At 49.7% G+C, this 131365-nt stretch overlaps 1 protein-coding gene across 7 annotated transcripts; it reads right to left on the bottom strand.

Annotated features, from left to right (window-relative positions):
• Nucleotides 1-10327: 10327 nt before the first annotated feature.
• Nucleotides 10328-92557, bottom strand: PPP1R9A (protein phosphatase 1 regulatory subunit 9A). 7 transcript variants are annotated; one of them, XM_072650733.1, is made up of 18 exons: nucleotides 92472-92557; nucleotides 90938-92309; nucleotides 50359-50491; nucleotides 50132-50252; nucleotides 43097-43201; nucleotides 42470-42605; nucleotides 33030-33185; nucleotides 32053-32106; nucleotides 30015-30244; nucleotides 28470-28566; nucleotides 28240-28393; nucleotides 20032-20189; nucleotides 19634-19830; nucleotides 15456-15654; nucleotides 12953-13072; nucleotides 12769-12792; nucleotides 11936-12118; nucleotides 10328-11002 (listed from the first exon to the last, which is right to left on the bottom strand). In XM_072650733.1, the coding sequence occupies exons 2-18, from the start codon at nucleotides 92141-92143 to the stop codon at nucleotides 10799-10801; spliced, it is 3477 nt and encodes a 1158-aa protein (XP_072506834.1). In that variant the 5' UTR covers nucleotides 92144-92309; nucleotides 92472-92557; the 3' UTR covers nucleotides 10328-10798. The 7 variants fall into 7 exon arrangements, 4 of the variants coding, with proteins under 4 accessions (XP_072506834.1, XP_072506835.1, XP_072506836.1 ...); XR_011976462.1 differs by lacking the exon at nucleotides 15456-15654; XM_072650734.1 differs by lacking the exon at nucleotides 12769-12792.
• Nucleotides 92558-131365: the final 38808 nt, after the last annotated feature.

The raw sequence follows: 131365 nt of genomic DNA, 5'->3' as shown, positions 1-131365 counted from the left end.
AGGAGAATAGAGGAGAGAAAGGAGAGGGGAGGGGAGGGGAGAGAATATTTGGCTCAAGAAAATGTTAAATGGAGCACAATATTCCCAGGCTTGGCAGGGGGTTCCACACACCCCCTTCCCTCCTTTTCCTTCCCTTCTTCCAAAATCTTTGCTGCTCCCCTCTGCTATCCCTCAAAGCCCACTTTCCAGATCTCATCCATCTCCAAGCAGCCTTTGGGTGCTTTGGAGACACTAACTGCCAGCTACACCCCCCACCCCCACATTACCCTCAAGGCACAATGGAGCAGTGCCAAAGCAGCCAGTGGGAGCTGTAAACAGCATTTTCACCACTCTCATCCCTCCATGTGCTAGGAGGCAGCCCCCAAGCCTGCCCAGTGTGGGCTCCAGAACACCTGGCTTCACCAGCACATATCTTGTTCTTCCCTGCCTTTCTGGGCCTAGTATGCAGCCCTCTGGAGTAGTTGTGGCTAAGGCTGGCCTGATGATGACCCTCTGGCCTGGCCTGGCTGAGTCTCTTGACCCTCAGCACTTCAAGCATTCATTAAACTCCAGATGCTGGGCTAGACACTAGGGGAAGATGGTCGTGAACCAGTCCCTGTCTGCAAGATGACACTGTCTTGGAGGGGATCGTGTATCCATATAGGTTCATCCAAAGTAAATTCAAGATCATGGCCATCCGGGATGTGTGATGGGCCTCCTGTGTGTCAGTTGCTGAGCTAGGCATTAGGGGTGGGGGTTGGGAGTCAGGCCTCATTCAAAGGGGAGATACAAGGCAGATATTTCACTGGGGAGAGAAAAGCTTTCTCCAGTATGGCCTTCCCACATGGACTCTAAAGCCCGGCTTTAGAATCAGGAAGACCAGTCTGAACCTCCATTCTGACACAGATGAACTGTGCTGCCCTGAACCAGTCAGTGCCTTTTCAGTACTTGCTTCCTCATCTCTGCATTTCCAGAGTCCAGACCTGGTTGGTGCCTGACCACAAGCTTGCTGATTGGCTGATAAGCCTGTCCCAGGATCCCAGGAACCATCCACACCACAGTGACATCTCCACAGCCCCTTTGGACTCCAGTTCCTCTTGAAGACAAACGTTTTGGAAATTCTTCCTGCCATAGATTTTTTACTATCTCCCCCCAAGGATTGTCTGGAGACATGCTGGGAGGAGTCTGCTCTTCTCAAGGGACTCTCCTACCTGCCCACCTCCCAGCCCCAATCAACCCCCTTCTCCTCTAGACCAGGGATTATCCACTTTGCTGTGACCTGAAAGCTACTCCCTGCCTTTTTATGTGGGTGTGGGAACAGGGGCCCCAGGGTAATGCCAATCCTGGGGGGGAACTAAATCTCCTCATTCACAAACAGGTGTGTGGCACAAACTGCACACCTTAGGAATTGTTATTGAACTGGGGCCAGGCCAAGATCCCCAGGAGGCTGAGCTCTTGAAATAAGGAAGTTGTCTATCCCTAATGGGGGCTTGAGTGGTAAGTGATTCATTGGCCCAGCCAAGTATCCATAGAACAGTCTGGCACCTGAGAAAATGGGCAAGAGACCAGGAGAGGCAGGTCCTGTCCATTCTAAGCAGAGCTGGAGGGTGGCCCCAGCTCTTTCCCAGTCTCCCATCTTGCTAAACACTAGCCCTCTCCTGCTAACAGATGATCTGAGAAGTCCAAACTTGACCCTTCTCTTTGGGAGGACCCTGGGAACCTCTTGGGCTGTCTGTTCTAACCCTCCCATTTTACAGTTTAGGGTAGAGAGGCCCACACAGTCATTGTACAGACAGGATTAGAACCCTGGGTTCTTTCCACCATGCTGTGTGGCCTTATATGGAGCCCTAACTTTTAGAAAGGGCCTTTCCACCCTGGAGTCTCCTCTTGCTGCTTGAGGTTCACTGGGAAAAACAAGCACACCTGCTAAGTTGCCTTGATGAGCTGAGTGCAGCTGGGGGAGGGGGTTCAGGCCCCAGCTAGAGGGAGAACTTGCCTGGGTTCTATCAGGTCTGACATGTTTAATATTGAGAAGCTTCCCTCCCTCCCTCAGTGAAGGAAATGACAAAGCCTTCCAGTTGTCTTTGCCAAGAAAACCCCCATGGATAGTACTAAGATGATAAAAGACATGACATGCAAAGGTGAGCCTCTCAGGTCAGAAGGTGTCCAACACCCCACGGTGGAAAGAGCAAAGGACAAGTACAGGTAGCTCTAGTACTAATGAAGTGTCTGGGCCCAAAGCTGAAAGAAACTCAGCTGTGGGTGTGTCTGGTGACAAAAGCAGATCAAGGGTGCACAGGAGCCTGGAATGTAAGATCTTTGAACCAAGATCAGCTGGATGTAGTCAAACAAGACAAGGAAAGATTAAACAATAGCTTGGATGTTAGTGAAGTTAAATGGATGGGAATGGGTGAGTTTAATTCAAGGGATCACTACTACATCTACTACTGTGGCATTTCCTTGGAGGAAATGGAGGAGTCCTCAGTCAAGAAAAGAGTGAGAAAGGCAATACTGGGGAATGATGTCAAAAATGACCCCAATGATGTCTGTTCAAATCCAAGGGCAAACTGTTCAACATCACAGTAATACAAGTCTATGTTCCAACCGCTGATGCTGAAGAGGCCATCAGGGCCTACGAAGACTTACAACACCCTCTAAAAAATAACATTAAAAAAGATATCACATTTCTTACAGGCCAATTGGAAGGTTAAAGGTAGGAAATAAAAAGATAATTGAAGTGACAGGCAAGTTTGGCCTTGGCGTACCAAATGAAGCAGGGCAGAGACTAAGAGTTTTGTTGAGATAACTCACTGGTCACAGCAAAACACAGTTTTTTCAACAAGTCAAAGAACATGGGCAACATTATATGGTCAATATAGAAATGAGGTGGATTATTTATTTGGCAACCAAGGTAGAGAAGCTCTATATGGTTGGTGAAAACAAGACCTGGGGCTGACTGTGACTCAGATCATTAGCTTCTTTTTGCAAAATTTAGACTTAAAGAAAGTAGGGAAAAACCATCAGATGATAAAACTATGACCTAAATAACATCCCTTTTGAATATGAAGTGGAGGTGGTGAATAGATTTAAGGCAGTAGATCTGGTAGACAGAGTGCCTGTAGAACCATGGACAGAGGTTCTCCATATGGTACAGGAGCTGCAGGGGAAATAAAAAAAGCATCCCAAAGAAAAAGTAGCACAAGAAAGCAAAATGACATCCAATGAGGCACCATCCAATGAGGTGCTACAAATAGCTAGGGGAAGAAGGAAAAGGAAAGGCAAAGATGTATCCAAGTGAATGCAGGCATCTCTGAGAATGGCAAGGAGAGACGAGAGTTTTCTTAAATGAATAATGCAAAGAAATAGGAGAAAACAATAGAATGGGGAAAGACAAGAGATCTCTTCCAGAAAATTAGAGCTATCAGGGAACATTTCATACAAAAATGGGCAGATAAAGTACCAAAATTTTAGGGATTTAACAGACACAGAAGAGCTTAAAAAAAGAACTAACCATACAAGAAAGATCCTTAGCACAGCCATGGATGGCGCACGTACCTATTGAGAAGCAGGAAGCCTCCAGAACAAAGTCAAGTGGGCCTTAGGCAGCTCTGTTAGGAAGCACAAGTCTGCCAACACAAGGCTGGCAGAAGGGATGAAGCCCGCTGAGCTATGGAAAATCCTCCAAGATGGGGCTCTTTGGTTTGGGGGGTTTTTATTCCTCAGTCCTTGCCTACGTTGTCCTTCACTGTCCTCTGTCTTTTTTTTTAATTAGTATTTTATTTTTTTCAATTACGTGTAAAAATAATTTTAATGTTCATTTTAAAAAATTTTGAGTTCCAAAATCTCCTCCCTTCCTCATTTCCCTTCTACCCCCTAAAACGGTAGGCAATTTGATGTAGGTTATAGATGTGCAATCATGTAAAACATATTTCAATATTAGTCATGTTGTGAGAAGAAACAGACCAAAAGGAAAACACAAAAATAAAGTGAAAATAGCATGCTTTGATCTGCATTCAGACTGCATCACTTCTTTCTTTGGATGTGGACAGCACTTTCCATCACAGGCCTTTTGGAACTGTCTTTAATCATTGCATTGCTGAGAAGAGCTGTTATTCGCTGTCGATAATCACACAATGTTGCTATTATGGTTCTGGCTCTCCTGGTTTTGCTCACTTCACTTGGCATTAGTTTATGTAAGCCTTTCCCGATTTTTCTGAAATCTTCCTGACCATCATTTCTAATAGCACAATAACATTCCATTACATTCATATGCCACCACTTGTCCAGTCATTCCCAAATAATGGACATCCCCTCTATTTCCAATTCTTTTCCCCCCACAAAAGAACTACTATAAGTATTTTTGTACAAATAGGTCCTTTTCCCTTTCCTTTGGTCTCTTTGGCATACAGACCTAGTAGAGGTATTGCTGGATCGAGGTATGCCATTTTGATTGCCTTTGGGCATAGTTGCAAATTTCCTTCCAGCATGGATGGATCATTTCACAACTCCACCAACAATGCATCAGCATTCTGATATTCCCACATCCTCTCCAACATTTGTCATTTTCTTTTTCTGTTGTATTAGCTATGAGGTGGAACCTCACAGTTATTTTAATTTTCATTTTTTCTAATTAATAGTGATTTGGAGCATTTTTTCTTATGGCCATAGATAGCTTCCAGTTCTTCTGAAAACTGCCTGTTCATATCCTTTGACCAGTTATCAATTGGGGAATGACTTATATTCTTATAAATTTGACTCAGCTCTCCATATATCTGAAGATGCTGCTGCTAAAATGCTGCACTCAATATACCAGCAAATTTTGAAAACTCAACAGTAGCCATTGGTTTGGAAAAGATCAGTTTGTGTCTCGATCCTAAAGAAGGGCAATGCCAAGGAATGTCCAAATTATACCACAGTTCGGCTCATTTCACACACCAATAAGATTACGCTTAAGATTCTGCAAGTTTGGCTTTACCAATATATGAATTGAGAATTACTAGAACAGGTTGGTTTTCAAGAGGCAGAGGAACTAGAGACCAAATTGCCAACATTCCATAGACTATGGAGAAAACTAAGGAGATCCACAAAAATATCTACTTCTACTTCATTGAATACATTAAGGCTTTGACAAGAAAAGGTGACAAGTCCTCAAAGACATGGAAATATCAGATCACCTGACTTGTCTCTTGAGAAACCTGTATTTGGGCCAAGAAGCAACAGCTAAAACTAAACACGGAACAACTGATTGGTTTAAGATTGAGAAAGAAGTACAGTAAGGTTGTGTATTGTCACTTTATTTAACTTCTATGAAGAGTACATCATGGGAAATGCCAGGCTGGAAGAATCAAAAACTGTAATTAAGGTTGCTGGAAGAAACATCAACAATCTCAGATAGGCAGATGATACCACTCTGCCGGCAGAAAGGGAAGAGGAATTAAGAAGTCTCTTGATAAGGGTGAAAGAGGGGAGTGTGAACGTTGGCTTGAAGCTTAACATCAAAAAATCCAAGATCCTGGCAACTGGTCCCATCACTTCCTGGCAGATAGGGGGAGAAGAAATGGAAGCTGTTTCAGATTTTATATCAGGCTCAAAGATTACTGCAGATGGCAACTGCATCCATGAAATTAAGAGATACTCGTTCCTTGGAAGGGAAGCTATGGCAAATCTGAGCAGCAGCCTAAAAAGCAGAAACATCACCTTGCAGACCAAGGTCCCTAGAGTGAAAGCTGTTTTTGCAGTACCAGTGTGTGGCTGTGAGAGTTGGACTATAAGGAAAGCACAATGGACACTTTCAAACTGTGCTGCTGGAGAAGACGTCTAAGAGTCCCTTGGACAGCAAGATCGAATCAGTCAATACTTAGAGAGATTAATTCCTGCTGTTCACTGGAAGACCAAATACTGAAGCTGAAGCTTAAATAGTCTGACCACACGACGAGTGTATGGGACTCACTGGAAAAGACCCTGATGGTGGGAAAGATCAAAGCCAAAAGAAGGGGATGGCAGATGAGATGGAGAGGTAGTGTCAAGGAAACAAGGAACATGAATTCAGACAGATTATGATAGTACAGGACAGAAGGGCCTGAAATACTAAGCGCATGGGGTCAGGAAGAGTCAGACACAACTTAACAAACCCCCCTAGGTGTGAGCCAGAAACAGCATTTATTTGCTTTAAAAATTTCCTGGAACAACTGTAAATTACTTTAGAAGTGGAGTGGCTACATGTAGGTGCAGAATCTCACCTACTTGGTCATGGAGGTGGCAGTGAGAGGAGCCCCAGATAAGTCAGAAGGCCTGGACATCACAAGCAAGTCAGTTCAATGTCCATGTCCACATGGGGACAAGACAACTTGTCCTGTTGGCTCACTGAGTGGGCTGGGCTCTGCAGCTCTAACGTGTACTTGGGTGGAAAAGCTGGGCCTTTCTCCCCCAATTTTAAATGAAGCACTTTGGGCAAACACAGGACATGGCCCATCACTTGTGGCATCCAAATGGCAGTTAAACAGCTACTGGTGGCCTCCTTGGTACCTCCATTTTACCAGGTACCCCTGGTGGAGGTAGCAGTGTCTGAGAATCTTCTGCCTAGAGACCCCATCTGGCTTGGAGCCCTGTTGCCCTGGCACATGCAGGCTCCACGCCTGAGGAACAGCCCTAAATGAACTGAGGACAAAAACACCTTGGACAGATCTCAAGCCTGCTCTTTATTGCACTCATTCATTGTGACAATAATACTCAAGGGCAGGTTTATTTACACCAGGAAATCACATGTCATCCCGGGGTCTTTCTCCATTGGTCAGAAAACCAACAGCTGGGTGCGGGATGGCTCACTCACTCGATGGCGGGCCAAGGATGAGGATGGGCCTGGACACAGCACGCTTACTCTTCCATGCAAATGAGCAGACACCAAGATGTACAAACTAAGAATTTTGGATAACATGCTATCCTCACATACTTGAAGTTACTTCAACACTTGGTTTTCCTTCAATATGATTCTAAAGAAAGATGAAGGTAAAAATGACTTTTTTAAACAGTGGAACAGTTCATCTTTTCTCTCTTTCTGAGCTGCTCAATGATCTGCTAGCAAAATGTGGCACTTGTCACTCCAAGGGACTGAATCGCCAGGGTGCTGGAAAGTACAAAAGCAGTAGTTATGACGTTAAATAGGGGAGGGGGCGGGGGGAGACACACAATGCTGGGCACTGGGTTAGAGCTCCAGGTTCTGACCTCCAGTGAGTGCCTTGTGGTCCCTGCTTCATCCTTTGTGGCCACGTGTTCCTTCACACTGAATTCTTCCACAGATCAACACAAGACACAGATATGTAAATCAAAACGTTGAAAGACACAATGGAAAGGAGCCCTTCTCTCAGTGCCTCCTCGAGCACCTCCCATACACACAAGTGTATACACACACGCATACACACACATCCCACTCACACATGAAGTCTACTCACCAACCCATCACACAAACCATTCATATCCACATGAGCTCCACTCAGCCACGAATGCCACATACCACACATATGTAAACACACGTACACATATCCACACACTCATCCTGCCAGCCAGGGGGACCTTGTTTCCTTATTACACTGCCGGTTACTGGAGGGAGACCTGGCACTGGGCAGCCAAGAGGGAGATCTCAAAGCAACATGGACAAAGCACAGTTCTTGCCCACTGGGCAGGACACATTTCTGAAGCACTCACACCTTTCCCTTTGCCCAAATCCCCCACAAACCAGTTTTAATGAAAATGTGCAAGTGTTTGGAAGGTGCTGGAATGTCTTTGAATGTTTCTGCTGAGATACTGGGGCCATTGGAGACATCCTCACAGATGTCTTGCTTGGCTCAGGATGGACATGGGAATGTGCACCCATTGTGTATCCACTTAACACTGTCATGGCACTGGCCACGGTTGCCATCTCCTCTGTCTTTCGCTCCAGACAGGGCCCCCTATCCCTACAGGGCGCCCCCTCCACCCCACAGAGGTTTGCATCACACTTGCTCCATGGGTTCCTGAAATAGTGTCCTGTTACTGGCCTTGTTCTTCTGGGACCTTTGTCCCCCAAGTAGGGCAGAGGTGGATGGATTTTAGACCAAGATGACTTCCTGAGACTAATTATGCAAGATCAAGGAGAAGATCCACTTGCTTCTACCCCTGGGCTGAGTGTGGAGACCCTGTGGTGTCTGCCAGCTGGGATACTGTCCTCTACCCCCAGTCCCCCAACATTAACTTTAAGTGCCTGTCCAGAGACAGAGTGACTAGGAGACCCTGTAACCCTCTCACCTGGGGAGACCACAGCTCTGAGTGAACTCCCAGGAGAGTCTGCTTTCCTTTCTGGCACTACAAGTCCAATGAGGGATTCACAGACAATAGAATGTGCCAAGGACACATCACTTGAAGCTTTGAGTAAGGAATCAGGTAGATTCCCTTATTCTGTTTCCAGTTCAATGTTTCTGACATGAATCAATGGGAAATTGAAGGGGCCACACTGACATTGTAAGTCCTGACTGGCTCATGGGACAAGATGGATTTCCAAGACTGGTCACCTCCTCCAGCCTCTTCACTGTGCAGAAGGGGAAACTGTGTAATGACTCCCTCAGAGAAACAACATGAATCCAGCTGAGGACTAAGCATTTCTGATCTCATACTCAGTCACTTTCCCTGGTCCCCAGTGAGCCACACACTGGTCACACTGCTTGGAGTGGTCTCCACCCTCAGCCACTCATTCTTGCCTTCCTGTTCTCTAGCTCTGAGGTGTCTCTTCAGACAAAGAGGAAATCTCACCAATGTTCTGAGGAAAGAGGTCCCAGATTGTCCTGGGAAACAATATGATAGGGCAAGAGGTCTCCATGTCATGTTTGGGGAAAGGGTCGGATGCCAGCAGTCCCATAAAGGGATCCATCCCCATCCTCATGGCATTCTTATGGCAGTGTTCTTGAGACTGGCAAAGGAAATGAAGGAACAGAGCCAAACTCAGAATTTGGGGGAGGATGTCCCCACTCAGCCGCAGTCAAGGGGTGGCTGGGGCACTGGGTATGGGGTAAGACCAGAGCTTGGATCCCAGATGCTCACTGGCTGGTGAGACTTCTTGCTCTGTGCCACTGGACTCAATGTCTGTGATGTTGTACCAGAGAGGGGACCACCTTTGAGCACCCCTCTTCTCAGGTCACTCCACACTCTTCCCTAGGAGCTGAGAAACCTTGGAGTGTTCCTCATGAGTCTGGGTGAGAGGCCTTCCTATGGGGAATGAGGCCACCTGTACCCAGATAGGCTCCAGTCTCTCCATTTTTTACTCTGGGGCTTATAGCCCCACAGGGCACTATCTTCATGGTTCAGTTGTGGCTGACCCCAACTAGTGCTGGGGAGACATCCTCAAGGGCTTGGCCAGCTCCCATTCTCTGACTGGTCCTCAAGTGGCCAACAGGCTTCCCAGGTGGCCCCCCAGGGTCATCAGCTGCCCACTCGGCTGCCAGCTATTGCATCTGAAGGCAAAGTGACGACTTTCATATGTCCCACCCCAGGCACCCCTGTGAGATAACCTGCTCAGCCCAGGTCCTTTTTTTTTTTTACCTAAACAGAACTTAAAAGGGCCCAAATGATTCAGAGGCCAAAGCCCCCAGAAAGGCCCTGGGGGGATGTCCTCTTTGGAAGGACACCATCCTGGCCCTAAGAGAATCTTCAACCTCCGAGCCCAAAGAAGACAGACAGACACACACATCCTGGGCTCTGCCACCTCAATTTCACTGCAGAAGACCAGACCTACCATCTCTGCCTCCACACTACCTAAAAGGGCTTGCAGGGATGACAAGACCAGTCTCTTCCTCAACTCCAGCCCCCAGTAAAGCAGCAAAGCAAGAATCCAGGACAGGTGAGGGTACAGGCCCCCAGAGGCCTCTGCGGGGCTCCCAGAAAAGCCAGTCAGGTCCCCTTCTCAAGAGTCAGGGAGCATGCGGCATAGCAGCCAGATGCAGCAAGCAGTGGTTAGACAAGAAAACCCCCACCCCACTTTTTCCAACATGTACACTGAGTTTCCCAGCCCCCCCCAGCCCTCCCCACTCCTTGCTCATGGACAACTGGAAGGACAACCCAACCTGAGGCCCCCAGAGCTGGACCTGCAGGGCTCAGCCTCTCTCTGCTCTGCTCCTGGGCCAGCCCTCAGCATGTCACCCAAGCAGCCCTTGCAGCCTCCCCAGGTCAGGGGAGGGGTCCTTGGTCTGCATCTCACACTGGACCCTTCCATGCATCTCCAAAACACTCCCTAAGCGCAAACTCATGGAAAATCTCCAGTAGAAAAGAAAGACAAGAAGTCCTCAGTCACAGCCCAGTCAGACTGCTCCTGGGACAAAAGAAATTAATTTCCTGTTCAGACTTTGTTGGGGATGAAGGAGTGTGGGGGCCCGTCAGCACAGCTGACCAGCCAGTCAGGGAGGATGGGCACAGGATGGGGGATCTCGGTGCCCAGGGCTGTCCAGGAAGCCTTGCTCCTTCCCCCTCCCGCCACAGTCCCCAGCTCCACTTTAAGGCTCTGGGGAGGGTGATCCTCCATCTCTGTAGCGAGAGGAGGCCATCGATGCCGGCCCTGCCCAGGCCCTGCCTGGCTCTCTACCATGTCCTCAGGTGCTCCAGGCCAGAAGGGAGGCCTGGGAGAGTCCCTGACCCAAACTTCCTCAGGGAAAAGAGGCCCCCACACCTCCAGGGTCCTTTCTGTTTCTCTTCCATGTGAGGAGCGCCTCCCAAAGCTGGAGATGGAGAGCACATACAGTTACTGCAGGAAGCCCCAGGCCGAGGGGGCCGAGGCAGGTGCCTGGCCCCGGCCCCTGGCTCACTGCTCACTGGTGCCTTCAGGTGGCTCTGGGGATGTGGGCTCAGCCCTCCAGCCTTTCCGCTGTTGCTCCTTCCTCCGCAGCTTCTCCCGCTGCTTCTCCATCTTCTCCTGGGCTTTGCGGGCCTTGTCCAGGGCTGCCTTCATGTCCTTCAGCTGCTTCTTGATGAGGGCTCGGTCCTGGGATGAAGCTACCCCGAGGGCCTGGTAAGGGGACAGAGGGGCAGCCTGTCAGAGCCAGCCTCAAGGAGCCAGAGCCATGACCCCCTTTTTCCCCTTAAGTGGAGCTGGCCAGCACCAACCCAGCGGGCTCCCCCAGATCTTCGCCAGCCTCCCCGGAGGGCTCCACACTCTCATCGAATCCTCTCAACAGCGAACTGCTGTGCTTGCTTGGGGCCTGGGGCTGTAGGGGTGACCTGGCCCATCCCAGCTCCCACAGTCTCTCAGCGGCTCTGAGAGCCGAGCAGAGGCATTGTTACTTAAGTGCAGGGAGATGGGCAGGTGCCACATCCTCCTCTGAATGGAGGATGGAGTCCCACCTCCCACCTCCTCCCCACACCTTCCTCCATAGAGGGCATTTAGGGTTAGGGTTCCCTTTGCCTTGGTCCCACCTCCAGCACACAAGCCTTCCCCACCTCCCCTCACTGGATCAGGAGCTTCCTGAGGGCAGGGAGGGCATCCCCAGCACTCAGCCCAGAGCCTGGCACATAGAGGACTGCGTGTCCTCACAAGTTTGCTCCTGAAATGAGCAGGGGCCACAAAGGCTGGGAAATTGGCACATCAGAAGCCTCTCAGGTCAGAAGACCTGGTTCCCTGGGAGACCCAAAGGCTCCTGTGGCTCTCCCACTCAGCTATGACCCTCCAGACCGTCAGAGAGCAGGGATGCAAACCTGCAGGGCCTAAGCATGGTCTCCAGAGAGGACAGATGGGGTGGGGGGAGTGCAGGCAGGAGGACTAGCTGCCTGAGTCCTAGGGGTCCCACTGAAATGAAGTGGAGAAGTAGAAAAACAGGAGGCAAGAGGCTCATGGAAAAGCACCCAGGACAGTGGGATGGCTGGTGCTGGCCAGGGATGAGAGGCTGGAGAGACCATAGGGAGGATTTGAATCTTGTGACCTGTCTTAGTAACCCCTCCTTACCTTGAGCTTAGTGCCATCCAGTTTCAGAAGCTGCTCCCCGCCAACACTCTGGGCGCTGAACTCGGCCACATACTGCTCCATGTTCAGGGTTCGAAGCCACTGGGACACCTGCTGCACACCCCATTCCCGGATGGCTCGGCCCTGGCCCTGGCTATGCTTGGGAGACTGCCCGTCATCAAGAATCTGGGAACAAGGCAAATGGTCAGAGGGCCCCAGGGTCTAGGCTGGGCTCCTGGACAGAGGACGGGCAGTACCTGGGGTGGGCAGAGGAGACCACCTCCCCCCATCACCATCCGCCTCTCTCTACACTGGACAGAGGTGCACCTAGGACCTCTTCTGGGGCATCCAGAAGGGGACACCCTGAACTCTGAAGACAACAGAAACCCCTAAATCTACTTGGGAGATGCTCCTTGAGGGGTAACTAAAAGGGAGAAGAGAGGTTGGAGCTTTTCTTTCTAAAATAGCCAAAGTGAAAGGAATGTTGGTGGGCAATGGGTCAGAACAGGACAGAGACCTGCATCAACTGGAAGAACATGAAGAGGAGGGTGGGAAAAGGTGGGAGAGGAGGCTGCCAGGAGCAGAGGTGGGGGAGCAGAAGTAGGGGAAGGTGGAGGCAGAAAGTGGAGGCTGCCAGGAGCAGAGGTAGGGACAGATATCCAATAGGGCTAGTACTGGGAACAGTATGAGTGGAAGTCCAACAGGAGGATAGAGAAGACGGGCTTGGAGCCATTTCTGACCCACCAAGACAAAGTTCTTGAGGATTCTACACCTGACACTTTCTAATGAGGGCAGGAAGTGCCCTCCTGCTCCACCCCATAGCCCAGAGCGCTCACCTCATCATCGATCATATCCAGGCTCTGAGTGCGAGCATTTAGGGAAGAAAAGAAGAATGTTCAGAATAGGGTTCCAGTCACTCTGCACACATGCAGGTTTGGGGGGGGCAGGCAACCTCCTTCCTCCACCCCCCAAACCCACGTCAGGAGCTGGGGCTGGACTCAGGAGGCTGCATGCACTCACCTCATCTGAGGACAGGGCCAAGGATCTCGAAAGCCCTGGTGCTTTGGGGTCAGGGCCAAGGCCGCTGAGGTCGGCAGAGCTTGTGCTGCTGGGGCTCAAATCATCGGGGAGGGGGAAATTCTGCAGGAATGAAGGAAAGGGAAAGTGAGGAGCCTGGTGGGCAAGGGGCAGGTCAGCAGCCCCTCAGGAGCCACCTTGCCAGCATGCCCCAGAGGGTGGGCATCCCCTCTCCTGAAAGGTTCCCAGCCTGGCCTGAGGACTTGGGGGCATGCCAAGCTGCTGAGTCACACCTCAGAACAGCACAAGCTGCCCTGTGGATGGCAGAGATCTGCCCCTGGGGCCAAGACCATCACAGGATGGAGGTGCCACCTGCCCCAGTGCCCCCAAGGCAGGAAATCAGGGATGGCTGGCCTCAGTACAAGAGAGAGAGGGTCCAGCAGCATCTGGGGGCTGGGAGTCTGCCTGACCTCCAAGGCCTGGCCCTATCCTGGGCCCATTCCACCTCTTGCAGGAAGCCCAGGTGGGTTCTGGCCTGCCCTGAGGCACAGAAAGTGGGTTGCTTCCCATTCAGAAATGGGCTTATCTGTCTTGTGAACCCCTGAGGAGGAGCTGGGTCTAAGCATCCAGACCACAAACTCCATGCTCCCCTGAAACACTCAGTAGCCGCAGCTCCAACCTGTCTTCAGCTCTGAGCTGAAGTCAAAGAAAAAGTCCCCAGGAAGAGATCTGGGGGAGGAGGGATGACCCTTAGCCAGCTTCCTTGCTGGCTCAGACCCCAGAGTTTCCTGATGACTCTCAGAGCTGGCTCAGTGAATTCCCTGGGATACCTCCCCATGTGCCTGACCACACAGTAAAGGAGCATCAGCCTGGAGACCAAGGCCCAACCCCAAACACGCCATCCTCCCTCGCTCACCCTAGCCTGCTTTTCATCCTTCTATGCTACCTAAAAACCCCTGGTTTTATGTCCCTCTATCCCTGCTGGGACCTTTCCACCATCCCCCACCAGACTGCCTTTCCTGGGCATTCCCAGCACTGATCCCTGGGCTGCTGAGAATATCTAGAGCCCCAAAGACATCTGTCTCAGGTGGTAATGAGCCTGCACTGTTGTCACTGATGCGAAACTACCCCAGACCATCAGTTCCTCAGTCATTGGCCTGGATTAAGCCTCCAGCCCTCAGCCATCACCACCCTCCTCTCCCACCTTCCCTCGGGATGCCAGCTCTGTGCCCCATCAGGACTTTGTCCCTGAAGTCAACCAACAAGGCAGGTCAGCCATCTTGAATAACACTTCTCTTCACCTTTCCTTTGAATTTGGAAACCAGCCCTACTCTCCTCCTATCCCAACTCTCTCCCTCTCTTCAATACTAAACTTCTTGAGGAGGTGGGCAACAGCCAAAGCCTGGCACTGTGTGGCTTCATGGCTGGGGTAAAGGCCGGGTCCCCCTTGACCTGTTCAGCTTTTCTCTCATGATACTTTCCCACCCTTCCCTCCCCTCTCACCGTCAGCTGCCAGGCCTTGGGCATCCCACCTTGACAACACCCCCACCTCTGTGACCCTAAATCAACCACTGCTCCAGGGTTTTGTCTGCCTCAGACCCACCTGACCCCTCAAGGCACTGCTTCTGAATAAGTTTCTGTCTCTGCCTGGCACGCAATGCCCTCTTACGGCAGGCCAGCATTTCACCAGGCTTTGGGTCCTCCCTCATCTCACCTGTTCCAGCCCAAAAGACCCTAAATCTGGCCTCATTCTCAAGCCTCCCTGCCTTGCCTCCCCTCCCCTTCCACCAGCCCCAGGTGCCAGGGGGAGGGGCCCAGGGTGGGCTGGTTGCTGGCCTCTTATTCAGATTCATGATCCGGGTCTTTTTGCACACTCAGTGGCCTCTCCCTGAGGGGCCAGTGTTCTGTGAAAGTGTGAGAAACCACTAGGTGGTAAAGGATCACGGAAAGGGTGGAGGTGAAGAGTCAAACAGTCCCTGAAACCGAGGCCACACTTCTGCACCAGGTTTCAAAGGACAGGTCCAGACATGTCACATGACTTTGCTCTGTGCAAATGACTTCGAAGAGTTCCCTTCCCCCAGGTCTCCCCTGGGGCCCCCAGAGGCAGCTGCTGGACCCTTAAGAGACATAAGCCTACTATGTGCTGGGCCCTGCAAGGGAGGTGATCCCCAATCGCTTCCCTGGGGCTGTCAGTGGTCCAATGTGTGACAAGCGCAGGGGACCGAGGAGAACAAGGCAGGGCAGTGTGAAAGGACTAGAAGGGGAGAGGGGAAGGAAAGAGGGAGGGAGGAGGGGAGGAGTGAGGGCAGGGGGAGTGAGGGCAGGGGAAGGGAATGGAGGGAGGAAAAGGGGAGGGGAAGGAAAGGGAGAGGGAGGAGGGGACAGGGGAGGACAGGAGGCCTTTCCCACACCACCAGTCCTGGGCATCACCAGCCGGGCAGCCACATCAAGCTGAAAAGGAGAAGGCGGGGTTTTAGCCTGGCTTTTCGGTGCCCAAGTTTTCTACCTTGGACCCTTTTTTATGGGAGCTGGGCTGCCCAGGAGGAGGCTCAGGGGCAGGGGCAGGTGCTGGCCGGTTTCGGGAGCCGTGGGGTCCTTTCCTGCGGGCACTAAACCATGGGAAGGGAGCGTGAGTTGGCCGAGCAGGCGGCTGCACTCCAGGAGGCGCCTCAGGCTCCACATGCTGCAGCCTGTCTTTGAAGACCCTGTTTGTGAAAAAAAGGGGGTTAGGCGCTGCAGGGGGCAGGAGTCCCTGCACCTCTGGCCTCACCCCTCCCAGCACAGAGCCAGTTCAGGCCTCTCAGTCCAATCTCTGGGCCACAGCACTGGACCACCTGGCCTCCACGCTACAGCGTGGCCAGAACGTGGGGTTCTGGATAGAAAACCAGACTGAGCTTTTGGAAATGTGGCAGGCTGTGTAACCTAAGCTTGGGGAGCAGGGACCCGAGGCCCGGCTGCTTCCTCTGGGCCAGGTTTGACAAGAGAGTAGAAAGCAGGCCTCTCTGCCTCTATAAAACTCAGAGTGGAGGGCTGAGGGAGGGGAGGGGCTCAGGGAGGGGAGGAGGAGAGGGGCTCAGGGAGGGGAGGGGTGGAGGGGAGGGACTCAGGCTTTTCTCCCATGACCTGGAGCTTTCTTTTGGGGGTTTTGTTCATTTGGGGCACTGATGTGGCCCCTGCTGCATGCCAGGCCCACAGCCACGCAGCTCCCAAGCAACTGAGGCTGCATTTGAACTCAGGTCTTTCTGCCACTCCCCAGTGCTCCAGGCACTGCACCAACTAGGCAGAGGTCATTATTAGGGCAGGTACATGTGATCCACTAAAACTCTCAGATCTTTTTCAGATGAACTGGCTGACTAGTCTTTGTCATCTGGACCTTATAAAGGTGTGGAGCTTTATGCTTATCCCTGCTCAAGTCCATCCTAACTGATTTGCCCCTGGGATCCAACACATATGTTATCTCACACCTCTGTGGTCTCACGGGGAAGGTGGGGGTGGGGGAGAGGGGGCCAATCAGTCAACAGCTGGTGGAAGTTTACAACATGCCCAGGTGTGTTCTTGGGTCCCTGCCCTCCCCAGGAGAGAATGGTGTCTACCACCCCGACACCAAGAAGATGCCATGTATGGAGTCAGAATCAGGTGCCTTCCAAGGGATCATGGTCCCCCATCCTGCCACATCTGGCTGGTGAGCATGGCACCCCAGAATGTGTTAGACTGCCCAAGTCCATTGGTGGGCACTAAGTGGGCTCTATATACTGGTCCATGCTGAGGGGTGCTCCCTAGGAGCCCGAACAGAAAACAATCCCCCACATATTCACATGAGCACCCCAGGGACCTCCACTGCCCGAGGTCTGACCGCAGCTCCCCTTTCCAAGTGCTCACAAATCAGCCTTCATCATTTTGCCAGGATGAAGGGTAAGTGCACTGGCCATCATTTACATTCTGCTCTCCCCTTTCGGAAATCAGGATGCCATCTGATGCTTTGGCTTGTTTTCCAAGAGATTCTGATGTCACCTGAAGCATCTCGGTCATGCAGTGCTCCAAAGACCAATCAGGTCACCCATGGGGCCTGGGGACCAGAATGCACGGAGAAGAGGGAGCTACATGTGGCTGCACCTATGCCACCTACCACACCTACGCCACCTTCCCACCTACACCCAAGACACTCATCCCAGTGCCCAGGTCTCCACCACTGAAGAGGAAGCAGAAGCACCCTCTGCTGTTTTTAAACCTGTCTCCAGAGGGCTTCTAGTCCTCCTCAGGTGTCACCAAGGCCCCAGGATCTTCATCCCTTTCCTGCCTCAGACCTGTCCTTTCAGGCTCCACCCCTTCCTTTCCTTCCCTTTGGGCCTCCCAGGCCCGCCTGCCACACTTTCATCCAGCCATCACTTTCCTGGCCTTAGTCCTGCCTCTCCCCTTTCTGTCCCTCCTCACATCTGGGGGCTGCCTCTGACTTCCTCTCCCTTTGGCCTGCCAGACCTGCTTTCTCACAGCCCGACCCTCTGGACTGGCCTTTGGCACAGACCTTAGCTGACTTTTTGCCATTCAGAATGCCCTGCAATGGGGAGGAGGGGATTCCCTTCCCACCACCCCTGTACCTCACCCCCCATCAGCTTCCTCTCTAGTTAAGCCAAAACTGACAGCCTGAGAGGTTTAGTGTGCATCTTGGGTCTTTTTTTTCTTTCTTTGGGGGTAGGGGGGCAATCAGGGGGAAGTGACTTGCTCAGCATCACACAGCTAATAAGTATCTGAGGCCAGATTTGAACTCAGGTCCTCCTGACTCCAGGGCCAGTGCTTTATCCAGTGTCTTCTCTCCTTTTTCTCTCCAGCTCAGGGTACAAAATGCTGACTGATGCACTTGGGGTCAAGAGGGTCAGGACGTAGAGTTCCATCCAGGCAGAGAACGCTCATCTTCTGGGGCCACAGAGTGGAAGAGACCTGTCCAGGGTGCTCCCCAAGTGGTCTGGCCCACCCAGTCCAAGTGCACTCTACCAGGCCCCAGGCACACACAGGCTGGACCACATGATTCTGTCACCATACTGGGTGGAGAACACGCAGCTTGGAGTCAGAAGACCCAAGTTCAAATTCCACATCAGAGACTTACCTGAAGCTGTGTAACCCTTCTCCCAAGCTCAGTTTCCTCCCTTGTAAATGGGGATAAGAAGCCCCAGCCACTAGGGTTGTTGAGATGACACAGACAGCCTTCGAGGCTCAGTCTTCTTCTTCCTCTTTCTGTGGTCATGAGGAGTAAGCAGGACTCTGGCAGGGTTCTCCCCCACAGACGGGCATGTCCCTACAGGAGGGGAATGCAGAACTCAAAGCTGAGACTTTTCTGCTGGAAAAGGATGTCCGAAGACCTCTTGACTCCAGGCTCCACATACTTCAGGGTGGCCTGCATCCTCAGGGTCATGACAGGGTGAGAGCAGGCATGGAAGAAAGGCCACACCCCAAGTGATGGTCAAGGCAAGAAGGGGCTAAGGGGGCACCCTGCCCCAGGTCATATTGCTTTATCCAACTACACTCCAGTGACATGGCGCTGTTGTCCATGGGGCTTGGCACTGTGGTTCAAGTGGTGTGGCACTGTGGTCCAAGGGACGTGGCACTGGGGCCCAAGGGGCATGGTGCTGATAGTCCCATTCCCATCTGCTACCTGGTTCAGAGGGCCTGATGGTTTCTAGTTCACCCTTCCTGAAGGCGTTTCTCTCATTAAGTCACCTTTGAAAGGAGGCTTGGACCTGGCTCAGTCATGGAGAGGGTCCAGACTTCTGGGAAGCTCTGCCTGCTGACCCCAGTTCCATTCAGCATCTGCCCCAAGGAAGCTGTGTTCAGCCTTGGCTCACTCAGCTCATCCCAACACTGGGGTGGAGGGTGCGTGGACCCAGGACAAGAGCCCCTTGCTTCTGGACCAGGCTCATTCCCACTGCACCACAGAGAGCTTTTCCTCAGTCTGACATGTCAGAGAAGGATGATGGACAGAGAGATATGGGACTATGGAACCCAGACTGTGGAGTGATGTCTCCAAATGGCCTGAGGGCCCAAAGACCCCTTAATGCAGTGCTCAGGCATACACCTCTAGGATCCTACCAGGCAGAGCAGGTCCCCACAGGTGTTCTGAGAAGAGTCTGATTTCAACATTGTGTGCTGAGGCAGCCCCAGACCACATGTGTGCGTGGCCGAAGATATGTTCATGGTGTCAGAAGAATACTCAGGTTAAGCCTTGTCACAATCAAGCTCTGAGGGGCTGCTCCTTTCCAAGGCCTGGATCACCCTCTGGGCCCTGGGGGCTATTTTGGCATAGTCCAGCCTGGGATCTAAACCAGGACTGAACCAGCACCAATGAAAGAAGACTGCAGATGAGCAGAGGCCTGGTCATGCTGCTGGAAGCTGTGCTCTGGCACCTACCTGGAGACTGGGCCTTCCCACTCATCAAGCTCGTGCTCAAATGCCCACCCTCCATATTCTGCTGAACACGCACAACCTCGGTCTGGGGTCCCTGCAGACTCCAGCTGGGCCTGCCCTGGCTGAGACGCCTTCTCTCAGCCTTGTTCTGGCTTCCCAAGAGCCTCCCAGGCCTGTGTCCTCCTCCCACCCCGTGCAGGAAGGTTTTAGCCTCCTCACCTAAGAGGATGAGCCCCTGGCCAAAGGCACAGATGCAGAGCAGGTGGAAGCATAGGAAGGAAGCGGTACCTTTTCCTGGGGCCCCCTTCTCGGTGGCGGCCGAGCGGTGGGAAGGAGCGGGCTTTGAAGGAGAGTGGAGGAAAGCGCTTCCCCCGAAACAGCGGTAAGGTGGATGGTGCGCCCGCAGGTGGCCATGGGGCTTCCTTTGGCAGGTCAGCAAGGCTGGCAGAGGGGCCTGTGGCCTGTGCCCACCCGAAGGTGCCGGTCTGGGAGAGGACAGAGCGGGTTATGCAGTGCAGGGACTCTCCAGAGGCCACATGGGTCAGGGGAGGGGAGGAGGGTGGGGTGCCCCACACAAGAGTATCTAACCCCTAACCTGCCTCCTGATAGGCCAACGGGGGCACCGTGAGCGGGCTGGGCCCCCACGACAAGCCCAAGGCCGGATCTCCAGCAGGGCACGCTCTCACCTTCCGCTCCATGCTGTCTTCCCCATCTGTGGAGCTGACACTATCATACAGTCTGCTCCGTGAGGGCCTCTGTCGTTTGTTCTTCACGGACAGCTGGGCTCGAGTTTTCTGGGCTTTGGAATCCAGACGTTCTGTCTCTGGCACAGCTTCATTCAGGTCTGAGGAAATAACATTCAAAGGTCATCTTGAAGCAGAACTGAGCTCAGGGCTCTGGACATGAAGGCCTGAGCAGATGAAGCTGATGGCAGCCACAGGAGGGCCCAGGGCAGGTTCCCAGGGGGTGCAGACCAGGCCCAGGCTCCCCTGGTAAACAAGACAAATGCCGGAGAGAAGATGAGGCTGGGGGAGTTTAGGCCACAAGAACACAGGGGTCCAGGGAGGGCAAGGGGCATGTGGCAGACATGCCACTGCCCTGCCCTCTCTTGGCCTCTGGGTGAAGAGGCCTAACTTCTTTTCCACTTTTACTTTTCCACACAAAGTTTACTTGTAAAAGGAAGGATTCTTAGGCCCAGGCTCAGAGCTTAGATGAGGAGGGGCCTACCTAGGACACCTTTTCCTTTAGGCTCCTAGGATTAAAGCTGAAAGGGGCGAAAGAGAGCACCCCTCCCCTCCCCCCCCATCACTCTTTAGGTGAAAAAACAGGTTCAGAGACAGCATGGGATTTTCCCAAGATCACCCAGACAGACAGACAAGGGCAGGGATCTGAAGGGTGGGCTCCCCTGACTACAAAGCAGGCTCATTTCCAGCTTTTCCCCAGCGATGTTCTGGGTAAGACATGACCACACTGTGGAGCCCGGGCTTTGGGAGAAATGAACATTACTCTATGATATTAACATTTGTGATCCACCCTGGTCCTCCTGCTTCTCTTCAAACCCACCTCCTGAAGAGATCCCTTTAGTGGGAGATGGCCCAGAATGGGGGAGGAGCCCCTGTCCTTTAAGGCCACTGAGAGGGCTGGCTGGGGATGGCGTCCCCTGCCTCGATGCCTAAGGCTGCCCAAGCTGATGGACAGGCCTCCTTCTCAGCAGGAGGAGCCTCCTCATTAAATGTCCACCAATCAGGGTCCATTTTCACTTGTGGGGGAAGCCCTTTCAGGAGACTATTAGGCCTTTGGGGGCGAGGTCTCCCTTGTGTCTGGCTGCTGAGAATAGCCAATGACCATCAAGTTACTGACGCTGGCGAGTAGTAATTACTCAGCAACTCTGTTTCTCAGGGTTGTAATTTTCCAGTCTCATCCCAGAATCCCAAGAGTCAGATAGGAGGACAGCATATTCCAGGGGAAACAGGGAGGGTCCACCCACTCCTGACCTTCCCCTTCATCTCCACACCTCGCATGAGAGGCAGAGTGAAGTCTGAAAAGAGCCCACACCCCAGAAGGGCAGAGAGTAGCCTCTGCTGCTGTCCTGCACCCCCAGGTCCAGCCAGGGCTCAGGAGCCTGCGGTGTCCTAGTAGATGTCTAGGCCCCAGTGGGGAAGCCACCCTGACCAACGTGCCCCCAGCCTTGGCCTTTGTGCCCACAAGTTAGGCTCTCACAGAGTCAATACAAACCCCAGCTGTCATCATCATCATCATGAGGGCCACTTCTAGAGACCCTAGCCTTTCCCTGACTCTACCATCAAGTGAGGAAGGAAGGAGAAGGGAAGACACATCTATAAAGTGCCTCCTGTGCACCAAGGCCTGTGCCAAGCACTGTTCGAGGCTGGTGTTGTTACTTTACTTTTGAGGAAACTGAGGCAGGCAGAAGTGAAGTGATCTGCCCAGAGGCTGGATCTGAATTCCTGTCTTCCTGCCCCTTTGTCCAGGGTCACACAGAGAGCAGGTGTCAGGGCCAAGCCTGGAGCTCACATCTCCTGACCACAGCAGTGGTGCTCTAACCCATATACCACACCATCCACTATGCTGTTAATTGCTCCTTACAGAAGGCTGGTGGTAAGCCCAGAGACACTGCAACCGAGCAGAATACTCACACAGGAAAACCAAGGTGGGCACCTGCCTGGGAAAAAAGACTGGCCACCAGAGAGGAAATACTGTAAAACGTACCCAGGATGACGGAAGTCTCCAGGGAGGAGACCTTTGGGGGCAGCTAAGTAGTGCAGTGGATAGAGCACCAGTGCAGAAGTCAGAGGACCTGAGTTCAAATCTCACCTCAGACACTTGACACTCACTAGCTGTGTGACCTTGGGCAAGTCACTTAACCCCAGTTGCCTCATCCTGGGTCATCTCCAGTCATCCTGAGGAATATCAGGTCACTGGATTCAGATGGCTCTGAAGGAGAAGTGAGGCTGGTGACCTGCACAGCCCTCCCTCACTCAAAACAAAGTCAAGTGCAAGTCATGTCATTATTTCTCTGGTGTCATGGTCTTCTTTGACAATGAAGGACGAACACACAATTGCTCCTTAGAAATATTTTTTAAAATGAAGCCAAAAAGCAAATTTCTACGGACCAAGGACACTGTTCAAGCATCCTTGGCCCTAACAGCCTCCTTTCCCAAATCTTTGATCACTTCTTAGAATGCAGTCTCTGAAATCATAACCTGGCCAAACTAGGTAAAGCAAGAAGGGCTGATCCCACCCTCACCCCAACATCCACCAGAAGAATCTTTCACCACCACACCTCTGCCCCTGGGGACCAACTGTAGGGTTAAAAGGCATCATGGGATATTTCTGCACATCAGGCAGGGTTGGGCAAAGGACAGTCCCCTTCCTTCTGAGGAGTGCTCTCTGTATGTCCGTGGGGAAAAGACAGCCAGTTTAATTGATTTAACCCCACCTTAACTCCCAATCGGGATGCCAATATTAAGGTGCAGCCATCTTTGGCCAGAGCTCTTCTCAGCCTTCTCCTCTTCTCTCAGCTGACACGCCAACCCCTGCACGGCGCCCCCTTGTCTGCTCAAAGTCCCTAACCCTCAGGCTGAGTGCTCCTTAGGCACTGCCCAAGCACTCCAAATATTACCCAGCACCTCTAGGGGCTTAATAAGTCCTTACTGACTTGTCCTTTTGAGCAAAGTCCTCCCAGACCAGGAAAAAAAAAGCAACCTATTTATTTATCCATGAACTCAGTGTTGAGCAAATGGCAGGTATTTAATAAATGCTTACTAATGCCCCCATTTTACAGATAAGGAAGCAAAGGCTTTGAGAGGTTCAATGGATCATGCGAGTGAAAATCAGAAGCAGAATTTGAACCCACGTCTCTTGACTCCAAGTCTAGTGATCTACCCATTACCCTAGGATTCTAGCAAGTGCCTTCAAAAGGCAGGGTTCACAGCCATGTCTTCTAAGTGCTTGAGGCGCCCCTGGGCAGGTCCTTCCTGCTCCGAACCAGGTTTTTAAAGGCAGAAAATAAAAAAAGTGACTGGGGAAGGAAGTCAACCAACCATACTGCAATTTTCCCATACTACTCCCATTCAGGGACCTGCTGAAGTGTCTACACAGAGCAATGCATGCAGTGAAGACAATTTCAGCCTGACAAAGGCAACACTGTAGCGGCTGTACTTGTAACTTAGTAACCAGAAGACTCCTTGGCTACAAAGTAGCCAGTGAGCCACTCACTGCCAGGAGAGCCAGCAGCCCCCTCCCCTCGGGTTACCATTACTACCTAGAGCTCCCATCAGTACTGGAAGCCAGACTCAAGCACCCGGTTCCCAGCGGCCCAGCCTGAAACTTTCCTCCCCAAAGGGCTGTTTCCAAAGCCAAAAAAAGAGGGATTGAGAATCCCAGCTGCAGGTTTTTTCAGTTCTGCCTGCTTCTCTGCCCCAAAGAAAAATCTAACACTTTCAAGGTGAACTCAGCTACTGGCCTCTCTGCTCTCCTGCCCTCTGGACATCATGAACTGGATACCAGACACCTTCACCTCAACATTTCCAAAACTAAACTTCATCTTTCCCCCCAAAATCTCCCCTCTTCCTGACTTCTCCAATACTACTGAGAGTACTGTCATCCTCACAGTCACTCAGCCAGAGGCCTACGTGTTATCCCCTCCTCGCTCTCTTATTGCCCCCTCCAACTCCATCCCATAACCAATCTGTTGCCAAGGGCTGCAAATTTTACCTTCGTGATGCCTTTTGTATGCATATCTTTCTCTCCTCTGACAACCTCATCCCATCACACTTAGACTATCAAAGTAGCTGCTGGGGGACCTTCCCCAAGCCTCTCCCCACTCCAGTCAATCCTCAGTTCAGCTGCCAAAACGAGTTTCCCAAAGCCCAGGCATGACCATGTCATCCTCCTAACCAATAAAGTGCAGTGACTCCCCATCCCCTCCAGGATGAAATATGAAATGTTCTGTTAGTTAGCCAGTCCCCTCCTTTTCTCCCCCTCCCCAGTCTTCTCAGCAGGGATGGAGCATACCTGAGAAAGGCAGGAGAGAAGGGCCTTAAAGTGAAGGGAAGAAGCAGCTAGAAGATACTATAGAAGTAGGGACAGAGAGGAAAGAGCAGACACCCCCAGGGCAGCACAGGAGGCATAAAAAAAGGACAACCCTTGGCTCAAATGTCTATATCCAAATGCACATGAGGAATGAATGTGATGGAGGAATGAGAACAACATAGCTCCAAAAAGACAGTGAAAGCTGCGTAAGAATGGCTGCTCCTACTCTGACAGAACTATAAACTGCTGAAGAATGCAATGACAAGCAGGAGACAATACAGCAACGATGGCACTGTAAAAGAGGCGGCTTTGAAGGCTGTAAGAAATGGCATTGATGCAAAGAGGGCCAAGACTCCAATGACTCCAGAGAGGAACAACGGAGCTGAGCTCTCCATTTCCTGCAGAGAGACAGACAGAGGATGGGGACAGATGGACAGATGCACACATATGGGTGTTAGGAAGTTCTATTCAGGCCCTGAGAGAAGCGGAGCTTAGAGCACTTGGGTAAAGACCAAAGAAGGGGGAAACACAGAAATCACCCCCAGAGAGCCAGTGCCCAGGATGAGCAGAAGCCACTAAAAGTGAGCAAACGCCCCTGATGAAGTCAGGCCCCCGACCCAGGGGCACTCCAAGCTCAGGGGGGGAAAGTCAGGGGTGCCCATGTGCCAAGCCCCCAGAGCCAGGCTTGCCCATGCACTGAGCCCCCTGTAGGAGATTCAAGAGGCATAACAGACCAGAGAAGACAGAAAGCTAGGCCAAGGACTTCAACCACAATGACTTGGACTTGACCCCAGTGATTTAACATCTTAATCCATGACTGGGATGAGGGCTGGCCAGCACTTGGGGGATGAGCTATCAGTAGCCCAAGAACGTGCCACAAGCAAAGAATATTGGATGGATCCAACAAAGGGAAGAGCCACAGGGATCAATGTGAAGCCTCATGCTGGGACTCCCAAAATCAATTTTTTCAGCACAACATAGGAAGGCTTGGAGAGATACCAGCCTGTCTACATCGCCAAGTGGGGGAAAGGGGGTGTCTTAGTGGACTGTCAGCGTGGAAAGTCAGCATGAGGGTGGCCAACAGACGGTGTCTGAGGCTCATCTGCCTTGGCCAGATCCACATCTGGAATACCACAGCCAGCCTGAGCCGGCACCATGAGGTCACAGCTGCAGTGCTCACAACAAACACAAGGGAACCTTCCAGCCACATACTTTAGGGGTGGGTGGGGAAATGACACAGGTGGTTAATGGTAGGACCCAGGGCCTCTCTCTCCCAGGGCAAAACTCTCCCACAAGAGGCTGAAGTCTACGCCTTGTATGGTGACAGTCCTCCCTTTCTGGTCCTTTGTCCCTCCCTTCTCTCTCCTTTTATTTTCTCTCTGTGCTCCCCAAACTAGCCCCAAACAGGTTTTGCTTCCTCCCAGGCAGACTCAGGCCTGAAAATAAAGCCTTAGCATCAGCTGCAGCCTTTCCCCCTTACTCCCTGATCCCGTGGGGGAGGGCCACGTGTCTGGCTAGGGCCAAGCCAGGCTGGCCTCTGAGGAGGTTGTTTGTACACTATCAAGCAGACAGGATTGAAACTTCTGGCTCGAGGCTGCCAGGAGTACAGTTCCTACCTCGTTCTGCTCAGCATCTCAGTCTTCTTGGACAGCTCAGCCTGTCAGTACTCTTCAGTTACTTTTCATTCTTAGATTGAGGCTCACTTGCCAAGCCTACCTCTGCCTCCCGTGCCCCAGCCTCCTGCCTGAGCAAAGACCCTCTGCTGCCCCCTCCTCTCCTGTCAGCACACTGTCACCCACCTGCCCGCAAGACGGAAGGAGGAGCCTCTGGTTGGCTTCTCCTAGCCTGGCCTCCTCTCTTCCTCCTCTCCCTCCCTGTTAGGACACTATGGCTCCCCCTGTTCCACACATTTCCTCACAACAGAGGGCTGCTCTACACAGGGAACGCTGATACACTAGAATCCCTATGGAAAGGCAGGCCTGGGGAGGTTAGGCTGGATGCTGGATGCCTGTGAAAGGCCTTGAATGACAAGACAGAGTTTGAACTTTATGGGAAGGAGGAAAGGGGTCTGAGGGGGGCAGAAGAACTAAGCCAGTGGCCTGGGGGCACAAGATAGTACAGGAGCATGCAGGAGGCACCTGGAGGGGAGCTAGAGGCAGAGGCTGAACTGTAGTGGCCAGGGTCTCCAGGGCTCCCAGGGTGGTGGCCGCAATGCCCGGCTGTGCCCAGAGTGCCAGGGCTGGGAACCCCCAAGCTAAAGATCATTTAAGAACTAAGCCTGGCCCAGATTCCAATTACATTAAGGTCTGATTGTTGCCTCCCCACAACAGACTTGGAAAGGGCCAGTCAGGATGACTTTGGGGGCCAAGAAGATAGGGGGCTCTTTTTAAATGATAATGGGAAGAGGGTACAACCGTGACTCTGAGGAGACTTCCAGTCCAATGCACTGATCGAGAACCCTGGAGGCCTCCTGGCTCTGGGCCTATCACCACGAGGGCTGGCTGCGATTGTGGCTGAGCCAAGACCCTGGGAAAGGCCAGGCCCACCAAGCCTATAGCATGGCAGCTACATCCGCCTTGCCCAAATGACTGTACAAGAAGGGGACAGCAGGAAGGGAGAAGGAAGGAGACAAAAGTGGTTCAATCATCCCTACTCCAGGATGGGCTCCCATCCCCTGGGCTCGTTTCACTTCATCAGACTGGCCTTCACCCAGGCCCACATCCCTGACGAGCCTCAGCCAGTTCCTGGAAAGGGCTTCTCTCTGCCTTACATTTACATTGTGAATATACCATCGTGCCTCCCCTAATTAGAATTAGAATTCAGCTTCCCAAGGGAGTGGGGTAGTGAGCATTGTTGACTATTTTCCTAGCCAGATTTCCTGAAAGAAATTCTTCTCTACTGGGAAACTGTATCAAAGGATCTGTAATTCTCACTCTCTCCCTCCCTCTCTGAACCCCTAGAGAGGCTCCTCTCTAGGCACCTCGCTCTCTCTTTCTCTCTGTCTCTGTGTGTCTGTCCATCTCTTTTTCTCTCTGTCTCTGTTTCTCTCTCTGTCAGTCTCTCTGTCTTTTTCTGTCTCTGTCCCTCTGTCTATCTCTCTCCTCTCTCTCTCTCTGTCTGTTTCTCTCTCCTCTCTGTAAGCTCTCTCCTTTTCTCTCTGTCTCTCTGTTTCTCTATCTCTCTCTGTGTCTCTTTCCTCTGTTTTTCTCTGTCTCTCTGTCTCTGTCTCTGTTCCTCTAGCTCTCTCCTCTCTCTGTCTGTTTCTCTCTCTCTCCTCTCTGTCTGTTTTCCTCTCTTTCTTTCTCTGTCTCTGTCTCTCTGCCTCCCTCTCTCTCCCTCTCCCCTCAACTGCCTCTCCCAATGTAATCCCAATACTAGACTCCAAACTCATAAATGACATGGATTAATAAGGACAAAGTCAACATTTAAAATAACTTCAGGTCAACAGACTTTCCCTGGCCCAAAGGGGGCAGACAGGGAGAAAGGAAATAGGGGGTTCCCATCTGGGCCTTTTGGCGGCTTCAGCTCCCGACCCCATTCCGCCCCCCCACCCCCCACCCCCACCCCTCCACGGCCCATTTTTGGGCTGCTCCTCTATACTGGGCTGGGCTCTGTCTTCTCATTGGTTACAAGTCCAAGGCACAGGAAAGGTATGCACCTGGTGATCTCCAGGCACTCCCTGGCCCGGGGTGCCCCTTGCTAAGGCTTCTTTAGCAATGTAGCACCCTGGACAGCTCCGTCCACTTTAGGAATGTCTCTAGCTTCTCATCCCTCCCTCTGGGGGGCAGCATCTCAGCTGCCAGAGCTCCCTGGCACTCCCTCCCCCACTGATGAGCACAGACCTTGGCTGGACACCTGCTGGCTGTCCAGGTTTTCCATGGCCTCTCCCTTGGGGACATCCAGCCCCGTGCTCCGCTCAAAAATGTTGTTGTTGTTGTTAACTTGCGTGCTGTCCTGCTTCATCAGCCGGAAGACCTCGGATTCTAGCTCTTGGATCTAGAAGACAGACATGTGCTGCAGGCTGAGGTGGCCAAGCTCCCCAGCTAGCCAGAGACCCGAGGCTGACACTCACCCGAGCCTGGAGGCCTTGGACCTCCACCAGGTGAGCCTTCTCCAGCTCCTCAATCTTCTTTCTCTCGGCTTCCTGCTTCCGGAGGAAGTCGAGTTCTCTTTAGAAGGAAAGAAAAGAGGGAGGAGGGATCCTCTGAGGAGTCTCCATGGGGAAAGGAAGACCAGACCTAAGAAAACGTGGCCCATCACAGGGCTTAGAAAGGACCAGGCAAGGCATCTAAGCTGGGCCCTCACAGAAGCCATCTGGAGAGACAGGAGCCTAGTCTAAACTAGCCCCAGCACACTGGATGGACCTGAGGACTCCAAGGGACGGACTGGATGGAGCCTGGGATCCTGACCTCTGCTAACATCCCCTAGGGTGCCCCACAGTGCATACTGGCAAAGTGCCAGGGAAAGCCTATCTGGCAGCTGAGAAGCAGATGGGCTGGGATAGGGACCCGGGCACTAGAGGGGCATCCCCTCAGAGGAGGAATCTGAAGGCCTATGAAGGAAAGTGACTAAGCCCAGGGGATGGACTCTCCATCCCAAGGGGAGCACTGGGCTGAGTAGATATGGGTCAATGACCCCCAGGGATGATCACGCTTCCAAGTGACTGGGTATCACCATCCTGAGGGATGGAAAATGCCTGCTCAAGGTCACAATAACAGGAAGTGGCAGAGCAGGGGTGTGGACCATGTGTGAGGATGCCTGTGTGGCCACTGTGCCCCATCAAACTCCTTTTTCTTGGCCAATTTTCACTGTAATAAGAGAGAGGTCTGGACCCTCAGAATGCGTGGGTAGGGGTTCAAAGGCCATAGTCAGTCAAGAGCCATCAGGGAAGTTGCGGGGAGGAAAGCCGGGGCTCAGGTCACAAGTGGGGGACATCAAGGGAAGGTCTGCTCTGCCTTTAGCCCAGTGTAGATGACGTTACAGGGATGCCTCCCTGGGGTCACCCAGCAACAGCATCCCTAGTCTACTCTCTCCCAATCACAGGGCTCAAGAGGATGTCCGAGGTGTCCACTCTTCTGTTCTCACTCAGCAGTGGATGTACCAGTGGGAACAGTGCTGAAGGACCAGCTGCAGGACAGAGGGAAAGGTGGCCACACCTCTGCTCCAGGCCCCACTGTGCACTGGGAAAACCACTGACTGAGAGCAGAGGAAAGGGGCATCATGCACATGGGAACCCTGAGCACCTGCTACAGCACTGTGCAAACAGTGCTGAATAAATTATTCTTCCATCCTTCCTTCAATGGACTGAGGGAATGATGTCTGAGGTGTTCTCCCCTCCTCTTCCCTATGCCTCTGTCTCCCCAAGGAGGCCCTCCCTCAGCCTGTCTCCCTGAGGAGCCCCCGCTCAGCCTCTGTCTCCCCGAGGAGGCCCTCCCTCAGCCTGTCTCCCTGAGGAGGCCCCCCTCAGCCTCTGTCTCCCCAAGGAGGCTCTCCCTCAGCCTGTCTTCCTGAGGAGTCCCCTCCTCCTTCTTCCTCTGTGTCCCTGATGAACCCCTCCTCAGCCTCCGTCTTCCCCAGGAGCCCTCCGTCCCCCTCAGCCTGCCATCCTCCATCTTACTTTTGCTGAAAGTCCTTGATGAGTTTCTTGGCCTTATTGTACTTTTTCTCCAGGGCCTGATACTGGCTTTGCGTCTCCTTGAGGTGCTCATTCACCGTGTGGCACAGACTCTGTGCCTCGATCCAGTAACTCTCTAGTTTCAGCATCCTTTCTTTGTTTTCTTCAATGTTCTGTTGCAGTCGGGTTTTTTCAAGCTCCCACTGCATCTTCTCATTTTCTGCAGCCTGGAGCTGGGCAGAGAAAATGTCCCGTTCAAAGCCCCATCTTGGAGGAGCCCAGACACACCCCAACAACCTCTGTACTCATGCCACCAGCAGGAGTAGGACATACTAATCTGAGGGAGATGCAAAAATCATCAGCCCTGCTCTGCTGCCTCCCCTGAGTTGTCCTGTGCCAAGTCTTGCTCCTGGGCTTAGAGTGGCAGGATGTCCCACACCCTTAGGAACACCCTCACTACAATAAATCAGCTAGAACCCTCTAAAATCCAATATAAATGACTGTGGCATCATCGAGAGTTCTGAGAGGTCCTATTGCCCAAACCCACCACTGGCAGGTGGCAAGCCAGTTACCAGCCCGAAGGCATGTGGCTTCGTGGGGGTATTACAAGGAGGAATCCTGAGAAATGATGCTCATTGATGTCCACCCAGAATGCATTGTGCCCTTAGCCACAGAAATTCCTAGTCCATGAACACGTGGGTGGACATCTGCGATGGGAGGGGGACCAAACTGGGCATGCTAGGGACTGCCCAGCTGTGTCAAGGCTGCGGGAAGGGGGCACAGAACCCTAGGGACCCCACTTTATGAATTGCAGGCTTCCAGGGTGGTATGGGAGCTACCTTGGAGACACAGTTGAAGCTCCTTTTCCGCCCGAGGGGAGGGGCAGCTACAATAACCGCTTGGTTTTGGGGACTTTGACTTCATGGACCTGCTGTTGGCTAGCTAACCACCATTCTCTATCACGTTACTCCTATGGCTCAGCTGATGCCACAGATGATGTGTGGACCCATCCATACTCAAGAGCTACTTAGGATGAGGCTGGACATGCCACAAAGCCACGAGAGCCATGGGAACTCAGCTCCAAAGAAAACAGAGAAAAACCCAATGGTGTTTACTGATGTCAAGACAGAACAAAAGCGGGAGCCAGAAAGGGACTGAGCCTGAGTCTTAAAGCTATATTAAAAACTGTAAGAGACTGCAGAGATATTCGCCAGCTTGAAAGAATCATTTCTTCCCCAGGCACATTTTGTGAAAAGTGGGCAAAGTACAGAGGCCCCACACCCTCCAGGTCCCCAGCAGCCCCAGCAAGGGCCGTGTCTCCTGCCTTCCTTGGTTGTTTTTGTCATAAAACTATGGCTGCCAAGCCCACTGAACCCTGCACAATCTTAGAGCGTTCCCATCGTAAAAAGCAAGCGCATTTTGAACTGTGTGAATGACTAAACCTTGTTTTAAAGATTCAATTACTCCCATGAAAACCTTTTCCTAGCAAGCACAGGTTACCCCAAAACAAACCACAGAGCTCCTCCTGGTGCCACTGACGCACTGGGAATGGATGACCTTTGGGCAAGCAGAGGGAAGGCACCACCTCTAGCATGCCAGCATGTTCCCTCTGTATGTCCCTGGCCACCACCTCCCTCTTCCTCAGGACACCTGGGGCACCTGCCACCCCTCCTTGACCCTGCTGCCAAGGTTCACCATGAGGCTGCCATGACACTGCCAGGGGTCGCCCTGCCACAAAGCCTCCGTGACACTGCCAGGGGGGGCACCCTGCCACAAAGCCTCCGTGACACTGCCAGGGGGGTGCCCTGCCACAAAGCCTCCGTGACACTGCCAGGGGGGAGCCCTGTCACAAAGCTGCCATGACACCACCAATGAGGTGGCCCACCAATGAGGTGCCCCGCCAATGAGGTGCCCCACCACAAAGCCACCATGACACTGCCAGGGTGGTGGCCCACCACAAAGCTGCCATGACACTGCCAGGGGGTTGCCCACCTGCCCTATCCCTGCCAGAAGGCACCCCTTACGATCTCGTCCTCCTTACCTTGCTCTTCAGCTTCTGGATCTCGGCTTCAGTGACTGCATGCTTGATCTGCAGCTAGAAACCAAAGACAAACAAGGTGGACTCTCCTAGATGCCCACCGCCAACTCGAACCCCAGCCCCACCACAAGGCTGGGGGAGAGCTGGGAGAGAGCAGAGCTGGCCTCACCGACCTCAGGCCATCCTGGCCAGAACAGGATGACCAAGGGCCACAGGGGGCCGGGGTGAATGAACCCCAGCTAGAACAGGAGGAAGGAAACTGGGCAGAAGACCCCAGGATTTACCCTGGGGAGTCATCCTCGGGCTTAGCTTCCACCTTCCTCGGCCCCCCTCCTACCACTCTGCTGCCTGCAGGGCTTTGAACACGGGGTGCTAGGCTGGTGCACCTCCCAGCCCTGAAGCCCATGCTAAGCATGGAGACACCAAGACAGCCCTCTGAGGCCCAGGGAGGTGTGAGTCTCACAGGCAGTATCTGAACCCAGGGCTCAGACTCACAAACTTCCATTGAATCATCCTGCCTCCCAATCACCCAATCACAGCTTCTCTCAGACCCTGCCCCCCTCAGGGCATTAGATGGGAGGGAATGACAAACTTTAAGACCTGTTATCCCCCAGGGAGAGTGAGAGGCTAGATCTGCCACTGATAGGTCTTCAAACTGTCCTATTCACTCTGATCTTTCTGGCGGTGCCTGCCTGCCCTGCAGACTGTGCCTGGTTCTGATCTGCCCGCAGGTGCTGGACAGGCTCCCTGGCAAAATCCCACCCCAGCCTCACAAGGATCAGGAACACCAACCCCCTGGCAAATGCTCTCCCCTGCAAAGGCCCAGGGAGAGGGAAAAGACCCTAAATGTGAGCTGGCCAAAGCAGCCAGGTGAAGGGAGGGGCTCTAGGCAGGGCGTGGTAAGGCCACCCTCACAGGACAGAGCACGGCTGCTGCCTGCAGAATGGAGGCCAGGGGCCCAGGGCCCAGGAACAACTTACTTCTTTGAATTTATGACTGAGCTTTCCAGTGTCTAGTTCTGATGGGGAGAACACATCCTCATTCTCCGGCAGTTCGAATACTTCGATGGCCAGGTCCCTGCTGGGTAGGGAGGGCCCCCCTTCCTCATCCTCCTCATCAGTAGCATACTCCCCTGTCTGAAGGGAAGACAAGGTGAGAACTCCCTGGCCAGATGGTGATGTGTGAGCAGCGGGTTGGCAAATGGTGAAGGAGGCAGGCCCTTTGGGTCTAGCAGGCCTCATGGGACCAGAGTCCCAAGGGACTGAGGTGACAGGATGCAAGCCACACATACAAGCATCACCACTAGAAGAGAATGGCTGACATTCCAGACAAGTCACTGAGGCCCCCCTCCCCTGGGAGTAAGCCAGTATTTTGGGAAATTCTCTTGGTAACCTGACCTGTTCACTCAGAGATAAGCAAAGGTAGGCCCAGGGAGGACCTTGGGAGTGGGGGCTTTTCAGGACAACAAAGCCATGGCCTCCTACCTGTCTGTCTGCCCACCCCACCCTCAACGTGCTCTCTGACAGAGTCAGACCTTGCCTGGCCCTGTATGCAGCCTGGGCTGCAGCTGATTCATGTCACACACATGGGTGCTCACAAGCACACTTCTACACATGCTCACGTATACACAGAGTACATGTGCACATACTCACATACACACATAAACACAGTGGTACAAACACAAACACAACACACATAGGCACACAATATACATAGATAGAAGCACACACTCATACACTCACATATATACACATTCACATACTTGTACTCACACACATGCAGACATCCATACAGACACACATGTACATGCAAGAACACACACATATACACACATGTAAGCACACACATACCTATGCAAGCATACTTATACACACATGTACATATCACACACACTTGTACTCATACACGTGCACACAAAGAAAATGCTACAAACCTAAGTACACATTGATAGAGAGACATACAGAAAAGTAGAAATAATGAATGCACCCTTTTCAGAGCATGATGCAGTAAAAATTATATTCAATAAAGGGTTGTAGAAACATAGACTAAAACTTAATTGGAAACTAAAACATATATTTATATATATATATATACATACATATATTCCTAAAGAATGAGTGGATCAAAGAACAAATCATAGAAAACAGTAACTTCGTTAAAGAAAATGACAACAATGGGACAACATATCAACATTATGGGATGCAACCAAAGCAGTTCTTAGGGAAAAATTTCTCTCTCTAAATTCTTACATCAATAAAATAGAGAAAGAACAACTCAATGAATTGGACAAGTAACTAAAAAGCTAATAAAAGAACAAGTTAAAAATCCCCAATTAAACACCAAATTGGAAATCCTGAAAATCAAAGGACAGATTAATAAAATTGAAAGCACTGAACTAATGAACAAAACTAGAAGCTGATTTTATGGGGGGAAAAAACCAATTATAAAAAGTGGTTAATCTGATTTTAAAGAAGGAAAGAAGAAAATCAAATTATCAATATCAAAAGTGAAAAGGAAGAATTCACCACCAAAGAAGAGGAAATTAAAACAATTATTAGGAGCTATTTTGCTCAATTACATGCCAATAAATCTGAAAATCTAAGCAAAATGGATAAGTAATTACAAAAATATGAATTGCTCAGATTAGTAGAAAATGAAATAGAATACTTAAATAACAGAATCTTAGGGGAAAAAATTAACAAACTCTCAAAGAACTCTCTAAGAAAAAGTTCCCAGGGCCAAACATTTGCCAAACTGAATTTTGCCAAACATTTATATAACAATTAATTCCAATACTACACAAACTATTTGGGAAAATAGATGGAGTCCTACTAAACTCCCTTTGTGAGACAAATACGGCACTCAGACCTAAACCAGGAAGAGCCAAGACAGAAAAAGAAAACTATAAACCAATTTCCCTAATGAATATTAATGAAAAAAATGAAAATACTAACAAGGAGATTACAGCAATCTATCACAAGAATCATGACCAGGTTGGGATTTACGCCAAGAATGAAGGCTGGTTCGACATTAGGAAACTATCAAATATAAGTGATGATATCAATGACAAAATGAACAGAAATCATGATTATTTGAAGGGATGCAGAAAAATCCTTTGATAAAATACGACATCAATTCCTATTAAAAACACAAGAGCGTAGGAAAAGCTGGAGCTTTCCTCGAATTGAGAAGCAGTGTCTATCTAAAAACATCAGCACCTATTGTCTGTAATAGGGATAAGCTAGAAGCCCTACCCACAAGATCACGTGAGAAGCAAGGATGTCCATTGTCACCACTACCATTCAATACTGTACTAGAAATGTCAGCATTAGCAAAAAGAGATGAAAAAGAAACTGGAGGAATAAGAGCAGCCAACAAGGAAACAAAACAAAAACAGATGATAAGATGGTAGTTTTAGTTAATCAGCTAAAAAATTACTGGAAATAATTAACAACTTTAGCAAAGTTGCAGGATACAAAATAAATCCCCATAAATCATCAGCATTTCTATATATTACCAACAAAGTCCAGCAGCAAGAGATAGAAAGAGAAATTCCATTGAAAAGCACTTTAGATAATATAAAAGACTTGAAAATCTACCTGCCAAGACAAACCCAGGAACTATATGAACACAGTTACAAAACACTTTTCACACAAAGTCAGATCTAAACAATTGGAAAGTATCAATTGCTCATAGGTAGGCTAAGCCAATATAATAAAAAATGACAATTCTACCTAAGTTAATTTACTTCTTCAGTGCCATACCAATCAAACTACCAAAAATTACTTCATAGCACTAGAAAAAATAATAACAAAATTCACCTGGAAGAACAAAAGGTCAAGAATATCAAAGCAATTAGCAAATAAAAAAACAGAAGAAGGATGGCCGAGCCATCCCAAGTCTCAAACTGTATTATAAACAATGTGGTTCTGACTCAGAAATTTTTTAAAAACAAATTTTAAAAATTATTTTTACAAGTAACAGGGGGGAAAATAAAAATGAATAAAAATAAAAAATTTAAAAATCAATTTCAGAAATAGAAGTAAAAATATTTAAATAAGAAATAGAGTGGTGGATTCATGGGATGGATTAGGTACACAAGACACAGTAGCAAACGGCCAAAGTAATCTAATGTTTTATAAACCCAAAGATCCAAGCTCTTGGGACAAAAATCACTACTTGACAAAAACTGGGGGGGAGGAGGGGAGGGGAATGGGAGAACTGGAAAGCAGTTTGACAGAAACTAGATAGAACTGACATCTCACACCATACACCAAGATAAGGTCAAAGCTAGTACATGATTTAGACATAAAGGGTGATTCATAAGTAAATTAGGGGAACATGGAATAGTTTATAACTAAACTAGAGATAGAGAGGATCACAGGAGGTAAAATGGATAATTTTGATTGCTGTAAGTTAAAAAGCTTTTGTGCAAACAAAACCAATGCAGTACAAGGAAATCAGAAAACTGGGAAAACTTTTTAAAAAGTTTTAAAGTTTATCTCATAAAAGCCTCACTTCTCAAATTATGTGTGTATGTGCATGGTATGTATGTGTATGTATAAATATGTATATATGAATATATATATGTAGAGAGAGATAGAAAACTGAATCAAATTTATAAAAATGAGAGCCATTCAAATGAAAAATGGTTAAAGCATATGAACAGATGATTTTCAGAAGAAGAAATCAATGCTATCAATAATCATATGCTTTAAATCACTAATGATCAGAGAAATGCAAATTAAAACAACTCTGAGGTACCATCTCATACCTATCAGAGTGGCTAATATGACAGGAAAAGAAAATGATAAATTTTGGAGGGGATGTGGAAAATCAGGGACATGGATGCATTGTTGGTGAAGTTGTAAAATGATCCGACCATTCTGGAGAGCAGTTTGCAACTATGTCCAACGGGCTATAAAACTGTGCATACTCTTTGATCCAGCTATACCACTACTAGATCTATATCCCAAAGAGATCAATGAAAAGGGAAAAGAACTTATTTGTACAAAATATTTACAGTAGTTTTTTTTGTGCTGGAAAAGAATTGGAAATTGAGAGAATGCCCATCAATTGGAGAATGACTGGACAAGCTGTGGTAAACAATTGTGCTGGAACACTATTATGCTATAAGAAATGATGAGTGGGATGGTTTCAGAAAAACCTAGGAAGATTTATACGAACTGCTGTAACGTGAAGTGAACGGAACCAGGAAAACAGCGTATGCAGTAGCAGCAACACTGTGTGATGAACAACCATGAAAGATTCAGCTGCTCTGATCAAGACAATCATCCGTGACAATTCCAAAGCACTCATGATGACAAACGCGATCTACCATCAGAGAGAGAAATAATGGACTCTGAGTGCAGATTGAAAAAAGGAGCTTTTACTTTTTTTAGTATTTGCAACATGGCTAATGTAGAAATATGTTTTGTATGGTTTTATATGTATAATAGCTATTGTGTTTTTTGCCTTCTCAATGGGTGGGGGAAGGGATGGAGGGAGGGCGAGAATTTGGAACTCAGAATAAAAATTTTTAAAAATTAAGGGGAACAAAGGAGAACGACAAGTGGAAACATGACTAATTGCAAAGTGCAAGTGACCATTTGGCACAAACAAATTTAATCATTTACCTTTTTCTTCTTTGAAAGTTATTTTTATTTAAAAGGAATTTTTGAGATCATTTTATCTTTTTTAATCTTGAATAAGTTATGTTCCCTGAAACCGCACATTTTCTTCTCAGTTTTCTTCTCCCATATTTCAGGTTGGGTTTTTTCCACGTAAAAAAGCTCATGATTTCACTGCTGATTCTGAGGGACACTCCTCCCTCTAGAAGGCACTTCAGAATGAGAATTTCTAGCTGAATGATTTCATTTCCTATACTCTTTAACCTCATACTGACAGTAGTGGGCCAGCACCACAAAAATGCCCTCTTGCTCATGAAGAAAGTCTGAAGGACCTTTGAAAATTATTGATTAAAATCTTTGTTATATGGAATGGCTTTCTGGGAATAGGAGAAAGGATATAGCAGGAAATTGAGGTTATATAAAAACAAAAGGTATCAATAAAGCTTAGTCTCTAAAAGTAAAAATACCGAGTGGCCAAACAATGAAACAAATTATGAAGAATCTTTTTTTTGTGGTCGTGGTGGTGGCAATGTTGAGGAATTTGAATCTGAAATTTGAATTTGTTGAGGAATTTAAATCAAAGGTAAACGAGTTTGTCTATGATTGACAAAAAGGTTAAACTGACTTTTAGATTTCTAGAGTGAATGGTGACCTTCTACATCATCTCTATCCCAGTTCACAGTTACTGTTGTTCATCTAAGGTGGTGTGGTGGAGGAAGAGGAGAGGATCAGGAATTGGCTTTTAATTTCAAACATTCCTGATGAAAACATCAGAGCTGAAAAGAAAATCTGACTTCCAAACACAAGACTCAAGACAAGCATAAAAATGTAAATAGGAAAAGTAATCATAAGGGATTTAATAAGGTTAAATTGTTTACATTCCTACAAGATACCTGTAACTCATAAGAACTTTCTTATTATTAGGAGAGTTAGAAGGAATATATATATATATATATATATATATATATATATATATATATATATATATATATATATATATATATATATATATATATATATATATATATATATAGACAGAGGGCATAGATGTTAATTGAATACAATGAGATGACATCTAAAAAATAAAACTATGGGATAAAAAAAGAAATGCACTGGGAGAAAGGGAAAGGGAGAGGTAGACTTCCATAGAAGAGGCAACAAAGAGCTTTTACAGTGGAGGGGAAGATAGGAGAGGTGGCAGGGAACACTTGAATCTTACTCTCATCAGAATGGGCTCAAAGAGGAAATAACATACACACTCAGTTGAATCTAAAAATCTGTCTTACCCTATAGAAAAGTAGGAGGGGAAGAAAATAAGAAAACAGGAGGGAAAGATTCATAGGAGGGAGGGTGGATTGGGGGAGACAACAGTCAGAGGCATAACACTTTTAAAGAGGGACTGAAAGGGTAAAAGGAGAGAAAATAGAATAAACAGGAGAGGGGTTAGGATGGAGAGATGCAGTTAGCAATCAAAACTATGAAAAAAAATTTTGAAGCAAGTTTCTCAGATAAAGGTCTCATTTCTCAAATACGTGGAGAAATGAGTCATATTCAAAAAAAGAGCCATTCCCCAACAGACAAATGATCAAAAAACATGAAGTCAGTTTTCAGATAAACTAATCAAAATTATCTATAGCCATATGAAAAACAATGATCTAAATCACTATTGACTGGAGAAATACAAATTAAAAGAATTCTGAGGTACTACCTCACACCTAATAGATTGGCTAATGGGAAAGAAAAAGAAAATGACTAATGTTGGAGGGGATGTGGGAAAATTGAGACACTAACGCACTCTTGGTAGAGTTGTGACCTGGTTCAACCATTCTGAAGATCAATTTGAAACTATGCCCAAATGTTGATAGCAGCTCTTTTCTGAAGGTGGCAAACAACTGCATCTTGCAGGGATGTCCATGAATTGGGGAATGGCTGACCAACTTGTGGGATATGATTGTGATGGAATACGACCACGTCATAAAAAAAATAATCAGCTAGATGCTCTCAGAAAAGCCTGGACTTACAGGAACTGGTGCAAAGTGAAATGAGTAGAACAGTAACAGCAATACTGTATGAGGATCAGCTGTGAATGACTTGGCTGTTCTCACCAATGCAACAATCCCAGATGACGCTAAAGGCCTTATGAGAGAAAAGGAGCTTCATTCCCACAGAAAGAACTGATGGTGCTTGAATACAGATCAGAGCAGACTTTTGAAACTTTTTTCTTGGGTTTTTATTTTGGTCTGTTTTCCTTTATAACATGACTAACACGGACTACATGGACTTCTTGCATGACTACACATGCATAACCTGTATCAAAATGTTTGCCTTCTCAATGATGAGGGGAGGGAGGGAGGGAGAGAATTTGGAACTCAATATTAAAAATGAACATTGAAAATTGTTTTTACATGTAATTAGGGGGAAATAAAATACCAAATTAAAAAAAAATAACCTTGCTGAAGGTTAAAGAAGTTGTTGAAAAAAAAATTTTGTGATCTATTACTTTAGCTTTTTACACAGAAAATTCCAAGATTTCTTCCTGAGATTCCTACAGTTTTCTTAAATTAATATAAAAAGTGAACAGGAATGACAGGAGGTCCTGGATGTAAGGACCCTGGAGGGGACCCTTGTGTCACAGAGGAGGGCCGTGATTAGCCCAGGCTCCACAGGGGTCAGCAACAGGAGTCAGATCCAGGGTTCAATCTAGACAACAGATGTGCCTATTGGCACTCACACTGATAACACTGGGATGAGAGCAGTATTGACAGTGTCTCCTGGTTCCCTGCAATCTGAAATCAAACAGAAAAAGGCAGCCCAGGGCAGGGGGGGAACCCAGGCCTGAGGGGCTGGCCCCAAATGCCTTCAGGAAAGGCCTCTCAGTCTGTTCATCTGGAAAATGAAGGGCAAGGGTGGATTCAGCTGATGGAACTTTTCATACATAACAATCAACAACCAACACAAACATGTCCAAAAACAATCACATCAATGAAATCCCAAGCTTGTATCACCTTCAGTTTGCTTTTCAAAACACACTGAAACTTAGCTGAGGGCCTGGTTTCATGCCACACACGACTGTGGGGACCATATTGGAGTGACAGTGTGGGGTAATGGGGAGAGCACAATGGAGGCTTCCAGGACAGCCTTGTCCATAGCTCTGTGCCCAGCTTGTGCAGGGGCCCTGTCTGGAGACCAGCCCCCAGTGGGGCTGCCATCAGGGACCCCTCACTCCAGCTCCAGGGATGGTCCTTGTCTGTAGTCTCGTGTCCCCAGCAGCGTCATGGACCCAGTCACCAGGCAATAAATCCCTAGCTCCAACTCCCTCCAGAGTCCCTGGGGTCATGTCGATGCAGGTGACATGTCCTGGGCAGGGAGAAGCCTGGACCACAGAGAGCTCTCAACAGCTTCTCCTGCCCCACTGGTTCAGGCCAAGTATGCTGTCGATGTGCCATCCTGCTGGGCTGCCCACCCATCTGCCCCCCCACTCCAGTGTGGCAAGCTCCCAGAGCAGCACATCGGTCCCTGGGAGGCTCTGTGAACCCCACAGGGGATTGCAGCTGAGTGCTGCAGAGATGATTTGGGAGGCAGGATGAGAAGGAGTTGGGGACACAAAGGGGCCCCATAAGGTAGCAGGTGACAGCTTTGTTAGAGGAGGCTGCTGGGTGGCTCACAGGGCTTATGAGGGTGGCTCAAGGAGAGGAGGGACAACCCAGTAAGCCAACAATTGCCAGGCACTGTGGGCTGGCCTGGTGCCTTTGCTTCACTCATGTAGGGGAAGGAACCTGAACACTGAGGCATGAGAGGCTGGCAGACACTATCAGTGACTCTGTGGAGCAGCAAAGAGCTCATGGCCACACCAAAGACAAGAGGAGCAGTCACCAGGGAGAAGACAGACAAGTTTGATGACAGTTTTGCACAAACAAATCTGATACAGGAAGACTTAGTAGGGAGGCCAGTATCTAGAGGAACTTCCTCTGACAGATCTCCCTACCAAAATACACAAGTAACTGGTTCTCATTTTTAGAACACAGCCATCCCCCCACACATAAACGGCCAGTGAGAATGGGTGGTTTTCCAAGGGAGAGAACCAAGCTGACTACAGGCACGCAAAAGCCATTGTACATCACTAGGAATGGGAGAAATGCAGATTACAAAGCCCCTGGAGATGCCATTGCCCATCCAAAAAGCTGGTAAAGAGACAAAAGAGGAAAAGGAGAAATTCTGGAGGGGCTGAGATCCTGCTATGGGGCAGTGACTTTGCAGAATTTCCCTTCTGGAAAGCCATCAGGAACTACTCTCCAGAAGCTGCAAAAACATGCGTACCCTTTGACCACTGATCCCATTCCCTGAAGGAATCCAATGAAAGACAAAGGGTCTATGAGGACAGACACACGCTCATGGCAGAAAGACTCATGGGCATGCCCACCCACGGGGAATGGCTGAACCCCAAAGGCCCTCATGACCAGGTGCAGAGTGAAGCAGGCAGACCCAGGAGATCAGCACCTACAGGGATGACAACCATGGAGAGGACAACTGGGAAACCATGTGAGTGTGGCCAGGTGCAGAGACAAAACAGGAGGGGACACATTTCAAATGCAGAGATGAAGAGACACAGAGCAGGAGTTTGGAGACATGGCCAAGGCAGGAGGGGGTTGGTCAGACTCCCGCCATGCACTGAGGACTGATGTGGCTTGCTCTGTTTTTGATAAATGGAGAAGGAGGGAGTGGAAAGAATGGATTTTTTTTTTAAATGCTTATTAACTGAGAAAATCCAAAGTATCTGAAATCAGGCTCACCTCATCGTCGTCCGCATCGTACTGACCATAATGCTGCTCCAGGAGCTCCCGCTGACGCCTCTCCTGCTCCAGGGTCTGACTGATCAGCTGTGCCACCTCACTCACTTGTCCTGGCTTTTCTCTCCCAATCACAAACCTGTGGGAAGGCCAGGGAGCATGCATACGGTCCCCACCCAGTCACCCAAAAGAGGGGGTCGCTAGGCTCTAATGCACCATGCTGTCAAACAGGCCAAGGGTACAGGGGTATCTGGGGGCTGAGGGCAAGAGAGGGGTGGAAGGTACAATGTGGGAGATCCCACAGGGGTTACTAGCTGGGTGTGTAACCCCCATGTAGTACAGTGACCCGAGGCCTCCAAGGGCTCTCACTGACTGGACTGTGCTGCCCGCTCACCACACTGCCCGGTCAACATTGAAAGTCAAATTGAAAGTCAAAAGGTGTCATAACTTCCCAGGCATGTCCATCACAGACCAGGAAGGACCGTGGCTGACGCTGGTCCTTCGTTATCTACAGAATCAACTGTGGGCAGGGAATCCTAAGGTCTGGCATTCCAGGTCCAGTCAGGGACCCAGAATAGGGAGCTCATCGTGGAAGGATGAGTGCATTTAGGGCCTGTGGGAGGTGCTCACCTGACAGTGCCCTTGGTGTTCCGGAGGACTGTGGCAGCAAAGTTCTGAGTGACTCCCACCAGGCTGATGCCATCCACCTCTACAATCTGGTCATTGACCTGGATCCTTTCAAAACAAGCACAGAAAAGCCAGAACGTGTTATTTTCCTTGGCAGAAGTGGAGTCGGTCTAAACAGCTCATTTTTAAAGTAGAGGAGACAGCAGGGTTCATCTGGCTTTCTGCCTTGTTCCAGAATTGACTGAGAAAAGTCCATCAAACCAACAGGGGAGGGATATTCGCCTTTACTACAGGAAGAAGCCACCAGAAACGTCATTGGAGGCACCATTTCCACTGGCCAAGAGTCAGGCCTGCCAGGAGATCACATTCGTAGCTTTAAATGTGGGGGATCAGAAGATTTAGACCCAGTCACTTGCTGCTGCTTATTTTTAGTGACCATCTGAGAAAGACAATAATGAAAATAATGTATACTGTGCCCACTGCGCTAAGCCCTTTACAAACCTCATTTCAATTGATCCTTGCTACAAGCTGGGGGGATAGGAGGAAGGAAGTGAGGAAACTGAGGCAGGCAGGGTGAAGTGACTTGCCCAGGTTCTCACAGCTAGTAAGTATCTGAGGCTCTGTTAGAACTCAGGTCTCACTGACTCCAGATCTGGCACCTTATCCATCACGCCACTTGGCCGCCCCCACCCCCCCACCTCCTGTCCACTATACCACCTACAAATGAGATCACATCTGTAAGTGCTTGGCACAGTGCCCACAGTGCCCAGCTCAGAGCAGGCACCATGGAAATGCTGATTCCCTCCTTCCTCTCCTTGCAAAATGGCCAAAGTATAAGCATGTCTGTGCATGCAAGTGCAGGCCATCGATGCCCGCTCTTGCCACATCCTTGCAAAACAGAATAATAGTTTTTCATAGGTGGGATTCAGAGATAAGGCAGCTGGTAAGAAAACTAACAAAGCATTAAGACAAGTAAAAAGGAATCGAGGTGGAGTCCAAGGCTCAAGCAGCAGCTCCCCAGGGACTCGAAGACTAGTGATCTCTCCCCAGGGAGGTTGGAGAGCGGGAGAGATGGATAATAACTCACAGCCAGGGTTACGTGCTAGGGGGGCAGGGCTGCATGCTGGGGGATGTCAGGGCTGCATGCTGGGTGGGAGGCAGGGCTGCATGCTGGGGGGTCAGGGCTGCATGCTGGGGAGGGTCAGGGCTATGTTCTGATGGGGGCCAGGGCTGAGTGCTGGGGGGGGGGGGGCAAGGTTTTGTGCTGGGGGGGGCAGGGCTGCACATGCTGGGGCAGGGTCAGGGCTTCATACTGGGGGAGGAGGCAGGGCTCTGTACTCAGACAGCCAGGTATCTATGCTTGCGGAGTGCCAAACACTCTCCCTAGGGTGCTGGGCAGAATGAAGTTTTCCTTTAAAAAAAAAGGAGAAGGGTTTGCATGCAAACAGAGACATCTGTTATAGGCCAGATAAGACCAAGGAGAACTGTAACCTAAGCCCAGCAGGGAGAGGATGAATGAAAGACCAGAGCCAGAGGAGGAAGGGGAGAAGTCCCTTGGTCTGAGCCTAACAGGTAGTCACAGGTTCTTCCCCAAGAAAAGGGACCTGCACCCTGAAGAAGCAGCTGCTGCTTGTCTGAGGACAGAGACTGCCTCCGTTATAGATGGATGTTGCCCATCAGGGAGAGCCCATGGGGGAGGGTGGCACAGGCAGCACTCAACAAGGCAGTCTTGGGCAAGAAAGTGATGACCCCACAGACACTACAGGCAAGTGCACCAGGAGAAAAGGACAAGTTTGAGAAGTGGATGGCTGGCATGATTGAGAAAACCTTGGGATGACAGGCTTATGGCCAGGGATGGAGCCCACCTAACCCAGACCGGTGGTAATGGGAGTTTTCTCCCATGACACCCTGGAAAGAGTGGGGCCTTGGGTGTCAGAAGACCTTGATGCAAACGTCTTTTCCAGCTATGTCCAGGGCTTGTTCACCCAAGAATGGGTATTATGCATTCACTAAGCTGAACCTGGGGCCCCGAGCATCAGGCTTGGGGTCTGGGTCTGTTGTGTCTGTCCTTTTCTGTTCTCAGCAAAGGCAGCAGTCCCCCTCCATGGCATCCTGGGAGTCAGGATTCCGGGCCAGGCATTGCCTCCAGCCTATCAAGGAAGCCCAGGGAAACCAGAGGGTCAGAACTTGAGTCCAGCCCCATGGCCCCCAGTGAGTGGAGAAGCCATTGTGGAGATGGGGCTCATTCCTCCCAGTAACAACTGCTGACCGACTGTCACCAACAGAGAGACAGACCCAGGAGGTCAGACCACCAATCTGCCTCCAGCTTGGGCCTCAGATCATCAATCAGGGGAGCAACTGCCATGGAGATGGGGCTACCCCGGGGTGGCCAGGCATCCTGGGGGAAAGGGATACACCCCTGAAGCCCCAGTGGAACCACTCCAGGGCCTTCAGCCCCCCGGAAAGCTCCCCCATGGAGACGCAGTCTGGAGACCGTCGGCTCCTAGAGAGGCTACACCACAGTCACTGAGATCCAGCACGGGTCTGGCCTCAAGTAGCTCCCCCGCCCCATTGAAGGCCCTTGGATTCCACTCACCAGCCCTGTGGCTGTACCCCACTCCTCATCCCCATCAAGATGTAAGCCCCTGTGTCTGGCAGTGTTAGGTCCTAGCAGCTCACGAGAGAGGAGGAGGTGGGAACTAGCAGGTCTGCAGAGGGGTACCTGGCCGGGACCAAAAGGGTGGCTCATCTCCCACAGAAGGTGGAGGGAGAGGGAGGTTCCAGGGCACAATGGGAGGGAACAGGTTACCTGGGAGCTGAGCAGGAATGAGGCCAGCTAGCCCGGTTCCCCAGGGAGCAGAGAAAGTACAATGACAGTCAGCTCTGCCTCCAGCTGGGGGCGAAGCTGGGACAGAGGCTCACAGCTCCCCCCACCCTTGGGCTACCTATACTCATGGAGCTGCCCATGGAGCTGCCCACAGAGCCACCCAGGGAACTGCCCACAGAACCACCCACAGAACTGTCCTGAGCCCCCATGTAGCCACCCACAGAGCCTCACGCTTGCTGGTACAGGGTCTAGAAAGCTCTTGGGCTACAATTATTCTTATACTGAAAATGAATTAGCCACCGGCAGAAACTCCCTGGCCTCCTGGCCCCCACTGCTGTGCATCTTTCACTGGACATGAGCAGATGTCATCTCTCTCCCCACACCTAGCCTGTGTCTGTCCCAGACTCATCCCCACACTGAACCCTAGTTGTACCAGTGGGGTATAGGCCTGGCAATCTTGACTAAATAACTCTGAGGTGGGAGCAAGAGAGTTACTGTTCCCATTTTACAGAAGGGCAAACTGATGTCAGTGAAGTCTCAGAGCTGAGGCTCCAAGACAGGGCTTCTGGTGCTAAGAGCAGAGATCTCAGCAAAGAAGGAAGTAATTCTCAAGACTTTTGCTCAATGCTTAAGACGGTGGAGTAGAAGCATGGACTTGCTTGAGCTCTACCCCCAAAGTCCTTAAAATAGCTGTAAAAAATGACCTCTAAACAAATTCTAGAGCAGCAGAAGCCACAAAATGACAGAATGAAAGATTTGCAGCGCAAGACAACCTGGAAGGATGACAGGAAGGGTCTATTGCACTGGACTTGGAGTGGAGTGCAGCCCAGCTTGGGCCATGTTGGCACAGATGGGACTGGAGCAGGCTTCAGGGCATGGAATCCTAGGCAGCTGCCATGGTTTCCAGATTTCTCAATCCACAAACACCAAAGACAGCTTCAAAGGTCAGTGAGAAAGCTCTCTCACCTGGGTGAGAGGGAAGCATGGTCTGACCCTAGCCCCAGCCCCAGCCCCAGCCCCAGGAAGGCTGCAGCCACTACCTCAGTAGTGGCCATTTCTGGAGCTCTCAGCCTACAGACCCTGGGGGAATCCAGTAACTGATCCAGGTCTCTGTCCTGAGTGGTGGTCCTGGGGTTACAAGGAGTGCTGGCATGGTGGAGTTGGTGGCCGTTGTGGAGAGGGAAGCTTACTTGCAGTTTCAGGGCAGAAAAGAGTGCTTGTGGTTGCTCACAGACTAGAGCCCAGACCATGAGAGGAGCAAACTGCTCTCCCATGATTATATCACTTTGGAGAAACTGAGAACTTACAGGGCCCCAGAGATGTCTCGGAGAACAGCTGCACAGAACCTCTGTAGCCTGGGGTAGTATAACCTCTACTTGACAAAGGACTTGAAAGTCAAGTAACTGGCTGGGAAAATGCCCAAAAAAGGGGAAAAAAGAAGACTACAGAAGGTTATTTTCTTCAATCCTTTCAGATGAGGAAGAGCAAAGCATACAAATGGAATAAGACAGCAAGGTCAAAGCTCCTATGTCCAAAGCCCACCAAAAAAAAATTATGCAATGGTCTCATACCATGGAAGAGCTCAAAAAGGATTTTGAAAATCAAGTAAGAAAGGTGAAGGAAAAATTGGGAAGAGAAATGAGAGAGATGCAAGAAAATGATGAAAAGCAAGTCAACAGCCTGCTAAAGAAGACCCAAAAAACGCTTTAACACCTTTAAAAACAGACTAACCCAAATGGCAAAAGAGGTCCAAAAAGCCAAAGAGGAGAAGAATGCTTTAAAAAGCAGAACTAGCCAAATGGAAAAGGAGGTCCAAAACCTCACTGAAGAAAATAGTTCTTTAAAAATTAGAATGGAGCAGATGAAAAGCTAATTACATTATGAGAAACCTAGAAATTATAAAACAAAACCAAAATAATGAAAAAATAGAAGATAATGTAAAATATCTCACTGGGAAAACAACTGACCTGGAAAACACATCCAGGACAGATAATTTAAAAATTATTGGTCTAAAGCATAATCAAAAAAAGAGCCTAGACATCATTCCAAAAAATTAGGAAGGAAAACTGCTCTGATATTCTAGAACCAGACTGTAAAATAGAAATGGAAAGGATTCATTGATCATCTCGTCAAAGAGACCCCAAAAGGAAAACTCCTAGGAACATTATAGCCAAGTTTCAGAGTTCCCCAGTCAAAGAGAAAATATTACAAGCAACCAGAAAGAAACAACTCAAGTATTATGGAAATACAATCAGGATAACACAAGATCTAGCAGCAGAAGCTAAGTAACACTAAGGGATCGAAGGGCGTGGAATATGATATTCCAGAGATCAAAGTAGGTATGATTAAAACTGAGAATCACCTACCCAGCAAAATTGAGTATAATACTTCAGGGTGAAAGAATGAAAATTTCAATGAAATAAAGGACTTCCAAGCATTCCTGCTGAAAAGACCAGAGGTGGATAGAAAATTTGACTTTCAAATACAAGAATCAAGAGAAACATGAAAAGATAAACAGGAAAGAGAAGCCTTCTCTCATTAAAGTTGAACTGTTTACATTCCTACGTGGAAAGATGGTATTTGCAACTCATGAGACCTTTTTCAGTATTAGGGTAATATACACACATACATGCATGGGTACACACACACACACATATGTATATACACACACCTATGTAGGCGTGTATGGGTATGTATGTGTATATTATACATGTATATGTATATGTGTAGGTATGTATATGTATATGGGTGTATGTATGTATATACATAGACAGAGGGCACAGAGTGAGCTGAATATGAAAGGAGAATACCTAAAAAATAAAATTTATTGTTGAGTGGAATATATTGCAAGAAAGAAATAGCAAATCATCTCACATAAAAGAGGCAAGAGCTTTTACAATGGAGGGGAAGAGAGGGGAGATGAAAAGGAATAAAATGAGCCTTATTCTCACAGGATTCAGCTTAATGAGAGAATAATACACACTCATCTGAGGATGGAAATCTATTTTCCCCTGCAGGAAGGCAGGGGGGAGGGGATAGGAGAGGGAAAATAATAGAAGGGACAGCAAATTGGGGAAAGGGATAATCAAAAGCAAACACGCCTGTGGGAGGACAGGTCAAGGGAGAGGATGGAATAAACGGAGGGCAGGACAGGAGAGAGGGAATGTGGTTGGTCTTTCACAACGTGACTGTTACGGAGTGTTTTGCTACACATGGCTGATCTATACTGAATTCCTTCCTTTCTCAATGAGGGTGGATGGGGAGGGAGGGAGGGAGAGAATAGGAAACTCAAAGCTTTAAAAATGAATGTTAAGAATTGTTTTAGCATGCACCTGGGAAATAAGAAGTACAGGCAATGGGGTATAGAAATCTATTTTGCCCTAGAGGAAAATAAAGGGGAGGGAGATGGAAGAAGGGGGTTGTAAGAGAAGGAAGGACAGACTGGAGGAAGGGGTGGATGGGGCACATGCTGTCCTGGGGTGGGGGGTGGGGAGATATCCGGGAGAAAATTTTGAATTCAAATTCTTGTGGAAGTGAATGTTGAAATTTGAAAAATAAACAAATTATATACATTTTTAAAAAAAGAATTTTGCCCCAAGAGGACCAAAGACAGCCTCAGGAAGATGGTGCCCAAGTCATTCTTCAAGGGTGGAGCTAGAGACTATCTGGGGCCTGGGGCAGGCTGCTAAATACCCCAAAGTCCTAGGCACAAAACTGATGTCCTGAGAAGTCTGAGCCCAGAAACAAGGGCCCCGGGCAAAGAACCCAGGAAAGGGCCTGGGCCCAGGAAAGCACAGCCAATCCTTCACAGCTCCAAAGGGGTGAGCATGTCAAAACACCGGTCTTAGGAGGACCTGGCCTGGCCGCCACCTGCATCCCTGGAGGGACTCTCCACACCAGCAACATCACTGGTCCATCAGAGAAGTCAAGCAGGTGTGGAAAACTGAGGAAAACATACCTTTGGACACATGCATGTGCGCGCACACACACACACACTTGCATGTACACATGTACTCACACATGCACACACACATACACTCACACACTCGCATGCACACACATACTTGCAAGCACACACACGCACCATCCTGAGGGGCAGCCCCTTGCCAGCCCTCCTTCCACTTCAGGGAGCCCCCAGTCACAAGACAGACCATAGACTCTGTCCAGGGGAGTCAGGATTCTGAAGACAGATTGAGAATGGGGCAGCTTACCGACCATCCAGCTGGGCTGCCCCGCCGTCCGTCACCGTCTTAACAAAGATCCCCAGCTTCTCCAGCCCTGCGTCAGCCCCCACGCCCATGCCGATGATGCTGATGCCCAGTCCGTCCTCATCTGGGGAGGAAAGAGCTCATTCCAGATGGGCAGAAGCCCCGCCCACTGCTTTGTGCTGGCCACACCCATACGTGGGATGTCAGTACAGTCCCAGAGGTGCTCCTACCTTTATCCAGCTCCACTGGGAAAAGGTCCAGCTTCTCCACTCGCTTCTCCAGCTCATACTCCGCAGATGCTGCCACCGGGTCCACATCGTCATTTCTCCGGTCATAATCTTCATTGGAGTACGTGTGGAAAACCTGCAGGCAGGGAGACATGGGTCAGGCATCGGAGAGGCAGAGAAAGAGAGGCCTGGGTCCTCAGGACCAACGCGGAAAAACAGAAAGCAGTTCTAGCAAAGGGAGCAACCAGAATCTGGGGTGGGCTTTCAAGCACCAACCTCAAGACTTTCAGAGACTGCCCGCCTCCAGCTCCAAGTCAGCTTGGCAGTGAGGAAGAGACAGACAGACAGACACAGGGGAAAGAAAGGGGGAGGGAGGAGAGAGAGAAGACTTGGGAGGAGGATGGGGTCAGCAGAGAGAGCGAGGCCAGTAATGGGGTCAGGGGCCAACAACAGACTGAGAGCACAGGGGGTTCCGGAGGGCTGCTAGTAAATCAAGGTGGGGAGAGCAGAGAAAGCTTGAATGGAGAGAGAAGGGGCTGATCTCCCAGAGAAGAAAGACTAGGAGACCAGGAGCCCCTGGAGACCAGAGGAGAGGATGGCCAGTGGCTGCCGCAATGGCCTGGAGGCTGGATCACAGGGATTTGTGAGGCCCGAGAATCAGCACCACTGGGTTAGTAACAAGACAATGAAAGTTAGTATAGTCCCTTCAGTTTGGTTCTCCAGTAACTAGTTCATGTGGTAAAGACCAGCTGAAGGTATGCAGCTAATCCATTAACAACACAGATATGACAATAACGTCTAATTAGGAACCCAGAATTCTTCTGAAACATTAAAGAATTTCAGGGTTGCTTGCTTTTTTTTTAATACAGCCCTTGCTAATTTTCTTCACCTAAACCTTGTACCTGATATAAGAATCTTAAAAAAAAATCATGAGGGTCTAACATAAAATGAACTCTTTTGTCTTTCAAAATTATCAGACAAATACTTTTTAAATGGGAAAAAAAATTTCACTTTCTTTACAATTATCAATATAATTGTCTATAGAAAATCCTTAATCCAATTTGGAGAACTTATTATTAAACTTCCATGCTAGGAAGCCAGTCATATACATCAGTATACAGTTCTTAGAGAAAACAGTCTAACCCTGCTGCTTTCTCAAAACTTCTTTGTTTAATTAGAAAACTTTTACCTCGTATCTTTGTTTTATTACTTCGTCTAATTCCCCCTTTAGTAGGATATCATCCCTACAGTATAATTTGACAAATACAGATTAAAATATAAGACCTTTCAAACTTGCATCAGGGATGTGCCAGCATCAATCTATTAATTAATAGACTTAATATTGGATTTACAAAACTTCTATTGCTCATCAGCCCTGTTTATAGAAATTTGCTATGAAAAGGAAAAAGAGGGACTTAGAACAGTGTCGATTAGTTACCTCAAGGGGATATTCTGATCTCACATATATCATAAGAGGGGAAAAACTTCCTTAGCTCTGCGTGACTCCAGGCATGAGTCATATCTGACAACTAATCAAAAACCAGGCTCAGGATTAACCAGGTGGGTCCTGTTCAGAAGGGGGAAATTGAGTCAAGAGGATCCTTCCTTAGGCCATGCCAAGGTCAACCCTCCACTTTTTCCCAGGCACAGGCATCCATCCATAGCAGTTCTCAGATGCATGACAATTTCAGACAACCATCCGTGCCTGCGTCCTCCCTCTCAGAAATCATCCAAGGTGACAGAATCCACAAACAACACTAAATACAGACAAACCAGTAAGACAAATACGTACTTGCGAGACTTAATTTTTTCCGTTTGCAATAATGAAACAAGTCAAAGCAACCAAAGAAAATCATCAGCTGAATCCCTTGCAGATACCAGATATCACATAACTCAATAGCACTCTCATTCCTGTAACTATTAGGAGCTTCCCCTCATGCCATGCCATCAAAAATCTATCTGGGGGGAACCTATAGGGGTCTTACTATTCATGCTTTGCCCCAGCCACCCCCTCGGGTGAACTTACAAAAAGAAAACTATTGCTTTACCTAACTCTAAACCACCACGCTACCTGGGAAAACTTCATCTAAAACTAAACCCTAAGCCTTCCCTGAGTACAGAAGAAAGGGGTGGAGAGCACCCTTCAAAGGCAACCTCCAGAAAAAGTCCTCTGGAGAAAGAAGAAGGGAGTTTTTCTGGAAGGCTGTCAGCCTGGGCTGACTCCTGCCTGCCAGTCTGGCTTCCCTAAAAGGCTGTGGCAGGTGAAAGAGGAAATGACCCAGGAAACAAAGAGCTGGTCGATCTAGCAAGCAATACTGCCAAGTACCCAGCAGCCATCAGATAAGCTAAGAGGAATGGCTAGCCATCAGGGTAGGGGGGCTCCAGTAAGGTCCTTCAGGAATATACCTTGGGCCTCCCATGCATCATAGTGTTTGGTCATGGGCTCACAGTCAACAATGTTCTCCATGATGAGCTGGGATTGAAGAGGCCCCACCTGCAGGGCATAACGGCCTGAGAAAAACATAGGAAGAGAAGCCTTGCCTGTGTTACATGGACGTGGCCTTATAGTCATTTCTAAGTTACTTCTCCTTCAGTGACAGGCTCTGCTTCCCATTTTATTAGCAGACCAGTGTAAGTCACTTAATCATCTGGGGACTTTTGCTGTAAAGGAAGGTCTTTATCAGTTGAGAGGGCTGCAGTTCTCTGGGGCACCATGGGTCTGATCTGGTTCCATTTTCTGTAGTGCTAATCCCTGTCCTCAAGCACATCTGTAACTGGAGGGGTCCAAGTCCGCTGTTCTGGAGGCTAGCCCTGCTTGTCTCCTCCCTCTGTCGGTATCCCACCCCCACCCAGTACAATGGTAGGCACAAAGCTGGTGCTTAGTAAACACTTGCTGATTGACTAATGGATGTATTTAACTTCCTGGCCCTGGCTGCACTTGGTCCATCTCTGGTCTGCATGACTAGAGCGCTCTCCCTTGCTCAGGTTTCCTCTAAGTCTCAGCTCTAGGGCTCTCTCCTTCCAGAGGCCTTCTCTAGTCCCCCCACCCCAGCCACCAGTGCTTCTAAAGCTGCCCTCCATTTACCCTTAGTCACTTTGTACATTTTCATTTCACTACATGCTTTAGGACCTAAGCTCTCTGAGGGCAGAGATGGCTTTTCTTTTTCTCTGGCATCCCCAGGCTTGACAGGATACCTGGCACTCAATAAGTGTAGATGGGTTTGATTGTTATCATCTCCGCTGGAGTTTCATCCTTTAACAGTCACAATAATAACTAGTGGCTCACATTTATATAGCATTTTGAGGCTGTGAGGCCCCATTTTTCAAGGGGGGAAACTGCAGCCAGGTGGAATGAAGTGACTTGCCCAGTGTCACATGGTTGGTACATGCTCTTGGGATCAGGATTTATTTGCCTCCCTCAGTACACACACACACTTTCTCTTCTACTGCTCTGTGCTGTTGTTTTAATCAATCAATCAATAAGTATTTGTTGAGGTCCTACTGTGTTCTTGGACTACAAAAAATGAAACAATCCCTACTCACAAGGCACTTACACTCTAAGTACACGTCACATGAAATTATTTACAAACGAAATTTTGCTTCCACTGCCTTATTCTGATTTTTATTCAAATGATAAGCATTTATTGAGCTCCTACTGTGTGCTGGGCACTGGGCTACACGCTTGGGACAAAAGTACAAAAAATTTAACAATCCCTACTCATAAAGCACTCACACGACACTCAAGACAACACTCACAGGGCATTTTGGGAAAGGGGGAGTCAGGAAATCAGGCAGGCAGTCAGTCAGTCAGTCAACAAGCATTTCTAGAGTGCTGGGCCCCATCAAGAAAGGTGCTGTGCAGAAGGAAGAGGGGGATGAGGAGGTGGTGGACAACACTTGGTGAGGTCTCCCATCACAACCCTCTGTGAGAGCTCAAGAGCCAGTTCGCAGAGGAAGACCAGTGCCCTCAGGGGATTCCTTCTGGCACAGACAGAGGGTTTGCTGCCTGAAGTCATTTCAACAATTGCTTGTAAAAACTTGTTAAACTCCCACAGAAAATGCTGCTGCCAATCAAGATCAATTACTTCACCTGTTTTTTTTTTTTTTTTGCTAAAATAATTTGTTTGAACAGGTGAGGCTGGAGCAAATTTAACTGGCTTTTTTCTCCTGACTCTGGGCTGATTTTGTCGTCTGACTGTCCCAACCAGAATGAAACACTCTAAGGCTGCTGCCTTTTTATCATCCTGCCATGTGCCAGTTGCAGCTACAAATTAAAAGGACGAAAATTAAAACATTTACGCAGTATTCTTTGAAGATCCAGTCACAACCACTTTCATCTGCCTTGGAAATGTTTTACTGATCCAGTTTTGCTGCTCTCTAAATTACCAACAGCTGTGAATGACAAGCCTTTCGGGAGAGTTCTTCAGGTACCAGAACCCTCAAAGGGCATAGGGCCTGAAGCAGTAACCTACAACACAAACCCTGCCTCCCCCCATCCCACCCTTCCAGTCTCCCATTACTCCTCCGTAGCCTGGGGGCCTTTATTCTCATTTTTATTCAAATGATAAGCATTTATTGAGCTCCTACTGTGTGCTGGGCACTGGGCTACATGCTTGGGACAAAACTACAAAGAATTTAACAATCCCTACTCATAAAGCACTCACACGACACTCAAGACAACACTCATAGGGCAGTTTGGGAAAGGGGGAATCAGGCAGTCAGGCAGTCAGTCAGTCGGTCAACAAGCATTTCCAGAGTGCTGGGCCCCATCAGGAAAGGTGCTGCGCAGAAGGAAGAGAGGGATGAGGAGGTGGACCCGGGGGGCCTCCCTGCAGACTCTGAGGTGCCTTTCTAACCTAATAACCTCAGACACCAAGAAGCTCCATGGATGGACGCCCTGGGGTGCAATGCCAGCTTTGGGTAGCACTCACCTGAACGTCAGGTCACTTTGGTATCTCTGCCCAGCTCAGCACACGCCCACTAACTTCCTGCTTGGCTTCTTTGAATTGGCTTCTGTTTGGAGCTCTGGCACAGGGTGTCTGAACCACTCCAGGCAGAAGACTGGGTGTGTTTGAAGGCTAAATACGCATGAGAAGGGGTCACAGAGCCTTTCACAGAAGCAAGGTTAGGGTGAAGGAAGCCAGCTTGCACAAGGCATTAAGTCTATTTGAATTTCTATCCCCAGCTCTTAGCCAAGTGCCTGGCACCTAGAAAGCACTTGCAAATGCTTGTTGGTAGACTGATGCCTGTGCCACTGACTGAGGCTCTGAGACTCCAGGGAGGGGCCAGGTGCCCCAAGCCCAGACTCAACAGCCACAGCTGGCTCAGCACCCCATGAGAGCCATGGAGACCCCTCTTCACACATTTTCATCCTACACGAGGTGTCAGCATGTTTCCGGTTTGCTTTTTCTGAATTCTTTGCTGTGTTGCACATTCAGAACTTCAATACAGCATCTACCTACCGTAGGGCAGCTAGGGGATGCGGTGGATAGAGCACCAGTGCAGGAGTCAGGAGGACCTGAATTCAAATCTCACCTCAGACACTTGACACTCACTAGCTGTGTGACCTTGGGCAAGTCACTTAACCCCAACTGCCTCATCCTGGGTCATCTCCAGTCATCCTGATGAATATCTGGTCACTGGATTCAGATGGCTCTGGAGGAGAAGTGAGTCTGGTGACCTGCACAGCCCTCCCTCACTCAAAACAGTCAAGTGCAAGTCATGTCATCATTTCTCTGATGACATGGTCTTCTTTGGCAACGAAGGATGAACACACACACACACAGCATCTACCTAAAACAGCTGCAGATAAGGGATGGACGGCTCTGAATTCTCCCCGAATGAAATCATCTCCATGCCTGTGCCCCCTAGAGACAAGCAGGAAAACCTTTCACAAGAGCCAAACATGCTCTATAAATTAAGTCAAAAATTTCTCCACCTTCTTTCTAAATGAAATGTCTTAAGGACAGCGGGATGCCCAGAGCAGCCACTGAAAAACAGAAAATTCTGCGTCTCCATGTTAAACAATGCTCAGTCCACAGTCACCCAGAAGGACGCTAGTTTGATTTTTTAAATGTAGCCAAAACTGAATCGCAAGGCAGAAATACGTGGACAGAAGTCTTTCCTATTTCATTCAGAGTGAGGCCTTGTTAAGACTCAGAACCAACTCTAAACCAACTTCCTATGAGTGGTTGCTACAGCAAATGCCTGCCAAACCAAACAGTCTGATTGTCTGCCCTAAACATGTCAACAAGATTTCAGGCAGGGCAATGCCATCATGTCATGCGTCACCAGCCACAGGCAAGGCTGTTCTCTGCTCCAAGAGTGAGAGACGTCTTGGACAGCTGTCCTGGGATCATCACTGATCACTGAGGTTTCCTTGTTGAAGCCAGAATAACACTGGCAGAGAGCAGAGAACCTGCTCCCCACACAATGCTCTTCTGCCTACACTGGTTTTTTAGGCTAAGGGGGTTTCTGAGAAGCCCCAGGCTAGTTCTATAGGAGATACAAAGAAAAGGAAGATACAGTCCTGTCCAGGGTCACAGGTTTTGTGCTCCAAGGGACCTTGGACCACTAGGTCCATTTTACAGGTGAGGAAGATGAGGCAGAGAGATGTACAGGCTCCTCCGCCAGCATCTGAGGCAGTGTTTGAATCCATGAGACAGCACGGTTTGCTGGACACTACAGTGAGATGGGGCCTCCTCTAGGGCAGGGACTAGATTTTTAAGGTGAGTAGTTTTTTAAAGCACTGACTTCTGCCTCGATGAAGCTATTAGTACAAAAAAAAATCTACCCCTCTACTTGTTAGTATGAAGAGGAATGAATTGAAATGGTAACATACATTCACAAGGGCCATTTGGTTTCTCTCGTTTCCCCAGGTGTCTGTTACTGACCATCTGCTTGGGCTTCATGACAGTGAGCCCCATTCTGGGCTCCCCTCACAGAGCAGCCAGGAGGTTACCATCTCTTCAAGAGCCCAGGGAATACTGTATTGACTGTCCAAAAAAGGGAAGAGAACAGAACCTGTAAACAGTAGCCCAGCAAGCTGCACTTTGATTCATGGGAAGACTCTACAACAGAGAGAACATTCAAGGGAAGAAAAGGAAGCAGTGACTGTTGAGCCAGAGAAGACTCTACCACAGAGTGAATGTTCAATGGAAGGCCAGCAAACACAAAGAAAGGGAAGCAGCGATTGCCAAGCCAGCCAGTCCTTGGTGCCTGCATCCAGGATGGAACAGGCCACCCCTGCCTGACTTTCTCCTTTGACAGGATCACAAAACCAGTAAGTAAAGGAATCTCCATGGGGATAGCTGGAGACTAGAGAGGAGTAGAGCTTTTTGTGGAAAAGATGGAGAGATGTGGACTAGAATCAGCCCTGGCTGGATGGCAAGGGCACTGTCAGATGTGTAAAGAGTATTGATATTCAAGAGAAGAGAGGCAGAGTTTCAAATTCTGACTCCTATGCTTACAGCCTCAACTGCACAATTAAATTCAACACATTTATTATACTCCTACTGTATACCTGGCACTGGACAAAAACCAAAACCATGCAGGTCCTTCTCCAAAGGAAGCTGCCTTCCTTACAGAAAAGACCCAACATGTGCACTAAAAATTAAATCCAAAAAGTGTGCAAAGTAATGGGAGGCGGGGGGGGAGGGAGGGCAGGCATACCAAGTAGAGAGGCAGAGATCAGTGGCCTGGAAGAGGCTGCCCTTGAGCCAGATTCTGAAGGAAGTTGGGGCTTCAAAGTGGCAGAGAGGAGGATGGAGAAGAATATCACATACATTCCCCAAGAGATAAGGGGTTAAAGCATATGAACAAACACTTCTCAAAAGACCTGCAAAGAATTCACAACTACATGAATGCTCCAACCCATCAACACGAGACATGTAAATCAAAGCAACTCTGAGGTTTCACCTCACACCCTGCAAACTGGCAAAGATGTCTGTGTTGGACAGCACACTAATACATTGTTGGTGGAGCTGCAAAATACTACGACCATTTTGGAAAGCAATTTGGAATTATGCAAGTAATGTGACTAAAATGTCCGTACCCTTTGAACCAGAGATTCCATCACTGGGCTTACACCCCAAGGAAGACACTGACAAGAAAAAAGTCCTCATACACTCCAAAACATTTATAACAGCACTTTTTGTGATGGTTAAGAATTGGAAACAAAACAGATACCCATCAACTGGGGAACAACTAAAAATCTGTGGTTCATGATCTTAACAGAATATCACTGTATATATGTAGGTGATGAACAGAGAAGCCAGAAGACCATATGAGCTGATGCAGAGGGAAGTCAGCAGAACCACAAAAACAATACACACAGCAGTTACAACCAAGTACATGAAAAGAAAAACCATGCACCAAAAATGCAAAGTAAACGTGGCCAAAGTATAAAGACTGAAGTAACTGAATGAAGAGAAATGAAAGGATGCTCCTGACCCAGACCTTTGTGCAGGTACGAGGTTCACATGCATCACATGTTGTCAGACTTTCTGGACGCATCAATCAGTTGTGCTGACTTTCTTTCCTCTGTTGTCAGTTGAATCTTCATGACCCCATCTGGGGTTCTCTTGGCAAAGACACTGGGGTGGTTTGCAATTTTCTTGTCTAGCTCATTTTACAGATGAAGAAACTTGCCCAGGATTACACAGCTAGTGAACATCTGAGGCCAGATTTGAACTCTGGAAAATCAGCCTTTCTGACTCCAGGCACTGCTGCCCTGTGCTACCTGTCTGCCCCAAACAGTACTTTTAAAAGGCTTCTTTGTCCTACGGGATGACTCTCTGGGAGGGAGACAACTATGGGGATGTAAGACATGGAAAAGATCAATAAAAACTTATTTTTTAAAAAATAGAATGTCACATATGGGGACCTGCACGGAGAACAGTTTGGAAAGAGAGGCTTAAAGGCCAGTCACACAGGGGAGACAAGAGGAAGCCCGGGTAGCTTCTGAAGGAGAGATGACACTGTCAGATTTCTGGTACTTTGGACCGAAGCGAGGAAAGCCTGGAGGCTGCTGAGGGCAGAGAGGGGAGGCCTGGGAGACATGGTGGGGAGGGGGAGGCAGAAAGAACCAGACTTGGCAGCTGGGAGAAGGAAGAGCGCAGAGATGAGCATGAATCCAAAGTGACTGAGAGGCGGGGGATGCCCTCAACAGAAATGGGAAATTTGGATGAGGAGTGAGTTGCACCATCAGATAGAACAAACCTGTTTGGGGGCAGAAAGAAAGGATGTCTGGTGCTTCCAGGAGGAGTAGGTGGAGGTGCTGAGGTTCAAGAAAAATGAAGACACATATGAACTGATGCGGAATGAATTAAACAGAAACAAAAAACATATGTGAACATATATGAATATATGTGCATCTGGATGTATATATACATATAGGTGTACGTATTTATATACACACAAATAAGAAGAAAACTAAGATGAAGGCTAATTGTCTAATGATAACTATGGATCTTGAGTGCGGAGGAGAGATAAGGACATCTCCTTGGACGCTCGGACACAGTTGCTATGTTGGCTACTGTGGCTTGACTATTTTGTCACAAGAAAGGCTCCCTCAGGACTCTGAAGGGTAGGTGTCTGGTAATTCATTATCTGGAACGCTTATCCAATTATAATGCTCTCTGCTGGCCCCATTCCTTCTCCTTTCCTGGAGGTTTGTCCGGATCTTTAATGATGGGTGTCTCACAAGGTTCTGTACAAAACTCTCTTCTCGTCTACTATTGTATCCTCAAGTCCATATATCCAGCCCTAACCTCTCTCTTGACCTCCAGTCTCACACATCCAATCAACTGCCTATTGGACATCTCAAACTGGAAGTCCTGTAGATGCTTTAAATTCAACATGTCCAAAACAGAACTTGGTACCTTTTCCCCACAAATCTTCCCTCTGTTTGAACTTCCTTATAATGTGATGGCACAACCATCCTCTCAGTCCCCCAACCTAGAAGTCACCCAGGTTCCCCATTCTCTCTCACCCCTCACCTCCAGGCTGTTGCCAAGGCCTGTAGATTTCACCTCTGCAACATTTCTGATCAATTTCACATCAGCAACATTTCTCCTCAAGTTCACTTCTGCAGCATCTCTTGTAGATTTCACCTCTGCAACATCTCTGATCAGTTTCACCTACAGCCTCTCAGAACACACCCTCCTCCCTCCTCAGACACCGCCCTCACCCTGGTACAGGTTCTGATCTCCTCACACCTCAATTACTACAATCACTAGTGGGGGGGTCTGCCTGCCTCAAATCTCTCCCCACTCTAACCCATCCTCTATTCAGCCATTAAAGTGTTTTTCTTAAAGCGCAGGTCAGATCATGGCCCCTGACTCAACAAACTCCCATGGCTCTCTATGGCCTCCAGGATCAAATACAAAATGGTCTGTTTGGCTTTCAAAGTCCTTCATCACCTGCCCCTTCCCACCTTTCCAGTCCTCTTCCACCTCACTTGTCATGTTCCCCACTTCCATCTCCATGTATTCTGTGATCCAATAACACTAGCCCTTTCACTGTTCCTTGAACAAGATACTCCAATCCACCTACCAACTCCGGTAATTTTCACTGGTTGTCCTCCAGACTAAATAACACCCAGGCTGCCTTTGTTCAGTTTTCTTTTCATGTGTGTATACATCCATATGCATATTATATATTACATGTGTATGTAATATATATGTGTGTTTACATATGTATAAACATATACAGAAGGAATGGTCTCCCACCTCACTTTCACCCTCTGGCTTCCCTCAAGTCTCAGCTAGTCATACCTGCTTGAGAAGCCAGTCTCAGTTCCTGCTAATGCCAGAGCCTTCCCTCTGACTTTCTTCAGCCTATCCTGTCTGTGTGTGTTCGACTTTCATTGCTGAAGAAGACTATGCCATCAGAGTCAAAATGACATGACTGGCACTTGACTTTGTTTTTTTGAGTGAGAGCTGTGCAGGTCACCAGCCTCACTTCTCCTCCAGAGCCATCTGAATCCAGTGACCAGATATTCATCAGGATGACTGGACATGACCCAAGATGAGGCAACTAGAGTTAAGTGAGTTGTCCAAGGTCACACAGCTAGTGAGTGTCAAGTGTCTGAAGTGAGATCTGAACTCAGGTCCTCCTGACTCCTGCACTGGTGCTCTACCTACCACACCACCTAGCTGCCTCCAGCCTATCCTGTCTACAACTTAATAAGACACAGTTGTTTGCGCTCTGGCTCCCCCATTAAGCTGTGAGCCCCTTTCTTTGTATCCCTAGCACTCAGCCTTTCACACAGGATATACTTAATAAATGCTTGCAGTTGAGCTGACTCACTTGGGATGAAGAGGAGCACTCTACCTGGAAATACCTGTAAGGTGTGAACAAATGCTGCATGTCAGGTGCTGATGCTTTCATTGGTGCCAGAAGGTACTGATAAACCTTAACATGGATCCCAGGAATAGAGTGCACACAGAACTCTCCACTGTCCGGCTTTCACAAGACCCTATGCCCCCCATCCCTCGAGTACCTGCCTCAGGTGTTCAGGGATCAGTGGATTGCACCAGTCCTGGTGGCTGTGCCCATATTTACTCCCATGGCCTTCTCACCCAAATTCTGTCTCTCTCACATCGATCTCCACTCTGGGGAGACAGTGAACCCTCCTGATCTAATCGATTCGACTTCATTTTTACAAATGTCTAACCCTAATAAAATATATCACAAATCTAATCTTTCTCATAGAGGCAGTTAGATGGTGTCATCTAGATGCCTAGATGGGCTTGGAGTCAGGAAGACCTGAGTTCCAATCTGACCTTGGACATATATGCTAGCTGTGTGACCCTGGGCAAGTCACCTAGCCTCTGTTTGTCTCCATTTTCTCAACCATAAAAACGGAACAGTAAGAGCCCCAAGCTCATAGGCTTTTGTTGTAAGGATGAAATAAGGTATTAAAACACACTTAGCACTGTGCCTGTAGCATTAGAAGAGCTTTATAAATGCATGTTTCTCTCCTTCTTCTCTCAAAGGACCCTAGAATCTTGGAGGCAGAATCCCCTAACTGAATCATCTCCTTGACCTCATCTGGACAATGGCTTCTGCCTCCCTGGGGACCCTGCTCCTGCTAAGGGCTGCTCAGCTCTACCTATGGGTCAGTTCCCTTCAGGCCACGCACCTGCTGGATGCCTCAGGAAGCAGGCAGGGCCCTTGGCAGGACTTACAAGGCCTCCCTGGGGCGCCCTCATGGAATCATGTTGGGGGAAGAAGGTCACAAAGACAATGGGGGTAATGAAAGGAACCTTCCCTGTCGGCCAGGCTGTAATCTGAAGGTGAAGTCTTAAAAGAAGCTTCTCAAATGGGACACTGCCCACGTGGATAGTCTCAAGAGGTTTTCAGATGATGTTTTGAGACCAAGGAATGCCCTGGGTAGAAAGCCCAGCTGGTCACCATTCTGGAAGGAAATGGCTCCCGCCTCCCTCCCTCTGAGGATTTCCCAGCCCAAGGACCTGTCTCAACCTTCACAATAAACACCAATTCATTACAAGAGTCTCGTGACTGGGGCTCATGTCATCGGTGTGGGCAACAAGTCAGGAGACTTGGAAGCAGGCTTGAGAACTTGAGAACTGGGTAACCCAAGCCACTGGGGACCCCTTGAAAAAGGAGCCAATGCAATTAGCCCTCTTTCTGCCCAAGCTGCAGGGAGAAAGTGAGGCTCTGGAGAGGACAGCAGGCCCCCAGCACAGGGCTCTGGGGCAGGAGTTCAGCAGCTGCTCTGAAGAGCCCCAACCTTCCAGGGGAGCAGGAGCATCACAAGACTAACACAAGTTAAGCATTCTCCTTGCCAACATGGCCTATACACCCCCACAATCACACTGTCAAAAAGAAATCTCTTTACCAAGTACTGAAGCAGTCCCTGGAAAAGCTGTCTAGAGGCAGCCTGATTTCAGTGACAAGCATTCCTCATCGCCCGGGGCGGGGTGACATCTCAGTGTCCTAAAAACATCCCTGCCCAGCACACCATGTGGAGGAAGCATGCTGAATTAAAAAATGCTGAGGGAACGTCATTCACACCACCAAACGCAAACAGGGAACAAGCATTTAGTAAGTGCCTACTATGTGCCAGGTCCTGTGCTAAGCACTTTTTATAAATATGATCCACCTCATCTGATGTTCACAACTACCTTGAGAGGAACAGGTTACTATGACCCCATTTTACAGTTGAGGAAACTGAGGCAGACAGAGATTTACATGACTGGTCCAAGGCCACACAGCTAAGAAGTGTCAGAAGCCATCTTTGAACTCAAGTCTTCCTGACATCAGGCCCAGGCGCCCACTGCCCCACTGAGCTGTCTCTTCTCAGTCTCCATCCCTCCTGATCCCTCATCAACTACCCTCTTCTCCTGGATCCTCCCAGGGTTTTCATCCCATTGATCTCTCAGTTCTCCCAACTATCTGACTGTTCTTCTATCCCAAGGCTCTGCCCTGGACCCTCTCAATCAAACCAAGCAAAGAGGAAGTGTTACTACGCACCACCCAAGGCGGGGGATTGCCAGACCTTGCTCTCAGCCTTCTCCAGCCCCACCTTTCTGGGCTTTGAAAGACAAGGGGGCTCTAGTTTTCCACCTGAGTCTTCGCCCTTCTCTAGCCAGGCGAGCACATAGCATTCTGCGCCTCCCTGGTACCCAGGGACCAACTTGTGCACTACGCTAAGATGGAGGAGAGAACATCCAGCCTGGGCCCCATGGGCGCTAAGCCTTTTTTGCATCACCAGCTGACATCACCAGTGCTCAATGGGGAGCCATGGGACAGTGGTGGCTGTCCTCCTGGACCCATCTGAAACTTGGACCTGTGACAAGGCCCTCCATCAGTTCCCAATGGGGAGGGGGGAGTCCTACAGCTACGGAAAGATCCTTGAGTTCCCTGGGACCTAGAGGCAAAAGAAAGACAAGAGTTTGTCTTTCTTCTTGTTAGTGTGGCTTCACTTTTTGTTTTTTACATCGAGTTAGACACATTGTATGTCGCATGCTACAGATATGTGGGCTCTTGGTGTTACTGAAAATGTGGTAAAAAGTGCCTACTATGAAACACAGGTGGAAGGGTGTCCACTATGAGCTACAGAGAAAAGTGCCTACTGTGAGACCCATATGTGCCAGCATTCTGCAAGACATCCTGATCAGCACTCTAGTGGAGGTCAGACACTGGAGATGTCCCGCTTAGTTATCCACCACTGGAGGAGATTCGGGGATTCACCGCTCTTTTCTCAGCGGTCTAACCTCATGGGTTTCACTATCTCCAGAATTTCATCTTTTGGCAAGACACTCAAAGCACGTCCTCAGCTCATTCTCCACACTCCTAAGCTGGGTGGTTGCTTCACTCTAGCTTCTTTCTATGTATCTTTTCCCCCATTAGACTGTGAGCTGCTTGAGGGTGGCGACTATTTTTTGCCTTTTTTTTGCAACCTAGCCCAATGCTTAGATTAGAGCACTTCTCCACTTCTCCAATCATGAACTACTGCTAACTTGGAGGGAAAGTTGAGCTAACTAACACACCGTTGGCAACAGGGGAGCAGGAAAGAAATGAGCAGCTTTCAGAGATTTGGTGTACAGCACTGCATTTGCTCAGCTGGGTCAGAACACTCGCAAACATCAAGACTAGTTTGAAGAAAATGATGAAGAAATTCAGAAGCTACAAAATGAAAAACAAGAACTCCAGAGGGTTTACAAGCAGGATAGCTCATCATCTCTAAAAGGTAGCATTTAACTCTATCAAAAGTTAAGTACAGGCGAAGCTTAGAGAGATTCAGGATTCTTGGTTGAGTAAGAAGGCAGACGTAATTCAATTTTATGCTGAGAGTAACCATCCGACATGCTTTCATGATTCCCTGAGAGGCTATTTATGTGTCAAAGACCTCTGGTGCATCTCAACTACTCAGGGATGATGGAGCCACATTGATTAGTGATAAGGACATGCTCCTAGAGAGATGGGCTGAACACTTTCATAGTATCCTCAACAAACCACTATTAATCAATGCTGAGGCCATTGACCATTCACCTCAAGTTGAATCAATCACTTTCTAGTTGAAGCTTCAACTGAAAAGAGGAGGTTTTGAGGGCCATTAGGCTCCTTTCATGTGGCAAAGCACCCGGTGCTGCTTCTATTCCAGTAAGATTTACAAGGTAAGGGGACCATTGTTCATACAAAAGCTGACTGAAATTTTCCAGGTTACATGGCAAGAGGAGGTTATCCCCCAGGAGTTCAAGGATGCCTCCATTGTCCATCTTTATAAAGGTAAAGGAAATAGACTGTCCTGTGACAATCACAGGGGGGGTCTCTCTCTTAGTCACTGTTGGCAAGATTCTTGCCAAAGTCCTCCTTAATAGGCTAATCCTTCACCTGGAAGATGAACATCTACGTGAGAGCCAGTGTGGCTTCAGAAAGGGCCAAGGAACAGTCAATATGGCACCTGCTGCCCAACAACTCCAGGAGAATGGCAGGAGCAGAACAGAGGCCTGTACACAACATTTGTAGATCTATCTGACTGAGGCCTCTGAGACTATCAGTTGTGAGGGCTTGGAGAATATGAAGGCAAAATGTGGTTGCCTCGAGAAGTTCATCAGCATTTCACCACATCATGCTTGCCCATGTTCTGGATAATGGACAATGCTCTCACACTTTCCCAGTCACCAATGGAGTGAAACAAAGCTGTGTGCTTGCTCCCGTGCTTTTAGCATGATACTTTCAGCCACACTGTTAATGAAGCTGAATACAGCATCAAGGTCAGCTACTGCACTGATGGTAAATTCTTCAACCTGAAAAGGCTACAAGCCAGTACTAAAGTGGAGGGAGTGTTGGTGCATGACTTTTAATTTGCAGATGATTGTGCACTCCATGCAGCCTCTGAAGCTGAGATGCAACAAAGTATGGATCAAGTCTCTGCTGCCTGTGGTAATTGTGGCCTAATAATTAACACCAAGAAAACACAGGTGCTCCATCAGCCAGCACTACACTATCCATACACAACCATCAGTTACAGCAAATGGAGACATTCACTTACCTTGGCAGTGTACTTTCCGGAGATGTCCACATAGATGATGAGGTTGGCGCATGCACTGCCACAGCTAGCTCAGTGTTTGGATGGCTCCAAAGGAAAGTATGGGAGAGAAGACGTATTAGACGGACTACCAGACTGAAGGTCTACAGAGTCGTTGTGCTGACCTCATTGTTACGTGCCTGTGAAACCTGGATAGTATACCAGCCCATGCCAAGATACTGAATCGCTTCCATTTGAACTGTCTTAGGAAGACTCTGAAGATCACCTGTCAGGATAAGGCACCAGACCCTGAAGTCCTTGCTCAAACCAAACTGCCAAATGTATGAATGCTTTTTTTTTTTTTTGATGTTTTGAATGCCAAACATACATTTGCCTAAAAGACTTCTATGGAGAACTCACACAGAGCACTCACAGAGATCAAAAGAAGCCCTACAAGGATCCCTCTCTCAATAGTGTGACATGGCAGACACTGGCACAGGACTGCTCAGCATGGCATGCCCTCATCAGAGAAGGTGCAGTGCTCCATGAGCAAAGCAAAGTTTCAGTAACTCAAAAGAAACGTGAGAGGTGCAAATTCCAAGAATCCACCCCAATGTTCACGGCCCACCTTGTGGGCTCACATTGGCCTCAGCGGCCACACTTGGATACAGCTGCCCTTGACCTCCAGAATGGTGTCATTCTGGTCCTCCCCAAGTACGAGGGACAGACGACAAAAACAATCTAGTGCTCAGCACATGATCAGTGACGACTGCCGCCGGCTCTGACAATGGAAGACATCCCACCCTGCTTTCAATTCCAAATACAGTCGTTTCTGCTACAATATTCGTTTTGGAAACGCAGATTTATTCCAGCTCAGATGCCATATCAGGGAACAAGTCAAGCCCAAGGCAAATTTCACATTTGCTCATGCCCAATTTCAGAGAAGGCAGACGCTGCCCCCGCCGGCCCAAGGCAGTGCGCCATCTTTTCCTCTGATGTCAGGTCTTCCCACCCCTTCCACCAATTCACAGGAACAGCTGCAGCCCTCATTCCAACACCCACATTCACAAGCAAATGTCACGTCTTTTTCAAGGTAGAATGTCACATCTGCTGCCTATCTTCTGGCATAAGGAGAGCGAGGGTGGGTGCGGGGCTGGGGAGCTAGGAGCTCCACCCCCACTCTAACGCCCACCTGAACTTACGCTCCTTCCATCAAGGCCCGGGCAGCTCCTGCTTTGGAGGGTCCAGCACCTGAGGGAGGCTGTCCTTGGGAAGTAGGCACAGGCTGGACAACCACCTGAGGCCAGGGTCACTGCCACCAATTACTGCCATATTGATATGTATCTTAACAATGTAAAATGTAAACATGTAAAAATGTGCTGCCATTTTTATCAGGTTTTTGAATGTTGGGCCCCAACCCCATTTTCCCCATAAGCTCCATGGTTTTTTAACTGCTCAGTTTTGCACAGTGTAGTTGGTGACTTTAGGAACACATATGTCTGACTAAGGGCAGGGGGAGGGGAGGAATAAGCATTTATATAGTGCCTACTGTGTTCTAAGCACTTTTTACAAAGATGCTCTCATTTGATTCTCCTGACAACCCAGGGAGGCACGTGTGGTTACGATGCCCATTTCGCAGTTGAGGACAAGCACCCAAATATCTCACTCCTCCAGCATTAATGCGAAATGAGGCACCACACTTGGTTTCTAGACAAATGATGCCTGATCCTCAGATACCACAGTGAGGTGGTTCTGCTGGTTTCAAGAACGCTCTCTTCCCCCATCAATTCTGGGTCCAGCTCCCTGGACATCTGCAGGAGGGATAATGCAAAGAATGGTCCATACAACACCACCTCACACACTGGGCTGCCTGGCTGACTTCTGGACAAGGGAAGACCCAGTGATCTTCTGGGGCTGGATGCCATCAGAAGACAGTGGGTACAGTAAGCATGACAGGAAAGAACCCTCTGCCATGAAGTACCTGAGTGTGAACCCTAGGGAACTCCTTTAACACCGCTAGGCCTCAGTTTCTCCATCTATAAAATGAGATTTCCTGGGCCTTGGTAGCCTGGAAAGTCCCCTGTAGAGCCATGACCAAGGTCCTGAGAACAGTGCCTTCTACCAAATGGAACATCATTAGGAAAATACTCCTTTCCTCCTCTTCAAACTTCCCAAGATCCCCAAGAGAGAAAGGTCATTGGCATGAGGCCAGGGGCAGCAGTATGTCCCACTGTGACAGGCCGGGGCTGCCCTGTACCCCCCACTGTGGCTCTTTGATTCAAACATGTAAGGATATGACCAGGTGGCTTTCAAAGAAGAAATATAAGCAAGGTATTGGAAGCCATACGATAAATGTTCCAAATAATGAATCATTTAATGCAAAGGAAAGCAACTCTGAGGCTCCACCTTGTAGCAGTTGGCAGCACAGAAGACCACAGAGGAGCACGGATGGTAACGCTGCCAGCAAAAGCTCCAGGGCAGTAGGCACCAAGGCTGGCCATGGGTTAAAGGTTTCCCCCGGAGCCTGTGAAAACAGGGATGGTTCTGGGAGCTGCGCATTTATAGGAGCAATTCTCTGTACAACAAAGAAACCAAGGCAGTGCTGGTGCCTCCAGGCCCAACTGGAGGACCTGGACAAGCAGATGCTGAGCAAAGCTTTGTCAGAGAAACCACTGAGCATTCTGACCTCCACAGTGTCAGGGGCAGATGGGAGGTTACGTGGGGAACTGTCCTGTGGATACTGGTGACAAGGGTCTTCCTTCTTCTTAATGGGGAGAGGGACTAGCAATGAATGCCCTCAAAAAGAGAAGACACAAGAAAGGGTCACTTTGAAAAGACAGTGAACAGAAGGAAACACAGACAAGCAGAACAGTTTTGAAAGTTAAAGGAGGAACGTATGTGTTTTTTTAAAAGTAAGCTGTAAATCACAGAGAACCACATCATCCTCCTGTTCTGCATCATGTATGGAAACATTCTCTCTTTTTCTAGTGTTCATTCAATTTAGACTAAAATATTTTCTTTATTTCAGTGTTTAGTGTTTAGTTACATTTAGAACAAAATATTTATTTTACAGCAGGAGGAGGACTTGGTGGGAAGCAAGCCCCTACCCACCCACACACAACAGGGTGATCCATCCTCAGTGGCGGATCCAGGGGAGATGTCTGGAGGCTGCGTGGTCCACACAACACCCCTCTCAAGGAGATGGAATATAGTTTGACATGGGCATATTTCTTAAAACACAAATCAAAACAACTGAGGCTTGGCCTCACAGATCAGTGTAGGTTGGAGAGCTGGTGGAAAAATGACCACACCTAGTGGATCATTTGTGGAGCGTGGACTTGGTTCAACCTCAGTGGAGACCAATTTGGAATTATGAAAAGAGACACATAAAGATATCTCCATCCTATGACCCAGAGATCCCAGTGCTGGCCAGGTAGCTGTGTTACCTCACTCAGTGAGAACCTGAAAAGGCCTTAGCCCAAAAGAGCCAGGGCTTTCCACTGCATCCTGGGCCCTCTCCAGTTGTCCTGATGAATACATGGCCCCTGGACCCAGATGGCTCTGGAGGAGAAAGTGAGGCTGGTGACCTTGCATAACCCTCCTTCACTCAAATCCAAGTCAACTGCAAGTCATGTGATCCCCTCCCTGATGTCATGGTCCTCTTCCAAATGAAAGACAAACACAACAACAAAGTGTGGCTGAGTGGCACCAAGCACAGGCCTGAGTCAGGAGTTCAAATCTGTCTCAGACATTAGAAATTTCTAGCTGGATGACCCTGGGCAAGTCACTTACCCTTGTTGGCTTCAGTTTCCTCATCCGTAAAATGAGCTGGAGGAAGAAATAGCAAAGCACTTCAGCGCCTTTGCCAAGAAAACCCCAAATGGGGTCAAAGAGAGTCAGATACCACTGAGGCAACTGAACAACTATACCTATGTCTCGTTTCCCTCAAGAGAACATAAACTCCTTGAAGGCAGAGACTCGGATCCCCAGAGCAGAGCTCCAAGCCTGGCACTGAAGAAGGAGAGTAAGTGGAACTCACTATGGACTCAAACACTCAGATGTGTGACCTCATCATTTATTAAGCACCTAGAGGTAGGCACAGAGCTGGGGCTAGGGGATCTAAAGACCCTGCATCCTACAGGAGGAGACACACACACACACACACACACACACACACACACACACACACACACATACATACATACACACCAATGTAAAGTCATGGGCAGGGCAGGATTGGGGCTCCCCGTCTTCTACCCCCTCCAGCCCTGGGATTGCCCACAAGCCTTCCCTTAGACACCTCCATAGACCTTGTTCTAGCCACATACTAGGGAAACAGGCTAGAAAACAAAAACAAAACACTCCCTCCCAGTGAGGGCAAGGCCTCCTTCTGTGCCCAGCTGCCCTTTGTGCCTGGCTGCCCTCGAGCTGTCCCCTTCCACCAACCTTCTCTCCTTTTCCTCTCCCCTGGCTCAGCGTCTGCATGTCTCTCTCTCTCTGTCTCTCTCATTTCCACGAGAATTAGCTCGAATGCAGCTGATACACAAGCCTACGTCTCCTAGGACCCTGGGAACCTCCAAACCTGCTTCAGACCCAGCCTCCCCTATGAGCACAGGCAAATGCCTCCATCAGCTTCGAGCTGTCTGCAGCTTCCCACCCTGTCCTGGGCGCTCTCTATTCTCCATGTTTTCCTAAGTTCACCCCTCCCAGCTCTTGGCCTACACATCATCCACATCAGGTTTGGGCACCCTATGGTCCGGGCTCAGGCACCCTACGGTCCCAGCTCACTTCTCGGTCCCTTCCTCTTTCCCCTATACTATCTCATTAGCTCTCCCCAATACCAGCTCAATGCTCCATCAGTGTCTCACCCTCACTGCCTTCTAATAGAACTCAAGTGGGAGCTGCCCACCACCCAGCCTGGCCCTCCCCCTCCCCACCCTGCTTTCACTCAGATTCGGACCATCCCTTCTCTCCTGCTGAGCTGCCAGATCCTGTCAGTTCTACCAACTCTCATTTCTGGGCCCTTTCCTCCACTCACCTGGAACATCAATCACCTGTCCTGATTCCAGGTTCTACTGGAGGGCCAAATCCCACCTGTGGTCTGCCAGCCCAGAAGTGGTTTTGGTTTTTCCTTACATTTTAAAATATAATGAAGCTTAAACATTCTTCCCTTAGGCCATAGTAGGCTTCAGATGGCATGCCAGGTCTGGACTGGTCTTCTTCCCCCTCCTCCCTAAGCAGTGCCCAAACAAAATGTTCACTTCCTTGACTCTGATTCCCCCACCACATGCTGTCACCTTCCTAATAAAGCCCAGTCCTCCCCTGTTCAGGACACCACAGGGATCAGTTAGTTGGGGTTGGGGTGGGAGGGCAGCATTATTGCCCCACATTTCTGTCCATCAGAGACTACATGCACCATACAAACCATCTACTCATTGTGCACTGATCTTGGTGATGCCATTTACCACCTCTGTACCTTTGCAGCAGCAGGATCCCATGCCTGGAGCACACCCTTTCCTTACTCTCAGCTGATCCTGCTCTCAGCGTTCTCTCCCTCCTGACATAACTTTATATTTACTCCTCTGTCCATCTGTCATTGTTCCTCAGGGAAGTGTAAGTTCACAGCAGGCAGGGGTTGTTTTTAAATTTGCCTTTTTATCCTCAGAGCCTGGTATACCACAGGTGTTTAACCTGTGCTGACTGGACTGAACTGAAGCAAGGAAGAATTTGGAGAGATGCAGCCAGACTCCCCGGCCTTGTCCTGCCCTGAAACTCCCTTTGTTTTCCCCAAGGCTACGTGGCAGCATAGAAGGGACATTGGAGACAAGTGTGAGGGTAGAATGCGCTGGCCAGTGGCCCAAGTAGGGAGGGCCACTGAGCTCTCCCACCTGCCTGCAGGGTCTCCCCTCCAGAGGTGCCAAGGCCGCGGTGGCCTCCACCGCCCTAAACCACCACCACACACATACTGGGGAAAGACACGGGAACTCCAAGGATCAGAAAGACCTCAGGGAGAAAAAAAGAGGCCGATGGGACAAGATACCTTAACAGGATAAAGCGCAGTCATTTCAGCCATGCACAGCATCCCTGCGTCAATATGGCATGGTCCCTTCTTGGCCACAGGGTGCAACCTACAGTGACGCCCAGACACCCAGACCCCCAGATCCAGAAGGGACGTCCAAGAATCACTGAGAGGCAAAGTAGGCAGGGGAAGCCCTAGCTACTGGACTCCATCTCCCCTCTACTCTCCTCCACTGGCAGGGTCAAAACTGGGGCTAAAAATCTTGTGATACTTTCACATGCCTGGGTCAAACCAAGCTGGCTCCCCAAGGAAGGCCTGGCTGCGGAGGCAGGGCAGCTGACACAGCAAGGGGGACCTTGGGGCAGGACAGACCAGGGACTGATCCTGGGAGGCAAGCCGATCCTGAGAATCTGACCTGGGCTTCACGCAGCAAGAACTGGCTCGGAGGGTACCAAAGAACAGCCAAGTGCATTTAGGGTTGGCCAAACTGGCTCTGGTGCCATAGGATGGGGGTTCAAATCCCAGCTCTGCTGAGGACTACCTGACTGACCCTGGGCAAGTTACCTAACCAGCTTGGCCTCAGTTTCCAGTTCTGCATCTCCCCACCCTGGTTTGATACCTCTGCCCTAGGTAGGGCATCCAGAGGCCCAGGGTCCCTTCTGCAGACATGATTCAGCTTTATAACACCCTTGAAAGGAAAAGGCGGTATGCATTCTCTCCTGCCTGGGAGAGACTTCTCCAGGGTCCCACAAGGAGCTCCTGGGGCCAGGGATCACCCACCCCAGGCTGGGTATGGCCCCAGCTCCCTCACCAAGGCCCCCAGGGATGGCCCAGCCAGGGGTCTGGCAGATTTCACAAGGGAGCACTCTGTGGGCATGCTGGAGCTGAGACCCCTCCAACCCCAGCCCAAATGCCCCCACTCAATCAAAAGAATTAGGGCAGGGTCTGATTTGTAGCCCAAAATCTCATCCTCAGCCTCTCAGTGGAATCGCAGACAGAGAAAACAAGTCAGCCTCCCTGCATCCCCACCTCTCCAGCCACCATCCTGAGTCCCTCTGGGCTCTGACCCTGGGACCTATCTGCCTTAACAAAGAACACTGTTGGAGGGTCAGGAGCCATCATGGGCACTGGGGGCTTCTCATGGGAGGCCAATGGTCATGGAGGGAGGGCTGCAGAGGGGTAGAGGTGCCTTCCCTCCTCCCTTGACCCAGAGGCTCAGTGTGGGGATTCTCATCAGCCTTGCCCAGGTCCATAAGTCCTTCCATAGGTCCAGACCTGGCCTCTCTCCTGGGCCCCAGGCCTGGGCACTGGCCAAACCCCAAACCAGGTCCATGTTCTTTTCCTCTCCCTATTGATGGCACGATGGTCCCTACATAGGCTCCTTCTCTCTATCCTAATTCAGTCTCTTCTCCTCTCTCTTCCTTTGCCCTGAACAAACTCTCCCTGCCTTTGGTCCACCCTCCCCACAGGTGCCAAAGTTTGGCTCTGATCAGGTTTTTCTTCCATGTGGCTGCCTCCCTCCTGTTTCTCCTACCAAAGACAGCAGCCCCTTTCCCTCTCCTGGCCCTGGACATCAAAAGCCTCTACCTCCCAGGCCCATTGCACTGACCCTTATACAAATTCAATCACCTACCTCTGCACCTCTGCATCAGCTGTCCCTCCTGCCGGAGCTTGGCTCACATGCCCCCCACAGACCACAGGCTTCTTGTCCTCATCCCCTCTGACCTAAAATGGCCTGGCACTGACATGGTACTGATTCCGCTCATCAAATGGAAGCAGCCTGAGGGCATAGCCTGGCATCACGGGTAGAAGCAATGACCAGGCCATACGGCACAGGGGCCACCATCCAATGAGACCTAGCCTGGACACGGCCAACGTGCAAACGGATGTGCACTGACCGTACACATGTCTTTCTTTCCTTTTTCATCTTTTTTTGGGGGGGGAGGGTCAGAGAGAAAAGAAATGCTTGTTAATTGAAAAAATAAAAACTGGATCAAAATATGAAAATAGGAGAAATCTTTATGCAGACTCCAAGCTGTCCAGAAGCAGAGTGGGCCAGCCTCCAGGGGGACCCGAGGCCTGGGAGGCCCCTCTGCCTCCAGCTTATGGGTGCTGGAGAAAGGCTGGGGGAGGGGGCCCAGGGTGTCCTTCCAGAGGTCAAGGAGGACCTGAGAGGAAGCCCTAGCAAGGGGTCCCCCCCACATCCCTCTGCCTCCATGCCTTTCCCCAAGCCCCAGACCCACAAGGCCTAAGCCCCCGCAGACCTCATCTGGGGTATAGCTCCCATACCTGGCAAATCCCAGAAAGACTGGGGAGGGGAAGAGGAGGAGGGGGGAAGGAGAACACAGGTCTTTTTGACTCCAAGGTCCAGGGCTCTAGTCACTGAGTCACCTGGCTGCCTCGAACCTGAGCTAAAGCAGAGCAAACACACTGTAAGAAAACGGGTCAGGAGTTCCAAAGCCAAACAGAAATGTCAGGGTAACCCCCATGCCAGCCCTTCCCTGACTGCTGGGGCACAGAGCTTGGGGCCCAAGGTCACAAAGGAAGGGTCTAATTCAGGTCAGCAACAGACCTGGGACCTTGACTGGTTACTACATCTAGCCTCTACCCAACCAGAAAGTAAGGGAATATCAGGGGAGAGATAAACAGTGTGAGGTGTAGACAAGGGGGAGGGGCAGGACCCACTGGGACACCGAGTCTGGAAAGCTCTGGGGGTGCTTTGAGATCTCCTCATCTGGCTGACAAAACTCTGCCTTCCCAACGCCCACAGGTACCTGGAGAATAAAGGGGGGGGAGGGGGCGGGGGGGGGAGAGAGAGATCATCTAACTCTTTCTGATGAAAAGGTACTCCGTGTATTTTCCAGAAACTGACTTGTCGCATATTAATCATACAACGTGAGCAGCAAAGTTCTTAAGCCTCTGCGTGCATGCCAACACTTTCAGTCCCTAACTTCCCCCTGCCTCTTTCTCACAGGGCCCCAAACCAACCTCCATCACAGATCCATAACAGACAAGGCCAAGGTGCTATGGATGGAGATACGTGGAAGATGAGGCCTGAGGACCACAGGACTCACTATGGGACTCAGGCATGACGGGAGATGGAAGAGACTGTGGATACCCCCATGCTCCCTGGCAACATTGGGCCTGCTCATCCCGGGCCCCATCCACGATCCATTCCCCAGCCCAGGCTTCTCCACACTGTGCCCCGAGGAAAGAGGAGGCAAGCCAACTCACTGCTCCCCCAGCACAACCAACCATCTCAGTTCCTGGGGTTCATCCCCAATGATATTCTTATATGCCTTCTCCTAAAGAATTCCCTATTTGTAAGGTGCCACAGTCTGCAAATCAGGGGACAGGGAGCCTGTTTATTTTTTAAAGAAAGAAGGCAAAACAAAGTGAAAACAAACAAGTCCCAAAATGACAAGTCACATCTCCATCCCATTGCAATGAAAGGCAGTGCCCATGTCCACAAGATCTCAGCTGAAACAAATCAGACTCATGGGCCCAGCCTGGCCTGCTCCCTTCCAAAGGTCATCCAAGGAGCTACTTTCCCAACTCTGCTCCTGTGTTGTGGTCCCGGAAGCCAACGCTTGACAAACCCAACATATTGGGTGGTGCCTGGCCAATCTGATTCCCCCCACAACGGCAGAGTTCCTTGGACCTGCTCACTCATGACCCCCTCCCATGCCTCATCCCAAGGGGGGCTGGTTCAAGGGGTGGGACCCATGCCAATCTCTGTGTCTCATCCCAAACCAGAGTGTTGAGGTCAGAGGTGGCTGTCAGGCCACATGAACAAGAGAGGCCCTTGAAAGTGAAAGAGGAAAACCTTTCCTGGCTAAATGAATTAAGAGTGGAGACCCTTTACAAAAGAGAGCTCCACAATGGCATCCCCAAATCAAGTTCTTAGGTACTTCCTTGACACAGGAGCAACAAGATGGTGGACTACACATTTTTCCCAGCGCCCACAAAACAGAAATGATGGAGCAAAGATAAAGCATTCAGCTGTCTCCATGGTCTGGGGTACTCAGACCCCAAAAGGAGGTTGGAGCCCTGAGGCTCACTGAGCACACCTCCTTGCCTACTACACGCCCAGCACTGAGGCTGTGCTAACAGACCCAGGCTTGCAGCAAAACCCACCCCCCACAACTGTCTCCTTCTCCTCTTCCCAGTGCCAGGAAGAACTTGGCCTCAGGCTAAGAACTTTTCATCAGCAGCCACAGCCAGCCAGCATGGCAGGCAGCCCCAACCCCTCAGGAGCCAAAGCTTGCTGGGGGCCACAAGCCTGCAGCACCAACGCTGCTGACCTCTGAACAGTTGGTGCTCAGGTGGATGAGCCATAGGACAAGCAGGGAATTACTACTAGTGATAGACCAGAAAACTGGGCACTAAAGAAAGTGGGGCAGAATACCAGGACAGGCCCCCACATGGGGGAGGGGGGAAAAGAGCAGAGCAGCATACCTCCAGGCTTAGGGAAAGTGCACAGCATCCAAATGGGACCAAGTCTGGCCACCCAAAAAGTCACTTAGGGCAGAGATCAAGGCTGGGGAGCCATGAGGTACCCAGTATGGGAAGAAGCTAATATCCAGTCCCCAAGAAAACCAGCATCAGAGGGCACAGAGGCAAAAAGTGAACAGGGGAAAATCATTACAAATTAAGACTGAAATGACCAAAGATCTCAGGAAGAAAACTCAAAAATGCTGAAAATAAGCGGATAAATCAACAGGGAAAACATTAAGGACAGAGGGCATCCAGAAACGCATGAGGAATGGGAGGAGAACAGAGAACCATGATGCACTGTTCCCAGGAAAGAAAACAAAGAATTTTAAGTACAGAATTTATGGCCTGCACAGCAAAAACAACGGGCAAAACAGAACAAAACAGATCTGGGAGGGCAAGTTTCACCACAAAACACAGAGAACAGGGGATCAGGAATGCAAACATACAAAAGTGGAAGACAATCTAGGAGAAGAAAAGCAAATAATGCTCCCAGGGACCTTGAGGTCACCTAAGGATCGGGAGCCTCCCAGAAGAGCAGGCCACGACAAATAACCTTAATGTCACAAGGAAGGAGAGAACAGAAGAGAGCAGCCCAGCATTTCTGAACAGAGAAAATGAGATCCCAATGGAAAGAGTTCACAGATCGCTTCCAGCTGAAGACAAGACACAGAGTGCTTATGAAATTTCACAATTCAATTCAGAAACAAGTTCAGCAAGAGATCTGGAGAAAGCTCTTCAGATACAAAGGAAAGGGCATTTAAATAACGCAAGACTATTCTGCTGACACCCCCCCAAAATGAGGAAGGAATGGTATCATGGGCTCACGGTGCAGCCCATGGGATGGGGCCTATAACACTGAGCTGAACCACACAGGACAAACAGACACTTTTAGAAAGAAAAGCAGAACTAGTGAGAACCCCCAAAACAGCCCAGGAGAGTAACATAGTTTGGGACCTTCTCAATGGAACTATTGGCTGGGTTGACACTTTCCTCTCTAGAAAGGACTGTCCGCACACAGGATGGCTCTCTGAGAGGGGGAGAGGGGTAACTATGGTGATGTGAGAAACAAACCATCACGAAAAACATTTTAAAAATCAACAAAAGCTGCAGCTCAGCTTCAGGATGAACATCCCAGTTTTATATGAACCAAATCTAGGTGTGGAGCAGGATTCTCTCACAGTTGGCTAAAACCAAAAGCACCTTCCCAACTCCAAAAGAGGGATGTCAAAAGAACCAAAAGAAGCAGGGCCTTAGGTCAGGGACCAACAAACCCATAACCATTTATTCCAGAAGAAATGAAGCTTTATTCTGCTTTGTAGTCAACCGAGTCAAAGGGACTGAGAGAGCTCAGTGGTCTCTGGAGTTCCTAGCGACCCAGACTCCTGGCAGCCTGACAGAATTCACACAGGACAATGGAAGCCACAAGCAGATGAGCCATTGGGAAAACAGGCAATATCGGCCCGAAGGGGGCCCTTCTGAGCATAACCTGAGCACAGCTCTAGGGAAGGAGATGATCACTGGCATTACCTCTGGGGTGCCCATGGTGATGGGGGGGAGTGGTGCGACCTCTGCTTCCAGGAAACAGATCAAACTGTCCATTCCCCATCACTTCTGAGCTGAGAGGGGGCGTTTGGATCTCTAATCCACCTACGCTGAAGCAGGAACCGCTCACAAAGCTTCAGTTTCTGCTTGAACAGCCCCAGTGCCAGGGGCAGCCTGTTCCACACTGGGAAAGCCTCCTCACTTGGAAACTGCTGTCGCCATCCAGCCTCAGACTACCTTTCTTGGCTGCCACCCAGTCTTAGATCTGCCCCCTTGCTTTCAATGTTCAGTCATTTCAGTCGTGTCAGACTCTCTATGACCCCAACTGGGGTTTTCCTGGAAATGATACTGGAGGAGTTTGGCATTTCCTTCTCCAGCTCATTTTATGGATAAGCAAACTGAGGCCAACAGGGTGAAGAGACTTGACCAAGATTACCCAGCTACAATGTATTTGAGGTCGGATTTGAACATGCAAAGATGAGTCTTCCTGACTCCAGGATTGGTGCTCTCGGCACTATGGCGCCCTCTAGCTGTCCTTGGGACCAAAGAGAAGAAGCCAAATTGCGGCATCACAATCCTGAAAACAGTCTTTGAAGGAGACTGGCATTGGGCTCATGAAGGCCCAGACTGCGCTTCTCTAGTTACATCCTTTCTACAGTCCGATGGTCTACTCCGAGCAGCCCCAAACTGCATGGCCTTCCCAGGATGTGAGGGCACCTCATGGACACAGCATCCATTCTTGTTCTGCTGCACCGTCTGTGGTCACATCCTCCATCTCAGACCCCCAAGGAAGAAGTTGACTAAGGGACTGAATAAAAAGCCAGCCCACAAGACCATGTGACCGTGGGGAAGGGCTGTAGGGCTCCCTCACCTGATTACGTCCCAAGCCCTCGAATTCAGGTCCCCAAAGGGAGGTACTGAATAAAGCTGCTGGATGCATCTGTGTGGGTCAGCCTGAAGATGAGAAAAGTCCAGGGGCCAAAGAGCTGCTGCCTCTAGGAGGTCCTTCCAAGGGATAAGCTGGGCCAGGCCACTGGGGCTGGGTCTTCAAGCAGAGACCTCACAGTCCCTTCCTTCTCTGGGGCACTGAAGCTAGAGATGATGGTCCCAGAGGCCCCTTTCTGCCAACATTCTCCATTCAGAGCCTGTGTCCATGTCCTGAGGGGTTCTCCCTTTTCATCATAATCACCCTGCTTTGTAAGTTTCCTAGGGAACTCCCTGCTTCTCCAGCTGCCTTCTCTCTTCTCTCCCACCTTCCCCCCAAGTCTTTCCTCTAGCTCTCCAGGGCCAGCCTGGACACTGCGTTCAGCCTCACCAGGTGGCTGGCTGTGGTCAGAGCAAGGTGCAGAATTCGCACCTGTTACAGCTTCTTCCACAGAAGCAAGGCTCATCACATGGGTCAGCTGCTCTCCTCTGCACCAAGAGGTCACCCGAGACGTTGGGGAAATCCACATCCCATCCCCATCCTAGGTGTCCCCTAGCCCCTGAGAGCTCAGCAGCTGCTCGCTTCCGGCTAGCTTCTTTCCTCTTCCAAAGTCTTTGTTCCCATGTTCCCAGTGGATCTCAAGGCTGATGCAAAGTGAACAGGGAGGCCAGAACAGACACTAACTATGCCCAGGTCAGGACACGACCTCTCAGTATCTCAAGTTATGAAGCCCCTACTATGAAGCCCTAGCCAGGCCCTGTGCTAAGCACAGAGGATACAAAGAAAGTCAAAAGAGCTCAAGTGCCAGTGGGACAGACACATTCCATAACTGAACACAGAGACCTGGTGCAAACAGGAGCCAGGGTGAGTGGATAGGCAGGGGGGGCACCAGGACAGCCAGAAGCTGGAGATGAGGGAGGAGAGCCACTGAGAGTGTGGGGGCATCTGCTTCTTCTCTGGAAATCATTTTAAATAAACCTTGCCTCTGGCTTGTCAGGCAGACCATGAACAACCGGCCCATCCCCCTCAAAAAGGGGACAAAGGACAGGGACAGGGTGAGCAATGGATGGACAGATGTGGGGATAGAGGCATGGATGGGGGTGGAGGGTGAGGGGACAGATGAACAGGCAGACAGACGTGGGGAGGGGCATGTCAACAAGGAAGCGCTGAGCAAGACCCTCTTCTCAGATTAGTCCTGACCCCTCAGCCAGGGAACTGGGGCTCCCCACATCTAGCCCCTGGACCTCCCAGCCCCATTTTCCAGGACTTCCAGAATCTTTTTCCCCCTTCTCAGCCCAGCTTGGATGTTAAATATTTGCTGATACCTCTGCCAATTTTCTACTGAGACAGATCCTTCCCTCCAGGCCTTAAGGCCCCAGGGACCCCCTTGCCCAGTCCCAGACTTGGGCAGCATTTCCAGCTGATCTGGGCCCACTTCCTCCAAAAATTCTAAGGTCTGGTGATGCCAGGGCACGTTGAACCCCTGACTTAACACTGGCCTTCCTCTCACTGAGCAGCACACTGGGGCCAGGGATCTGTTCACACTGGGTCCAGCAGCCCACAATTTCCAGGCCTTCCATGCAGGAAAGCTCCTAAGCTATCCATCTACTCCCTAGAGGTAAGGCTGTGCAGCTTGTCCCAAGCCACAGGCAGAGAAAGATCTGCTCCAGCTGGGCTCCCCAGGCCTGGGTCTGCAGCTTTGTCCTCTTGGCTAGGCCCCAGTGCCCTTTGGCAGCAGGCTGGTGAGACTTACGCAGGATCAACAAGAAAACCAACGAGACTGAAATAAAGGTGGAATTGTTTCCCCAACTGTTTCATGGCTTCTCCTCCACCCCGCTGACCCCAGGGCCACCTGGCCTCATGATCTCATCATCTTCTAGATCTAAATGATCAGCCCTTTACAGGCCCAGGACAGAGCCCCAAAGGCGGGCCCTTCCAAGCACTCCTCTCCCTGCTGAGGGCACACACACCACCATGCCAAGGTGGGCACGGCCCTTCTCGTCACTCACATTGCTGCCATCCTTGGCACCTCCCACTGGAACTAGTCCAGTCTGGGTCTGGGAGCTGCAGAAATCACGTTGGCTCTGGCAAGAATGAGGTCACTTCGATCCTCAAACTCTGAGAGCCAGTGACATTTACTAGCTATGAGACTGGGCAAGGTGTTCAGTCTCTCTGGGCCACATCTGCAAAATGGGCACATTGATATCTGTCCTAAAAGCACTGGAGAAATGGAGGAATCTGGCCAGAAAGGGCAGAACTGAGACTCCAGCTACATGAAACAGGGAGGGAGGGAGGCTCTCTTGACCCTGAATCCACCACTGAACTGTCTGGGCTGGAACACTGCCTTTCCTACCCACAAGATATTATCCAGACTTCCACCTGATCTCCCATGTGGCCATGGTGAATGCCAGGAAATTAATTATATCCGTTAGGAAACGGGATTAATCGATGTTTAACTAATGCCTCTTAGAAAGATATTGGTGAATGAGATTCTCTTAAAATGAATTCTCTTAAAATGAATGGCTAAAATCAAAATTGGGTGTTTTTAGTTTTAAGCAAAGTGTTCCTGAGCTGATCTTAGGCCCTGTCTGCCTCCTCCAAGTGATTTCTAAGGAATCTTCACTGATCCTCACAGACTTTCCCAGGGCCTCAGAGAAGATCCAATAAAGAAGCCAAGGAAGGTGGGCCCTGCCCACTCTGCCCTTCCCCTCCTTTGGAGCCAGGGCAATTAAGGACCTCCTCCACAGCATCAGAAAGGGAAGGGAAGTCACTGCCCCAGGGGGAGAGGGGGTACCTGGCCACCCCTGAAATGACCCTCTCAGGGCAATCAAGGCAGGACCAGGACTCCCCTGTGAGCTTCAGCTGGCCAAGAGCCCTTCTCAGAAGCTACAGCTCACCCTGCAAGGCCACAGCTAGGGTGTGGGTAGAGAGGGTGGGATGGGAGAGGCTGGATTCCTAAAGCCTAGGTCTTCTCAGGTGACTCCCTCACCCTTCCCTGTCCCATTACAGCCAAGGACACAGACAAAAGTGTCCAAAGCATCCAGGTGAAGTCGTGAAATGAGTGGGGAGGTAGATGGGGGAGGGGAGAAGAAAGAAGGAGGGAAAGGACAGGAAAGGAGGAGAGAGGAGGAGGGGGAAAGGAAAGGGGAGGAGCAAGGGGTGGCAGGGGCAGGCTACACCTGGACAGCCTCAGACCTTACGTAATATCCAAATGAATTCAATGTGCTTTTCAATGTGACCAAAACTGCAGGGAGCGCAGGCACCAGGATGGCAGCCCTCAGCTCACATGTGAACACTCTGCTTTCAGATCAGCCTGATCGTGTCCCTGACCCAGTGACCAGGGACAGAGAGGCCCAGGAAGGAAGCAGGAGACCCCTGGGGGCTGACTGACATATGAGCCTCAGCTTCCACATCTTCAAAATGGAGCCCACGATGCCTGTGAAGGGTGTGGCTGAGCTGAACGCTCCTGGGAAGCCATGGTGCCGCCCCTCAGCTCCTTCCACCAACCTTCCTGCACACCCACAACCCCTCTCTGGACCTTGGAGCCCCCTGGGGGTCTAGGGGTTTCTATGATGGAAGTCCTTGTCAAGGAAGGCTGGTGTCAGTCAGGATGTGAGACAGTGTGTGTGTTTGTCCTTCATTGCTGAAGACCACGCCATCGGAGAAATGATGACATGACTTGCACTTGACTTTATTTTGAGTGAGGGAGGGCTGTGCAGGTCACCAGCCTGACTTCTCCAGAGCCATCTGAATTCAGTGACCAGATATTCATCCGGATAACTGGAAATGACCCAGGATGAGGCAATTGGGGTTAAGTGACTTGCCCAAGGTCACACAGCTAGTGAGTGTTAAGTGTCTGAGGTGAGATTTGAACTCAGGTCCTCCTGACTGCTACACTAGTGCTCTATCTACTGCACCACCTAGCTGCCCCTACAGACTGCTCCTAAGGTGTAGTTCTTTATGTGAGACAGGGCAGGGGTGGAGCCCCTAACAGCAGCTCCCAGCCAACCACCAATCTCTGTCTATGGTGGGCACAGAGAAGGCACGCAAGCATGGATACCACCTCACATGTCAGTGCTGTCAGATGACCCAAGCCAAGGTCCCTCCAAGGAGGAGGTAAGGAGGGGCTGGGGATGCTGGGGCAGAAGCAGAGAGGACTTGGGGGGAGCCACGAGAAAGTGGCCATCCTCCCCCCAGAAGTTGAAGGGGGTCTGGATGATTGTGAAGAGGACAGACTCCCTTTAGGAGAGACCTTGCTCCCTTAGGAGAGAGCCAGGCTTCCCCAAGACCACCAGGAAAAAAGGACCAATCAGAGGTCTCAAGAAGGCCTGGGAATGTTCTAATGGTATCAGGCAAAGCCCTCGGAACAAAGAACTAGAGGAAGCTGTGAGTAAGCAGGGTGCAGAGGACCTGGGTTCAGAACCCTGTTTTGGATCAGTGCCTCATATGGACCCATCAGCGGGGAAGTCCCTCCCGGCTGCAGGTCTGTGGTCTGGCCAAGCCATCAGGTTGCTTAGGACATCACACAGTGTGTCCTAGGGGCCTGGTGTCTGTGGCAGACTGGCCAGTCCGGCCTGACCCAGGATGAGTCCCTGGAAAGAAGGGGCTCAAGGCTGCCAGTCCTAGAACTCTGTAGAACCCAAATAACAAGTGCATCCCAGGCCAGCCCCACTGGCTCAGATGCTGATCCAGGAACACCTGAGAATACAGGAAAAGGCTCCTTTTGTCTCCTTCAATGTTCTCTGATGTTTATGTATGGGGGAGCCCACACCTAAGCCTCGAGATCTGTGAGGAAAACGCTCCTGCCCTCCTGCAAGGGCACTGTGCCAGCCTTTCCCCAGCACTGGAGCCATGATCTCTCCACTCCCCACTAATCTTGAATACCAGCAAGGGCTGTCAGTGGTATGCCTGGGGGGCATCACAGAGCCCAGAGTGAGGAAGAGCCGAGTTCAAATCCTGCCTCAGACACTGACTAGCTGGGTGACCCTGGGCAAGCCACAGTTTCCTCATCTATAAATGGGGGGAGGGGAGGCCTGGTTCCCCAAGTCCCACCCAACGTCCCTATTCTTCTCATTGTCCAAAAGGAGACAGCTCCATACGGGCTGGGTGCTCCTAGGCTCTCCCAGGAGAAGAGGAACTCTCTGAGAACAGGTAACCAAAGATGTCTCCCAGGGCTAACATCAGTGCATGAGAGAGAGAGCACCCACACTTCCACAACGTGCCTTCCTCGTCATGTTCTGTTAAAGTCTTTCCTGAAACATCCCTCCTGAGTGCTGTGGTGAGACCCCTGGAGGGACAGCAGAGGTCACCTCTCCATGCAGGTCACACAGAGGCCCAAGGAGTACAGCAGAGAGTCAAGGCAGGAAGGCACCACAGGGCCACATCAATGCAAGGCCTGAGGCCTGACTGCAGCAACCCTGGAGGGGAGGGGCCCAGGCACTGACAGATGCTATCCACAACTGAGACAAGAACTCAAAGGCCTTGGGGCTGTGTCACTTCTTGGGCTGTCCCTGTCAAGGAAGCATCTCTCCCCTTCCCCCCTGGCCCCCTCGCCCCACCGCATCATACCAGAAAGTCACTGCTTCCTGTCCTCAGCCTTCTCCCCTTTCCATGTTCTCTGCTGTGGCCTCTCCAGCTCCCACCTTCCCGCCACATTGCTTTCTAATGACTCCCCAAGCTGGCCTCGACACTGCTCCCTTCCTCTGACTCCGTATTCCTGGAGGGGGAAAGAGACATGGGTTAGAGGGAGGAAAAGAAGGAGGGAGAAACAGAGAAAAGAGAGAAAAAGGGAAGGAGGGAGAAACAGAAAGGGGGAACGGGAAGGAGGGAGGACAGAGATGAGGAGGGAGAGAGAGAGAGGGAAGGAAGGAGGAAGATGGAAAAATGAGAATAGAGACAGACAGACAGAAGGAAGACAGGGACTGGGAAGAAGTGATGGAGGGCAGGGGGAGGGGGAACGGAGAGAGGAAGGAGACGCCAGCTTTTGCACTGATAAATCTGTGGAGAGAGAATCCCTGAGCCAGGAGAGCTGACGAGGTCACTAGGAGAGAGACAGAGACGGTAGGAGCCAGGCCAAGCCAGGCCAAATGTGCACTAAGTCTGCTGAGGATTTCCAAAGCCAGACCTTGTTATAACACTTGGTGGTCTCCCATTGCTCTGAATCTGCCCTCCCTCACTCAAAACCAAGTCAAGTGCAAGTCATGTCATCATTTCTCTGATGGCATGGTCTTCTTCGGCAACAAAGGACGAACACAATCTGCCTGGAATCCATGTGCACATCCGTCCTCACAACCAGAATACTCAGAAGCCCGGGGAAGATGCAGAGGGGCCACAGCTCATTCTGCATCTCTCTCAGTTCTTTTCCTCAAACTAGTTTCCAAATTCAGAAAGATATCCACCAACAGGGAATGTCTCCTGTGCTTGCCCATCAGGCCTGTGTCATCACTGAGCCCCCAGACCCAGTGAACATCTCCCATCCTCGCCCATCCTGCTGTCACATGGCCCCAGATCATCTGCCTCTTCCAGGTGAAGCAAACATCCTGGGTTTTCAAGGCATTTCCATCCAGAACCTGAGCAAAGATATCTGTTCTCTGTAGAACTCTGGGGCCAACCTGCTCGGACTCTCCAGAACATGAAAGACTCACATTTGCATTCAACAAACGTGCTCAGCTGCCTGATCTTGGATGACCATACCTTTTCAAGAGGGGATTCTGGAAGTGTGGCCCTCTGTGGAGATGTCTGGCAGCCTCAGCCTTCCACAAGAAAGCATAAGCAGTTCACAGTCATCCAGATGAATCCCATGGCCCTCCTGCCCCAGGCTCAGACCTCAGACTCCACTTGAGCATAGGCACACCTTTCCTGCTAAGCTGTGCGCTCTCTGAGGCCAGGAGCCCAAAGCCAGGACCTTCCAGGCAGAGAAAACAGCCTCAATGGTGGGGAGGCTCACAAAGTGGCCAATCACTGGACAGCCCCTTGGCCCTGCAGTACTAGTAGGAAACTGAGGGCGAAAAAGACCAGCTGGCATTCAGAAATGGGGGGTGGGGTAGGGGAGCTTTCGTGTTTACAAAGAACTTCCTCTTTGCCACTCTGATAACCCCCATTTTATGGATTAGCAAACTGAGATGCAGAGAGGCATGAAATGGCTTGCTTCATAGTTGAGTTATCAAGACATGGCCAGGCTCTTCTCCAGTCAGTGGCCCCTGGCAGGAGACAGCACAGGAGTGAATACAGCAGCAGGTTCAGGGGACCCACTAGGGTACCATAAGAACGTTGGGATGCTTGGAAACCCCACTAGCTCCTGAGACCCACCCCATAAAGCCTCAGGTCACAGAACTGAAGACCCTGACATCCACGGCTACTCAGGTTGGTCCCTGGAGGTCTGGTTAAGGCTGGAGGCCCACAGGTTTCCATACTACGCCTAATGTGTATACGTACGTGCATGCATGTGTCCCTCATCCTCAGGAGAATACAATGCTCTCCAAGGACCTGTCACTAGTGGGAGAGGAAATCTCAAACCTATGGATTCCCATTTCACACACAGGCCTTTTGGAAGGCATTGGAACCAAAGGCCGGTGTTGGGATGGCAGGGCAGAAATGGGGAAGAGTATCAAGGCCAGACGCACCCCTCTGGGGCCTCCCGCCTCTGCTCAGACAACCATTCCACACATGGACAGCCAGAAGCGGCAGTGGCATTGAGACCAGCCACAACCCTCTGGGGCCTCCCACCTCTGCTTGGGACAGCTGGAAACAGGCTCAGCATCACCTCCCCCACAAGCACAGCAGGAAGAGGAGCAGCAAGCCCTCTTGAAAGGCCCTCTGGGTACTTGTCCAGGACTGCACTAGGTGCCAGGGTACAAAGACAAAAGCTGGACACGCTCTGTCCAACTCATCCCTCTTCCCCAGGCTCATCGTGTCTGAGACTGCCCTCACAGACCCTCCCATAAAGCTGCAGTGTCTCCATCCAGGGCTCAGCCTGTAACATCAGAGGCATTGGGGCAGCCGAGTTCAAATTCAGCCTCAGCTGCTTCCCAGCTGTGTGCCCTGGACTAGTCCATGAACCTCTCTCATGCTCAGCTGTAAGATAAAGCCAACACAAACCCCTCCTTGCAGGGCTGTCTTGAAGTGATCAAGGGGACCCCATGGAGGGTCCCCCAAGAGGGCCCTGAACGGTGTGGCCACACAGGGATGCCCCCCAAGCACATCCACAGATGACCTTTTTAGTCTCATGATAGTCCCCTGAGGAGGACCATTTTACAAAGGAGAACCATGAGACTCAAGGTGGGAATGACCCAGAACATACAGATGCCAGACTCCCACCAGCAGCAACCAGTAGAGGGAGAAAAGCCAAGTCGTGAGCAGGAGCGACTTCCTGCTGAGGGGGCAGGCCCACCGTCTGCCCAGCTCACACCCCAGATAAGGTGTGACCAAACCCCCCCCAAGGTTTCTCAACCCTGACAGCTACAGCCAGCTCCTGGGCAACTCCATGGGCACAAGGCAGGAAGCCTTGCCCAAGGCTCCAAAGTCCCAGGCCAGGGACGGCAATGAGACAGACAGGTCTGAGAAGACCGGCTGGACTTCTGGGCCATGGAGGCCTGAGGCACCGCTGGGGAGCTGCTCCCCAGAGCCAAGAAAAGGAACTTGCTGAGAATCTGGCAAATCTGAGTGACCAAGAGGACTTTAATCTGGAGAAGAAGAAGAGGGAGAAGATGGAGTGTGAATGAGTGTGTGCGTGTGTGTGTGCATGTGTGTGTGAATATGTGTATGTGGCGAGCGAGTGTATATGGATGAGTGTGTATATGAGTGAATGTATATGTGTGTGTACATATCAACATGTGAGTGTGTGTATAAAAGTGTATGTGGTGAACATGAATGTATATGGGTAAGTGTATACGTGAGCTGTGTATATGTGTGAGTATATATTGGATGAGTGTGTATGTGTGTAAATGTGTATGGGTCAGTATGTGTGTGTGAATATGTATATGTGGTAAGCATGTGTATCTGGATGAGTGCGTGTATGTATCAGTATGTGTGTGACTATGTATATGTGGTGAAGGTGAGTGTATATAGATGAGAGTGTATTTGTGTGAGTATATATATGTGTGTGTGTGTGTGTGTGTGTATATCAGTATGTGTGTGTGAATATATGTATGTAGTGAGCATGTATATATGGATAAGTGTGTGTGTGTGTGTGTGTGTGTATCAGTAGGTGTGTGACTGCGTATGGGGTGAGTGTGCGCACATCCAAATGAGTGTGCATGTGAGTTGACTGACTGTGTACCTGTGTGCACACCACACCCAAGGGAGACTGGACATTTCTGGGAGACCTCATCCCAGAAGAGACACCTAAGCCAAGGAGTCCCAGGGGTCTCTGGGTCAGAAATCAGGACTGCAGAGCCCAAGCAAGGGTGTCTGGGTAACATTGTAATTCAGAAGAGATACTGGTGGCAGTAGATACAGCACCAGGCCAGGAGTCAGGAAGACTCATCTTCCTGAGTTCAAACCCAGCTTCAGAAACTTACTAGTGGTGTGACCCTGAGCAAGTCACTTGACCCTATCTGCCTCAGTTTCTTCATCTGTCATATGAGCCAGAGAAGGAAATGGAAAGAGTCTCTCTTTCGGTCTTTCTCTCCCAGCTCTCGGCCACCTGGCATACCCCAAAAGGCCCAGCCTCACAGTTCTGTGACCTCCCCCTCACACTTCCCTGCATACTTCTTCCAATCCCAAAGTCCAGGTTTATAGCCAAGATCAAATCCACTCCATCCCTGCCCAAGTAGGGCGGGTCAGTCCACACCCCAGAAGTTACCCTCAAGGCCCAGGAACTTCCCAGAGCAAAGTGCCCTCCCCAGCCAGGGGCGGCTTTTTCAAAAGAAGGTGCAGGGCACACCAAACATGGGGCTTTTGTATTAGTATCTCTTCCTTTTCTACTGTTGCTTAGCACAGAGCTAGGCACAAATGAGGGCAGAGGAGAGAGCAAGCAGGGTCTAGAGTCAGACTAACTGTGTGACCCTGGGCAAGCCATTTAACCCTGTTTGCCTCAGTTTCTTCATCTGTAAAATGAGAAGGGAATGGCAAAGCAGTGCAGCATGGGGTCAAAACAAGGCAGACAGGACTGAAACCAACTGATTGAGGCACAAAGTAAACCCCATTCATTCTTTCAGGCCTGAGTGCCTGAAAACATTCCCATGAACAGGAGGACACCTCTAACCCATGGGAGGGGGGCATTTGAGCAAATCACCTCAGCCAGCTCCCCTTCGAATCCCTCCCTCCTAGACATCAATGTGCCAAGGCCAGGAGGCAGCCAGGGACATCAGTCAGTGGAGTAAATCACCAGAACAAAACCTGGCCATCAGCAAAGAGGGAGAGGAGATGAGCGCGCGCTGGGGTGCAGCCCCCACTGGCTTGTCTCAAGTCCCTCGGGCTATCCTGCTCCTTCCTCTGGGACTTCTCACCCTTCTCCTGCCCATTCCCCAAGCAGAGAAGCTTCCTTTTGTAAGCCATTTCCCCCACTAGATGTGAAGCTTACTGAGGGCAGGGGATCCCACACACAATGTACAGTCCTTCTCAGGAAGGCCCTGAGCTTTCCATCAGATAGCTTGTCATAGTATGTGGGGCTGAAAGTGCAGGTGGCCCAAGCTTTAGGGCAGGTGGGGGTAGAGGCTGAAGTTCAATGTGACACAATCCTAAATGTGCTTCTCCTGCGCAGACACAGAAGAGGGCCTGAAAGAGGGAGAGCCCCCAGAACCTGGCCTAGTCGCAGGCTCTGGCCTGTTTCCCCCAAGCCTCGGGCATCTGCAGGACCACAGGGAGGCAGGGGAACCAGCAGCTTCTCCAAGTAGGACTCACAAAGGTGCCCCCCAGAGACCCTGGCTGGGAGGCTGAGACCAAGAACCATGGAGGCAGCCAGACTCCAGGAGAGAAGGCCCAGCATGACTGATAAACAATGGGCTGTCCACTGCTACCACCAACACTACCAAGAGACTTAATGCCCCATGACAGGCACAGGAGCCCCATGGGGACGAGGGCTCGAGTCATGTTGGGGAGACCTGGCACAGGGGCTCGGTGGCCAACTGTCTGTGCCTGTAGCCACAGCAGGGTCCAACCCTGGGGGTCTCCTCTGCTTCCCTTTCATAAAGAGCACCTGCTGGAGGCCCCAGGTTCTTGGAGAGACAAAGGTGGAAACAAAACGTGAATGAAGTTGGAAGAGTATCAGAAAAACCTTGGCCACCAGAGCCAGGCTGGCAGGTACCCTGGAGCTGCTGCCTGAGCAAGGCCACTCTTGGCTTGCCCTGATCTGCACCCCAGACCAGGCCCCCTCCTGGCAGGGATACCCCAAAGGGTTGACCCACCTGAAGGAAAGCAGCCCAAAGACCCCGGGAGGGGCTGTGGTCTGTGGGCCACCCTCAGCCCACCTCTTTGGATGCTCTCATCCTCCTCCACAGAATGGGTGACTGGGGCACCTACCCCAGGGCTCACCATGGGCCCAGGTGGGAGCTGGCCTAAGGGCCCCAAGGGAGCACATGCCACCAGCCCCAGAACCTGGCAAGGCCTCCCCTGGGAGCCCAGAGGGGCCTCTCCTGCAGGTGGAAGGCCACACACTCACCTTGATGGGTGCCCGGCTGAACTGGATCTTGCGATTGGCTGGGATGTCCTCTTCTTCTGGCAAGCCGCTGATTTCCAGGTAGTCCCTGCTGGGCTGGTAATCCTGGTTCTCATCACTGTCATCCTGGTCCTCGGGCTCAGTGCCTGGCTCTCCCCAGTCCGAATTATACCTGGACCGCACCCGGTAGACGTTGTAGTCTGTATGCATGTAGACGTGGGAGCTCTGGGCAGCATTTACCTCTTCGGGGCCTCCCTCTTTGCCAGGGGCATCCCCGGAGCTGAGAGCGACCCCTGCCAGGCGATCCCCAGGGAGTTTGGGGACCTCCGGCTCCGCAGGAGGGGCTTGGAGAACCGGCAGCTCAGTCCCCCCCGGCTCTCCAGGGCCTCGGTCCTGTCGGGGAGCCGCTGGGTCCTCCACCCCCAGCCGGGGTCCCACCTCCAAGGGCCGGGGAGCCGCCTCCTCCAGGACCTGGCCTGCGCTCTCAGCCTCAGCCCCACGACGGTCTGAAGGGCCCCAAGAGTCGGGGTCCTTGAGGGGGCTGGGGGCCTCCGTGCAGGCCTCGGAGTGCTCCTCGTGGTTCTCAGTGAGGGGGTCTGAGTTCTCAAAAACCGCACTGAGCTGGCTCACCGTGGGTGAGACGGCCTCGGGCCGGGAGCTGAGGCTGTCCAGGGAGTCCGTGCTGCCCCTGTTGGACTTGGCGCCGGGCCAGTCCTCGGGCCCCTCGGCTGCCAGCCGCTCGGACTGCGGGGAGCGCCGGCTGTTCCTCTCGAACATGCGGCGGGTCTCGGAGAACTTGGAGTACGAGGGGCCATCGTGCAGGGTGTCGAAGCGGCTGATGCGTTCCGACACGGAGGACTCCAGCTTCAGCGCGCAGCCGTCCGCCTTCTCCAGCAGCTCTTTGGGCCTCCCCCGCCGGGGCGGGGAGGGGGGCCCCCCTTTGGTCCTGGCCTTGGGGGGGGCGGCCGCCGGCTCGCTGGGCTCCATGCCCATCTGCATGAAGAGGTTCTTGATCCTGTTGACGTTGGAGCCATATTTCCTGCCCCTGCTCTGCTGGGAGCCCTCACCTTCCTTGGCCTTGGGGTCCCCCTCCGCCTTGGGCTTGTCGAAGGCGCTCTTGAGAGCCTGGAATTCCGTGCGGTAGGCATTCCGGTGTGGGGAGGCGCTCCGCAGCGTGCTCCGCTCCCCCGAGGGCTCCGTCTTCATCATGTTGGCATGGGGGCTGCAGAGCCCACGGGCATGGCCCGGCACAGGCGGGGCTCGAGACGGGGACCCCCCCGGATCAGGGGCCGCCGATGGTCCGGGGGTGGCTGGGCAAAGGCGCAGAGGCGGCCGCCGAGGCTGCTGCTGCGGCGGAGCCGCCCACGAGGCTCATCTGCAACAGACAAACGGGGGGCTGGAGGCCGGGCCCGGAGCGGGGGGCGGGGGGCGCGGGCCCCCGCCCCCGCCAACCCACGCGCGCGCAGACACCCCGCAGGGGAGAACCCCGAGTGCCCCCTCCCTCCCCCGCCCCGCCCGCGGGCACGCGCACACCCACCTGCGCCCCGCGGCCTCCCTGGGCCCGAGCCTCCTCCTCGGCTGCGGCCTCCGCCCCCCGTGCGCGCGCCCCGCAGACGCCGCGCGTGACCCCGGCCCGCACCCGCGCGCACGCGCGGCGCCTTCCGACGTGGGGAGGGGGGAGAGGCCGGAGCGAGGGGCGGGGCCTGGGCGGGGCGACGCCAGCGGAGGCGGGGCCAGCCCGAGCTGCGGCTGGGGGGCTGCGGGGGCGCTCCCGCGGCGTGGCCTGCCCGGGACCCTGGCACCCCGGGGTCCGCACCGCCAGGGAGGCCCGGGCCGGGCCGGGAAGCTGAGGACGCGCCGAGCCCAGAAGGGGAGCAGAGCGGGGGCACCCACCCCAAAGCGGGCGGCCCGGACTCCCCCTCCCTGCCCTCCCCCCGCAGCCTGCCCCTGGAGCGGGGGGCCATCGCGGGGGGCCGGCCGAGCCTCCGCAGGGCGGGGCTTTGTTTCTCCCCGCACTTCTCCTCTTGGGTGGCGGGGAAGGGAGACAAAGGCAGACCACCGAGGTGGCGGGACTTCCGTGGGCCCTGGGGGGTGGGGAGGGAGGGGGCAACACCTCAGCCGCAGCGCCCCCTCCACGACGGCTTCCCTGATCCCCCGCACCCCCTGCCACTGCTTCCTCGCTCCAGTCCCGGGGGATGGGGCACCCCCCCCCCCGCTAGCTGGGCTCTGGAGCTTGCTTGCCGCCTCAATCCGCACCCCCAAAACCTTTTCCCTTTGCCCAGGTACTAGCTCGGCCTCGGTCTGGCGCCCCCTAAAAGCGGGGGGTGAGGGCAAAGTCAGAAGCTGAACGCAGGAGAGTGCACAGGGCGAAGCAGTCAGAGAGAGGGAAGTGCATAGCTGGTAGTCATTCCTGTGAAAAATATGTTAGGGAGTTTCTCCCGTAAAGACTTTATTTCACAAACATAGAAAACTGAGTCACATCTATAGAAATAAGAGCCATTCTTCAATTGCAAAATGGTCAAAGGATATGAACAGTTTTCATGAGAACTCAAAGCTATCTATAGTTGTGTGGGAAAAAATGCTCCAAATCACTACTGATAGGGAAAAATGGAAATTGAAACAACTCTGAAGTACCATCAAACATCAGTCAGATTGGTGAATATGACAGAAAAGGAAAATGACAAATGCTGGAGGTGATGTGGGAAAATCGGGACCCTAATGCGTTGTTGGTGGAGTTGTGAACTGATCCAACCATTCTGGAGAGCAATTTGGAACTCTACCGGGAGGACTGTAAAACCAGGCATACCCTTTGACCAAGCAACACCATTCTTAGGTCTGTGTTCCAAAGAAATAAAAAAAGAAAAAGAAAAGGAGAGATGTGTACAAAAATATTTACAGCTGCTCTTTAAGTGGTGGCAAAGAATTGGAAATTGGGAGGATATCCATCAACTGGGGAATGGCTGAACAAGCTACTGTAGATGACTGTGATGGAATACCATTGTGCTTTAGGAAATAATGAGCAGGATGCTCTCAGAAAAACCTGGAAAGACGCAATGAACTGATGCATTGTGAAATGAGCAGAAGCACCGTCCACTGCATTGTAACAGCAGTATTAAATGGGGATCTATTGTGACTAACAGCTATTCTCAGCAACACCATGATCCAAGACAATTCACCTATGATGAAAGGGGCTGTCCGGCTCCAGAGAAAGAACCGGTGGAGCCTGAGAGCAGATCAAAGATACTTTTCTTTACTTTCTGTATTTTTCTTAGGTGTTTTTGTCTGTGTTTTTCTTTCACAGAATGACTTACATGGAAATGTGTTTTGTGTATAACTACACATAACACATGTATGACTACATGTGTATGATCTATGTGAAATTGCCTGCCTTCTCAATGAGGGGTGGAAGGGAGGAAGCGAACTCACAATTTGAAAAATAAGAATGTTAAAATTGTTTTTACATATAATTGGAAAAACTTAAATATTAAATAAGAAAAAAAAACCCTCTTGCCTCCACCAGCCGAGAAGCTCTCGCCTTGGATTTCTGCTCTGCTTCACAGCCAGACTGCTAAAGAAAGCTTCTCTACTCACTGCTGCCACTCTCTTCCCTCTCACTCATTTCTCAGCCCTTTGCAATCTGGCTTGTAGGAGCTCATCCCTCCATTGAAACTGCCTGGTGATCTATTGCTAAGCCCAGGGGTTTTCTCCTCCATCCTCCTTGCCCTCCCTGGAGCACTAGAAACTGTCGATCACCCTCTATCTTCCTGGATACTCTTTTCTGTAGCCTTTCAAAGTCTCCTTTTAGAGGAATACCACTTACCCTCACCCCTCAAACTGGACATAGAAGCCTCAATCCACTGGAGGTATGAATAAGTCCTTGATAAATTCTAGAGTGTGATGGCTGGATGGAAACATGCTGCCACCTGTTCAGAGTCAGTCAAGTGGGGAGCCAACCCAGCCGTGAAGGACTCCAGAGACTCTAGATAGCTTGGAGGGAAGCAGGAGAGCATTCCTCCCCCTCTCTCCTTTCCCCCAGCCGTGTCTATATCCCCAGACAAAAAGGACCGTTAGGGATCAATGTGTATGTTCAACTGGAGCAGAGACCTAGACAGAGGATCAACAGAAGGTCCCCCAAGAACAGAGGCTGTAGCAGCTCTGTTCTCCTTCCCCCGAGGAGGAGAAGCATAGCTGTGAGCCCAAGAACACCTAGATCTCTTTGTTCAACTTCCTGATCTTAAACGCATCCAGAAATGGAACTGACCAGGTTCATGAGAAGATGTGGAGGTCCCACCAGCGTCTCTTGCTGACTCTGGAGCAAAGTGCTGCATTGGGAGCTAAAGGACAGTGAAGACAAACCAGTCACTCAGAGATAGGCGGCTTCAGGGTGTCACACCTCAGGGTGGAGAGAAAGGTCCTCTCTGGACTCTGCAAAGCTACTGCCCCTCAGAAAGCTGTGCTAGAAAGATAAGCAGGAAATAGAAGGAAGACGTGATCTTTGTAAAGCATGTAGCACCATACCTGGCACATAATAGGCACTATTACAGAAATACATCATATTAATACCACAGAAATGTGAGCCCTTGCTGTTGTCACCTGGGGGGAATTGCCTGAGGGCTTCACAGTGGGAGGAAAGGCTTCCTAGCCCTTTGCCACATGCGTTCTTCCCCTCGGCCTCGCTGCCTTTGTATGGGAAGTTTAAGGCCACTCTCTCCTGGGACCTGGCACATGGGAGGAGAGAGTGAACCCTGATGCAGAGCAATTGTTTTTGTAGCCACAGTTCTTGCTGCACTGCTGTGATGATTAATCTAATTCCTAAAAGCTAATGGAAGTCTAGCTGATTGGGATCACTGGGAAGTATCCCAGAGGGAGCTTCTGAGTGACAGAGCTAGAAAGGAGCCCCTTGGGTGCACTCCATAGTCCACAATGGCCACAGAGGCTACAGAGGGATTGCCGGCCATCTACGTACAGCACCCCAGCTCTGAGTGTATGCCAGGACTCTTCTATTTGCACATTCTCCCTTTCACTCTCTCTCTTAGTAGGGCAGCTAGGTGGTGCATGAGATAGAGCACCAGTGCAGCAGTCAGGAGGACCTGAGTTCACATCTCACCTCAGACACCTGACACTCACTAGCTATGTGACCTTGGGCAAGTCACTTAACCCCAATTGCCTCATCCTGGGTCATCTCCAGTCATCCTGATGAATATCTGGTCCCTGGATTCATATGGCTGTGGAGGAGAAGTGAGGCTGGTGACCTGCACAACCCTCCCTCACTCAAACAAAGTCAAGTGCAAGTCATGTCATCATTTCTCTGATGGCATGGTCTTCTTCAGCAACAAAGGACAAACACACACACGTGCACACACATGCACATGCACACACGTACATACACACACCTCTCTCTTAGTATCTTCATCAGCATCCACAAGTTCAGCTGTTAACTTTGTGAGGAGGACTCCCAGATCTACCTAGCCATCCTCTCCCTTCTCTGTCTCTGTTTCTCTCTGTCTCTCTCTCCCCTCTTTTTCTCCTCTTTCTCTCCCCATCTCCCTCCCCTACTCTCTGTCTCTGTCTCCATCTATCTCCTCCTCTCTCTCTCCTTCCCCCACTCTACTCCTGAACCCCAGTCCTACATCACCAACTGCACCCTAGACAGAGTCAGCTGGATGTCCCATAGGCCCATCATAGCTCACCCCCTGTGTGTATGTCCCCAGCATCACCTCATAATTCCTCTACTTCTCCCCATTCTTCCAGTCACCCGTGTCCATCCCCCTCCTCGAGCTCCCTTATGGTCACTCCACCTCTTGCCAACCTTGCTGTTTCCACCTCCACGGCCTCTCACAGGTTCCTGCCTCTCCCCACTTATCTCTTGCTTTGTATTGACCTATGTTGGTGCCTCCCCTGTTAAAATGGGAGCTCCTTGAGGGTAGACTGGGTTTTGCCTGATCTGTTTTCCCAGGACTCAACACAGTGCTTGGCATCAAACAGAGATCTCCCACCCCCTGATTCTCCTTCCCTTGTCTGGCCCACTCCCCCATCCCCTGGTTTCCCCAGGGTGACCACTGGCAAACTGCTCCAGCTTGATTCCTGAGATTTCCTTTCCCATACTCCATTTCCAGTCTACTAACATATTCTCTGGGTCCTGCTTGAGCTCTGGCCTCCGTGTCTTTGTATAGCCTGCCCCCTCTACCATGATCTTTTCCCCTTTCCCATAATAGCCCTGGCTTCCTTAAAGACTCCCGCAGTGCCCCCTCACCCCAGACCCACACTTTGCTTGCTCCCCTCTTTACTTCCCCTACTCAACCTTCAGAGCTCCCCCTCCTCTCACTCTAGTCTGCATACTTGTAGGCCAGGGTTGGTTTGTGTTTGTGTCTCAGTCTCAAGCACTTCTGAACTGTGGGAATGCTATTCTACTGCCCACCTCAGCCCCACTGAGTGGAAATCCCATGAGGCCAAGGACTGGTTCATCTCCAGGCAGGGCCCTGGGGGCAGAAGCTTCACCAATGTTTGTGAACTACTTAAAATGGATTGAATTGTATCTTAGTTCAGTAACATCAACCCCAAGTCTGGTTCTTCTTTTTAAAGGCAGCCAGCCTTCCTCAAGAAACCACTGATCTGGCCACACACTCGTGGAGGCAAACCAGCAGAAAACACACACAGGGTAGTGAGGGCTGCCTGTCAGCTGCCTCTTTGTGCCCTGGTATCAAGAGCCCATGACTCTCTATATGTATGCTATGGGCCTCCTTCAGATCTGGATGCTGTCCCCAGAACCAGCATTGGGGGGGAGGGGGGGAGGGGTGATGTCAGAGAGCAAGCTCTATGAGCTGACCTGAGAGGTAACCCAGGGCAGTCAAACACATCCTGACTCTGGCTCCACTTTGGCAAAAACTATTTGGCAATCAAGGACAATCCAGGGAGATGAGGTCCTTTCCCTAGCGCTGTGGGAATGGGGATTTGAAGGAAGCCACTTCAGCATGCGGAGCCCCCCATTTTCTTGAGGGTGGCTAGAGTTAGAAGGAGGAGACCTGGTTGTCTTGTGAAACCAGCAGGGATTATTGGAGAACCCCACCATGACCCAGTGTAGCTGTGCCCATTTCAAGGTAGGAAATGAAAGTTAGTTAATGAATGTCCAAGGCAGAGTTCTCTCCTCTTCTCAGAGCATCTCATTACTTAGACACTATTTCTGAGAACACACATTGGCATTTGGTAGGAAGTCCCCAGGATTAGTGCAATGTGCAGAAATCCAGGGCCAGCCACTAAGCTTAGAAGGACCAGGCTCAGCAAATGACCAAGTATTTTGTTAGAATTTTACTTTGAAATAAAATTGTCGGGTCTCTTTATTTTCCATAGACATTTTTTACAATATGCATAGCCAAGGAATGCCGGTTGGTCCTTCAGGTTTCCTTAAATTCCAGTCCTTAAGAGAATCTAAGGAAGCCCTGCCTCCCCACTATGCTACCCTGAGCCTTCATTCTAGAAGAGAACCAAGGACATCGAGAAGGCGATGTCTTCACCCGCCCAGAAATTGAATTTAAGTGAGGCGTAGCTGTACAACATCATCATCCTCTGCTCTCCTCCTGTCTGGAAGAGAATCCAGAGGAGGGCATCCAGAATGGGGGAAGGTTTTTCACTTGGGACCAGGGATGAGGGGTAGAAAGACTGGAGATTTAGGGTGAGGAGGGGCCAGGATCTGCATGTGGAGAAGGGATAAACCTTAATCCTCTGGTCCGACTAGGAGGAAGTCCTAGGAAGTAGTGGAGGGAGGGACTGAAGCTGGGTGTCAGGAACACTGGCCCTTCATGATGCCCCACAGGAGCATGGACAGCCTCAGGAGCTTAGGTGAGGAACCCCTCCTCACCACCTTGGAAGTCTTCGAGCAGAGATGGCACAGGAGTGATTCCTTTTGGACATGGGTTGGACTTCAGATAGGCCACCAGCTCCAACATTCTGGGACCTAGTTCCACAATCCCTCAAGGATGGAATGGAGGGCTGGGATTGGGGCTGGAGTGGGCAGAGCTTGGCTCCTTTGACCACTCAGTGAGCCTAACATTGGCCCTTTGACTTCTAAGGCTGTGGGGCCCTCAGCAAGCAACTAACAGACCTCCTAAAGGCCAAGTGGGTGAAGGAGGCCCTTTGGCAGCTTCTTTACTTTGGCATGCGGGTTTCTGAATCATTCATAACTTTGACAGATCCCAGGCGGCTAATTTTCTGCTTAGCAACCAGATGTGTCAGGATTAGTAACAGTGGGCGGTGGGCCCGGAGGCGACTTTCCCACCCTGAGGTGAGTATGGCTTTTCTCTTTTCTCAAGGCAGCTGCTCTGAAGTCTCCCTACCTGAGGGTTGGTCCCTTGGATGGCAGCTCAGGCCCCCAGGCCCCATGCCATCTCCTCCTGTGTGGCCCTTGACCTTTTGCTCTGGGCACCTTGGGCCTACTGATGCATCCCTCCTCCACTCTTATTCTCTTTTCAAGATCAACTCGTGGACACGTCTGGTCCCTAGGATGCTCAGTAAAGTTGGGCTCAGCACCTCAGTAACGTTCCCTGGCCTCTCCAGGACGTCATTCTTTAATTCTCTTAATGTTTCGCAGACCGTGACAAAATCAATCTCTTTGGGTTAGGAGGGACCTCAGGGAGTGCCAGGCACAAATCCCCTCCACAGCAGGTCCAAGGAAGGGATGCCCAGGCTCTGCCTGCAAGCCTCTGGCACCAGTGAGAGGCCCTGGAGAGTAGAAAGGGCTGCTTCCACAGGTAGTGAGCTCCCTAGCCCTGGAGACCTACTTGTGGAGTCTGAGGATCCCTCGAGGGGTAGGCAACAGGTGGTAGCCTCCAGGAGAGGGATGAAGGTCCCCAAAGGTACAGACCAAAGCTGAGGCAAGGCAGGAGCTCTACTGGACCAAAGGCCACATTGTATTTTGGCTCCTTCCAGGGTCACCATGGAGTGAGAGTGTCTTATGGGCTGAATCTTGGAGTGGTGAGTTTCTCCAGCCTTAGGCAGATTGGCCCTTGGACGATGGACCCATTGTCAGCCTAAGCCTGCATCTTTCCAGGTGGGCAGAAGCTGCTGGCTCCCATCAGGCTGCTTTTGAACAGGCCACCTTCTACTGCCCTGAGGCTCTGTAGGCCCCAAAAGGGCAGCAGGAACCCCCCCCCCCACCCCGCAACACACACACACACACACACACTCACACACACACACACACACACAGCTACCAAAGAATGCTGGCCATAAAGGTCCTGACCCAACTCCTATGACCCACGTGCCATCAGCCTCCAGCTGGAGTCCTAATGGATCAAGGATCAGAGATTCCTATATCTGGGAGCAGTGACCCAGGGGCTGGAGGGAAGGGGCTTCTCTGGAAGGCTGAAATTCCTGTGTGGGGGGTGGTCTATACCCACCTTCCTGCTCCTACTACCCTTATTTGCTCACGCCTTGGGTGATAGAAGGTATCACCCCTTACTGGGAGTCATCTCACTTCTGCTCCACACAGCAGCTACCTGGGGAATACCTGTTGTGAGTCCAGCACTGTTCTAAGCACAGGGACCCAAAGACAAAAGTGGAACCAAAGGAAGTCGTGTGGTGGGGCAGGACAGGGGACTCCAAGTCTATGGATTGGTCAGGAGGAAGCACCTTGAGAAGAGAACTCTGGGGGGTTCAGGGTGAACTTGGAGCTGAAACTGGAGCCAGGGCATGAGAGACATGAGGAGGGAGTTACTGCCAGGGGACAAGGGGAATGATGGGAGGTGAAATATGGGATCGGGGCCTGGATCACAGCCTGCTTTGGGTTGTGGAATGAGCTAAGGGGAGTCCATGAACACTGGGATAGAATGCTTTGAACCCTCCAAACCTACAGCCAGCTGCTGGGGTGTCAGGCTCCTGATGGAATGTCAAAGAGGGTGCTGCCACACACATCCTCCTTTCACAAGATCTTCCTGACTGTTGATGAAGGGCAGGATGCAGGTCCACCGTTCTTTCTTCCTTCCCTGGCATGAACCAAGGCGAGGCTACTCAGAGCAGGAGGCTTCCAGTCAAGCCTCTTGGAGTAGAAGTGGGGGCTAGGGGAGCAAATGGTACTTTAGGTTACTTTGGCAAATGATTAGAAGCTGCCATTCCTTTATTGGCAGACAGTGAGGGACTCTGCATGGTTCTTATCTCTACCAGTGGCTCAGGTGTCCCCAGTACCATAGGACAGATCCCCTCTGCATTCCATGATTCAGTTTGCCCTTAAGGAGGAGCTTGGAGGGAGGAGGAGTTCAAAGATAGCTACAGAGCACCACAGTGTACAGAGTGCTGAGCCTGGAGTCGGAAAGACCAGTCAGATTCAAATCTGGCCTCAGGCACTTGCTAGTTGTGTGACCCTGGGCAAGTCACTTCACCTCTGTTTGCCTCGGTTTTCTCAAATGTAAAATGAAGATAACAACACCTGCTCCCTGAAATTGTTAGGAGGTCATATTTGTAAGGTTCCTAGCACTGTGCAGGCACATTGGAGGTGCTCACTAAATGCCTGTTTCCTTGGCTTTCCCTTCAAAGGGCTAAGAATGGCAACTTGTGCTTATCTCAGTCATTGGTAGGTAGCAGACCCTTGAGAATTCTGGAGTCATTCCCAACACCCGCGTGTCCTCTGACAATAGATTTTGCGATTGGCTGGAGTCCCCTGCCAATGGAAGGTGCCCAGCCTTCTTGCCTGGGCCATACTTCTTGGACTGCCTGCCCAGGCCCTCAGAAAACAAGTTTCACTGGACCCTGCTCCATTCAGGTTCCTGGGAAGGATGCACTGAGCTGGACCCAGGAGAGGATCGGAAATTTCTCCACTATGGGCAGTGCCTCCACTGAGCCCAACACACTTGGAGAAGCCTTGTGAGAGGCCATGGCTGCCCCACCTGGGCACAAAGCTCAGGGTGATTGCTCCTCAAACTGGGGGTACCAGCTCCAAACCTTTCCAATTTGTTTGTACCTGTCAGGGTTTGGGCTCTGCAGGCAGGCAGTCAGTCCACAAGCACTTATTAAGTACCTACTGAGTTCTCCTACTCTTCGGGACTGTGCATTCCCAGAGACTCACTCTCACTCTCTATAGCCCAAGGTCACTCTGTTCCACACTGAGCTCTGGTCCCCAAGGACTACTGGGAAGTCGAGACAAAATGCCTGTGTCCAGCCTGGGGAGGATGTGTGTGTGAGTGTGTGACTGTGTGAGTGTGTGTGAGTATGTGCGTTGTCAGGCCTGGCCTTTCCCCCGCCCTTCAGCCCAGACCAACAGGACACACACACATCCCCCACCAGGGCAGGTTCCCACCCTTATCCAGCCCAGACTCAATCCTGGGAGCCTATCTCTTTGGCCATCTCCAGAGTCAGGCCAGAATCTGGGCTGGCCCAGCAGGCCAACCTCACCCAGCTGAATTCTCATATCCGTCAGCCACATTTTTACTGGTCTAGCAAGTTTCCCAGGCTCCTGACCTTAAAGGGAGCCTGGGGCCTACCAGTAATGTGGGTGGGGCAAGAGGGTGGCATTTGGGGTTAGCTGCCAACTCAGCTGAGGACCGCTCCCTAAACTCTGAAGCGTCATCTTCGGTTGCTGAATCCAGAAGTTGTCTGGGAAGCACCAAGGCAGCCGCTCCTCTGGTGTGGGGCAGAGAGGCCCTGCAGGGAGCAGAGGTCCAGATTTTATGAGTCCGAAAACAGAAAAGAAACACATGAACGTGAGATGAAACTCAGCTGCAATGAATTAGAACATTAAGCAGAGATTAAGGAGTAGATTGCAATTGTTTGGAGTGACACCAGCTTGGCCAAAGTTCCACTGAAGATTTCCTGGGGGCTGGGAAGTGACTGATAGGGCCCCATCCTTCACCCTGCAGGCCCCCAGACTTAGCTGTTGCTCTAGGCTCTGGGCCCCTGGCCTTTGAGGATCTCCTTCTGATCTCCCCAGCTTCCTTTAAGTCCCAACTAAAATGGTCCCTTCTTCAGGAAACCTTCCCCTCAATTCCAGAGTTGTTGTTCAGTACTTTCAGTCACATCCAACTCTTTGTGACCCCTTTTGGGGTTTTCTTGGCAGAGATCCTGGAGGGGTTTGCCGTTTCCTTCTCCAGCTCATTTGACAGATGAGGAAACTGAGGCAAACAGGGTGAGGTGACTTGCCCTTAAGTGTCTGAGGCCGGGTTTGAACTCGGGTCTTCCAGGGCCAGTGCTCTATCCACTGCACCACCCAGCTGCCCCTTCCCTCCATTAATTATTTCCCATTTATCCTTTCTCTAGCTTATTGTGTACATATTTAGAGTTAGGGTTAGCTTGTTGGCTCTCCCTTTAGATTGGAAGCTTTCACTCCTCTTTGTGCTCAGCACATAGTGGGAGCTTCATAAATCTGGATGGATTGAGAGCCCAGGCTTTCCCCCACAGGCTACTCTTAGCCTGGAAGCTGAAGGAAACAGTCATGTACTTTAGGTTCCAGCTGAGAGGACAGAGGATGTGCAGGCCTACAGAAACACCACCCCTCCTTAGAGGCAGCAGAGCGTGGCTGGATCCAGTGCTGGCTCGTGGAGAGGTCACTTGGTTCTGTTGCCCTTTGGGCCCAGGACATCTGCCTTTAGGGGGCTGGCCTCCACAACTGTGCTGTGTGAACCAAGCCCTTCATCCACATCGGGCTGTGCTGGAGGGGACAGTGGGGGACTTCAAAGAGGCGTGGCCCGGAGCCCACTAACAAGACATGGGCGAGAGGAAGGAGACCCTAGGCCTGGGATCAGCTGTGGGTCCAGGTGGCTCTGGAAGAGCCTCTTCTAAGCAGCCCAGACTGAATGAGGAATTAAAAGGCATTTGTGAGGCTCCTGCTCCCACCAACCATGGGCTAGGCCATAGTGAGATGATGCTGCCCCCTGAGAGCTTCCATTCTAGGAGCCAAAGTCACTGCCTCTAGGCAGGATGGGGAATGATTGTCACACCCTCCAATTCCTGAGCCCAGAGAAGGAAGTGGAGAAACAGGGACTATCAGGTGGGATCTGGGCCCCCAAAAATCGTGGATGAGGGAGAAAAAGGAGGGGAGTGAGCAAGGGAGGGCCAGGACTCAGGTTTATTGGCCAGTAATCTCCAAGGATCCAAGGATCCAAATTCCTTGAGAAGCCCAGAGACAGAATAGACACAGAGAGAGAGACGAAAAAGGATGGGAGTTAATTGAGTCATCTGATTTAACACTGCCCTATGATTCAGGGCCAAGCCAAGGAGGGACAGCAGGTGCCATGCCTAGGGCAATGGGCATAATGGCAGAAACCCTGGCCTGGAGCCCAGTTTTCTGCCACTCCTCAGCCCCGGGTCCCTTTACCTTGACATGCCTCAGTTTACCCACCTGTAAGTCACAGATAATAAGAATTACTATAGTTAAGAGCTGAATTTTATCTGGAGCTTCTGAGCACTTGGCAGGGCCACACTGGTGGACAGCTATGGAAATAAGCACCTAGGTGTCATGGCAGGCCTGTGCCCCTCTGTCCTCATGTCCCCAGGACTCCCACAGGCACCTTAACCCTCACAAAGCCAACGTATAGATTGTAAAACACTGCCCATGAAGGGCCCATCATTTATACAATACTGTTCTGAGGTCATTAAGGAGCATCACCATGCACAGAGCCCTGGCTAAGGCCATGTAGATGTGAGTTCAAATTTAATCTCAAACACTTACTAGGTAGGTTACCCTGCGCAAATTACTTAAACCCTCCCTGCCTCAGTTTCCTCATCTGTAAAATGGTTGCATGAATGACAGCACCTACCTCACAGGGTTGTCACAACCATCCAGTGGGATCCTATTTGTAAAGCTCTTAGCCCAGCGTCTGGCACAATGTGTGTGCTTAATAAATGCTTGTTCCCTGCCCTCAAGCAGCTTCCTCTGACCTTCTCTGGTGCCTTGGTACCACCAAGACCCTCGAAGTACTGCAGGGAGAAGAGGAAGGGGGAAGGGCCTCAGACTGGCTGTAGACCTCTGCAGGTCCATCCATGTAGCAGTCAGCCATGTGCCAGTGTGTGGTGCCAGATGTTGGCCCTGCCCCATTTTCCACCCAACTACCTTCCAGAATCCACCATCATTCTTGTCAAAGAAGGAATTCTCAGGGTCCTTCATGGCCCTGGGCTCCTCAAACACCAGGCTACAGTTTTCCATTTCCTGTTGTTTAGGAGTGCATTCCAAATAGGTTGGATGGGAGCTGCCTCATAATATGGTTTGAGGTCTGGGGGTGAAGGCAAGGGGGGCTCTGCTCTCATCGTCTGTCCCTTTTCTCATTATTTCCCCAGAGATTCTAACCAGAAGTAGGGAAACAAGGCCACATATGGCCTTCTAGGTCCTTGAGTGCGGCCCTTTGACTGAGTCCAAGTTTCATAGAACAAATCCTTTGATGAAGGGGATTTGTTCTGAGAAGTTGGGTTTCATTCAAAAAGCCACATGTGGCCTCAAGGCCACAGGTTTCCCAGTCCTGGAACCTGTCCTCATTTAAGTGTATTAAACTGTTTAGAAAGTATTCTCAAGGCAAATGAGGTTAGTCTGGCATGTTGCTGAGGGAGCCGTACTGTGTCCAGGGAGTCCCGTAGACAGGAGATAAGCAGATCCTCAGGCTGAGACAGCAGGGACCAGCTCAGGGTAGGGGTCAGAGGATGCTGGATGTGTCTTTTTCTGTTGCCTTCCTGAGCTTGGCCTGGCTTGGCTTCTCTGCTCCAGCATGGTCTGAGGTCCAGCACTCATGATGCTGGTCAGCAGTGGTCTGGAAGCCAGAAAGATCATGTCCACCTATACTTTTTCCTTTCAGATCTCCCCCCCTCCTCACAGGGTATATCCAAAGGGCTCAGCAGCCTGGCAGTCAGCGGGTTGGGCTGTCTGTTTGCTTAGGGCAGGGACCACACACTCTGTAGAGGTCATCTTCCTGGTTCGTTGACTCTTGGTCATTGACCAAGCCCTACCTCATGAATCCCAGATATCTCCCTCAGTGGAGGTGAGTAAAGCAAAGTCCCCTTTGGGGAGGTTAGATAGGGAGGCCTGGGATCATCAACCACCCCTGACTTTCTGCCCCTCCCACCAGCTTCCCTATGAGGAGCCCATCCAGAGAGAGCTTGGCAACAAAAACAGTCACTGAGAATGTCTCTGGGGATTATAGGGGCAAGAAGGTCAGCCAAGGCTGGCTCAGCTTCCTCTACAACTGCACTATCAAGGGTTGTACAGCCCCCAATTCAGCTCACCTGCTCAGAGAGCTTAGCATTCAAGGGCCTACTATGCGCTGGGTTCTGGGCTACAAAGATAAAAACAGAAAGAGCTCCTGCCATCAGGGAACCTACACATGGCAGAAGATAAGACATGTAGCACACAGATGAATAAATATATGACAGTTGGGGAAGAGGAAAACCCCCACCTCAGACCCTCTCCTGTTTGGTCTAATGTGCTCTTGGGACTGGCCACAGATCTGGGGAAATGCCCTGGAACCGTGGCACTGCCATCATTTGTCAAGGCTTCCAGAGAAGCTGACTGTGTGATCTGGGGCAAGACATCTCAGCCTCTCAGGACTCAATTTCCTCATCGGTAAAACCACAGGATTAAACTCAATTGCCTCTAAGTTCCATGTCAACACTGACACGATTCTAACTCTTTCCTAGAGGGCTAGGGAGCATCACAGAACTCAGAGTGATGGAGCAAGAATGAAGGACCCCCGAAAAGGCTGTGGCCTTTCCCACATGGCCCAGGTCCCTGGGGCACCCAACCTTTTCCAGTTCATAATCCTTTCATCATGGCCCCACCCAAGAGGCTACTCCTTGATAACATCTAGACCCCTTCTGTGTTCCCTCCAGGTCTGTTACCTTCCAGTCACCCCAGACTACTTGGCCACTCCTCCATCACATGCAGAGCTTCCCAAGGTCTTCTGTAGCTCGGCTTCCTTAAGACTCTGGCCAGCCTCAATTATCTGTTACTTGACTGACTGATTTCTTCACTTAAGTGAGGACTCAACTACTTTGTTAGTTCCTCAAATTTTTGGGCCAAGATGGCTGAGTAGAAAGACACACATTCATTAGCTCTTACCCCACAGTCCATAAAATATCTGTAAAGAAGAACTCTCAACAAATTCTAGAGCAGCAGAAGCCACAGAACAATGGAGCGGAGGAGATTTCTATCCCAGAGTGACCTGAAAGAACAACGGGAAAGGTCTGTTGAGCACCAGACAAGGAGCAGAGCACAGCCCTGCCTTGACCATGCGGCACCAAAAGGAGCAGATCCGAGCAGGCTTCAGGGACAGAATCTCCAGCAGCAGTGTAGGTCCCTTAACCCACAGGCACCAAAGGTCAGTGAGAGGGTCTTTTCGGCTGGCTGAGAAGGGAGCAGGGTGTTCCCATAACTCAGGCCTCCTCAGGTGGTAGCAGTAGAAGCAGTAGGAGCTCCCAAAGCAGGCAGTAGACCACATCCATTGTTGAAGGTCTCATGGTAAACCCCCTGAAGGAAATGAGCCCTGTGTGGCAGCCCTGCCCCTACCTGAGCAGCTGATCTTAATCTCTCACTGAATAGTGGCCCTGTCACTGCCTAAAGAACCTGGGAGATTGGAGCAACTCATCTGAATCTCAGCCCCTAGTGATGGCTTGGTGGAACTAGAGGTGAGGTGGTTGTGGAGAGGAAACTCAGAAGTCAAGTAACTGACTGGGAAAATGCCCAAAAAAAGGGAAAAAAAATAAGACCATAGAAGGTTACTTTCTTGGGGAACAGGTGTCTCCCCCCATCCTTTTGGATGAGGAAGAACAAGACATATTCTCAGAGGAAGTCAAGGCCTCTGCCTCCAGGGCCTCCAAAGGGAACTTAAACTGGGCTCAGGGAATAGAAGACCTTAAAAAACAAATTAGCAGCTTACTAAAGGAGAACCCAAAAAATGCTGAGGAAAATAAAAGCTTTAAAAAGAGGCTAACTCAATTGGAAAAAAGAAGTCCAAAAAGCCAATGAGGAGAAGGAGGCTTTAAAAAGCAGAATTAGCCAAATGGAGGAGAAGGCTCAAAAGCTCACTGAACAAAATAATTCATTGAAAGAGAGAATTGAGTCCAGGGAAATGAATGACTATGAGTTAAACCAAGCAGATAGAAAACAAAACCAAAAGTCTGAAAAAATAGAAGATAATGTGAAACATCTCGCTGGAAAGACTCTGGCCCGCTTGTCAATGCAAGAGTCATGGTATCAATGCCCACTCCTATTGGCGAAACAATAAACCCTAACTCTAACTGAAAGAAGGCCTGAGTCAGATTCTTTTGAACCAGGACCCATGTCTTTTACCCTTGAATTTTCGGGTTCCTGGCATCCCTAGATCTCAACAAGAGTACTGGACCTGGAGTCAGGAAGCCCTGAGTTCCAATCTGGCCTCAGAACCTGCATCAATTGTAAAATGGACATAATGACAGCCATATTGGTGGGGTTTGTTGTTAAGCCGTTTCTCAGGTCTGTAACTCTATTGGAATTTTTTTGACAAAGATACTCCTCATTTTTACAGATGAGGAAATTGAGGCAGAGTGAAATGATTTGCCCAGGATCACAAGTGTCTGAGGCCAGATTTGAACTCAGGTTCTCTTGACTCCAGGGCCAGCTTTCTCTCCACACTACACCTTGTGGCTGCCTTGGACATTATACAGAGTAGCTCTGTATCAATGCTCATGCCCTCTCTTCCCCTTCACTTCTGACACATGGCACAGAGGCAGAAGCTGCCAGGCCCAACCGTACCTGAATTGGAATTCTAGAGTTAAACATATGGTGAAGTGGCTGAAGGGTCCAACCCTACCCCACTTAAGGAAATGGATAAGATGTTCAATTAGTCAACCACTGGCCTCAAATTAAGTGGGAGAAGTCTTTGGGAACCTTAAGTGAAGTGAAATGACAACAGGTAGGAAGTCTATCCCAATGGCAGAAGGGTTCATCACATCCTCCGGGTCCTGGATAAAAGCATCAAGCTGGTTGGAAGGGGGGATTTCTGTGGAATTGAAATGTCTGGCATGTTGAACCCTCAGAAAAGCAGGAGGGGAAAAAGGCTGATGCACCCACCTTGACAAGGACACCTACCCATGTTTCTCTGTGACCTGACCCTAAGCCCAGCCTTGTGCTCTGCCCAGGGATTGGAGGAGAACCGTCATCCCAAATGACCACACGCCTGGATTGAATGAGCGAGCAGTGTCTGCATTGGGAGCCAAGGACAGATGGATGCGAGTTCTCTCTGCTGAATGGAAGCTTCTTGAATAGCCCTGAAACAGGAGAGGAGGATGGTCAGGAGCTGTGAGTGACCCTGTGCCACAAATACTCCTGCTTACCCTGGAGCTGGATGTCCTTATGTGACGAGTGTGTGTCATCAACGTCCTTGTCAAAGGCAACGATGAGGCCCAACTGAAGGCCAGAGTGCAGACTTGGCCTGGGATATTTATTACTATGAGACTTGGACAAGTCACTTAAACACCCCCCAGTTGTTTTCCTCATCTGTAAATTGATATAGATAATAGATAACATGAGGTGACATTTGCAAAGAGCTTTGCAAAGTTTGAAGAACTTTATAAATGCTTTTTATTTTTCCATTGTTTCAATCATGTCTGACTCTCCATGACCCCATTTAGGGCTTTCTAGGCAAAGATCCTGGAGGGGTTTGCCATTTCCTTCTCTAGCTCACTTTATAGCTGAGGGAACTCAGGCAAACAGAGTGACTTGCTCAAAGTCACATAGCTAGTAAATGTCTAAAGCTGGATTTGAACTGAGGAAGATGAGTCTTCCTAACTATAGGCCTGGCATCTATCCATGAGAGGCACCCAGCACATAATCCCACTTTCTAAAACCTTCCTAAAGCTAACTGGCTAAGCATTCTCCATGGATAATCTTGAAGGAGGATGCACACCAGTGGGGGCTCAAATGAATCACCAAGAAAGAATGAATAAAGTATTTGAATTAATAAGTGCTTATTACATGCAAAACACTGTACAAAGGGATGGAAATAAAATAGAAGCAGCAAAGTTGGGCCTGTCTTCAAGGAACTTACACTTGAATGGAGAAAGATACATCTAGAAGGAGCTGAGGTGGGGGAGCAGGGGGGTTCATGGTGTAGATGAGTCTGCAACCCAGCCAGGGGACAAAACAAAGGTCCCATTTGTTGTTGTCCAGTCCAACTCCTTATGATTCCAGGCTCCCCAAGCACACCAGACTTTTCTGTCCTCCCCACTCTCTCCAAGTCTGCCCAAGTTCATACTCACTGTTCTCACCGCACCATTGTTCCATCTCATCCTCCTTTCTTTCCTTTTACCTTCAATGTTTCCCACCATCAAGGCTTTTTTCCAACGAACCCTGTCTCCTCATCCTGTGTCCAAAGTATTTAAGCTTGACTTTCCAGGGAATGGCCTGGACAAATTTCTTTGCATATTTGCCTTATTTGATCTCTTTGCTGTCCAAGGGACTCTCAGAAGTCTTGTCCAGCACTACAATTGTGCCACTTTGCTTTCCTTAAAATCCAACTCTAACAGCCATGCACTGCTACTGGAAAAACCACAGCTTTGACTATACAGACCTTTGTTGGCTGGGTGACGTCTCTGCCCTTTAGTCAGCTTTGCCAGAGCTTTCCTTCCCAGGAGCAAGCATCTTTCAATTTCATGGTCACGGTCGCCATCTGCAGCGATCTTGCAGACCAAGGATAGAAAACCTGACACTGCTCCCATTTCTTCTCCCTCTGTGTGCTAGGCAGTGACAGGGCTCAGGCGCCAAGATCTTAGGATTTGGGTTTTGTTATGTTACTCTTCACGCCAGCTTTTATACTCTCCTCATTCACATGAAGGGGTTTCTCAATTCCTCTTCACTTTCTGCCATCAGACTGGTATCATCTGCCTGTCTGAGATTGTGAATATTTCTCCCAGCAACCTTAATTCTGCCTTTTGATTCTTATGGTCTGTCATTTCCCATGATGCACTGTGCACATAACTTAAATAAATAAGCAATACACAGTCTTGTTGTACTCCTTCCTCATCTGAAACCAATCACTTGTTCCATACTCGTTCCAGCTGTTGCTTCTTGGCCCACATAGAGGTTCCTCATCAGTTGGATAACTTGCCATACCCCAGATTTCTATGTCTGATCTTTCCATCTCCAACTCACCTTGGTTCAGAGATCTTCCATTCCAGGCTCCTGTGCACTACTGATCCGTACAGCACCTGACTTTGCTTTTGTCACCAGACACACTCTCAGTTGAGCTTCCTTTTGGCTTTGGTTCAGACACTCTATTAGTACTAGAGCCACTTGTCCTTTGCTCTTCCCCAGTGGGGTGTTGGACACCTTCTAATCTGAGGGGCTCATCTTCCAACATCATCTCTTTCATCATTTCATACTGTCTATGGGGTTTTCTTGCCAAAGACACTGGAGTGTGTTGCTGTCCCCTTCTCCAGTGGATCAGATCACTTTCTGTCAGAACCCCACCTCTATGCCCTGTCTCATAGTTTGAGGAGTACTGCTCTTCCCAAGGTTCTTGGGCTCAGGGTCTTCAGGGTCTGAGGGGAGGTGGTGGTCAAGGTGGAGCTGGTTTGATGTGCCTGGCACATGCTGCCTCCTGTGTCCTTCAGGGTGCCTGCTTTGGGTGGCAGTGACGTGGTGGTTGATGGGAATGGCTGGCCCCTTCTTCATAGTTGTTGTTTTCCCAATCAAGGCTGTTCTAGAAGTAGAACTGGGGGAAGGGGTGCTGCTACTACTACCAAGGCTCCTATATTTATCTAGGGCTTAAGCCAATGATTCACCTACAACTCCTCAGAGACATCTCGGGAGTCCTGAGGGATAGATGTAGCCAGGTTCTGGGGACCTGAATCACAACTGGAAGAGAGAATCAGGATTAGGATTCTCATAGTATACATGGGCCATAAGTGCTTAGAAAGGACAGGGATACACTGGATCAGGGGAGCAGAATCAGGAATCTGGGTCATGTGAAGTTTGTCTCAAAGAATGAGGAATGTTTAGCCTGGAGCTAAGAATTCTGGGGCTGAGGGGAGCATGCGATGGATAGCTTCTAGAGCTGAGAAAGCTATCACAGGGAGGAGACTTGAGACTTCTCCCATTTATTCCCAGAGGACAGAATCAGCAGCAAAGGTCAATATAGACTGGTCATGCTGTGCTCTTGGTCAGCCCCCAACCAAGCGTCCACAGAATCCTCTGTCTGTCTTCCTAAGCTGCCCTGGGTGAGACAAATGCCTCAATAGGACTTTTTCTTGGTTTTCTCAATCAGGATTTAATCTGGCACATTTTTTAGGTTGCTATGCAAAAGGTGTTCAGGGAAAGCTAAGCACAAGTGTATGCTCCCTCTCACTGCACCATCTTGATTTGGCAAACTGTTCAAATCATGGTGCCAACACTTGTGTCTGATGGAAGCAGAATGGTTGTTAAGAACAGGATCTTTCCATCCCCAATTTTTCCAGCCAATCAGAAGATCCTCGATCTAGTGTTGGAGTGACCTCATGGACCTTTTACATCTGAGATAATTGAGGTCCAGGATGTGTGTGTGGGGAATATTAAAAACCCAAGATTAAACAGGTAGTGCCATCAGTGGCAGGATTTGAATCCAAGTCCTCTGACTCCAAGACCAGGGCTCTTTCCACTGTACTACACTGCCTCCTTAAATGTCAGGGACTCAAGTCCCTCCCTCAGTTTGCCTTCCCCTCCATGGATACTCTTTAGCTAATCCACGATATTCATTAGTTATGGTTTTCAGAACCAAATCCAACCCTTCAGACAACATGTGACGCTCTGGATGCTGAATCTCTTCTAGCACATGCCAGGACCACATGGACTCTGTCTCATCCTGACTCAGACTCAAACTGCTCAGTCTTCTGTAGAAAAGCCTCACACTCGCACGTGTGATACTGATGGTATTAAACTTGAGTGGATCCCTGTAACTTACATGCTGCTTTCTGTTTCTGTCCCCTCAGCTCAGAATCTGTGACCTTGGCAGTGAATTCGAACTTTTTGCATTTTCTCACATCCTCCAGGAAGCTTCTGATTGTGCCCTCTTCCCCCTCGCCAGCCTGGGAAGGCCAGGAGGGCAGTACTATGAGGTTAGTGGGCATTCAAGGAGCCTGAATATGGATCCTTTCCTCAGTGAGTCAAGTCTAAAGCTGCAGGGCTTTGTGTGAGTTTCCTGACTGGGGTAGAGAACACTTGCTCACTTGCTGGCTTGGTTGTGCAGTATGGCGAGGGATGGGGTTGGCACAAGAGCTTTTTTTGGGCCGAGGAGACAATGTTTCTTTGAGAGGATGCACATAGCTCCAGGCTTTCTTTAGGACCAACTCCAGAGATGTGGAGAGAGAGAAAGGGATAGGTTTTGGAAACAGCCGAGAGTGGGGCACTCTGGCTGCTCCATGCCACTCTGATTTCCAACTCACTCCCAGAAGACTTCAGAGAATTTCCCCTGGAGAAAGATTGACTTGAGGGAGGGGGAGCTCATTCACCCTGGGAATGAGGAGCCTCTCTGATTTGTTTACTCTTTGCTTACTATCTCCTATTTGTGATGGTCTTTGAAGAGACTAGCATTTGGTGGAAAGGAGTCACACAGTAAAGGGTAAGCCAAGGGTTACCCTGTGGCCATAAGGGGTTTTGCTTTGAAGCTGTTATTAGACCAGCAATATTTAGTGGGGCAGCTAGACAGGATTCTATTCTCGTCTTGGAGGAAAGAGCCTTGAGCCTGGGGTGGGCTGGGAGCTCGCCTGACACCCCATCCCCAGTTGCTGCTGGCTCCTTTTCTCCCCAGGGGCAGGGAATTTGTTTATGCCCTCAGTACCCTGCATGCACATATCTAGCTTACAGATCCAAAGCCTCTTTTACTCAAGGGAGTAATTATCCTCATTCTGCCCATCTCCAGTAACCCTTCCCAAGCCCTGGCTTCTGTCCTTTGGAAATGGTTTTATCTAATCTGACTTGATGAGATGAACACAGACTGAGGCTTACTCCAGACCAGAAGCCCCTAAAGGGTTCCTGATTAGGCGATAGCACCCAAATGGCCAGTAAGTAGCAGAAAAGTCACTAGAGAGGATGTATCTGGTGTCTAGCGCATGACTTCTTTCTTAAAAAATTTGTTTAACTGTATTTGCATAAAAGGAATTATGAAAACATAAAGATAAACAGATGTGTAGGTGTTAATTATTGGATTTATTTTACTTGTCGCCACCAAAACATATGGACCGACACTATGTTACAAGTAAACATACTTTCCTCCCCATGGCCAGCCTTCGCCAGAAGATAGCTCCGTCATGGTCCACCCTGTCTTGAGAGAGGAGACAAATGTGCCTCTCTTCGTCTTGAAGAGACTTGAAGGGGAGTCGGTGTGGGAGACAGAAACAGCTTCATCTCACTAGTGCTCAGGCCAGAAGTCACCAGCCCATTGGATCTTAGAACAAAACTATCTGCAAGTGCAGCCGATGTGGACCCCATATCTTCCAGTAATGAAAGGGGAGCCCAGAACGTCACCCTAGCTGCCCTGAGCTGTCACCTCACCGCTCTGATTCTGGTTTCTCGGGATTGGTCCCTACTCTCCTGGCCAACACAGTCACATTTGAATTGGCTGTTATTTCAGTGAATGGACATCAGACCACACGATCAAACACGCTTTTGTTCCCCCAAAGAAACAAACAATGAGGGCTGAGAAGTGACCATTGGCACTGAAGCATCCTCCTTCAGAGATGACGCCATTGGACAGAGGATTGATCTGCTAAGTGTGGGGACATCCCTCCATAGAAGCTCATTTATGCACAGCACCCAGAGACCTCTTGCAGATCCTGGTAGGCTATCCCTTCAGTGACACCTTGCCCTGTTCTGTAAATGGGCCCTGAGTACCTCAGGAGACAGAGGCTTGTCACTGGCCTGAAGAGCTGTGTAGCTGCTCATACCCTAGGCTGGGTTCTGCCTCACAGACAATGCAGAGTGCAGGGGGTCCTCCATCCTGGATGGACCAATGGCCTTGGGACTGGCACAGTTTTCCAGAGCTCCCTCCTGGATCTTTGATCACAAGTAGAAGCTCCGAAAACAATGGCCTTTGAGACTGGATTCTTTTAAAGGCGGGTGGGGGGCTTCCTGTAATCCCTGTTCTCTGTACCAGTGACTTTAGGTGACATGTCAGGAAGCCAGCTGAGAAGCCATGACCTTTCCCAGTGCAAGACTCTTCTCTCCTGCCCCTGACACCAATCACTCCCACTTGGGTCACAGGGTATTTCTTCTGTTTGGATGTTCTGGATCCTTCACCTACATGCACATGCATGTGCACATGCACACACACACACACACACACACACACACACACACCTCTTGGCAGGGCAGATGGGACACATGGTGGGCACTATGACAGCAGGCTAATTTGGGAAGGAAGAGCTGTCTGTGTAGGGTCTAGTGCCAGGAATGGAAACAGCTGAGTTGAGGAAGAAATGGGATTTTTGCAAATGATGACTGCAGATGAAATCTTCCCCCCCATGTTTTGTTCCTCACAACTGGTCAGTCCACTTCCAGGACACACTAGGGGGTTTTTCTGTGGCTGTCTAGATCCACAAGGCCCTACGGGGCCCTTCCTCTGTTCATTGGAAAGGTAGCTATAGAAGTCAGCTTTACAGGATTGTCTTGCCTGATTCTCCCCAGGGAGACCTGAGCCAACCTGGACAGCCTGGAGCTAGGAGTCCTGCAGCCCATGATGAGGGGGATTTGAGGTCAAGGTTGAGAGCCAATCTCTTGGTGACCTGAGCTAGGGTGGGTTTCCTTTCTTCCTAACTGTGCTATAATATAGGGGTCTTTTCAAGTCAGACTTTTGAATTTTACAAATTCTTGGGTTTGAGGAGGGTTCAAAATTCATAATAGTGTTCCATCCAAACATCTTGAGGACCAGGCTGCATTCCTCTTGGTCCTGACTATTTAAATCTTAGAGGGCCCTTTCCTCTCCCCCTGCCCCATTCACATACCTTTCTATTATAAAACAAACAGACCATTGAGCCCGGTGATCCGACTGCTTTCCTTGGGTGTTCAGAGCAACGAGGAGAGCTTTCCACATCCCAGTTCAGCACAGGCCTTGTGAAAGAGGCCCCTTGGAGAGCAATGGGCCTGTTTACATTAAGTGAGAAAATTGATTTCCCCACTGAATGTGAGGTCACAACACTATGCCTTTCCCAGAATTATCTTTGAAACCCCAAGACTTCTGGGACAGAGACTGGCTTCTCCTTGACAAGCCAGCACCCCTGCAAGCCAGGGGACTCTGAGCATCCCCCCTTAGGCAGAGGGCTCACATCTTTGTCCAAGAAGTGAGCATCCTGACTTGTCTGTTTCAAGGACTCCTCACAACCTGGTCTTCTGTTGCCATGGCAACTGCTTCCCCGAAGTAGGAGAGGGTCTGGAGCATAAATGAAAAAAATGGAGGGACCCAGTAGCCTGGATTGTCATGCTTGCCTATACCTGGGTCCAGGACAACTTGGACGAGGAAGGGAGATTTAAGAAACTGGTGAGATCTCCTCAGTGCCCAAAGCTGGGCTCTCAAGACCCTGGGATGTCATGCAAATCATAACCTCATCTGGGTGAGGCAGAGTGCTCCCATGCCCAGAGTTAGGAGACCTGGACCAGAGCCTGCTCCAGACAGCCTTTTCTCTTCTTAGCATCCCCCTAGAAGAAGGAGGAAACCTTGCTTTTCAGACCTGCTACAGGAAAGTAGCCTGACCTAGTCCCCTTGAGGAACTTAAACCTGAAGCTGCTGTTCCCATCCTGGGTTCTGAACATTGCAAGGGTTTGTGAGGGGCCTGTTCTTAGGGCATTGAGCAACTGAAGCCTGGAGGGTTTGATTTCAGTCAATATTGTCACTGGTAGTAGCCAAATAGTGGAAGGGAAGGTTAGGGGGTGAGAAGACCAGCCTGTTCTCGGGCTAAGGGCTGCCTGGGTCTGTAGCTTTAGCTACAGAAACAAAAAGGAGAAAGGGAGAATTTCTCCCTGAGTCAGACCCAGGACATGGCCTTGTAATGAGCCAACTCTTCAACCATCTTCTCTCTTAAGTGAGGACAGGGCTTGTCACAGCTTTATCCCAAACAAAGCCAAGGACAGTCTCCTATGTCTCATTAAAGACTGGTTCTGTTTTCATCATGGATTTGTTTGTTCAGAAACATTGGAATCCTTCATTATGAAATTCTACAAGGCCCTTCAAGACAGTAAGTACATATATCCCCCTCATTAAAGCTGAGGCCCAGAGAGGTTAAGGGCCTTGTCCAAGGCACACAGCTGACCCCAAAGTGTCTAGTGAATTCAAATCTTCTATTCCCCTACAGCGAGCCTTCCCACCTGCTTGTTACTTTTTGGGAATATTGGTGTCTTTTTAACCTTTATGCCAGTGAGACCTAGTGAGTGAGACAGAAAGCTTTGGGTTCAAATTGCATCCTGACTGTGTGATCCAGGGCAAATAACGCGGCATCTCTGAGCCCCAGGAAATCCTTTAGATTTGGCCCCTAGCTGGAGTGGACTGTGAGAGGACCTGCTACCCTGTGGATGAAGGCTTTGCCATCCTGCTCTCAGTCAAATTTGATCTTCACCCTGTATTCTTGCCCTAACTGTGAGCATCAGAACTGACTCCTGCAATGATTTCCAGTGCCCTAGGATGAACAAAGACAAAAGTGCATACCCATGTGCTGAAGGACAAAGACAGGATCCAAAACACTAGCCAGTGTGGAGCACTGGGGCATGATTATATAGGGATAAATGTAAAGTCATACTTGGGACCAAAAAGTCGCCTTTCCAAGTACAAGAAAAAGGGGTGGCTAAGCAGCATTTCATCTGAAAAAGGTCTCTGGGTTTTGGTCAATGATTAGCTCAGCAGAACAATATGGTGGCTGAGAATCTAAGGCCAACTTGAGCCTCATTGAGCATATTCTTCGATTTTAAAGAGGACTAATGACATCGTGGGGGTGATGTCTTGACTTGCTCATGAATTGGATTTAGACAAAGAAGAATCAGAGCGCATTTCCTCACTCTCACAGATTCACCAAAGTCCAGTGGCAGGACAAAAGTCAGGATAACTGGTGATGGGCCAGGATGCAATGGATCACCTTGGCATCTCTGCCTCCTTCGTGGCCCTGAGAACAAACTGTTTTCTCTGCCCATTCCACCAGAGAGAGTCTTCACATGCTTGGGGTAGACTAGCTCATGGATGGGTCTGAGGCCTGTTAGTTACCCTCCACCTGCTTTGGCCCATCGGTTGAGATGGTTTTACTGGGCTATGACTGCTTCTCACACGCCAGCTTCTTGGAGCCCTAGGTGAGAGTTGAGCACCAGGTGGATACCAGAGGCAGATGTGCAGCCCTCACCCCAGAGTTGCTATTCCTCCCACACACCCTAGAATAACACAGGGGATTTTGGAGGGGGCAGGAGAGGCTAGCTGCTTGGGAGATGTAGCCCTAAGGCAGGAGATTGGGCTCTGAGGCAGCAAGGAGAGGTCCATTCCTACTGACTTGTCACGAAGGAGAATGGTGACAGGGCCCCCTAACCTCCTCCTCTTCTCACAGTTGCTCACAAGTTGTTTTCCCCCATTAGGTTGTGAACTTCTTGAGGGCAGAACTGGGTGTGTGCATGTGCTTTGTATGTGCATGTGTGCACATGTGTGTGCATGTGTGTGCTTTGTTTCCCTAGCCCTTAATAAATGCTTATTGACTATGTCTGATTCTAAGTTACCTGTTCCACTAAGTTACCTGTCTGTTTCCCTTGGAGTATTTTGAATTGCTTTGCCAGCTAAAGGCTTATGGTTTTGGAATAGGGATTTCTGCTAACTTTCACCAAAGGTGGCTCCCTTTTTACCCTGAGCTAAAAAGGAGCCCTAGATCTAGACCACCTTTCTGGCTGGGGTCCAGCTGGTCTCCTGGCCTTGTTCACCCAGAGAAAGTGCTCAGGGTGGAGTCAAGGGGGAAGGTGAGAGGGGAATTAGAGGCAGTGTCCACCTTCCAAAGGTGAGGGCCAAGAGAGAGAGCCCTGGCTTCTCTTCAGCTTTCCCCGGCCTCTTCTTCCTGCCTCAAATCAATATTCAGAGAGGAAGGGAGAGCTTCATCTCCAGGGTTTGGATTGAGTTTTTACCTGGAGCATTTATTTCTGTCTTTGCTTTGGGAGTTTTGCTAACTTAATTCTTTCTTCTCCCTTTATTTAAAGCAGAATTTCCTGCATTTTTTGCCCCAGCCACACTTGGCCAGTCTTCGTTTCCCACCTGGCTGTACACACTCCTGTGGGTTTCTCCATCCTGCTCCGACTCAGGGACCTTCCCCTCTCCCCACCCCCTTCTCCTCCTTCCCTTTCCAGGTTCCTTTTGGGTATTGTCTCCCGCCTTAGAGGTCAGGGACTATCTGTAGCCTTTCTCTGGATCCCCGGGGCTCGGTACAATGCCTGGCTCGCAGTAGGGACTTAAGCGATGTTTCCCGACTGCCTGACATACTTGCATGACAAACACTTTTATTTGGTTCCTTTCCTAGAATTTTTTGTGTTGCATGTAAACCCACTTCTTTTGCATCTTGGAGCATTTTATTTCTTTGGGGAACTTCTTACAAATTAAATCTGCTCCTTTGTGCGTGTTTTCAATCCATGATTCAGTTGCTTGGAGTGCATTTGCCCCATCTGCGCTCTATCCTCTCTCAGTGAAGTTGTCATTTAGAGTTTTAAAGTTTCTGGACGTTGTACCTGTCTTGGGATCTCCTTTTTGGATTGTTTTGGAGTTTTTCTTTTTTTGGTATATCTGTCATTACTGGACCAATCCATCTCCACATTGCATTTGCATATGGATGTCTGTTAATTAAAGATGCTAATGAGATAAGAACTCACTGTCTCTTGTGATGGTGACTGTTTTGTGTACTTGTCTTGCTGATACTTTTCCCATACTAATTGTAATAGGGCATTGCCCTTTGCACGAATTGTTCCACTTTATCGTGGTTTGTCAGGTATACAGACTATCTAGATCAATCCATTGAATAGATGGGGTACAAGTTCCTTGGAAGGTATTGTAATGTTTTTACATGGGAAGCTCATGGGGGGTAGGGAGTGGAGGGTTCCTGATTTTAGGGGTCAACACTAAAAAATTAAAAATTGAATACTCTAAGGTCATTAGAAAGAATGGTTCCAGAGCTAGGAAATTACCAGATGGCATGAGCTGATGTCAGTGAGCTCTCTGACTCACCCAGTTTCCTGGTCATTTACAAATGGTGGACCAGGTATAACAACAGTGGTAAGTGATATCTGGTAACTGACCTTTACATCTAACGTTGAGAAAGAAGATTTGGTTCAAGAAAATAAAGTTCTCAGCGAGGAAGGATGGAAAGCAAGGTTCTAGGAGGGAGTGGTAGAAGCAGAATAGGGCAGCCGGCCAAGGCACTCAGTCCACAGCCTCAGGAACAGAACTTGCTCCCAGGTAGGACTGAGCTGGGACATCCATGGAAGAAAGATTGCAGTCACCTGGGCCCAAGATGCAGGCTGGTGTCCTTTGGAGGAACATCTCCTCCATGTCATGGGGGAACTAGGTCCCCCTTTGCTGCACAGAGAAGTCTTGCCTCCCACTGGGCCCCAGAAAGAAAACAGCAGAGAGGTGAGTCCAAGACAGAAACTTCGGACTCTGTGATCTTCCTCCTCATGCCTGAGTGTGTGGCTGAGCTTCTACTGGACTCTTGACAGGAACAAGACGAATTATTTGATGAAAAATCATGGAGGCTTTGGAGAAGAAACTCTACACTCTCCTACAAATATGTAATATGTTAAAAGACTTGAGGTGTTTTATGACACCAAGGTGTTTTATGACACCAAGGTGTTTTATGAAATCAAGGTGGCAGTCCTGAATTTGTCACTATCATACCATGAAAAGGGGAAGTGCCATCTGAATTCCTGGCCCAGGTGGACAGTCACTTAGCCAGATAAGTACCAAGACAGAAGTAGCCTGGGCAGATGTGTGCAGACCAGAATGACCCAAGGAGCCAATGGGCCCCAGTGAGGGCTGGACATGAGGCAATCCCCAGGGAATATTATAGAACTGAGATCCTCAGGGCACTGGCATGACCCAGACTCAAGAGATCCCATGGAATCATTTGAGTCCGAACAAGAGGGGTCTGTGAGATCAAAGCCTTCCACCCCCTCCAGTCACTGTGAGGAATTTTTCCATGCCTGTCCAAGGAAACTAAGTAAGGGAACTAAAGGTGCAGATACCAGAGGAAACTCACAGGCAGTCTAGTGAGAAGTGGAGTCAGGATCAATGCCATTCCACCTGCAAAAGGCACAAGACAAGGAAGCAGAGATCATGATAGACCAACTCGCAAATGCTGGCCCCTAAAAAAAAAAAAGGGCCCTCCTTCAATTACAGCTACAGCAACAGTAGCCAAATGTGAGCCAGACACCTTGGTGGAAACAATGTAGCCACTATTCATGTAGGCAGCAACAGGAAAAGCAGATGCAATTGAAGGAGAAGGTGGCCCCAGCACCCAAAGCATGGGACAAGCTCATCAGCAATCCCTTTGGGGATTCCTAGGGCCCACTATGAGGTGATAGGAAGACTGATAGTGAAGCCCAGACACAGTGTCAGACACAGTGGATGGAGTACAGGTCTTCATCATGTCCTGGTGAAGGACATCTAAAGGAAAGGCCTCTCAGCCTCTTGAACGATTTGGCAAAACCTTCACATCTTTGGGATCCACTGTGGCGGCTCAGAGATTTCTCAAGGAAACTGTAGTTATCACCCAAGGCTTTGTGTCTCCTCAGTCCATGGCTCCGCCATGTCCAGACTCAGCAGTGCTGGTTTCCATGGGAGCCCCTCCAGTCTGTGGGAGGTATTAGCAGACTCCTACAAGCTGGATCCCCATACTCTCATGCTTTGACCATCCACGTAGTCTGTGCAGAGAGGGAGAGAGGCCAGTGTGTCAGGGAAGCTCACTAGGACATCTGCTCTCCCCATTCATTCTCTGAGGGGCAGAGAGGGAAAGGTGTCTTTTGGAATTCCCTAGCTGTCCCTGACTCAGCAGCTAGGTGGCTCAGCAGAGGGAGCTCTGGGCCTGGAGTCAGGAAGACTCATCTTCCTGAGTTCAAATATGGCCTCAGATACTGACTGTGTGACCCTGGGCAAGTCACTTCATCTGTTTGCCTCAGTCTCCTCATCTGTGGAATGAGCTGGAGAAGGAAAAGGCAAACCCTCCAGTGTCTTTGCTGATAAAACCCCAAATGGGGTCACAGAGACACAGCTGAAGACAACTGAGCAACAACTGGCATGTCTGAGACAGAGGCTGACACCTAGGACAAGTGTGATACCCAAACTCACTAAGCCCCCACCATTGAGGGGATGACCTAGGATGGCAACTTCAATCACTAGCTCAGGACACTGCTGCCTAGGACACCACCACAGGTGCAGCTGTTTATCCCTCTGATCCAGAGGAGGGGAAATCCAGGGCAGAGCCTGACCAAAAGGACTGGCAGGCTGGTGCACCCTGCAAGAACCGGAGGTGTCCTGGATTGGTCTTTAGCTGAAGGGACTCGCTTGGGGACTTCTGCCAGATCCTCACCCAAGCGAAAAGAGGATGTTTTATTGGCCAGTTCAAGCGTGGGCACCAAGGCATTTCAGGGGCATCTGTCACCTTTCAGAGACTGATGGAGAAAGCATTTCAGGACAGGAATGACCTGGATATGTGGTTGTACCACAGTGACAAAGATTCTAGAAGACTAGGAGGAAAAAAGCCTCAAGCTTTCCTCTGATGTGTGTGAGTTTTGTAGTTGAGTGCGTGGGCCACAGTCAACATGAAGATGAATGCAGAGAAGGTGGGCAGCTAGGTGATCCAAGATATGGAGCCCCTAAATCTTGAGTTAAAATTCTGCCTCAAACATTTGCAGGCTGTGGGACCCTGGGGAAGTCACTTAACCTGTCTCTGTTTCAGTTTATTTATCTGAAAAGTGCAGCTGCTGTGAGGATGATATTTTTAAAGCTCTTTTCAAGCCATAAAGTGCTATATGAACATGGCTTTGGACCTGGCCACGTCCCAAGGACTTTTGACCTGTAAGCACTTTCCTGGAGTTTGGTGGTTAGAACTGCAAATTTGTTAGATATTGTGATATCTACTGGAAGACCCCACTAAGCATGTATGTTGGAGAGGCTTGGAAAAAGAAAGGCAAGAAGCACAAAATTGTTGGTCCTTTAGCATTTATTACGCACCCACTATGTGCCAGGCCTCATGTGAAGTGCAGGATGGAGAGCCAGCCAGAAGGAGGAGGACAATGAGCCCTTTGACTTAGGCAGCCTGCTGGGAGGGGTGGGCACCTGGCCAGAGGAGTTCATGGTGTCCGTGGAGACCGTACTGAAGCACTAAACATAGCCAAACCTCCTCGTGATGTATCTTTGGTTTATTTAACTTGTAAATTTATGGAGCTCATCACATCTGCTCCCACTGGCTTCTAGATGAAGTGGACCCAACACTGGGAGTATGAAAATGAAGAGTGTGGCATCCCTAGTGGAACATACTCAACCTCATTCCAAAAAGATCCAAGCGCCATCTTCAGGGACTACCTTGTATAACAGACCATCTGTGAGGGCAAACACCTGGGAAGTGGAACAAGGTCATGCAAGGATCAAAACATTGGAAGAAATTCACACTACTTTATCTGAAAATAAGCCTACAACTCATTCAAATAAAAAACCATCTGAATTATCTTGAATATTAAAACTCTGGGATGATTTCCATGGTTTTTGTCAAGTTGGCTTAATTTTCTCTTTGATGAGACTTGTTGTTTTCCATCTGGACTTTAAAAAAGTCAGCCACGGAGATCTTTTGTGCCCCACTGGACATCAACATTAAGGCCAATAATTTTACTAGTCCTCTTGTATACAGTTATATCAACTTATTGCAGAAAATATCTCAGTTTATAATTATGAACACGTAATTTGGCATTTGGGCTGGTAGGTGGTGCAGTGGATAGAGTATCAGACCTGGATTCAGGAAGACTCATCTCCATGAGTTCAAATCTGGACTCAGACACTAGCTGTGTGGCCCTGGGCACATCACTTAACCTTGTTTGCCTCAGTTTGCTCATCTGTAAAATGAGCTGGTGAAGGAACTGACAAACCCTCTGGTATCTTTACAAAAACAATCACCCAAATAGTCAGAGAGCCAGACATGACAGAAATGACTCAACAGCAAAATCTGGCATTTGCTTAAATAAAGCAAGGACTTTCCCAACTTAAAAAAACCATGAAAATAATATTTTCAAGCACAGGTTTGTTATACTAAAACATGGGGGCTAATCTGAGATCGTCAGCTTCTTTCTTTACAATTAGGATGTGCACCCAGTGAACTGATGCTTCCCATCCTGGGAGGATTGTTTGTGTTGCTTGTAGTGAAGGTGTACAGAGTAAGTTGAAGTTATGTTGAGGTAGCTCATGAAAAATTGAAGCATACATGGAATTTTTATCTTGTCTAGCAAAAAAACCCCAAAAATATGAAAAGTAAAAAAAAAAGTGTTAGGATGAACAAAGAGACTGACTATCATATTTCAAGTAATCACGAAAGAAAATGGTCCAGATCTTTTAGAACCAGAGGCCAAAGGAGACAGAGAAGAAGCTACCATCACTTCTTGAAAAAACCCTGAAAGGAAAACTCCCAGTAACATTCTGCTTCAGTCCAGAAGAAAAAATTCCAGATGTAATCACATAGAAAGTGGTCAAAGGCCATGATGCTACAATTGGAATAACCCCAGCTCAGCAGCCAGAAAGGAGTGGAGAACTGGGAACACAGAAGTCTAAAGGACAAAAATAACTAACTCAGAAAAAGTGAAGATAATCCCATTGGGGAAATGGACACTTAATTAAATAGAGGACTTCCAAGAATTCCTGATGAAAAGACCAGACTAAAATAAAATATTTTAAAGAGAGACACAGAGACAGAAGCAGAAAGACACACACACACACACACACACACACACACACACACAACACACACACAGACAGAGAGAGAGAGACAGAGACAGAGAGAGACAGAGAGACAGAGATAGAGAGAGAGACAGAGAGACAGAGAGAGAGAGACAGAGAGACAGAGAGAGTAAGAGAAAGATTGTGAGACAGAAGTTATTCTTTGTCTGATGGGTTTTCTGAGTCCAGAAGCATAGCCATCTTCTTGGCATCATTGGGTCTGGCATAATTTTTTCTGGTAACAAATGGACTGAGTCACTTCTTTGATTATTGGTTCTGTGACTAACAACAACTAGAACAGAGTTGGTGACACAGAGAAGGGTGAAGACTCCCCATCTCCAAGGGCTCCCAGTCTAACTCTGGACAGGAGGAAGGGAGGTAACTTTGCCCAGAAGGTCCCAGGATGAGGGAGGACTGGGAGAAACTTCCTGTAGAAGGGAAGACTACAGCCAAGACTTGAGGGAAGCTGGGAGACAGATGTTGTCCAGGCACAAGGGACAGCCAGGAAATCAGTCAAAGTTGGGAGATGGAGTGATGTGAGCATAGAACAGGAAGAGGTCCAATGGAGTGGATGGGTGGGTGGGGGTGTAGAAATGTCAAAGGACTAGAAGGTGTTAGAAGCCAAAGAATGGATTGAATGTTTGATCCTGGAGGCAAATATGAGCTATTGGAGTTGATTGAATTGGGGGAGAGGAGGGGACAGGGTTTGCTCAGCTTGACACCAAATAGAGGCTCGACTTGAAGCCAGAACAGGCTTTTGGGAAGTGATAGACAAGCATGAGCCTTGAACGACCAGAGAACGCTGGGGCAATAGGCATACCTACAGGAGAGATGAATACTCTGTGTGCTACCTGCTGAGGGCCATAAGACAGATATCATTGTAACAGCATCTTCTGTCCCAGTTGAAGACACCAGTGGGGGCTACAGAAGCCAGTCCAGAATGGGGCAGTGATGCCAAAGAGCGCCAGGGCCACTTATGTGGAAGCTGCCTCCTCAGATGAGGGCCAGAGCTGGAGAAACTGTCATGGACACCCCGCCATCCCCCATGAGAAGTCTGACCAAACAACTTGTCTAAATAGATAGGGATAGCTCATGGGTGGCATGGAAAGACACCTTTGGAAGAAAAAGGCATCACTTCTTCCTTCACTCATCAGCATCCACGAGAGGAATTGGGCCAGAATTAAATAAATAGCTAGTATGGTCTAGAGGTATGGGTTAGAATTCAGAAGGAAAGCCTCTACCCTGGGCCCATGACATTATAAACCTTAGCTTATAACCACTAGCTTGGCCTCTTCCCAGCAAATGATGGTTACACAAAAGACTGAAATCGTGAGTAGTGAGTAGGTCCATTTATCCAAACAAAAGAGCAAACTAGAAGCTGGAGAAGTGGTGTTGATTAGAGGGCTTGTTTTTTTCTTTTTAAAAACCATACACGCAAGAAAGAATGACTTTTTTAGCTGGGAATGAAATGAGTTTTTAGTTCAAATCAGGTGAGAAGGTCCAATGTCAGCCCCAACGTTCCATCTATCAAAGATGGAAACTGTAAATTAGGAACACGTTGAGGAGCCAGCGTTCTCTGCGTGCCTTCATCCCTTCTGTCCATTTGTCTCTCAAAGAATGCCTGGAACTGTATGTGTCTCTCCCCACAAGTCTCTTGAGGCCACACTTGCCTCTCCCCAAAAGTCTCTGAGGTCACACTTATCTCTCTCTAAAAGTCTCTGAGGGTGCACATCTTTGTCTCTCCCTGAAGCAGCTCCATTCCTCACTATCCAGTTAAGCAATATCCCATCCCACTCCCATTCTTTCCACCATCTTCTTCACATACACAGCAGCGCATTTTTAACCTAAAAGTTAGTGATCCAAGAAAGGTTCTGTAACTGTAAGAAGAGGGCCCGGAGGTTACAAACACCACAGAGGCTGAGACTAGGACCTCTTGTGTGCAAAATCAGTCAACAGACATTTACGAAGATTGATTTCTCTATCATGTAAGGTTTCTAGGACATTTCTTTCTGGGTTTTGAAGCACCACCCGCTTGTGCTGTTTGTTTGTAGGAAACTTTTCAGTCCTTGGAAGGAAAGAGCAGGAAAAGAAGTCCTCTCCTGGGGTGGAGAGGCTCCTCCGCCAGGTCTGCCCAAACGCACCCAACCAGGAAGTAGAATCTGGAGTGGAACCAAGAAACTTGGCATTCCCCAGAAATGCCAGGAACGGGTGGGGCTCACTCCTTCCCTCCTCCTCTGGCTCCAGACTCTCTGGATGCCTCCTTCATGCCCGAGCATAGAGTCCTTTCCCCCAGGGCCCTTTCATCTTCCTTTTGACTGGTAGCTCCTCGAAAGCAGGCCCGGTTTCTTTTTGTTTCCCAGCACTTAGCACATAATAAGTACGCGACAAAAGCTTTTTGATTTGTTGAGTTGACTTACAAAAGAGGGCTTGAAGTTGTATATTGGATGTTGAAAAAGATGTGTTTGGGCCAGGAATGGTAGAGTATAAGTCAAAGGCTCCATCCATGCTGAGAGTTCTGGGCACCTTCCTGGGCCTCAGGGGCCTCTGGGCAGCACCCACTTCATTCCCCCACCATGATGGCTTGAACAGACCTGTGCACCCATGCCATCCCTTCTCCAGCTCCCCATACTGCAGTCACTTTCCCAAGAGAAGCCCTCCAAGAATAAAGTTCAATCCTAAGAGAATAGTGGTTCCACAAAAGAAGCTTTATACACCTCATTTTCATCCAAATTAGGGGAAAATCTGAGCTATATGGGCTGTAAGTGACCTAGGAATGAGGCCCGGAGCCCTCTATGCACAACCAGAATTCATTCTCAGAAGCCAATGTCAGTATAGGACAATGCCTGTTATTGTTCAATGAGAGGCCAGCACAGGTCCAGTGGTTGCTAGTTTGTAATGAAATTAGAGTCCTTGCAAGGTCTGTGCACAAGGCTCATTTCTTATAATCTGCATTCTGTTTGGAAACAAGGGAAGTGTCCCAATGTGGGACTGAAGATTGTCTCATTGGAGTAAAGAAGGGAGAGACCAGCTGGGCCAGCTCCACAAGAGACCAGCTTGGTCATCTCTTGGGCATCATGCCCCCCCACATCTTAATATAGGGAAAGAGAAGCAGAGTTGGGTATCTTGCCACCACCCTATTCGTCCCCTGGCTCTTGGGTGGACTGATGCAGAGAGAATCCCCAGACTCTGCTCAATTATCCAAGGACATTAGAAGTTGGGTGCTGCCATGACAAGGTCCCAGCTCCCACTCTCTTTACCCTGTGCTTCAGCTCCCCATCTCATGTCCACCATCATGGTCCTGTTTCTGTACTCCCCCCAACTTGATAAAGAATTCCTTTGTCAATATAAAAGCTGCTAGTGGATGCCACAGTGCCAGAGGGCTGACCTGGAGTCAGAAAGAGACTAAATGTGGCCCCGTGTGACCCTGGGCAAGTCACTGAACTGCTGTCTGCCTCAGTTTCCTCAGCTGTAAAATGGGGATCACAGGGTTGCAGTTAGGATCAAAAGAGATGATAATAGTAAAGTGCTTAGCACAGTGCTGGGCACACAATAGGTGCTTAATAAATATTTCCCTTTTTATTTCAGATCACCCTTTTCCACTCCCTTGCAGCCAGGGCAGAGTTCCCCTTCCCCACACACCTCCCAAGGACTGTTCATTCTCCTTCTTGTCTCTTCCCTGACCTCTCAGTAGCCTCTTCTCCATTGGCATGGACCACCTGGTCCATCTTCTTGGCACCACTGTCTATGGTCCTCCAGGTCATTGTGCTCCTGGAAGGGTTAAACATCCATGCTGATGCTCCTCAGATGCTCATCGACCCTAAACAGAATTCACACCCATGGCCTCTTAGACCTAGGCATCTCAGGGTGAGTCTAGTCTTGCCTGCCCATGGTCCCCCAGCAGTACGGGTTCAAGGCTGGATTTGGACTCAGCTCTTCCTAGTTCTGAGGCCGACTGCCTGTATTCTCATTCTATTTCTCACCTCTTCTATCCCCAGCATCTGGCATGGTGCCCTCCCAATGCACAGTACCTCATGATGTACCTGGTGCATGCAACTTGACTCTTTTTTCCCCACTTCATCTTCTGCTTTGCTATTGGACAGCTATTCCTAAAATGGATAAGGCACTGTGTCAGCAAGAGTAACAGCTCTGTGTAGTACTTACTGTGTGATAAACACCATGTGAGTAATTACCTCTCTTTATCCTTATGGCAATCCTGAGAGGCAGGTGCTGTTATTAGCTCCATTTTGCAGATAAGGAAACTGAGGCAGACCAAGGTGAAGTGACTTGCTTAGGGTCACACAGCTAGTGAATGCCTGGGGCTGAATTTGAATTCAGGTCTTCTTGATCTAATTGCCCAACAAGCACTTTTGAAGCACTTACTGTAGGCCAGGCACTGTGCTAAATGCTGGTGAAGGGGATGGGATCTGAACCCCTCCCCCCCAAAGGAAAAGACCACATCTTTGGGATCTGGACCCCAAAAAGGAAAAAACCCTGGACTTTCCAATATGACTCAGGTTCCTAGTGCTGGGGAGGGGACGGGGCACAATTGCCTCTTCCCAATAAATTAACTGCCCTTTCATTGTCTACACCTGGCCCCACCCTCGACCACCAGTTCCTTCATTCCATAGTGAGAAATGAACTCAACCAACAAGCCCCCAACAATGAGAAACACGCTCACCTTAAACCAAAAACAATACTTGTGAAATCAGTTTCTACGTTCATCCCCCCTAAATGAATGGGTAGCTCCCAAGGAAGGCTACAGGAAAACTACAATTTGTTCAGACCAATACAAGTCCTGTACACTGCGCTGAATTTTGGACTTCCTACCACACCATCCATTGGCCATGTGACTTTGTGTTGTCCTCTCTGATAGGCTTCCGCTAAAACAGCTCATAAAGCTTGTGCACAAGTTTCTGACCTTTTAAACTTGACCATGCTAGGTCACAACTCTGATCACTTAAAGCTGGGATGAGTTTTAGCCCTGTGGAAACAGAACTCCGTCCTTGTTTCCCACAAACTTCCTCCCTTTTTTTCTTTATTAAAATTTTTGTTTCCACACCTAAATCCAATCAATTCATCCTCACTTTCTTTCCCTTATGAATTCTAGATCTCCTTTACGCGAATATGGGAAGGGAGCAAAGTTGACTGATGCATTGACAAATTACGAGGGGGCAGTCCCCTTTCACAAGTACAGATACAGAGACTCAAAAGAAAAAGGCAAATCAATGAATTGTCCCTTTAGAAGTTCCATCTCATGCAGCAGTCTGGGGAAGAGCATCATTTGAGGCAGATTTCTGATCTGAATGCTCATTCAAGCCATCTTCGGATGGCATCTCAGCATCTTCTTCCATTTATCTTGGAGAAATCCAGAGGTCCCCTCTCCTACAAAACTGACCTTGATACAATTTTAGATTACTATTCCTAAGCCTTATACTGTTATTATTTTTACAAAATCAAAATTGGAACTTTGGTCAATTGTCATGTTTAAGAAATTCACATTAGAACCCAGTTTTTATATTTTATATTAATTCACTATTAATTTCCCCATCAGGAGGATGAGATTTCACTAAGGAATTAATAACAGGCTCCAGTACATAGATAAAAACAATAAATTTTAAAAAAGTTTAACACAAATACATATCACGTCATCAAACAATTCCAACTTCTGGTCATGTGATGCTTCTTTTAAAGCATTTACAAGATAGACCACAAACCATTCTTCTAACATTAACCAGCTGAGACAAGAATAATATTACCTAGGTATGCTAACTTCACAAGCCCTTGACCTGATTGTCCCCATACTATGACTAAGAATGAAAGGACCCTAACTTATTGTTGTTGGTCTAAAATCCTAAGCCTAATAGCTTAATTTTAGACTCACATCTTAACCTCAGATGTCCCCTTATCAACAATCTATTATTTAATAGATCTGGCATTATGCTTACAAAACTTTTGATTATAGGAATCTGCCATGAAGAGTAGGGACATAGCTAGAGCAAGGGAATATTTCCCTAACTTCACATCAATTCCAGGTAGGAGTAGATTGTCAACTGGCATTTTAGCCAGGCTTAAAATCTGCCAGATGTCAGTGCGGAAAATGAGTCAGGAGAATCCTACCTCATCTCAAGTGGAATGTTGTTCTCCCAACCTTCCCATGAGATGACCCTTTTGCAGTTCATACCAGCAACTCACAGGCTCACTGGCATCATGGATCAGTGACTCAGACAAACTTTCCTACTATCCACACCTGACCATACACTCAGAAGAACAGTCAGTTAATAATCCCATAAAATCTTAAAATAGAAGGCTCCAAAATCAGTTTCAGATATGACTGTAATTTCACATTGTCTGAGGAATATCTTTAAAGCAAGTCTTAAGTAGCTTGCATACCTTTCTATGCTTGTTTGAGTTCCTGTTTAAATAACAATCATGAAATCAAATTTAACATTAAAATCATGTTATTGCTCTAATAGATTTACATCTGTTTCTCAGTTCCTGGAGTCATAAACTCCTGGTCTCCCTTATCTTGTCCCTTATCTTC

The sequence above is a fragment of the Notamacropus eugenii genome, chromosome 3, assembly GCF_028372415.1.
Source record: "Notamacropus eugenii isolate mMacEug1 chromosome 3, mMacEug1.pri_v2, whole genome shotgun sequence".
Classification (NCBI taxonomy): domain Eukaryota; kingdom Metazoa; phylum Chordata; class Mammalia; order Diprotodontia; family Macropodidae; genus Notamacropus; species Notamacropus eugenii.
The sequence above is the reverse complement of the archived record's forward strand: the minus strand, read 5'-3'. Positions and strand labels throughout refer to the sequence as shown.

Bases quoted from the DNA above. Each gene is read 5' to 3' on its own strand.
- PPP1R9A (XM_072650733.1), bottom strand. From the start codon at position 92,143: ATGATGAAGACGGAGCCCTCGGGGGAGCGGAGCACGCTGCGGAGCGCC. The intron at 30,245-32,052 runs GTAAGGAGGACG...TTCTCTGCCCAG, and splicing joins TCCAGAAGCTGAAGAGCAAG to CTCCAGGCTGCAGAAAATGA. The intron at 11,003-11,935 runs GTAAGGAGGGGT...TCCCCTTACCAG, and splicing joins TGGATGGCACTAAGCTCAAG to GCCCTCGGGGTAGCTTCATC.